Source organism: Mytilus californianus, unplaced genomic scaffold, assembly GCF_021869535.1.
Source record: "Mytilus californianus isolate M0D057914Y unplaced genomic scaffold, xbMytCali1.0.p SCAF_4, whole genome shotgun sequence".
NCBI lineage: Eukaryota > Metazoa > Mollusca > Bivalvia > Mytilida > Mytilidae > Mytilus > Mytilus californianus.
The window spans coordinates 10,499,005-10,643,183 of record NW_026262690.1 but is presented as its reverse complement, the minus strand read 5'-3'; the positions used below and the strand labels follow the sequence as shown (position 1 = coordinate 10,643,183).

General features: G+C 31.2%; 1 protein-coding gene and 1 long non-coding RNA gene across 51 annotated transcripts; one reads left to right on the top strand and one right to left on the bottom strand.

Moving 5' to 3' along the window:
- The first annotated feature begins 30,478 nt into the window (after positions 1–30,478).
- LOC127737456 (uncharacterized) lies at positions 30,479–93,900 on the top strand. Of its 50 annotated transcripts, XR_007999512.1 has the most exons (21): positions 30,479–30,620; positions 32,669–32,826; positions 33,761–33,919; positions 35,949–36,106; positions 43,616–43,773; positions 44,692–44,849; positions 45,487–45,651; positions 47,683–47,840; positions 48,850–48,936; positions 50,946–51,103; positions 53,098–53,255; positions 53,644–53,801; positions 54,721–54,878; positions 55,816–55,973; positions 56,360–56,517; positions 57,434–57,591; positions 58,238–58,402; positions 61,520–61,677; positions 62,614–62,771; positions 63,693–63,761; positions 64,462–65,803. It is a non-coding gene; the product is annotated as an uncharacterized LOC127737456 (long non-coding RNA). The 50 variants fall into 50 exon arrangements; XR_007999522.1 differs by lacking the exons at positions 30,479–30,620; positions 32,669–32,826 and adding an exon at positions 31,183–31,399; XR_007999530.1 differs by lacking the exons at positions 30,479–30,620; positions 32,669–32,826; positions 33,761–33,919 and adding an exon at positions 31,184–31,399 and having other exon boundaries at positions 35,952–36,106.
- Positions 86,401–138,673, bottom strand: LOC127737455 (beta-1,3-galactosyltransferase brn-like). The gene is made up of 3 exons (XM_052248160.1): positions 138,539–138,673; positions 137,966–138,064; positions 86,401–87,716 (listed from the first exon to the last, which is right to left on the bottom strand). Exons 2-3 carry the CDS (start codon positions 138,013–138,015, stop codon positions 86,738–86,740), a joined length of 1,029 nt encoding a protein of 342 aa, XP_052104120.1. The 5' UTR covers positions 138,016–138,064; positions 138,539–138,673; the 3' UTR covers positions 86,401–86,737.
- Between the last annotated feature and the right edge of the window lie 5,506 nt (positions 138,674–144,179).

Below are 144,179 nucleotides of genomic sequence, written 5' to 3'. Positions count from 1 at the left end.
TCCATAGTTAAAAACACCCCGGTGTACTGATATTTCACCTTCTTTCTCTGTCACCGATATTCATTGTTCAAATAACAGACTCTCAATAAACAGTTTTGTCATTCCAATTTTACAAAATCAATAAAAAAAACCAGACAGAATATTTGTCTCAAATGCGGTTTACTGAGTGAGAATAAACAACGCAGGTTTTTAAGTTGTGACAAGGTTCATTTTCTGCACGCACATGTGTCAGATTTGTTAATCAACAATGTCTGTCATATTTGTTTTTCGTAAACTGTTTTGTTATAAATTAGGCCGTTGGGTTTTCAGTTGTAGTGTTTCATATTTTGCATGTCGGACCATTTATAGCTGACTATACGGTATGGGTTTTCTCATTGTTAAAGGCCGTACTGTTGCCTATGATTGCTTACATCCATTCATTTGAACTGTTGTGGATCGTTGTCTAATTGGCAATCATACCAAATCTGCTTTTTTATATCTATATTATAGAATAACACATATCCACATACCGTTGACATACGCGACTACACACTTAGATTTTTTGGGATGGCAATATACAAATATATAAAAAGATCCACCATTTTATTTTTTTTTGGATATATTATATATAAGTGTAAGAAGGCTTTCAATATACAAAACTCGACAACTACAAGTTTCTGAAATAAACATAGTGATTGTAAAAGGCTTTGTAAATACACACTTTTTAAATGTAAATCAGATAGCTGATAGTCTATATCTGACCGGAGTTGAAGCGACCAATAATACAGTTAAGCTTACACTAATGACCGAATGCATGCTGAATCGTAAATTCTATTATTATGACGAACACATGTTCTTACATTTAGAATTTTTTTCTTCAAATCAACTTATCAGATATTATATTTCTTTTGACTATGTTCATAAACAAACTTCCAACCGAGTACAGAACACTATATTTTTTTCCAAGTGTACTGCCTATGCTATTAAAGTATAATACAGTAAGATCCAATGTAAGGAAGAATGATATTCACTAGCTTGAATTCACAGAACACAGTATATTGAAATGCAACGATAGTATATGCTATTTCTTTTTAAAGGGAAAATTCGCGATTTTTGACTTATAACCTAAATATGATCATCATAACATAAAATAAATATTCACAAAGTTTTATAAAGAAGTTAATAAAGAAGAACATCAATAATTATTAATTTTGTTATAGACTACTTCCTGCAGTACGTGACGTTAACAACTGATATTGCATGCCGGGTTTTAAAGAACAATCATTTAAAGTCTTGTTCTTTAATCATATTTCAACGTAATCATAAGCGCGCCGATGACTGATTTTCATAGCTATTTACCATCCAATAATAAGAAAATAAAAGGAACAGACATGCAACTTGTTAAATTCATGAGTTAATTTTTTTAAAATTTTTACCGAATATATTTCGATTTTTTATATGTTGACAGCACAAACAGTAAATCTTTTAATTTTTCTTTAATATTTTCTTTTCCAACGAATATGCTGAAAATAAATTTATCTGTAAGGACAATAAGTCACAATACGTTTTGACCCTTAATTCAAGCAAACATTTCTACACAAGGACAATGTTAATACAATGTGTTTTATTCCCTGGCAATACCCGTCTCATTGGCACTCATACCACATGTTCTTATTTATATTGTTATAAAATCAAGATAATTAGCAGATCGGTATATAGCCGTGTCTCTAAGGCACACCGTGCCAGGCGTAAATGTCATTTAGAATGGATTATAAGACAGAAGGTCGAGTTTAATACACAAAGTTAAAATACCTATTAAAGGTGGTGGCAAATACAAATAGATCGCCATGCAATATTTAATTATATATAGGGTTCGGTTCGTTGTTAACCAAATCATGATATTGAACATGTATTTCATATTCATGTAGGATGAATGAATCCGATGTTATAAAAATGATAAAAAATGTTCAAATTAAATCTAAAGGAGAAGTTATTAAAATCAAGATGATTTTTTTATTTGATCAGTTTAAAAACGAAGAAATAATCTTAAGGAACTAATAATCAAGTGTAATAATAAGAGTGTATCATTTGACTGATAAAAAAAAAAAAAAAAAAACCTACAAAATTTTATAAAATTGGTGTATCTGAAGGTTGCACTTTGTAAATACAGCTGTTTCTCAAACCACGCCTCTTTTGGGGAGATATATAATATTCATAGATAATTAATTGTGTTTACGTACTGGTTCCCGGATATGATCTCTATGTTTCATCTCGTAGAGACATAACTTGGGAATGTTACCAGTAAATATACATATTCATAGCAATAAATTTGAAATCTGTGGAAGTCATTAAGTCAAGGTAGGGGTAGTATAAAATTTTAATGTAAGTTTAAACTCTTAGAAGTTCGGGCATATAAACGTTGAAAATATGCCGCACAGCCCTATATTTTGACCTTTGAAAAAAATAGCAGTGCATATAAACTTTCTATTCTAGGATATAATTTTTTTCAAAACTTCATAGTAAAAGTGGTACAGTTTTAGCCGTGAAAGAAGTTCCTATGGGAAATTGCATTGTTGATATTTACAGAAATGCAACCTTAAGCGTTTTTGATTGAATGTAGAACAGAAAGTCACAGGACAAAAAGTCACAGACAAAAAGTGACGGACAAAAGGTCAGGGGACAAAAAGTCACTTTTTTTTTTTGAAATTATTTCTTTGAATAAGAAAAAACTTATTTGAAAAAAAAAATTTTGATATTTCTCGAACTATTGTATATATAAACCAACTTTGTGAACAAAATTTATTAAAAAAATATCAATAATGATAAAATAATTGTTAAGAAAACAAAATGTCAAAGTGGCTTGGTACTTAAACGGCTTAAAGTGCCAAGAAATATAACGTTTGCATGATTAAAATTTAATAAATCTTCATTTATCAAGGCTAATAAACAATTTTGTAAACTGTAAAATGAATATATGTAATAAAAAGTAAATATTTCAAGATTGTTCTCTTATATATTCAAACAATTGTCAACAAATTATTTGTGACTTTTTGTCCTATCAAATTTGTGACTTTCTGTACTGTGACTTTTTGTCCTGTGACTTTCTGTTCGCTTACCTTTTGATTTACCTCATACGGTTGAAAAATGTACGGAAACACTCTAATCTAAATATTTGAAATCTTGTTATGTGTTACCTGGCCAAAAGGAAACCATCTAATTCAACTTTGCCTATGTAGAAAGGAACCGAAAAAATACATAGTTCGCCATGGAAAATTTTTAATACTTTTGCTTTAATGTAAGTATTCACATCTATAAAAAATTCATAAATATAAACATGTATAAAACCTCGTTCACATGGTGAGAAAAAACGAAATCACACAAAATCATTCAACATTCAATGTAAGTTTTAGATACTTAACGGGTGCTCTTTTGGTGGAACGTGGCTGTATCTATCCGTTCTTCAGGCTTCTTCAGCTAACGATCTTCCTGTTTTTTATCCAATAGAACAAAATGTTTTTTGATTTCCAAAATCTTTTATTACTAGTATTCAAAACTGTTAGATATTCATTGTTTGAGAAAGAAAAAAAAACAAAAAACACCACTGTAACTGTATAACAATCAACTTCAAAATGAGGAGTTTACTTTGGTAATAAATATGAAGTTTTCATGATTCGAAAGGGTTATATTTGATTTTTATTCAATTCTAAGTCTCGGATATAAATAGGTAATAAAAAGACAGAGTTGGGTGTAATTATAAATGTTTTAAGTAGTTCGGTTGAAACATGTTAAGAAAACGTTTGTGATTTGTGTTTAAGACAGACTGGAAGAATCGGATTTTTAATGTGCTTTATATCTTGTACCTTTGCAAGACTCATTGTCATTCATATTCTTCAGTAGGATACATTATTCTCCCTCTAAACAGACAAGAATACTCGGACAAGCGGAAAAGCAGTAGTATTTTTAAATTTCTGGGATTTAATATCAAGTAAAAAAAAGCGAAATTAATTTGATACTCAATATGTTTCCCTGAAAATAAACATATTGACATTCGATCTGAAAATAAAATATGAATTTGGTATACAGAACATTCAGAAGTGTGAATGTCATAAAATCTTGTTATATCAGACAAAGGTGTTGAACGCCATTATGAAAGTGAACCTGTATACGTAAGACCTCATGGGACGGCACATTACCATATACAGGTAATATACATGTAGCTCTGTGATACCTGGAATTGTCAAGATAGATCACTACCTATACAGAATGTACAATGTCAAAGAAATTCTCATCATTGTAAAGCATGACCATTCATGATTAAAGAGGGGTCCTGGGTAGGGGAATGATTTAAATCCTGACTACATTTATATCACGAAACTAAAAAAAAAAATTAATTACATTTAGGAACAAAATTCTTTTTGCAAATTCATAGAATACTCCTTAATATCGGCTACAATACTTAGTGGACAACCAGTATTTTCAAATTCTTTAAAAAAAAACATATCCTCATTCGGTCTGAATATAAAATATGAATTTAGTATACAAAACATGCATAATTTTGAATGTCATAAAACCTTATTATCATAAATAGGTTTTGAACGCCAATATAAATATAAACCTGTGTATACGGATACGTCATGGGACAGTACCTTACCATATACAGGTAATATACATGAAGCTCCGTTGGAATACCCGAAAATGTCAAGGCAAATCACTACCTAAACAGAATATACCATGTCACAGAAATTATCACGATTGTAAAGCATCACCATTCATCTTTTAAGAGGTGTTCTAGGTGAGGTAAATGGTTTAAATTCTGACTAAATATTTTTTTTCTCAACTTAAATCACTAGACTAAAATTTTGTTTTTAAATTACAACCAGGAACTTCTTTTTTGTAAATTTACGTTTTTCTTCTGTAACTTTCGATAGAAGTGAGTTGTTTTTTAAATTCCCCTTTGGAAGAATCATAAATTGACTATACAATTATTAAACAATGTTTCTGCCCCCCCCCCCCCCTCCCCCTCCAAAAAAAAAAAATATGACGGTTACTCACATCAAATTCAAATATTGAAATCTTTTTTTTTGTTGTTAACATGTTTGTTGTCTCGATATCCCAATAGCATGAGTTCGAATCCCGGCGAGGGAAGACCAAAATATGCCTTCTTAAATTGGTGATCCAATGGATGCATCTGTCATAGAGTTGTCACTTTTTTAGACGTACTTATCATATAATTATTTCTATGACTGCATCTTACGATCCTTTACGATAGATAATTTAGCTAATCTGCAATCAATTCCATCTTCATGCCTCATATATCATGTACTGTGACAACTCCAGATTCTACTGACGAGGAAAGGTACCACTAGGCCACCGAAAGCTGAATTTTTAGTTCAGTCTAGGTGGCCGAGTGGTCTAGAGCGCTGGACAGAGTGCAGGCTGTGTTGTCTCGATATCCCAATAGCATGAGTTCGAATCCCGGCGAGGGAAGAATAAAAATTTGCTTCCGCAAATTTCCAGATATAAAATTGTTGTGCTGATATTTAGAGTAAATATGTTAAAATATACTTTTTCACTTTTTTGGTGTTTTGGAAAATGTTGTTTCCTTCATCAGTAAGATGTCAAAAGATTCTTATCTTGACATGTGGTAGTCAAACGGAAATAATAATCTTGATCGTTATACACATTATCACGAATCAATACGCTGTATATATCTGGTTAGTAACAAACATATTTCAATATTTGAATTTGATGTGACTAACCGTTCATCTTTTTTTTTTCCTTTTGTTTTCTGTTATTTTATGTCTCTGAGTTAATCTATAACAATGACAGAAACAAACTGGAAATAGATTTATGGTGTGTACTATGCAACTGCGGTAATACACATTTTGTAGGAAGTTGAGTAGCCACTACTAATCACAGCGTACATGCACTGAAGCGATGTATGAACCTGCATTATGTAATTGTGTAATAAAGAGTTTTTTTTAGCCCGACAGGAAATCGCTTGAATATCTGGACGTGTCACCGCACAATACCTCTGGCAATAATTCCTTTAGCCTTGCTGATGATTAAATTAGAGACGGGCAGAATTAAATAAATGTATTGCATTAAAAGATTTTTGAAAACAATTTTACAAGGAACACCGCTCGTTAATTATGACTTTCGAATTTGAAAGAATCCATAAAACTAGTTGCTCTAAAGTTGTTCCCCTATATATTTACTTGTTTCATAAACTTAATGAAAAAAATAACAGTTTAAAAACAACAGACTATAGTTATTTAAGAAAAATTGAATGTCAAATAGGCCGACTTTTCCGACTCTTAAACCTTTTTTTAAACATTGTTCCGTATCGAGTTCAAAAAGTTTGCCAATAGGTAGTACGACCATGTTTGGTATAATTCTATTGTTAGGATCCGGGAACTGTGATTGCTTTTGTCATTACCTTGTCGGGTTAAAACAATCGTAAGCCTGACAATTGATTTCGACACTGAATAACGACTACGTTAGTCCTTCCATGTTTTGGTAGTTTGTGATTTATAGATATCACGTGGTTTTTTAATAGGGAAGCCGTCAAGATGGCTACATGTAGAGAATTGATAATCTCAATTTAAAATAGATGCTGATCTCTTATCTAGGGGAATAAAACGTTAATATTTATGAATTTGTGCTTTTTTTGATACATAATGAAATTAAAATAAATTTTTCATTTTTTTGCGAAGTTTCCCTATAATATTCTTTACGTTAAAAAACAAGTACACTGCCAAAGCAATATTCAATTGTAGACCATTTTTTTGTAGTAAATTCTAGAGAAGTATCGGGAATATTGAAGAAGAAGTGACACAATCTGTAAAAAATGTACATGCGTTAATTGACAAGTTCTTTTATTTGACAGTCAGAAAAAGTGCTAGCATTACAACTGAGACAGAGAATTGTTACACCAGCTAGGCAAACATAATTGTATTATGAGCTATGAATTATTTTCTTTAAGATTAATGAAAATTAATAGTGAGGTACGTCAAAAAATAACACGGAAAAGTAAGGTTAGATTTCTGAAAATATAAAATGAGAAAACGTGGTATAATTGTAAATGAGACAACTTTCCAGCAGAGACCAACTAACATATACGTTAACTACTATAGGTCAACGTACGGCCTTCAACAATGAGCAAAAGCATAACACACAGTTATAACATTAACAGTACACATTGTTATGCACCAGATGCGCATTTCGACAATAAATGTTTCTTCAGTGATGCTCGAAGCCAAAACATTTGAAAATCCAACGGTTATTAAAAAGATGAAGATCTTATAAACCAATAAGGACAAAAGTATAGCCACAAAAAGTATGGTATGATATAAAAGTCCCCGAAATGTAATACAATTCAAACAGAAAAAAATATTTTATATGAAGCAACATACGACAAAGGATATGATAAGCATATCTATCTGAAATAAGAGGAGAGTCCCGGAATTAAGATTGCAGTAGTTTACCGATGTTCAAATCTCGCTAACTGATTAGGAAGAGATAAATTAATTAAGTAACAACAAAAACCAAAAAAATTCAGGGAACCGCATACACGCCAAATGAAGTGAGACTGGATACGTCGATATATTAAGCGTCTCTTGCTCTACATAAATCAACCACCATGCGAATTCAAACTCAGTCAAAATGTCACAATCGGGAATAGGATACCATCGGTAAAAGTACAGATCAGACGTATCTTAAGATATAAGACCGCGAAAAAATGTCGCCAATGATTGAGACACTGATATATCGTAACGGTCAATCAGTTCGTAACGGTGACCGTAAAACTTATGTAGTTTCGTTGTCAGTCCTTCCTTCTCAAAACTCTGTGGGAACAGTTTATTTGTAAGAAACGCCCCTGTTATTAAGTCCTTATACAAACAGGTGCAGTCCTAACCTGTTTAATAGTCAAATTTAGTAGACTTTTTGATGGTTTTCCAAGTTAAGGGAACCAAATTTAAGCATACAAGTAGGTCAACTTCAGCGATGGAAGACCAGACCTAGGTCTGCTTTTAAAAGACTGCTGCAGACGTATTGACAAATCTGCCCCATACCAGACATGTGGACAGGTCTGCTTTTAATCAGTCCCGATTGTCATGTTAAACACTTTCCTAATAGAAATGATCTTTGATTATCTAAACGATAATCGTAGTGTTCTGTTTTCCAGTACAACAAAATACTCAACGCTATGCACTGTGACGTTATGTCTATTTCGCATTTGTTGATCGACAGAGTCTATTTTTGAATTTGAGGGCGGATAAAAAGGTTGTCCAATGAATTGGGAAAATATATTTATATGATGGGAGGGTAACAACATTGTTTAAGTTGCTTCAGTTCCATTTTTTTACAGTCTCCGCTAAAATATATATTATATGCATTTCATGAATTTTTCTTCGTAAATTACTTTCACAATTTGTTTGCCTTCGATTTACGATTATATTTTCGACATAATATCCAAAAGAACGCTTTGGGGTACCCGGATATATAAGGTTTAATTTCTGAAGCACTTTTGAACCTTCTCGTCAATTTCGGCAGAGTCATTTAATCTTTAATTTTACTTTCAGATATATTGATGATCTATCACTGAATAACCCATATTTCAGTCAGTACTTGCATCTCATATATCCCAGTGAACTTGAAATTAAGGTTACTACTGATACTACAAGGACTGCTTCATACCTTGATCTTTTCCTCAATATTGACACATATGGACGACTTCACACTAAAATCTATGACAAACGGGATGACTTCAACTGTTTACATATCTCAATTGATACTTTATGCTCGTGCATGTTCACACTGTATGGATTTCATATACAGGAGTGTGCTCCTTATGCAGAAACTGCTCCAACAGAGTTATGAGGAGGAAAGATTAAAAATGACACTGGTTGATCTATACGATGTGTCTGTGTCTTAACTAACTAACGACATTTTTAATTTTTACAACGTCTCAGATTGTGGTTAGCCATCTACATCGTCTTGTCTGCTAAGTACCGAACATGACCTATTCCCTAATATGACTGTTTCCCGAGTGTGAATTCGCATTGCTATACGACGTGTCTCGGTATTTATAAATCCAACATTCATGTATTTAGGTATGATGTTTCTTTTGTAAGTCCAGTTAGATAGTGTGCTATGTCTTATCGTTTGTGGTTTTAATTCTGTATTTTCGGTACATTTCACATATATCTTATTTGTCAGTTTATTCGAGTTACTCAGTTATTTTATTTTTATTTTCTATATGTATGTAAAAGTTAAGATAAAAAATCAGCTATTTCATTAATATGGTTCTAAGTTTAAAGCAACTATATGCACGGGATTTTTTTTGTTTATACACAGTTTTGATTTAGAAGAAAAACTGACATGGTTAGAAAATACAAATAATAACACCATTGCAAACACAATTCCATTATAATATTCTTGTCATGGTTAAAAAAAATATATAAAATAACACCATTAAAAACTCAATCCCAGTTTGATATTCTTGTACGTGTCTATAGATAAAACTAATCCATTTTATTTTTAGTAATTTACCTGTGATAATATAAACGTCACAAAAATACGTCACTTTTTGTGGCGTTGATCCGTTCATGTGACGCGCAGTTTATACTTCGTTTGTGGTGTCCTGTGCTTTCGTGAATTATGAGAGGTGTCCGTTGTTATTCTGCGGTTTAAATGTACTATTATATTGTCTGTTTATTTGTTTCTCTGTGCTGAGTGTTCTTGCGTTTGTTTGTAATGTATTTCTGTCACGTAGTGTTGTCATGTTAATGGTATTCTTAACACTGCCATATAGCGGAATGTTTGGTTAGCCATAAAACCAGGTTCAACCCACCATTTTTCTTAAAATGTCCTGTACCATATCAGGAATATGGCAGTTGTAATCAAATAGTCCGTTTCTATGTATGTTGGCGTTTGTTTTTGTTGCAGTTCAGTGTTTCTGTTGTTGCGGTGTTTTCCTCTTATAGTTGATGTGTTTCCCTCTGTTTAAGCTTGTTACCCGGATTTGTTTTCGCTTAATCGATTTATGACTATTGAACAGCGGTATACTACTGTTGCCTTTATTTATACCAATTTATGATATACTTCTAATCATAAAGTATAAAAATTGAAATGTTTGGATGTGTGGGCAAACATTTTTGTTATATTCCCCATTATGAGATATGAAAACCACTGATTTGTAGTGACGGTTCAGTATTTCTGAATAAAATGAGGATATGCTGGCTCTCAAAATTGATGGGAAAAAATTCGGAAGTCATTGTGTAGCACAAATGCTGCCATTTGTTTTATACAACCATCCCGAGTAAAACAACTAACTGATATATGATACCGCTCTTTTTTGTATTTAAGTATATGGGCAGTTTTGGTTGATGCGGGCAATTAGTTTTGTTATATTAACCATCATGAGATACGAAAACTACTGTTTTTAGTGATGGTTCAGTATCATGATAAAACAAATAGGAAATGCTGGCACTCTAAATTGATGCGGACAGAATGTAGTAGTCATTGTGTACCAACATTGCTGTAAATTGTATTAAACAATGCATCTTGAGTTCACATATTTACTGATTTACTATACCGCCTTATATTTCTTATAGTTCAATTATGGTCGGTGTATGATGATGCTGGCAAGCATATTTGAGACATATGAGACATGAACACTTTTTCGTGATAGTTCAATATTTTTAATGAAAATAGAAAATGTTGGTACTCTAAATTGATGCGGACACAATTTCGTAGTCATAGTGTACTAATATTGCTGTCAATCCAATGAAGATTAAAAAAATAACTTGATAGTTCAGACAATAAACATCCGAGGAAATATAACTGCTTTCTTCGTAATTTATTATTTTAGCAAAAAATATTAATGAACAAATATATAACATTCTTCTTTTACATTATAAATTGATGGATTGCTTCATCATGTACAATACTTGACCAGTTTTTTATGATTAATTTCTACAAAAATCTTTGCAATCGTAGACTATAATCTTGGAATTTGATGAAAAACATTTACAGCGACTTTTTGAAAAATTATTTCCGAGTTACCGTTAGAAAATATGTAAACATGAAAATTAAGACAAACAACTGTAAAACAATTGTACGTAATATAAGTGCTTTGTGAGAGGTATATGTTTTTTTTTTTGTTGAAACTGTTTAAGAAAAATAAGTGGTTCCGTTAAATTTGTACTAGATATCAAAAAGTGTGCCTAAACCTGTACATAACTGGAATGCGTGAATCGAAGCTATGTTTATAGCTTCCTACAAATGATGGATACAGTTGGAACTTTTAAAATTGTATTGCTATACATGTATTAACAACTGCACATGGGTTTCTAGACTAAACTTAGCATTTTAGCATGGGTTACAATAATCCGAACAATGTAGTTGATGCATTTTAATATGACGTCATGCTGGACGTTACGTAATTGTGACAGTTGTGGTTTTGCCATTGATATAGATTTCGTAAAAATATGAATTTATTTAACGCCATTTCGTCCAAGGTTATAGTTGTCTTTTTGACATTGTTCTACATCTTTTTTTTTATTAATAATGTATTGATATTGTGTCATAGATCAAACTTGTTTTTGTTTATATGTCTTTTTGATCGAGTTAAGCCATATCAATTGATATTTTATAGTGTGTCTTTGTATGTTGTAATGTTACACTACTGTTTCAGGTTAGGGTGAAGGTTGGCGTATAGCTGTTCAAACGTTTAAACCCGCTGAATTTGTATGCACCTGTCCTATTTGGTGTGGTTCATAAGTCACTAGTCATTTTGGGACCCTTTATAGCTTGCAGTTCGGTGTGAGCCAAGGCTCCGTGTTGAAGGCCGTACTTTGACCTATAATTGTTTACTTTTTACACATTGTGATTTGGATGGAGAGTTGTCGCATTGGCACTCATTCTACATCTTCTTATTTATATTAACTAAGTTTCGGGCTAGAAATAAGCAGAATTTTCTCAGAATTCTTACCTGTATATATAAATAGGGGTACCTGAGCGCCATTGAGACAAGTCTCCATCTGAGTCACAATGTGTAAAAAAGTAAACAATTATAGGTTTTATCTCTGTGTTTATTTTTATCTCTTTTCATTTATTATAAGGGTTTTAGGTCCATATTTGTTCAAAGTCTTTAAGTTTTCATTCATTTTATTCTCAGCTGATTTTACCGTCAAACCGAAAGTGGGATTTCGCTCGTGCAGAAGCTCTAACTTTTAGTAACTTAATTTCATTGATCTATTGATAACTATTTTAGTCAATCAGAACATGATATGTAAAAATGATTCGTAGTCTTTCGGGTAGATAGTTATTTTTATATCATAAAAGCTAGGTATTTTACGAAGTTAAAACCTGTGAGTTGTAAAGGGTTCATTTAAGTTTAATAAGTCAGACTTTTTCTACTATATAAGTCCGTATATTTCTTATATTTATTGGTACATGTCTAAAGGCGACAGGTATGTTACCCGAGGGAATTGTGTTCAATTCTAGTTTTTGAGTCCGTTTACTTATATTGGTATTTAAACTTGCGCAATTTTGTAGTTTATAGCCTCCTTTTTGTTAGTATAAATTTCGTTAGGATTATTTTATAGATACTCCCGGTATGTAAACTGTCACATGAATACTGGTTTAAAGTAAGATAAATAAAATAAAAAAGTAGAATTTGTTTGATGTTTGATGCTGATTTAATTTTTTTACTTTGTTATAATAAATGTTACTCTTTAAAAATCTTTGTTTTCAAAGCCTATACAAGCATCAGAGAGATACAAACCAGGACGGGTACTCCACTACATGATCCAGGACTAGTCCCTACCGAACCCCGACGTGTACTGGGACCTGCTCCTGTTACATAATTATTACAACAATTGTTGGAATTTCAGCCTTAGGCAAGCTCTGAATACCACTTATTTTAATCAGAAATACTAAAACCGCTCAGCGGAATTATTTTTTGATCTCGTATAACTGTTTAGCTACGCTCGAGTTTTGATTACAGCTTTTTAATTTTCTGTTTAACGGGAATAGATAAATTCTTACCCAACGAAAAAACTAATGTGTATACAGTATATTAAAGTATATCAAGTTTCCTGGTGTGGATAAGCATGCAAGTAGGTAAAACAGGTCAATTTGTTATACCAATTGTACATTTTAAGTTTAATTTCATTTTTTATAGGTTGTCATTTAAATACTAGTATATACCGATCAGATTCATTATTTCGCATTCGATACACAACTGTAAAATTTTTGTTTATTTTTTCTTATTTTTTTTCAAGTTTGTTTACTAGTAATTACATGACTTATATCTACATATTTCAACGAAAGTTATGGCCTAGTGGATAATGTTTTACCATCAATTAATTCGCATATTAATATATATTATATATAGTCTTAGAAATCTGAAATTGACCGCAGCAGTTATCTTTTCACGTATTATATGCATATCATAAACAAGTTGTTTATCCAGATCACATATTTAAATAGTATTTACATAGAATTTCAGATGGTGTTGTACGGCGTACATAAACGTTGTATGAAATATTTATTGATGTAAATCAGACTAACTAGTTACCCACGCAAAACGGGTATACTTTATCAATTGTCATGTTCGCGTGTACTTTAATTTATATTCTAACAGTTATGGTATACTTACTTCGAGATGTGTAAAACCTAATCTTCTATTTTCTGCTTGTTTTGTTTAACAAAAGGTTACACAGTCAAACCAGTCATTTGCCTAACTATACTTATTTCATGCCAGTTACCTTAGATGTATTCCGATAAATCACATGATTGTCTTATCATTTTTATGGTTCCTGTATTTATGAGAACAATGTCAGTCATGTTATAGTGTTTTTGTTAGATTTTACGTAATAGTATTCTTTTAGACGATAAATATTAATTCTTGATTAGGTCCGTTTACATACTTCATATAGAGGTTATCCAAAAGTGGATGAACATATTATTCATACATAGTCACAGAATACCTAATATTATACCACTGATAGAAGTTTTGCATGAAGAAAATGACATAATGTAGATGCTTTAGATGAGCTTTATATGCGAACTATTTGTATAATCAATATACGTCCTTCAGTTTGACCCACACATTTTTTTCGAAATCAGAAGTATTTCTTTCGTACGCGTATTGTATAGATATTCGAATACTTTACCCCACTTGTCTTTATAGGAATCGTTTTCTGGTATTCAGTTGGCATTCAATGATCACCTTTTGCCAAATTAAGAGTTTGGTTGTGTAATAACATATACGAAATTCGATTGATATACACACAGAGCTTCGATAATTTCAACTGTTCATGTTAATTTCCATGTTTCCTGTAGAAATATTTAGTTTGACCAAGCTCGAAGATGATGATGATGATGGATGGCTGCTTAACGTCCAGCGGGAAATTATTATGCATATTCAGGACGAGAACATGTTAATGTAATATGAATATTAATCCCTCTTAGTACTAGACCGACACACTGATCCGGATTTTTAACATGCTCGTTCACAAAAGGTAATAGTCCGAAGGGAGACATGTCACCTTACCCGGACACATTATTCTGACTCCGAGCTGACCAGTCTTTATTCTTACTCCTTAACGTCATGTGCTTAGCGGAGAAGCAGCAAATATCAATTTTAAAGTCTTTGGTTTGACACTGCCGGGGTAGGAACCCACGACCTCCCGCACTCGCGGCGAACACGCTACCGCAAGACCACCTAGGCGGTCCAAGCTCAAAGAAATATAGACACTAACATGTTAATGATCATATCGCGACTTCGACGATTTCGATTTTTCAGAGATCAATTACCTTGCGTTTGGTCAGTTCGTCAGCTACAACATAGTTATTATTTGTATTTTATGTTTACTGTTTCCGTGTGTCTTCAACATAAGAGAGAGCAGAAACTGTAATCAAAATCACTGTATTGATTTCAAATGCTTATCATAATTAGATTATTAAAATCACAGGACCGATACAGATCCATACAATTGAAAGTAACGTCCATGAAATATTTGTATGCGTACATTAATAAATGATTTGTGGTTGATTGATTTTTTAAAAATCATTAAACTGTGGCATTTTTATAGTTTTACATTTGTATGTTTGTTTTAGGGTAAGGTCGAATATGTTTTTTATTAACTATAATGTTTTATCCGTGACCAATATATTGGTCCAAGGTTTTATTTATTAGCATTACAAATATTTGTTTTAATTTTTTCATAATTGCACTACATTTTGGCACTAGAACTATCTCGGAATATTTATTGTTATACCCAAATGCGTTAGAAGAGCGGCATGCGTAACTCATTTCGTTCTGTAATGATGGATTTCAGCCATTCTTTACTACTCACAAAATCATTACCTTAGTTCTCAGGCAGCCCTGAATAAAACGGGTAACTAGGCAGACCTCTTGTCCGCTAAACGAATCATCTGTTTATCAATTCAAAAGTTCTTTTGGATACACGTTTAGTGTGCAAATGTTTTTCTCACACGAAGTTACCCGTCTCTTGTTGCGTCATTGTAAGCATGGGCTGGGCTATCGCTGTGACGTTATGCACGTTATAATGTTCAATAGTCATAATAACTGACACCTTCCATGAATTTACGACAGCACACCAGGACACCACAAGCGAAATATAAACTGCGCGTCACATGAATGGATCAACGTCACAAAAAGTGACGTTTTGTTTATGACGTTAATATCATCACAGGTAATTTTCTAAAATTTATAACCATACACTAGGCAGGTATTACTGTTTCCAAAATATCAAAGAGTCATATATAAAATATTACGACATTACTGAAATCGCGTTGATGCAACGGCCAAAGCTGATTATTTGCAAAAATTAATAGTCTACACCATGGTCAAATTTCGGAAGGTGTAAGTTATCAAAATATAGGGTTTTTAAAATATAAGATGATATGAAATTTCGTTTTCATTAATTATGCTCACAATAGAACATAGATAGACCATTTCGAAACCGGATGTTTACAGCACTCACATAAATACACACAAATAGAAACGTAACGGCTTCTGGCAAATGTCTTGCAAGAATGTCCAATGTCGAATTACGCCACTTTTTACAAGTAAAGTGTCAGTTGTGACGTCATTTATTTAAAATTTCGATATGTTGCATACACAATAGTGCTTTTCTATAATTGTACTTTAACCCTACAAACAGTTACATACTTTTTGATGATTTGCGTTGTCAAAACGACTTCGTTTTTTATTAAATCCAATGTCTTGTAAGTTTGTCCACTCAACGATGTTCTTACGTTTTTTGTGTCTTTTCAAATCAAATCGAAATGTTTGTTTGTTTTGTGTTTTGATATTAAATGCCACTTTTAGCGACCTTGGTTGTATCATATCGGCCAGTGCTCATTGGTGGAGGGAGCCGGAAAATCTTGGTTGTATCAAATCGGACAGTTTACATTATTGGAAGAATTCGGAGAGCCTGGTTGTATCATATATGACAGTTTTCATTGGTGGAGGAAGCCGGAGAACCTTTGTTGTATCATATTAGAGATTTGTCATTTGTGGAGGCAATCGGAGAACCTTGGTTGTATCGTATCGGATAGTTTTTTATTGGCGGAGGAAGCCGGAGCACCTTTGTTGTATCATATTGGACAATTGTCATTGGTGGAGGAAGTCGAAGAACCGGCGACCTTCAGTTAGATTACTGACAATAATTGTCAATAAGGATCGAAGTCGAACAAAGCTCGCCACTAGCGTATTTCAAACTCGACAGGCTCATATTCAGTTTATATGAACCACTTAGACCGCTCCGCCACCGCATAATATAAAATTTAAACCCGTGGAACAGAATCGCAAAATGCACCATATAATATCCACAAATTTTGATACAAATCTTCTTGTCTTAGAATTATCGTGTTACTATTGTCATAACTGTTTTAATGGAGCAATAAACGATTTCGAGAAATTTCAAAAAGTGAAAAAGGATTCAAATTGCGGGTTCCGAAAAAAAAAATGATGACCATTGCGATACACATGAACATTGTTGAAACGGACATGATAATTGCTGTTTTGGCAGACGATATAGATTATGAGTATGAGTATTTATAGTAGTCAACAAGACCAAAAAACTGTTAAAACAATTTCGAATGACTGGGGATGCTCGTTTAGCCGAAGACTTAAAGTTGAGAAAGGACTGTACGTATTACGAGAGGATAAAAAATCAGCTATTTATTTTCAAACTTGTAAAGCGTAAAACTGCGATTTGTTTTTCTTCTGCAATACGATTCATATGCATAGAACTTGAAAATGAAAGTAAGAGTGTTGTGCCTGAAGAGTTACCCCTCGATATCATACAAAGCTTGTAAACATATTGAATGAATATAACTATTTTTTCAAACAATCATTTTATTTCTTTTTTAATTGTTCTGTTATCAAAATAGTAAAATGTTTTCTATATTTAACTTTTTAAGTAAGATCCGTTTAACATGTTATCCCTATACACTTTTTTTTATTAGTGCAAAATGGATAGCTTCTCAGATTTAAATGGGGGAAAACATTGCATTGTATTACGTTCTATGTCATTTGGTTTTTGTTAGAGAGTTGTCTACTTGACAGCCATACCACATCTTTTGATTTTTATATAAACCCTTTTATCTTACCCCAATACATTATACTGTGTTGTCCGTTGTTCGTTACTTGCATTATTTCAAGTTGGAAATATTTCATGAAATTAAGTATTAAACATTTAAGGGTATCCATATTGATCCTACAAAAATTTGTTAACGAGAAAAAAACCTCGATTATCGGCGTAAAACGTCACATTTTGACGTTATCAATTTAGACGCAATGTTGTGCGTAACGTCTCAACATGTTACTAATAGAGAAGTATTTTGAAGTAACACATGGTTCATCATTATGCTTCGAGCTCTTGCCAATGCATTCTTTCTGTAAGGCTTGCTTTGCTATTAAATTCAAATCATTTGAGGTTACATTCTTTACTCTTCGAGTTATAAATGTTTCTGTTGTGTGTGCTAAAGTGACTCGTAACTTTTTCATTTACTGTTATTCAACGAACACGGTTGAGGTTTTTCGTGGTCACGGTACTACGTCTACAATCAGTCGTCTAGTGCAGTTGCCTCAATATATGCTTGAATAATGTCTAAATAAAAGCTCTTTTATCAACAGGTTCTACTTATGATCATTAAAAATTTTAACTAGAAGTTTCAGACAATAAATTGTAAACACATTCGAGCATAAATAACTCAGATATAGATTATTTTAGCAACAAATCTTAAAGAAAAAATATATAGTATACTTTTTTAAATTATACATTGAAGAATTGCTTTAGCTATACACAATTATTGACCAGTTTTAATCATTAATTCCTGGAAAGAGTTCAAAATCGTCGAATATACTCACAAAATCTGACGCAAATATTGTCAACTTTTTTAACATGTATTTCCGAGTGACTGTTAGAAAGTATAAACATGAAGATAAGAAAAAAAACCGTTGTAAAATTATATTCAGACAAATCAATTGTAAACACATTCGAGCAAATATATCTGCATTCTTAGTTCTTTATTATTTTAGCAAGAAATCTTAATGTAAAAATATATACATGTGTATTATGTTTTTTTTTTACATTATCAATTTATTGCTTACTTCAGCAATATACAATTATTGTTTTCTTCTTATAGTTGATGTGTTTCCCTCGGTTTTAGTTTGTGACCCGGATTTGTTTCAGTTAAATCGATTTATGACTACTGAACAGCGGTATACTACTATTGCCTTTATTTATTGGCCAGTTTATTTTAATAAATTCCAAGAAAATCTTTGAAATCGTCGTCTTTACTTATACAATGTGTCGCAGAAATTGATCAGCGTCTTTTCTAACAGGCACTTACGAATAACCGTTAGAAATATGTAAACATAAAGATAAAGACAAACAACTATAAATATATTTCACCTAACATAACTGCATTTTGAATTGTGGATTATACCTGTTGAAAATGTTCAAGAAACATAAGGGGTCACATAATACAAATCACATTCACTTTTCGAGGTTTTTTTTTCTAGTTCGAGAAAAGTCTCCAAAAAGGTCGAAACTATTAATAAAATTTAAAGAAACAAGAATTAGCGCTTTTATTTAAAGATTTCTCCAATGAAGATTAAAAACAATAAATATAAACTTATTACATCAAATATAACTGCATTTTTATTTATTGATTATTTTAGCCAAAAAAAGAATATAATGAAAAATAATATATCATACTTTTTTTTACATTTTAATATGATTGCTTGCTTCAGCAATACACAATTATTGACCAATGTTTTATAATAAATTACATGGAAATTTTCGAAATCGTCGACTTTACTCACAACGTTTAATGCAAAACTGTCCAACGACTTTTTAAACAGGTCTTTTTTTTTTTTTTTAACATTCATAAATTTTTTATTGCACTCTTTGCTGTTTTAACAAAATACTTGATGTACAGCATTCCATCAAGTATCCCTGTTATACACAATTATTACTGAATATCCAGGGAGAATATACAGTAAAACTTATTTTATTTTATACATAGTCATTTTAATACATTTCTATTTTTTTTATAATCACTTTATAAATAATCATAATATCATATAAAATCTTATCGAAGTAAAGATGTTACAGACGCTGTGTCGTGAAATTTACGGAGAAAAATCCGTTATCGATTCTTTTAATAAAATTTTGAAACATGTGAAGTATGTGAAAGACGGCGTGGTTACTGACATACTGTTTCTGATACTTTTTGTTATTTTATACCTTTGGATTTATACAAGTTTTTGGAAGTGTTGGATAATAATAAAGAATGGTAAGTTACATTTGATACTGTTTGTTTCTTATAAGCTCTTGTCATGAAACTTTATTTACAAATTTGACCCCAATTTAACTACCCGTGACCTTTATATTTGTAAACATTACAATTGTACTTATTATACTTATATATATGTTCTTATAGTTTCACATAAAAAAGAAAACAATCATTAGACATATGAAAGTTAATACCATTGTACAAAAGCTTTGTTGACTTCTATAAGCATGTACAGATAAGATAGGATACATGATGTACATTATATAAAAATATTTCTTTTTTTCTACAATACATTTACCTCCCCCCCCCCCCTTTTCTTGGCAATCTAATTTTATGTTTCACTTACATACATACATAACTTTCCTACCTACATGCATGTATACACACATACATATGCATACATTCATACATATAGTTACATACATACATGTACACACATATAAAGACATTTACAGATACATGCATTCACATACATGTATACATGCATTTGTATACATAAACACATATACATACATTATAGTAGCATATATGCTTACTGATACACTTGAAACATTGAAAACAAATACACAATATTAACATATTAATACATGCATTCTGCTTTTCAAGAAACTGTTTTTTCCAAAAGTTAATTTTATTTATTTTAAGATCTGTAACACTTTTTTTAACATTCTGATTATTTCTATATTGGCCGTACAATATAATTCAACTGTACTATTGATTTCATATTTAAAAATTTTCAATATGTCTATTTTTTTTCCCTTATTATTGGATTTATAATGTGATTTATAGACTGAGAAAAACATTAAACTCAGCAAGTGATTAAGTCCAAAATAAGCATCATCATGAATCTTGTATCCTATTACTAGAGAGTGTAGGCTTATTACATGTTTGTCAATACCTAGTTTGCTAAATATATATCTCATTGATTTCCAGAAGGTTGTGTTATATGAGCATGTGATGAAAAAATGATTGTAGTTATCTTGTTCATTACAATATGAACAAAGGCTGTTTTCAGAAATTTTCCATTGAAATAACAGCTCTTTATTTGGCAAGATAAAGTGCATTAATTTCCACCTGAACATCTTAATTTTATTATCTTTTTTAGATATTCAAAAGTGAATTTTATAGTGTCTTTGAGTTCACTATTTATATTTCCTGTATGTAATACCCTTTCCAATTTTAAAAATCCAATAGGTGTTTCTTTTTTTATTCGACTTTGCATTATCTTATAAATGTCTTTATTATTAATGCCCAGTATATCCTCATTGTCTCTTAGTCTAATTTTTTCTCTGTTAATATTAACTACAGTTTTGAATGATCTCTCAGTTTTAAGCTTCTCCTCCCAGTGATGTGGTATGGCTTTTTTAAGTTTTGAAAATTCAGCAATCCAATTACTTTTGTTTTTTAGTTTTAAATTGATTACTTCTTCTGATATTTGCCCTCTGTTATCAATTATGTCGTTTATAAATAAAATGTCACTTTCAATCCATTTGTCAAAAAACAGACATTGTCCTTTAAATTTTATCAAACTATTGCCCCATATTATTTGCTTTCTGATCTCTAAAAAGTTACATATTTGATTATTTTTAGTATCATTCAAATTTATCCATGATTTGATCAGTTCTTGATAGAATAGTGGTGTATTGTTCCATATTTTTTTATCAAGTGATTTTATGTTTCTTATATTTGTCTTGAAAATTAGCAAATTTTTGCCAAACTTATTCAGGTATAATTTAGGCAACACAGACCAGTTAGCATTTTCTGATTATATTATTTTTTTAATCCATTTTATATGTATTGACATAATATAAGACTCCAGATCAATCATTTTTAAGCCCCCTTTAGCAAATTTTTTTGTTAATATTGACCTCTTTATTTTATCTTTTCTTCCATTCCAAACGAATCTATAAATTATATTGTTTATGATTTGCAACTTATCTTTAGTAATAATACCGTTAGTAGCAAAATAAGTTAAATTTGGTAGCAGAAGAGCTTTTACAATTAAAATTTTTCCAAGCAATGTTAAATTTCTTTTTGACCATCTGTCTACAAGTTTTGTAATTTTATCCAAGATTTTTTCTATGTTCAATATTTGACATTCCTTATTATCATACCCAAAATAAATACCAAGACTTTTGACTGGTTTATTTGTCCAATTGATATTTTCATATTTATCTTTACTGCTTTTTAATCTCCCTAACCATATCCCTTCTGTTTTATTCCTATTAAGTTTCAGCCCTGATAGACTTCCAAATGTCTCTATTATACTGAGAGCCAGGCTTATATCTTTACGAGACTGAAGAAACAATGTTGTGTCATCTGCTAATTGACAGATTTTTAAATTACAAGATTGTCCATCTAATTTTATTGTTATTCCCTTAAGTTCTTTATTTTTTCTCAATCTTATTGCCATTAATTCAACTGTTATAACAAACAGTAAAGCAGAAATCAGACATCTTTGTCGTATTCCCCTATATATTTTAAATGGACTTGAGACCCACCCATTATTCAAAATACACCCTTTAATATCGCTATACATAGTTTCAACCCATCTGATAAATCCACTTTTAAATCCAAACTTTTTGAGAGTTTCTGTCATAAAAATCCATTCTAAAGAATCAAAAGCCTTACTAAAATCTAGAAATAGTACTGCTCCTTCTATATTAAATTTCTCTGAATAATCAATTATGTCTTGAATTGGTCTTATGTTAAAGCCAATATATCTATTTTTTACATATCCAGTTTGGTCTAGACTTATAATAGATGGTAAAACTTTTTTAAGTCTTTGTGCTAACACATAAGCCAGTAGTTTTGTATCTATATTAAGTAATGTATTTGGACGGTAATTATTTAATGAAAGCGGGTCATCTTTTTTATATATTAAGGAAATTGCACCTTTTTTTTGTGAATTAGTAAGTTCTTTTTTCTCATAATTATTATTGAATACTTTTACCATAATATTTTTTAAATTATTCCAAAATTGCCTATAAAATTCCACTGTCAGACCATCCAGGCCAGGGGATTTATTTAACTTCATTTTAAAAATTGCTTCTGTACATTCTTTCTCAGTCACTTCCCCTTCACATTGATTACTTTCTGATTCATCTAGCTGCTTTGATATTTCTGTTTCTATTATGTACTTCTTAACCTCATTATCACAGGGATTAGTTGATTCATAGAGTTTTTTGTAGTATTTTACATCCAAGTCTAAAATTTTATTTTGATTTTTGGTAGCCAAACCATTTTCATCATATAATTCAGTAACAACTTTTTTTGTTTGACGACTCTTTTCTAGCCCCAAAAAATATGCACTATTTTTTTCACCTCCTTCAAACCATTTTACCCTTGACCTTACTTTTTGCCCTTTAATCTTGTCTTTATACAAACTATCTAAAACTCATTTTCAACATTCTCTATTTCCTTTTGTAGTGTTTTATTTATATCAGTACTATCATTTATTTCATTATTTAGGTTATTCAACTTTGTTTCCAGAACATTTATTTCATATTTCTTTAATTTAGCTCTTCTTTTACATTAGTCTAAACTTGCGTCCCTTACTACTATTTTCAAATTATCCCAAAGAATCCCCAAATCATCACATTTGGTTAATTCTTTTTCATATTTAGATATTAGCTTTTTAATAACATAACCATATTCTTCATTGTTCCTTTTACTAGCATTTAACTTCCAATACCCCCGTCCTTTATTTCCTCTTTCAGTATTTAATTTGAGTGACACTGCATTGTGGTCAGTTATTTTTTGGACAATAGGTCTAATATCACAACTTTTGCAGTTTTTTTGTACCTCTTTAGAAACAAAAAAATAATCAATTCTGGTAGCTTCTGTTCTATCTTTCCTACTCCAAGTAAATTGTCTAGTATTTTTATTTTTGCTTTTCCAAATATCGATTAGTTTACATGATTTTATAAGCCCTTTTAAACTTGTTACTGGTTTATCAAATTTTTTGGGAGATTTAGTTTTATTTTTTGTATCTAGCAGTGACCAAATGTCATTAAAATCACCTCCTAGAATGACTTGCCCCAGTCTGTATTTATTAATAAACACTTTTATTGTTTTAAAAAAACTATTTCTTTCTCTCAATCTGTTCGGAGCATAGATATTAACTAATGTGTAAATATTTTCATCAATTTCAATATTAATCATAATAACTCTTCCTTCTAAATCTTTATGTTCATCTATGTATTTGAATTTGGTTTAATCTTTTATCCATATTGCCACCCCACGTGAATTGCTTGTCCCGTCGCTTCTAAAAAGATTTTCACCAAATTCTTTTTCTAATGTGAACTTCATTTTATTTATAAAATGGGTTTCCTGCATGAATAGAATATCACATTTTTGTTGATTTGACCAGCTTACAATTTTACTTATTTTTTCAGGTTGTTGCAGGCCATTGACATTGACCGTGCTTATATGTAGATCTGGTAAGTACCATTTTCTAATCATAGTTTTGAAAATATTTTCCATATCTAGTATGCAGCTGTATTTATATATTTGTATATCATTTTTATATCTTGCTATTTTAGTGGGGTTTTTAATCATTTTTTGGCAGAAATATTTTACCATATTTCTAGCGTTTTTATTACACTTAAATGTATGTTTACTGAAAGGTTTTAAATAGCTTGTTCTTTTCATATACAGGTATATTTCCTGAGTGTTTACAAAGTACGCTTCATTAATTCTTGTGGATTTAAATTTTAACGATGTACCTTTAAACAATTTTCTAGCTTTTACTATCTTTGTAAACATAAGCAATTTTTTGTTATTGTTTATCCTGCTTCTGTTTCTTGTTTTGAGTGATTTCTTTTCACAGAAATAACAATGATTTACTTGCGGCATTGTGTCTTTAGAATCTGACATAAAGTTTATTTTATTTTTATTTTTAAAACTAAGCATTCTGCGTTTGGATCTCAGTTTATAACACATTTTGTATTTAAAGTTTGTTTGTCCAGTTACGTATGTTCTACATTTTGACCTGCTGTTATTAATAACTTTTCCGTTTAGTCTGATTTTTGACACTGAATCGTATTTTGATGATTGTAATGATTGATGTGATGATTTACACTCATTAAGAATTATTTTATGAGATTTAATAGACAACCATTTAAGACACTCGTCAGTGGATTTTTTTGTAAGATTCAAGAACTTCGAATGTAAAATAGAAGTCCGTGCGAGGTCGAATGATCTGTATTTACATGTCCACGTGACACTGTATATAAACATATGCACGTGTTGACACACTGTTTTTACCCACAAAATAATGCATGTAAACTTGGGCACTTTTTGGCACAATATGCATTTTTCAGTACTCTTTTCATCATATCTATGATAAGAAAATTTGATCACACTACATATCACCAGAGAATATATCATTGGTGGTAACAGATATAAAAATGTCCATATATAATAACATACATGTACACATAAAATTCTTACAACAAAACCATGCAATATATGGTACACTGTTTTTCTCAAGTACACACAGTGAAAAAAAATATTTTTAGAGCTTTTAATTTTAGGTGAAATATCAAGAACATTTGCATTTAAACAGGTCTTTTCGATTGACTGTTAGAAAATATGTAAACATAGAGATCAAAATAAACAACTGCAAGAATATTCTACCTAATAAAACTGCATTGTTAGATTCATTCCAGCAAATATAACATCATTCTGAGTTATTCATTATTTGGTGAGGTATGGATTACTTTTGTTGAAAATATTAAAGAAAACTAAGGGGTCACCTAAAACAAATAACATTCAAAGGCAATTTCGAATAAAAAATAAAGGTTTTTCTTTTGTGAGAAAAGTCTCAAAAATGTCGAAAATACTGACAAATTTGAAGTAAAATGGATTTTTCCAATGAGCGGCAAAACTGTTAACATGAAGTTTCAGACAATAAATAGTACACAAATTCGGGCAAATATAACTGCATTCTTGGTTTTTGATTATTCTTTAAACAAATCTTAACGCAAAAATATATAGTATACTAGTTTTACAATAAAAAGTGATGGCTGGCATAATCAAAACACAATTATTGACGAGTTTCTATCATTAATTCCGGAAAAATCTTTAAAGTCGTCGACTATACTAACAAATTCAGCGACTTTTTTAACAGGTATATCCGAACGACTGATAACAAAATGAAAACATCAAGATCAAGTTTATCAACTGTACAAATATTCTGCTTAATATAACTTTGTGAGATGTGAATTGATTAAAAAAAAAATATAAACCTAAAATTAGTAGTCACGAAAGGTGTTTCCAATGAACATTAAAAATTTAACTTGATATTTCAGACAATAAATTACAAACACTTCGAGAAAAAATAACTGCATTCTTAATTATTGATTATTTTGGGAAAAAAATCGTTATAAAAAAAATATATAGTATACTATTGATGGCTTGCATAAGTACCAAGTCCGGAATATGGCAGTTGTTATCAAATAGTCCGTTTCTATGTATGTTGGCGTTTGTTTTTGTTGCAGTTCAGTGTTTCTGTTGGTATGTTGTTTTCCTCTTATAATTGATGTGTTTCTCTCGGTTTTAGTTTGTAACCCGGATTTGTTTCCTCTTAATCGATTTATGACTTTTGAACAGCGGTATAATACTGTTGCCTTTATTTATAAGCAAAATACAATAATTGACAGTTTTTTATTATTATTTCCAGAAGTATCTTCAAACTCGTCGAATATACTCACAAAATTTGACGCAGAAATTGTTCTCCGACTTTTTTTTTTATTCCGTGTGACTGTTAGATTATATGTAAACATCAAGATCAAGACATACAACTACAATTTATTTCTATTCCGTTATATTTGGAATTTCCCTATTCTATTTCTATCTTTAGACTTGTGGTACAAGTTTGGCTAGTATGTAAATCAGAAGTGGTCTGATGTTACTGTTGTTTTCTGCACGAATATTTCGAGGGCGGTAGTACGGGTGGGGTTTTATAGGCATATATAAGTCCTGATTACGTTTGATTATTATCGATGTGCTCCAGTAACTTTGATAGACGAAGTTAACGTTAAGCTCTGCATAATATATCCGAGGAAGGCTCCGACCATGATGAACGCCGTGCTACTACTCAACATGCTGAAAATAGTAACGAAACAGAGTTAAGTACGGACGGGGCTATTTCGCTTTTCACTTCAGCTTTAAACAATGCTTTAGAGAAGCAAAAACATTCCTTGATTAATCATTTCGAAGCTCGTTTACGAAAAAGTGTTAAAGCAACCGGTGTCGACCAACCAGAATTTGTATTCCAAAGTGAGGGAATTAAAGTGCAACATTCGTTTAATACCGAGCGTCTGGAGAGGATTGCTGCCGTTGAAAGTTGTATAAAGCTTTGAAACGCTTCCGAAGTTAGTGAAATTATTACCCAGGAAAAGGAAATCATCCGTAAGCGTAACAAAATTCTAAAGATAGCCGACAAGCATGGATGGGACAGGGTTAAAGAGTACTTGGATAGTCCGTTGGCCGACAATAAAGAAGATGCTAGTGATTTGCGTGCTGCTATTTCCAGGGCTTCTCGTAAAAGAAGTTCCAAGCCGTACAGTAAACCAGAATCTTCCAATAGTGGTTCCGGAAAAGGAGAATTCAATTCCAGGAGTTTTTTTCGTGGCCTTGGCCAAGTCAGTGATACCGAGTTCTCCAAAGCAGGCAAGTCAGAAAGTTACAAGTGTTTCTATTGTAACCAGCCCGGGCACTTTGCAAGGAACTGCCCCGAAAAAAGGATTCCTACAGCGACAGTTGGTGCACCAAAGTTCCAGGAACAGAACACAGGAAAGACCCAGTAACAAAACAGATACAGACATAGATGAAGTTGAGTATTGTTTTCAATTTGTTAACAAGTATGAGAAAAAATCTTGTCAAAATCTTATAAATGTGAAAGGAAATTTAAGAAAACATGCATTGTTTTGGAAAAATGTACTTAACGCTAATGATTTTATAATGAATGTTATTAATTTTGGTTATAGAATTCCTTTTCTGAGTTAAACACCGACTATTTTTCTAAGTAATAATAGATCCGCGTTAAAACACTCAGAATTTGTGGAAAATTCTATTGAAGAACTTTTAACTAAAGAATGTATAAAAGAAGTAAATCGACCATTTGTCGTTAATCCACTTACTGTGTCGGTAAATAGTGCGGGTAAAGAAAGATTTGTCTTAGATTTGAGACATGTTAATAAATTTGTCGAGAAACAAAAAGTTAAATTTGAAGGGGTTAAAGAAGCTATGACATTTGTAAATTTTAGCGGTTTTGGGTTTAAATTTGATTTAAAGTCTGGTTATCACCATATAGAAATTCACCCTGATCATCAAAAATATTTAGGATTTTCTTGGCAATATGGTGATACAGTGCGTTATTTTACTTTTTCGGTTTTGCCTTTTGGACTTTCATCAGCTGGTCATATATTTACCAAGGCAGTACGTGTGTTAGTTAAATACTGGAGATCTTTAGGATTTCCCATGGTGGTTTATTTAGATGATGGTATGGGTACAGCAGAAAATTTTGATACATGTTTTGAATTATCGAAAACAGTAAAAAATGATTTACTGCTTTCCGGTTTTATTGCTAATACAGAAAAGAGTGTCTGGGAACCAGTACAAAATATTGATTGGTTAGGTTTTGTTTGGAACTTAAAAGATTGTACTTTAGAAATATCGCTTAAAAAATTATTTACTTTAAAGCTGGTAATATCGAGCGTAGTAGATGGCAAAACTATTTTGACTTATAGATGTATTGCTAAAATATGTGGAAAAATCATTTCTATGATTCCTGCTCTTGGTAACGTTTGTCAAATGATGACGAAGCATATGCATATGCTAGTCTGTTGTAGATCTGCATGGGACGATGTCATCCCTATAAATGACAACATTTTGAAGGAACTAAAATTTTGGTATTTTGAATGCGAGTCATTATCTTTCCAACGCATTGTACCTATAAATAGAATACCACAGCGTGTAATTTTCACTGACGCTAGTCAGTATGCCGGAGCAGGGTTTATAACGAATGATAACAAAATTGTACATTTTATGTTTGATGGTCATGAAAGAAACAAAAGTTCTACATGGAGAGAATTGAAAACTGTAGAAAAGAATATTTCTTCTTTTAAATCTGATTTAACAGGAAAATTTGTTAAACTTTATACAGATAACCAAAATGTAGTACAGATTGTTAAAAAAGGTAGCATGAAAGTAGAATTACAAGACATTGCTTTAAGCTTATTTCATATTTGTTTGTCACATAATATTTTCTTGGATGTTGAATGGATACCTAGAGATAAAAATACTTATGCAGATTATCTGAGCAAAATTTTTGATTATGACGATTGGGGTGTTTCCTATCAAATTTTTATATATTTTGATAAATTATGGGGACCATTCACATGCGATCGTTTTGCAGATTCGAAAAACAAAAAAGTAGACTATTTTAATTCTAGATATTATTCACCAGATACTTCCGGGGTTGATGCTTTCGCATATGATTGGTCTGCTCATAATAACTGGTTAGTTCCACCAGTTTGTTTAGTTAGCAAGTGTTTAAATCACATGCGGTTATGTAAAGCTAAAGGCACTTTAGTTGTACCTAAATGGCCATCAGCGTTATTTTGGCCTATCTTAGTGAATAGGTTTTCAGACAGATTTAAATCTTTCGTTTTAGACTTTAGAGAGTACGTAAAACCTATGAACTTTTTTACAAAAGGTTCACAAGAAAAGAGTATATTTGCACAGAGACCTTTTAACAGTAATGTATATGTTTTGTTGTTGGATTTCTTGAAGTATTGAGATTTATGCATTGAAAGTTGTATACAGACTGTAGTTGATTTAGTTTTCTGCGATGGTTATTTGCCGCAGTTATCAGATATGAGACTATATTCGTAAGAATGTTAAATTTAACATTGTGATGTTTTAACTGCAACAATTAGATATGTCATTGTTAACATTGTTGATTAATTGTTTATGAATACAGTGAGGGTTAATGCCACTGTATATATATAAGTATATGACTTTTTTAGATACTGTGAGGTTGAATGCCACAGTAAGTGTGCGAGGAAAATGCCGCATTCATTTGTTTGCGAGGAAAATGCCGCACTCATTTGTTTGCGAGGGAAATGCCGCATTCATTTGTTTGCGAGGGAAATGCCGCATTCATTTGTTTGCGAGGGAAATGCCGCACTGGGTTGTTTGCGAGGGAAATGCCGCATTCATTTATAGTAGTAATGTTAATTATATTTACTTTGTTTATAGTTATTACTTGGTATTCATTATTATATTTATTTTACAGATCAATGGAAACAATTTGAGTGTTATGCCAATGATTCGAGATTTGCCAGTATCATACGAGATTTACCCTCTTTTGTCGAATCGTCTAGATCAAATTCTACAATTAAGAAATACAAGTGCTATTTTAAAAAGTTTGAAAAATGGTGTGTTTCATGTTCACTTGAGTGTTTACCAGCGACAACTACTACGATTTCTATGTATATAGGTGGACTCATTCAACAGGGATCCAATGTTGCGATTTTAGATGCAAGTTTTTATTCAATAAAATGGTTTCATGACTTTAATTTCAAACATAATCCTTGTTCAGACAAATTCCTTGATCTTATTTATGAAGGAGGAAGGAGATTGCTAAGTAAACCTATAATCAAAAAAGAACCTATTACGCCAGATATATTAAGGAAAATTGTTTTGAAGTTCGGAGATCATAATAATCTCAAAAAATTGCGTGTAGTAGTATTATTTCTGTTAGGATTTTCTGGATTTTTGAGGTATAGTGAATTGGCTAACATTAAGATGAATAATATTGAGTTTCAAGTCAGTCATGTTAAAATTCGCATTGATAAAAGCAAAACTGATTTATACAGAAGGGGTAATTCTGTTGTTATAGCTGCAACAGGTACAGATTTATGTCCAGTTTTTTGGTTAAATAAGTATATCAATTTAGCTGAATTGAGCAAAAATTCTGATAGCTATATTTTCAGAGCACTGTCTTTTATGAAATCGAAAGATGTTTATAAATTATGTAATATAAATAGTCCATTGTCCTATACCAGAGCGAGAGAAATTTTGTTAGAGAGTTTATCAGATATTGGTTTAGATAAGCTTAAGTTTGGGCTTCATAGTTTGAGAAGTGGTGGCGCTTCTACGGGGGCTAATAGAGGAGTCTCTGATAGGTTACTTAAAGTCCACGGTAGATGGGCTTCTGATAAAGCCAAAGATGGGTATATTAAAGACAATTTGTCTCTTATTTAGCCATGTATTTAGTATAGAAATGTTTTAAATTCGGACGAATTCATGAGGGAGAATTTAACATATTTTACCTTGTATACCTGAATGATTGCTTGCTTCAGCAATATACATTATTGACCATTTTTTATTATTAAACCCAGTAGACTGTTCAAACTCGTCGAATATACACACAAAATATGACGCAGAAATTGTTGTCCGACTTTTTTAACAGATGCTTCCGAGTTACAATTAGATTTTATGCAAACATAAAGCTCAAGACAAACAACTGTACACATATTCTACCTTATATACCAGCATTGTGAGTTGTGAATTATTTTTGTTGAAAATATTAACGGAAAATAAGTGGTCACGTAAAACAAGACACAAGCAAAAGCAACTTCGAATACAATCAAGATTTTTTATTGCGTTTAAAGTCTCAAAAAACGTAGAAAATATTGACAAAATTTTAGGAAAATGGCACAACGGTTTTAGCAAAAGGTTTTGTGAATGAACTTTAAAAATGTGACATTTAAGTTTCAGACAATAAAACTAAACACATTCGAGCTAATATAACTGCATTCTTAGTTTTTCAAAACAAATCTTAATGAATATATAGTATACTCTTTTTACAATAAAAAGTGATGACTTGCATAAGCAACACACAATTATTGACGAGTCTTTATCATAAATTCCATTAAGATCTTCAAATTCGTCGAATATATTCACAAAATCAGAAGCAAACATTTTGGCGACTTTTTTAACAGGTACATCCGAATGACCGTTTAAAAAAATGAAACATCAAGATCAAGATAATCAACTGTACAAATATTCGACCTAATAGAAGTGCATTGTGAGGTGTGAATTAATTTTTTGAAAATATTGACCTAAAATAAGTGGTCACGTAAAACAATAAAATGCATGATCGATTTCCAATAATACAACGTTTTTTTCTATGGAGAAGAATGTCAAAAAAAAGTCGAGACTGGTCACAAATTTGAAGAAAAATGGATCAGCGCTTTAATGAAAAAGTGTTTCCAATGAACATTATAAGGTTAACTTAATATTTCAGACAATAAATTATAAACACATTTGAGCAAGTATAACTGCATATTTAGTTGATGATGATATTTGAAAAAATTTGAATGAAAAAATATATTCTACATAGTTTGATATTTACACCTATGCGTAGGCACTATTTTGTTTTAAATATGTACTACCTTCCAATACGTTTTTTTTTTGCTGGGCCCCATTTGGTGGTGTTACATTTTACAAATTCTATCCAAATTATTTTTGCAAAGAATTACGCTGAAGCGAGTGCTAGGGGCCGTCTTAAACTTGGAGTGAGGTGAGAGTTCTGTTTGCTCCGTGTTAAAGGCCTCATATTGACTCCAGGATGAAACACAGCAATAAAAGCGCTGTTCCTTTGCTTTTTGTGTTTTATTTTTTGCTGTGCATGTACTGATTTTGTGTCATAGATGGATACCCAATATCGTTTGTTTTACTATTAAAGTATATTTTGTTCAATTATACATTGATCGTTTACTTCAGAAATATACAATTATTGACCATCTTTTATAATTAATTCCAGGAGAATCTTCAACCTCGTCGAATATACTCACAAAATTTGGCGCAGAAATTGTTGTCCGACATTTTTAACAGATGCTTCCGTGTTACCGTTAGATTATATGTTAACACAAAGATCAAGACAAACAACTGTACACATATTCTACCTTATATACCTGCATTGTGAGTTGTGAATTATTTTGGTTAAAAACATTGACGAAAAATAAGCAGTCACGTAAAACAAATCACATGCAAAAGCAATCTCGAATACAAACAAGTTTTTATCCTACAGCGAGGAAAATCTCAATAAACGTAGAAAATATTAACAAAATTTGATGAAAATATAGTCAGCGCTTCTAGCAAAAGATTTTGCCAATGAACATCAAAAATGTAAACTTTAAGTTTCAGACAATAAGTTGTAAACAAAGTCAAGCTAATATAACCAAATTCTTAGTTGTTGATTTTTTCAAAACAAATCTTAAGGAAAACAATATATAGTATATTACAATAAACAGTGATGGATTGCATAAGCAAAACATAATTATTGACGACTTTTTTTCATTAATTCCAGGAAAATCTTCAAACCCCTCGAATATACAAACAAAATCAGAAGCAAAAATTTCGGTATTTTTTTTAACAGGTATATCCGCATGACCGTTAGAAAAAAATGGAAACATCAAGATCAAGATAATCAACTATACAAATATTCTACCTAATATAACTGCGTTGTGACGTGTAAATTATCTTTGTTGAAATATTGACCTAAAATAATCGGTCACGTTAAACAATCACATAAATAGCAATTCCGAATAAAAGAACGGCCTTCTATGGCGGCGATGAAAGTCTAAAAAAATCAAAAGTAGTGCCAAATTTTACAAAATAGTGAGCAGAGCTTTTATTAAAAGCTGTTTCCGATGAACATTAAAATGTTAACTTGATATTTCAGGCAAAGAATTGTAAACACATTCGAGCAAATATAACTGCATTCTTAGTTATTGATTATTTTTGCAAAAAATCTGAATGAAAAAATATATATTATACATTTTTTCTATTATAAATTGATGCTTACTTCAAGAAAAAAAAACAAATATTGACCATTTTATATTATCACTTCCAGGAGAATCTTACAACTCGTCGAAGATACTCACAAAATGTGAAGCAGAAATTGTTCTCCGAATTTTTTAAACAGATGGTTAGGAGTTACTGTTAGATTATATGTAAACATATAGATCAAGACAAACAACTGTACACATATTCTACCTTATATACCAGCATTGTGAGTTGTGAATTATGTTTTTTGAAAATATTGACGAAAAATTAATGGTCACGTAAAACAAATCACAAACAAAAGCAATTTCGAATACAAACACGTTTTTCTATTGCGAGGAAAGTCTCAATAAACGTCGAAAATATTGACAAAATTTGATGAAAAATTGATCAGCACTTCTAGCAAAAGGTTTTGCCAATGAACATCAAAAATGTAAACTTTAAGTTTCAGACAATAATTAATATACAAATTCAAGCTGATATAACCTAATTCTTAGTTGTTGATTTTTCCAAACAAATCTTAATGAAAACAATATATAGTATACAAGTTTTACAATAAACAGTGCTGGCTTGCATAAGCAAAACACAATTATTGACGAGTTTTTATCATGAATTCCAGGAAAATCTTCAAACTCGTCGAATATACGAACAAAATCACAGACAAAAATTTGGGCGACTTTTTTAACAGGTATATCCGAATGACCGTTAGAAAAAAATTGAAACATCAAGATCGAGATAATCAACTGTACAAATACTTTACCTAATATAACTGCGTTGTAAGGTGTAAATTATCTTTGTTTAAAATATGGACCTAAAATAAGTGGCCACGTAAAACAAAAACATGCATAAGCAATTCCGAATAAAAGAATGTTTTTCTATGGCGAGGAAAGTCTGAAAAAAAATCGAAACTTGTGACAAAATTTACAAACAATGGATCAGCGCTTTTATGAAAAGGTGTTTCCAATGAACATTAAAATGTTAACTTGATATTTCAGACAATAAGTTGTAAACATATTCGGGCAATTATAACTGCATTCTTATGTTAGTGATTAGTTTTGCAATAAATCTCAATGAAAATAATATATAGTATACTTTTTTTCTATTATCAATTGATGCTTGCTTAAGCAATATACAATTATTGACCATTTTGTATTATTAGTTCAAGTAGATTCTTCAAACTCGTCGAATATACTCACAACATTTGACGCAGAAATTGTTGTCCGACTTTTTTAAAAGATGCTTCCGAGTTACCATTAGATTTTATGCAAACATAAAGATCAAGACAAACAACTGTACACATATTCTACCTTAAATACCAGCATTGTGAGTTGTGAATTATTTTTGTTGAAAATATTGACGAAAAATTAATGGTCACGTAAAACAAATCACAAACAAAAGCAATTTCGAATACAAACACGTTTTTCTATTGCGAGGAAAGTCTCAATAAACGTCGAAATATTCACAAAATTTGAAAAAAAATTGATCAGCACTTCTAGCAAAAGGTTTTGCCGATGAACATCAAAAATGTAAACTTTAAGTTTCAGACAATAATTTATATACAAATTCAAGCTGATATAACCAAATTCTTAGTTGTTGATTTTTTCAAAACAAATCTTAATGAAAACAATATATAGTATACAAGTTTTACAATAAACAGTGATGGCTTGCATAAGAAAAACACAATTATTGACGAGTTTTTATCATTAATTCTAGGAAAATATTCAAACTCGTCGAATATACGAACAAAATCAGAGACAAAAATTTGGGTGACTTTTTTAACAGGTATATCCGAATGATCGTTAGAAAAAAATGGAAACATCAAGATCGAGATAATCAACTGTACAAATATTCTACCTAATATAACTGCGTTGTGAGGTGTAGATTATCTTTGTTGAAAATGTTGACCTAAAATAAGTGGTCACGTAAAACAATCACATGCATAAGCAATTTCGAATAAAAGAACGTTTATTTATGGCGAGGAAAGTCTAAAAAAAATCGAAACTTATAGACAAAATTTACAAACAATTGATACGCGCTTTTATGAAAAGGTGTTTCCAATGAACATTAAAATGTTAACTTGATATTTCAGACAATAAGTTGGAAACATATTCGGGCAAATATAACTGCATTTTTAGTTAGTGATTAGCTTTGCAATAAATCTTAATGAAAATAATATATAGTATACTTTTTTTCTATTATCAATTAATGCTTGCTTGAGCAATATACAATTATTGACCATTTTGTATTAATAATTCCAGTAGACTCTTCAAACTCGTCGAATATACTCACAACATTTGACGCAGAAATTGTTGTCCGACTTTTTTAAAAGATGCTTCCGAGTTACCATTAGATTTTATGCAAATATAAAGATCAAGACAAACAACTGTACACATATTCTACCTTATATACCAGCATTGTGAGTTGTGAATTATTTTTGTTAAAAATATTGACGAAAAATTAGTGGTCACGTAAAACAAATCACAAACAAAAGCAATTTTGAATACAAACACGTTTTTCTATTGCGAGGAAAGTCTCAATAAACGTCGAAAATATTGACAAAATTTGATGAAAAATTGATCAGCACTTCTAGCAAAAGGTTTTGCCAATGAACATCAAAAATGTAAACTTTAAGTTTCAGACAATAATTTCTATACAAATCCAAGCTCATGTAACCAAATTCTTAGTTGTTGATTTTTTCAAAACAAATCTTAATGAAAACAATATATAGTATACAAGTTTTACAATAAACAGTGATGGCTTTCATAAGCAAAACACAATTATTGACGAGTTTTTATCATTAATTCCAGGAAAATATTCAAACTCGTCGAATATACGAACAAAATCAGAGACAAAAATTTGGGTGACTTTTTTAACAGGTATATCCGAATGATCGTTAGAAAAAAATGGAAACATCAAGATCGAGATAATCAACTGTACAAATATTCTACCTAATATAACTGCGTTGTGAGGTGTAGATTATCTTTGTTGAAAATGTTGACCTAAAATAAGTGGTCACGTAAAACAATCACATGCATAAGCAATTTCGAATAAAAGAACGTTTATTTATGGCGAGGAAAGTCTAAAAAAAATCGAAACTTATAGACAAAATTTACAAACAATTGATACGCGCTTTTATGAAAAGGTGTTTCCAATGAACATTAAAATGTTAACTTGATATTTCAGACAATAAGTTGTAAACATATTCGGGCAAATATAACTGCATTCTTAGTTAGTGATTAGTTTTGCAATAAATCTTAATGAAAATAATATATAGTATACTTTTTTTCTATTATCAATTGATGCTTGCTTGAGCAATATACAATTATTGACCATTTTGTATTATTAATTCCAGTAGACTCTTCAAACTCGTCGAATATACTCACAACATTTGACGCAGAAATTGTTGTCCGACTTTTTTAAAAGATGCTTCCGAGTTACCATTAGATTTTATGCAAATATAAAGATCAAGACAAACAACTGTAGACATATTCTACCTTATATACCAGCATTGTGAGTTGGGAATTATTTTTGTTGAAAATATTGACGAAAAATTAGTGGTCACGTAAAACAAATCACAAACAAAAGTAATTTTGAATACAAACACGTTTTTCTATTGCGAGGAAAGTCTCAATAAACGTCGAAAATATTCACAAAATTTGATGAAAAATTGATCAGCACTTCTAGCAAAAGGTTTTGCCAATGAACATCAAAAATGTAAACTTTAAGTTTCAGACAATAATTTATATACAAATCCAAGCTCATGTAACCAAATTCTTAGTTGTTGTTTTTTTCAAAACAAATCTTAATTAAAACAATATATAGTATACAAGTTTTACAATAAACAGTGATGGCTTTCATCAGCAAAACACAATTATTGACGAGTTTTTATCATTAATTCCAGGAAAATCTTCAAACTCGTCGAATATACGAACAAAATCACAGACAAAAATTTGGGCGACTTTTTAAACAGGTGTATCCGAATGACCGTTAGAAAAAAATGGAAACATCAAAATCAAGATAATCAACTGTACAAATATTCTACCTAATATCACTGCGTTGTGAGGTGTAAATTATCTTTGTTGAAAATGTTGACCTAAAATAAGTGGTCACGTAAAACAATCACATGCATAAGCAATTTCGAATAGAAGAACGTTTATCTATGGCGAGGAAAGTCTAAAAAAAATCGAAACTTAGTGACAAAATTTACAAACAATGCATCAGCGCTTTTTTTAGAAGGTGTTTCCAACGAACATTAAAATGTTAACTTGATATTTCAGACAATAAGTTGTAAACATACTCGGGCTAATATAACTGCATTCTTAGTTAGTGATTAGTTTTGCAATAAATCTCAATAAAAATAATATATAGTTTACCTTTTTCTATTATCAATTGATGCTTGCTTGAGTAATATACAATTATTGACCATTTTGTATTATTAATTCCAGTAGACTCTTCAAACTCGTCGAATATACTCACAACATTTGACGCAGAAATTGTTGTCCGACTTTTTTAAAAGATGCTACCGAGTTACCATTAGATTTTATGCAAACATAAAGATCAAGAAAAACAACTGTACACATATTCTACCTTATATACCAGCCTTGTGAGTTGTGAATTATTTTTGTTAAAAATATTGACGAAAAATAAGTGGTCACGTAAAACAAATCACAAGCAAAAGCAATTTCGAATACAAACACGTTTTTCTATTGCGAGAAAAGTCTCAATAAACGTCGAAAATATTGACAAAATTTGATGAAAAATCGATCAGCACTTCAAGCAAAAAGTTTTGCCAATGAACATCAAAATTGTAAACCTTAAGTCTCAGACAATAATTTATAAACAAATTCAAGCTGATATAACCAAATCTTAGTTGTTGATTTTTTCAAAACAAATCTTAATGAAAACAATATATAGTATACATGTACAAATTTTATAATAAACAGTGATAGCTTGCATAAGCAAAACACAATTATTGACGAGTTTTATTATTATTTCCAGGAAATCTTCAAACTCGTCGAAAAAACGAACAAAATCAGAGACAAAAATTTGGGCGACTTTTTTAACAGGTATATCCGAATGACCGTTAGAAAAAAATGGAAACATCAAAATCAAGATAATCAACTGTACAAATATTCTACCTAATATCACTGCGTTGTGAGGTGTAAATTATCTTTGTTGAAAATATTGACCTAAAATAAGTGGTCACGTAAAACAATCACGTGCATAAGCATTTTCGAATAAAAGAACGTTTATCTATGGCGAGGAAAGTCTAAGAAAAAGTCGAAACTTAGTGACAAAATTTACAAACAATAGATCAGCGCTTTTATGAAAAGGTGTTTCCAATGAACATTTAAATGTTAACTTGATATTTCAGACAATAAGTTGTAAACATATTCGGGCAAATATAACTGCATTCTTATTTAGTGATTAGTTTTGCAATAAATCTCAATGAAAATAGAATATAGTATTCTTTTCTATTATCAATTGATGCTTGCTTGAGCAATATACAATTATTGACCATTTTTTATTATTAATTCCTGTAGACTCTTCAACCTCGTCGAATATACTCACAAAATTTGACGCAGAAATTGTTGTCCGACTTTTTTAAAAGATGCCTCCGAGTGACCATTAGATTTTATGCAAACATAAAGATCAAGACAAACAACTGTACACATATTCTATCTTAAATACCAGCATTGCGAGTTGTGAATTATTTTTGTTGAAAATATTGACGAAAAATTAATGGTCACGTAAAACAAATCACAAACAAAAGCAATTTCGAATACAAACACGTTTTTCTATTGCGAGGAAAGTCTCAATAAACGTCGAAAATATTGACAAAATTTGATGGAAAATTGATCAGCACTTCTAGCAAAAGGTTTTGCCAATGAACATCAAAAATGTAAACTTTAAGTTTCAGACAATAATTTATAAACATATTGAAGCTGATATAACCAAATTCTTAGTTGTTGATTTTTTCAAAAAAAATCTTAATGAAAACAATATATATAGTATACAAGTTTTACAATAAACAGTGATGGCTTTCATAAGCAAAACACAATTATTGACGAGTTTTTATCATTAATTCCAGGAAAATCTTCAAACTCGTCGAATATACGAACAAAATCAGAGACAAAAATTTGGGCGACTTTTTTAACAGGTATATCCGAATGACTGTTAGAAAAAAATGGAAACATCAAGATCAAGATAATCAACTGTACAAATATTCTACCTAATATAACTGCGTTGTGAGGTGTAAATTATCTTTGTTGAAAATGTTGACCTAAAATAAGTGGTCACGTAAAACAATCACATGCATAAGCAATTTCGAATAAAAGAACGTTTATCTATGGCGAGGAAAGTCTAAAAAAAATCGAAACTTAGTGACAAAATTTACAAACAATGGATCAGCGCTTTTATGAAAAGGTGTTTCCAACGAACATTAAAATGTTAACTTGATATTTCAGACAATAAGTTGTAAACATACTCGGGCTAATATAACTGCATTCTTAGTTAGTGATTAGTTTTGCAATAAATCTCAATAAAAATAATATATAGTTTACTTTTTTTCTATTATCAATTGATGCTTGCTTGAGTAATATACAATTATTGACCATTTTGTATTATTAATTCCAGTAGACTCTTCAAACTCGTCGAATATACTCACAACATTTGACGCAGAAATTGTTGTCCGACTTTTTTAAAAGATGCTTCCGAGTTACCATTAGATTTTATGCAAACATAAAGATCAAGACAAACAACTGTACACATATTCTACCTTATATACCAGCCTTGTGCGTTGTGAATTATTTTTGTTAAAAATATTGACGAAAAATTAGTGGTCAGGTAAAACAAATCACAAGCAAAAGCAATTTCGAATGCAAACACGTTTTTCTATTGCGAGAAAAGTCTCAATAAACGTCGAAAATATTCACAAAATTTGATGAAAAATCGATCAGCACTTCAAGCAAAAGGTTTTGCCAATGAACATCAAAAACGTTAACCTTAAGTCTCAGACAATAATTTATAAACAAATTCAAGCTGACATAACCAAATTTTTAGTTGTTGTTTTTTTCAAAACAAATCTTAATGAAAACAATATATAGTATACATGTACAAATTTTACAATAAACAGTGATAGCTTGCATAAGCAAAACACAATTATTGACGAGTTTTATCATTATATCCAGGAAATCTTCAAACTCGTCGAAAAAAAAAACAACAATCAGAGACAAAAATTTGGGCGACTTTTTTAACAGGTATATCCGAATGACCGTTAGAAAAAAATGGAAACATCAAAATCAAGATAATCAACTGTACAAATATTCTACCTAATATACCTGCGTTGTGAGGTGTAAATTATCTTTGTTGAAAATATTGACCTAAAATAAGTGGTCACGTAAAACAATCACATGCATAAGCATTTTTGAATAAAAGAACGTTTATATATGGCGAGGAAAGTCTAAGAAAAAGTCAAAACTTAGTGACAAAATTTACAAACAATGGATCAGCGCTTTTATGAAAAGGTGTTTCCAATGAACATTAAAATGTTAACTTGATATTTCAGACAATAAGTTGTAAACATATTCGGGCAAATATAACTGCATTCTTAGTTAGTGATTAGTTTTGCAATAAATCTCAATGAAAATAATATATAGTATACCTTTTTTGTATTATCAATTGATGCTTGCTTGAGCAATATACAATTATTGACCATTTTGTATTATTAATTCCAATAAACTCTTCAAACTCGTCGAATATACTCACAAAATTTGACGCAGAAATTGTTGTCCGACTTTTTTAAAAAGATGCTTCCGAGTTACCATTAGATTTGATGCAAACATAAAGATCAAGACAAACAACTGTACACATATTCTACCTTATATACCAGCATTGTGAGTTGTGAATTATTTTTGTTGAAAATATTGACGAAAAATTAGTGGTCACGTAAAACAAATCACATGCAAAAGCAATTTCGAATACAAACATGTTTTTCTATTACGAGGAAAGTCTCAATAAACGTCAAAAATATTGACAAAATTTGATGAAAAATTGATCAGCACTTGTAGCAAAAGGTTTTGCCAATGAACATCAAAAATGTAAACTTTAAGTTTCAGACAATAATTTATAAACAAATTCAAGCTGATATAACCAAATTCTTAGTTGTTGTTTTTTTTCAAAACAAATCTTAATGAAAACAATATATAGTATACAAGTTTTACAATAAACAGTGATGGCTTGCATAAGCAAAACACAATTATTGACGAGTTTTTATCATCAATTCCAGGAAAATATTCAAACTCGTCGAATATACGAACTAAATCAGAGACAAAAATTTGGGTGACTTTTTTAACAGGTATATCCGAATGATCGTTAGAAAAAAATGGAAACATCAAGATCGAGATAATCAACTGTACAAATATTCTACCTAATATAACTGCGTTGTGAGGTGTAGATTATCTTTGTTGAAAATGTTGACCTAACATAAGTGGTCACGTAAAACAATCACATGCACAAGCAATTTCGAATAAAAAAACGTTTTTATATGGTGAGGAAAGTCTTTTAAAAAAATCGAAACTAGTGACAAAATTTACAAACAATGGATCAGCGCTTTAATTAAAGGAGTTTCCAATGAACATTAAAATGTTAACTTGATATTTCAGACAATAAGTTATAAACATATTCGAGCAAATATAACTTCATTCTTAGTTAGTGATTAGTTTTGTAATAAATCTCAATGAAAATAATAAATAGTATACTTTTTTCTATTATAAATTGATTCTTGCTTAGGCAATATACAATTATTGACCATTTTGTATTATTAATTCCAGTAGACTCTTTAAACTCGTCGAATATACTCACAAAATTTGACGCAGAAATTGTTGTCCGACTTTTTTAACAGAGGCTTCCGAGTTACCATTAGTTTTTATGGAAACATAAAGATCAAGACAAACAACTGTACACATATTCTACCTTATATACCAGCATTGTGAGTTGTGAATTATTTTTGTTGAAATTATTGACGAAAAACTAGTGGTCACGTAAAACAAATCACATGCAAAAGCAATTTCGAATACAAACAAGTTTTTCTATTGCGAGGAAAGTCTCAATAAACGTCGAAAATATTGACAAAATTTGATGAAAAATTGATCAGTACTTCTAGCAAAAGGTTTTGCCAATGAACATCAAAAATGTAAACTTTAAGTTTCAGACAATAATTTATAAACAAATTCAAGCTGATATGACCAAATTTTTAGTTGTTGATTGTTTCAAAACAAATCTCAATGAAAATAATAAATAGTATACTTTTTTCTATTATAAATTGATTCTTGCTTAGGCAATATACAATTATTGACCATTTTGTATTATTAATTCCAGTAGACTCTTCAAACTCGTCGAATATACTCACACAATTTGACGCAGAAATTGTTGTCCGACTTTTTAAACAGAGGCCTCCGAGTTACCATTAGTTTTTATGGAAACATAAAGATCAAGACAAACAACTGTACACATATTCTACCTTATATACCAGCATTGTGAGTTGTGAATTATTTTTGTTGAAATTATTGACGAAAAACTAGTGGTCACGTAAAACAAATCACATGCAAAAGCAATTTCGAATACAAACAAGTTTTTCTATTGCGAGGAAAGTCTCAATAAACGTCGAAAATATTGACAAAATTTGATGAAAAATTGATCAGTACTTCTAGCAAAAGGTTTTGCCAATGAACATCAAAAATGTAAACTTTAAGTTTCAGACAATAATTTATAAACAAATTCAAGCTGATATGACCAAATTTTTAGTTGTTGATTTTTTCAAAACAAATCTCAATGAAAATAATAAATAGTATACTTTTTTCTATTATAAATTGATTCTTGCTTAGGCAATATACAATTATTGACCATTTTGTATTATTAATTCCAGTAGACTCTTCAAACTCGTCGAATATACTCACACAATTTGACGCAGAAATTGTTGTCCGACTTTTTAAACAGAGGCTTCCGAGTTACCATTAGTTTTTATGGAAACATAAAGATCAAGACAAACAACTGTACACATATTCTACCTTATATACCAGCATTGTGAGTTGTGAATTATTTTTGTTGAAAATATTGACGAAAAACTAGTGGTCACGTAAAACAAATCACATGCAAAAGCAATTTCGAATACAAACAAGTTTTTCTATTGCGAGGAAAGTCTCAAAAAACGTCGAAAATATTGACAAAATTTGATGAAAAATTGATCAGTACTTCTAGCAAAAGGTTTTGCCAATGCACATCAAAAATGTAAACTTTAAGTTTCAGACAATAATTTATAAAGAAATTCAAGCTGATATGACCAAATTTTTAGTTGTTGATTTTTTCAAAACAAATCTTAATGAAAACAATATATAGTATACATGTACAAGTTTTACAATAAACAGTGATTATTGACGAATTTTTATCATTAATTCCAGGACAATCTTCAAACTCGTAGAATATACGAACAAAATCAGAAACAAAAAATTTGGCGACTTTTTTAACAGGTATATCCGAATGACCGTTAGAAAAAAATGGAAACATCAAGATCAAGATAATCAACTGTACAAATATTCTAACTGATATAACTGCGTTGTGAGGTGTAAATTATCTTTCTTGAAAATATTGACCTAAAAAAAGTGGTCACGTAAAACAATCACATGCATAAGCAATTTCGAATAAAAGAACGTTTTCCTATGTCGAGGAAAGTCTAAAAAAAAATCGAAACTAGTGACAAAATTTACAATCAATGGATCAGCGCTTTTATGAAAAGGTATATCCAATGAACATTAAAATGTTAACTTGATATTTCAGACAATAAGTTGTAAACATATTCGAGAAAATATTACTGCATTCTTAGTTAGTGATTAGTTTTGCAATAAATCTCAATGAAAATAATATATAGTATACTTTTTTCTAGTATCAATTGATGCTTCCTTGAGGAATATACAATTATTGACCATTTTGTATTATTTATTCCAGTAGACTCTTCAAACTCGTCGAATATACTCACAAACTTTGAGGCAGAAATTGTTGTCCGACTTTTTTAAAAGATGCTTCCGAGTTACCATTAGATTTTTTGCAAACATAAATATCAAGACAAAGAACTGTAGACATATTCTACCTTATATACCAGCATTGTGAGTTGTGAATTATTTTTGTTGAACATATTGACGAAAAATTAGTGGTCACGTAAAACAAATCACATGCAAAAGCAATTTCGAATACAAACAAGTTTTTCTATTGGGAGGAAAGTTTTAATAAACTTCGAAAATATTGACAAAATTTGATGTAAAATTGATCTGTACTTCTAGCAAAAGGTTTTGCCAATGTACAACAGAAATGTAAACTTTAAGTTTCAAAACAAATTCAAGCTGATATAACCAAATTCTTATTTGTTGATTTTTTCAAAACAAACCTTAATGAAAACAATATATAATATATAATTTTTTACAATAAGCAGTGATGGCTTGCATAAGCAAAACACAATAATTGACGAGTTTTTATCATTAATTCCAGGAAAATCTTCAAACTCGTCAAATATACGAACAAAATCAGAGACAATAATTTCGGCGACTTTTTAAACAGGTATATCCGAATGACCGTTAGAAAAAAATGGAAACATCAAGATCAAGATAATCAACTGTACTTTGTGGCAGAAATTGTTGTCCGACTTTTTTAAAAGATGCTTCAGAGTTACCGTTAGATTTTTTGCAAACATGATAATAATAATAATAATAATAATAATAATAATAATAATAAATTCTTTATTTTCAGAAGGTAACACAGATAACAAAACAGTTAATCCACCCCATGGTCTCCTACATCTACATGATATATTTATACATACACAAAGATAAACAAAACAAAATGCTATTACACTACATGTGTACAAGATCACATATATAGTACAAATAGACCAATACTACTGACATGAAAAAAGTATGACTACAGTAAAGTTATAGCATTTTAACTACAAAAAAATCTCTTCTTGTATATTTAAGAGATAAGATTGACAGTTAGCTTTCAAAATATTTACACTTTTACTTTCTTTCAAATTTAAAGGCAAAGAATTCCACAACAAGGTGCCAGAATACTTAAAAGTTCTTTTACCATAATTAGTTCCATATCGTTGAACGAATATATTATGTTGGGTAGATAATCTTAATGCATATTCATTAACAGTTGAACAGCTTGAAAATAGTTCAGATAAATAATCAGGTGCTAGATTATTCATACACTTATATATCATCACTACATAAAATATTTAATTCTATTATAAATGGTAAGACATCCTTATTATTTAAACATAATCGACGAGGAGATATCAAGCCTTACATTCAAAATTATTCTTGCTGCCCGCTTTTGTAACTTACATAGCTTTTCAATATTAGTTTTTGAAGCATTTTCCCACACGAAACAGCAGATATCCATGACTGAGAGTATATATCCATTATAAAAAAGTTTAATAGAACTTACAGGAAGTTATGCTTTGAGTCTGCTCATAATATGCAGTCTACTTACAATTACTACACAGAGTTTGTCAATTTGATTTTTCCACGAAAGAGATTGATCTATGTGGATTTCTAGCAGTTTTTGGTTATGAACGACGTCTATTTTGTGTTCATCGTCAAATTTGATATTTAATTCTGATTCAAAAGGATTAAGTCTATAAGAACAAATTAACATGACCTCAATCTTATCACTATTCAATATCATATCATTATCATTACACCAATTCATAACATTACAAAAATCTACATTCATAAATACATTTAAATCTGTTAACGATCTAGATGACTTATATAAAGTTGTATCATCAGCAACAAAGCTCTGAAGAAAAATTTTCAAGCACAAATAAGTGATAAATCATTGATAAATATTATAAAAAGTAAAGGTCTTAACATGAAAGCTTGTGGTACTCCTATTTGAATCTCTCCGAAATGAGATTCCATATCATTGATCATTACCTTCTGAAATCGTCCTGATAAATAAGAATTGAATAAACATTAAGACAAACAACTGTACACATATTCGACCTTATATATCTGCATTTTGAGTTGTGAAATATTTTTGTTAAAGATATTGACGAAAATTGAGTGGTCACGTAAAACAACTCATATGCAAAAGCAATTTCGAATACAAACAAGTTTTTCCATTACGAGGACAGTCTCAATAAACGTCGAAAATATTGACAAAATTTGATGAAAAATTGATCTGTACTTCAAGCAAAAGGTTTTGCCAATAAACATCAGAAATGTAAATTTTAAGTTTCAGACAATAATTTATATACAAATTCTTAGTTGTTAATTTTTTCAAAACAAATTTTAATGAAAACAATTTATAGTATGCAAATTTTATAATAAACAGTTATGGCTTGCATCAGCAAAACACAATTATTGACGAGTTTTTATCATTAATTCCAGGAAAATCTTCAAACTCGTCGAATATACGAACAAAATCAGAGGCAAAAATTTCGGCGGTCTTTTTTAACAGGTATATTCGAATGACCGTTTAAAAAAACATGGAAACATCAAGATCAAGATAATCAACTGTACATATATTCTACCTAATATAACTGCGTTGTGAGGTGTAAACTATCTTTGTTGAAAAAATTGACCTAAAATACATGGTCAAGTAAAACAATCACATGCATAAGCAATTTAGAATGAAAGAACGTTTTTCTATGGCGAGGAAAGTATAAACAAAATTCGAAACTAGTGACAAAATTTACAAACAATGGATCAGCGCTTTTATGAAAAGGTGTTTCCAATGAACATTAAAATGTTAACTTGATATTTCAGACAATAAGTTGTAAACATATTCGGGCAAATATAACTGCATTCTTAGTTAGTGATTAGTTTTGCAATAAATCTCAATAAAAATAATATATAGTTTACTTTTTTTCTATTATCAATTGATGCTTGCTTGAGTAATATACAATTATTGACCATTTTGTATTATTAATTCCAGTAGACTCTTCAAACTCGTCGAATATACTCACAACATTTGACGCAGAAATTGTTTTCCGACTTTTTTAAAAGATGCTTCCGAGTTACCATTAGATTTTATGCAAACTTAAAGATCAAGACAAACAACTGTACACATATTCTACCTTATATACCAGCATTGTGAGTTGTGATTTATTTTTGTTAAAAATATTGACGAAAAATTAGTGGTCACGTAAAACAAATCACAAACAAAAGCAATTTCGAATACAAACACGTTTTTCTATTGCGAGGAAAGTCTCAATAAACGTCGAAAATATTGACAAAATTTGATGAAAAATTGATCAGCACTTCTAGCAAAAGGTTTTGCCAAAGAACATCAAAAATGTAAACTTTAAGTTTCAGACAATAATTTATATACAAATCCAAGCTCATGTAACCAAATTCTTAGTTGTTGTTTTTTTCAAAACAAATCTTAATTAAAACAATATTTAGTATACAAGTTTTACAATAAACAGTGATGGCTTTCATAAGCAAAACACAATTATTGACGAGTTTTTATCATTAATTCCAGGGAAATCTTCAAACTCGTCGAATATACGAACAAAATCTAAGACAAAAATTTGGGCAACTTTTTTAACAGGTATATCCGAATGACCGTTAGAAAAAAAAATGGAAACATCAAGATCAAGATAATCAACTGTACAAATATTCTACCTAATATAACTGCGTTGTGAGGTGTAAATTATCTTTGTTGAAACAGTTGACCTAACATAAGTGTTCACGTAAAACAATCACATGCACAAGCAATTTCGAATAAAAAAACGTTTTTATATGGTGAGGAAAGTCTTTAAAAAAAAATCGAAACTAGTGACAAAATTTACAAACAATGGATCAGCGCTTTAATTAAAGGTGTTTCCAATCAACATTAAAATGTTAACTTGATATTTCAGACAATAAGTTGTAAACATATTCGAGCAAATATAACTTTATTCTTAGTTAGTGATTAGTTTTGCAATAAATCTCAATGAAAATAATAAATAGTATACTTTTTTCTATTATAAATTGATTCTTGCTTAGGCAATATACAATTATTGACCATTTTGTATTATTAATTCCAATAGACTCTTTAAACTCGTCGAATATACTCACAAAATTTGACGCAGAAATTGTTGTCCGACTTTTTTAACAGATGCTTCCGATTTACCATTAGTTTTTATGGAAACATAAAGATCAAGACAAACAACTGTACACATATTCTACCTTATATACCAGCATTGTGAGTTGTGAATTATTTTTGTTGAAAATAATGACGAAAAACTAGTGGTCACGTAAAACAAATCACATGCAAAAGCAATTTCGAATACAAACAAGTTTTTTTATTGCGAGGAAATTCTCAATAAACGTCGAAAATATTGACAAAATTTGATGAAAAATTGATCAGTACTTCTAGCAAAAGGTTTGCCAATGAACATCAAAAATGTAAACTTTAAGTTTCAGACAATAATTTATAAACAAATTTAAGCTGATATGACCAAATTTTTAGTTGTTGATTTTTTCAAAACAAATCTCAATGAAAATAATAAATAGTATACTTTTTTCTATTATAAATTGATTCTTGCTTAGGCAATATACAATTATTGACCATTTTGTATTATTAATTCCAGTAGACTCTTCAAACTCGTCGAATATACTCACAAAATTTGACGCAGAAATTGTTGTCCGACTTTTTTAACAGAGGCTTCCGAGTTACCATTAGTTTTTATGGAAACATAAAGATCAAGACAAACAACTGTACACATATTCTACCTTATATACCATCATTGTGAGTTGTGAATTATTTTTGTTGAAAATATTGACGAAAAACTAGTGGTCACGTAAAACAAATCACATGCAAAAGCAATTTCGAATACAAACAAGTTTTTCTATTGCGATGAAAGTCTCAATAAACGTCGAAAATATTGACAAAATTTGATGAAAAATTAATCAGTACTTCTAGCAAAAGGTTTTGCCAATGAACATCAAAAAAGTAAACTTTAGGTTTCAGACAATAATTTATAAACAAATTCAAGCTGATATGACCAAATTTTTAGTTGTTGATTTTTTCAAAACAAATCTTAATGAAAACAATATATAGTATACATGTACAAGTTTTACAATAAACATTGATTATTGACGAGTTTTTATCATTAATTCCAGTAGACTCTTCAAACTCGTAGAATATACGAAAAAAATCAGAAACAAAAAATTTGGCGACTTTGTTAACAGGTATATCCGAATGACCGTTAGAAAAAAATAGAAACATCAAGATCAAGATAATCAACTGTACAAATATTCTATCTGAAATAACTGCGTTGTGATGTGTAAATTATCTTGGTTGAAAATATTGACCTAAAATAAGTTGTCACGTAAAACAATCACATGCATAAGCAATTTCGAATAAAAGAACGTTTTTCTATGTTGAGGAAAGTCTAAAAAAAATCGAAACTTAGTGACAAAATTTACAATCAATGGATCAGCGCTTTTATGAAAAGGTATTTCCAATGAACATTAAAATGTTAACTTGATATTTCAGACAATAAGTTGTAAACATATTCGAGAAAATATCACTGCATTCTTAGTTAGTGATTAGTTTTGCAATAAATCTCAATGAAAATAATATATAGTATACTTTTTCTATTATCAATTGATGCTTGCTTGAGGAATATACAATTATTGACCATTTTGTATTATTTATTCCAGTAGACTCTTCCAACTCGTCGAATATACTCACACACTTTGAGGCAGAAATTGTTGTCCGACTTTTTTAAAAGATGCTTCCGAGTTACCATTATATTTTTTGCAAACATAAAGATCAAGACAAACAACTGTAGACATATTCTACCTTATGTACCAGCATTGTGAGTTGTGAATTATTTTTGTTGAAAATATTGACGAAAAACTAGTGGTCACGTAAAACAAATCACATGCAAAAGCAATTTCGAATACAAACAAGTTTTTTTATTGCGAGGAAATTCTCAATAAACGTCGAAAATATTGACAAAATTTGATGAAAAATTGATCAGTACTTCTAGCAAAAGGTTTGCCAATGAACATCAAAAATGTAAACTTTAAGTTTCAGACAATAATTTATAAACAAATTTAAGCTGATATGACCAAATTTTTAGTTGTTGATTTTTTCAAAACAAATCTCAATGAAAATAATAAATAGTATACTTTTTTCTATTATAAATTGATTCTTGCTTAGGCAATATACAATTATTGACCATTTTGTATTATTAATTCCAGTAGACTCTTCAAACTCGTCGAATATACTCACAAAATTTGACGCAGAAATTGTTGTCCGACTTTTTTAACAGAGGCTTCCGAGTTACCATTAGTTTTTATGGAAACATAAAGATCAAGACAAACAACTGTACACATATTCTACCTTATATACCAGCATTGTGAGTTGTGAATTATTTTTGTCGAAAATATTGACGAAAAACTAGTGGTCACGTAAAACAAATCACATGCAAAAGCAATTTCGAATACAAACAAGTTTTTCTATTGCGATGAAAGTCTCAATAAACGTCGAAAATATTGACAAAATTTGATGAAAAATTGATCAGTACTTCTAGCAAAAGGTTTTGCCAATGAACATCAAAAATGTAAACTTTAGGTTTCAGACAATAATTTATAAACAAATTCAAGCTGATATGACCAAATTTTTAGTTGTTGATTTTTTCAAAACAAATCTTAATGAAAACAATATATAGTATACATGTACAAGTTTTACAATAAACATTGATTATTGACGAGTTTTTATCATTAATTCCAGTAGACTCTTCAAACTCGTAGAATATACGAAAAGAATCAGAAACAAAAAATTTGGCGACTTTGTTAACAGGTATATCCGAATGACCGTTAGAAAAAAATAGAAACATCAAGATCAAGATAATCAACTGTACAAATATTCTATCTGAAATAACTGCGTTGTGATGTGTAAATTATCTTTGTTGAAAATATTGACCTAAAATAAGTTGTCACGTAAAACAATCACATGCATAAGCAATTTCGAATAAAAGAACGTTTTTCTATGTTGAGGAAAGTCTAAAAAAAATCGAAACTTAGTGACAAAATTTACAAACAATGGATCAGCGCTTTTATGAAAAGGTATTTCCAATGAACATTAAAATGTTAACTTGATATTTCAGACAATAAGTTGTAAACATATTCGGGCAAATATAACTGCATTCTTAGTTAGTGATTAGTTTTGCAATAAATCTCAATAAAAATAACATATAGTTTACTTTTTTTCTATTATCAATTGATGCTTGCTTGAGTAATATACAATTATTGACCATTTTGTATTATTAATTCCAGTAGACTCTTCAAACTCGTCGAATATACTCACAACATTTGACGCAGAAATTGTTTTCCGACTTTTTTAAAAGATGCTTCCGAGTTACCATTAGATTTTATGCAAACTTAAAGATCAAGACAAACAACTGTACACATATTCTACCTTATATACCATCATTGTGAGTTGTGAATTATTTTTGTTGAAAATATTGACGAAAAACTAGTGGTCACGTAAAACAAATCACATGCAAAAGCAATTTCGAATACAAACAAGTTTTTCTATTGCGATGAAAGTCTCAATAAACGTCGAAAATATTGACAAAATTTGATGAAAAATTGATCAGTACTTCTAGCAAAAGGTTTTGCCAATGAACATCAAAAAAGTAAACTTTAGGTTTCAGACAATAATTTATAAACAAATTCAAGCTGATATGACCAAATTTTTAGTTGTTGATTTTTTCAAAACAAATCTTAATGAAAACAATATATAGTATACATGTACAAGTTTTACAATAAACATTGATTATTAACGAGTTTTTATCATTAATTCCAGTAGACTCTTCAAACTCGTAGAATATACGAAAAAAATCAGAAACAAAAAATTTGGCGACTTTGTTAACAGGTATATCCGAATGACCGTTAGAAAAAAATAGAAACATCAAGATCAAGATAATCAACTGTACAAATATTCTATCTGAAATAACTGCGTTGTGATGTGTAAATTATCTTGGTTGAAAATATTGACCTAAAATAAGTTGTCACGTAAAACAATCACATGCATAAGCAATTTCGAATAAAAGAACGTTTTTCTATGTTGAGGAAAGTCTAAAAAAAATCGAAACTTAGTGACAAAATTTACAATCAATGGATCAGCGCTTTTATGAAAAGGTATTTCCAATGAACATTAAAATGTTAACTTGATATTTCAGACAATAAGTTGTAAACATATTCGAGAAAATATCACTGCATTCTTAGTTAGTGATTAGTTTTGCAATAAATCTCAATGAAAATAATATATAGTATACTTTTTCTATTATCAATTGATGCTTGCTTGAGGAATATACAATTATTGACCATTTTGTATTATTTATTCCAGTAGACTCTTCCAACTCGTCGAATATACTCACACACTTTGAGGCAGAAATTGTTGTCCGACTTTTTTAAAAGATGCTTCCGAGTTACCATTATATTTTTTGCAAACATAAAGATCAAGACAAACAACTGTAGACATATTCTACCTTATATACCAGCATTGTGAGTTGTGAATTATTTTTGTTGAAAATATTGACGAAAAACTAGTGGTCACGTAAAACAAATCACATGCAAAAGCAATTTCGAATACAAACAAGTTTTTTTATTGCGAGGAAATTCTCAATAAACGTCGAAAATATTGACAAAATTTGATGAAAAATTGATCAGTACTTCTAGCAAAAGGTTTGCCAATGAACATCAAAAATGTAAACTTTAAGTTTCAGACAATAATTTATAAACAAATTTAAGCTGATATGACCAAATTTTTAGTTGTTGATTTTTTCAAAACAAATCTCAATGAAAATAATAAATAGTATACTTTTTTCTATTATAAATTGATTCTTGCTTAGGCAATATACAATTATTGACCATTTTGTATTATTAATTCCAGTAGACTCTTCAAACTCGTCGAATATACTCACAAAATTTGACGCAGAAATTGTTGTCCGACTTTTTTAACAGAGGCTTCCGAGTTACCATTAGTTTTTATGGAAACATAAAGATCAAGACAAACAACTGTACACATATTCTACCTTATATACCAGCATTGTGAGTTGTGAATTATTTTTGTCGAAAATATTGACGAAAAACTAGTGGTCACGTAAAACAAATCACATGCAAAAGCAATTTCGAATACAAACAAGTTTTTCTATTGCGATGAAAGTCTCAATAAACGTCGAAAATATTGACAAAATTTGATGAAAAATTGATCAGTACTTCTAGCAAAAGGTTTTGCCAATGAACATCAAAAATGTAAACTTTAGGTTTCAGACAATAATTTATAAACAAATTCAAGCTGATATGACCAAATTTTTAGTTGTTGATTTTTTCAAAACAAATCTTAATGAAAACAATATATAGTATACATGTACAAGTTTTACAATAAACATTGATTATTGACGAGTTTTTATCATTAATTCCAGTAGACTCTTCAAACTCGTAGAATATACGAAAAGAATCAGAAACAAAAAATTTGGCGACTTTGTTAACAGGTATATCCGAATGACCGTTAGAAAAAAATAGAAACATCAAGATCAAGATAATCAACTGTACAAATATTCTATCTGAAATAACTGCGTTGTGATGTGTAAATTATCTTTGTTGAAAATATTGACCTAAAATAAGTTGTCACGTAAAACAATCACATGCATAAGCAATTTCGAATAAAAGAACGTTTTTCTATGTTGAGGAAAGTCTAAAAAAAATCGAAACTTAGTGACAAAATTTACAAACAATGGATCAGCGCTTTTATGAAAAGGTATTTCCAATGAACATTAAAATGTTAACTTGATATTTCAGACAATAAGTTGTAAACATATTCGGGCAAATATAACTGCATTCTTAGTTAGTGATTAGTTTTGCAATAAATCTCAATAAAAATAACATATAGTTTACTTTTTTTCTATTATCAATTGATGCTTGCTTGAGTAATATACAATTATTGACCATTTTGTATTATTAATTCCAGTAGACTCTTCAAACTCGTCGAATATACTCACAACATTTGACGCAGAAATTGTTTTCCGACTTTTTTAAAAGATGCTTCCGAGTTACCATTAGATTTTATGCAAACTTAAAGATCAAGACAAACAACTGTACACATATTCTACCTTATATACCAGCATTGTGAGTTGTGATTTATTTTTGTTAAAAATATTGACGAAAAATTAGTGGTCACGTAAAACAAATCACAAACAAAAGCAATTTCGAATACAAACACGTTTTTCTATTGCGAGGAAAGTCTCAATAAACGTCGAAAATATTGACAAAATTTGATGAAAAATTGATCAGCACTTTTAGCAAAAGGTTTTGCCAAAGAACATCAAAAATGTAAACTTTAAGTTTCAGACAATAATTTATATACAAATCCAAGCTGATTTAACCAAATTCTTAGTTGTTGTTTTTTTCAAAACAAATCTTAATTAAAACAATATATAGTATACAAGTTTTACAATAAACAGTGATGGCTTTCATAAGCAAAACACAATTATTGACGAGTTTTTATCATTAATTCCAGGAAAATCTTCAAACTCGTCGAATATACGAACAAAATCTAAGACAAAAATTTGGGCAACTTTTTTAACAGGTATATCCGAATGACCGTTAGAAAAAAAATGGAAGCATCAAGATCAAGATAATCAACTGTACAAATATTCTACCTAATATAACTGCGTTGTGAGGTGTAAATTATCTTTGTTGAAAATGTTGACCTAACATAAGTGGTCACGTAAAACAATCACATGCACAAGCAATTTCGAATAAAAAAACGTTTTTATATGGTGAGGAAAGTCTTTAAAAAAAAATCGAAACTAGTGACAAAATTTACAAACAATGGATCAGCGCTTTAATTAAAGGTGTTTCCAATCAACATTAAAATGTTAACTTGATATTTCAGACAATAAGTTGTAAACATATTCGAGCAAATATAACTTTATTCTTAGTTAGTGATTAGTTTTGCAATAAATCTCAATGAAAATAATAAATAGTATACTTTTTTCTATTATAAATTGATTCTTGCTTAGGCAATATACAATTATTGACCATTTTGTATTATTAATTCCAGTAGACTCTTCAAACTCGTCGAATATACTCACAAAATTTGACGCAGAAATTGTTGTCCGACTTTTTTAACAGATGCTTCCGATTTACCATTAGTTTTTATGGAAACATAAAGATCAAGACAAACAACTGTACACATATTCTACCTTATATACCAGCATTGTGAGTTGTGAATTATTTTTGTTGAAAATATTGACGAAAAACTAGTGGTCACGTAAAACAAATCACATGCAAAAGCAATTTCGAATACAAACAAGTTTTTTTATTGCGATGAAATTCTCAATAAACGTCGAAAATATTGACAAAATTTGATGAAAAATTGATCCGTACTTCTAGCAAAAGGTTTGCCAATGAACATCAAAAATGTAAACTTTAAGTTTCAGACAATAATTTATAAACAAATTTAAGCTGATATGACCAAATTTTTAGTTGTTGATTTTTTCAAAACAAATATCAAAAAATAAAAAGGAGTATACTTTTTTCTATTATAAATTGATTCTTGCTTAGGCAATATACAATTATTGACCATTTTGTATTATTAATTCCAGTAGACTCTTCAAACTCGTCGAATATACTCACAAAATTTGACGCAGAAATTGTTGTCCGACTTTTTTAACAGAGGCTTCCGAGTTACCATTAGTTTTTATGGAAACATAAAGATCAAGACAAACAACTGTACACATATTCTACCTTATATACCAGCATTGTGAGTTGTGAATTATTTTTGTTGAAAATATTGACGAAAAACTAGTGGTCACGTACAACAAATCACATGCAAAAGCAATTTCGAATACAAACAAGTTTTTCTATTGCGATGAAAGTCTCAATAAACGTCGAAAATATTGACAAAATTTGATGAAAAATTGATCAGTACTTCTAGCAAAAGGTTTTGCCAATGAACATCAAAAATGTAAACTTTAGGTTTCAGACAATAATTTATAAACAAATTCAAGCTGATATGGCCAAATTTTTAGTTGTTGATTTTTTCAAAACAAATCTTAATGAAAACAATATATAGTATACATGTACAAGTTTTACAATAAACATTGATTATTGACGAGTTTTTATCATTAATTCCAGTAGACTCTTCAAACTCGTAGAATATACGAAAAAAATCAGAAACAAAAAATTTGGCGACTTTGTTAACAGGTATATCCGAATGACCGTTAGAAAAAAATTGAAACATCAAGATCAAGATAATCAACTGTACAAATATTCTATCTGAAATAACTGCGTTGTGATGTGTAAATTATCTTTGTTGAAAATATTGACCTAAAATAAGTTGTCACGTAAAACAATCACATGCATAAGCAATTTCGAATAAAAGAACGTTTTTCTATATCGAGGAAAGTTTAAAAAAAATCGAAACTAGTGACAAAATTTACAATCAATGGATCAGCGCTTTTATGAAAAGGTATTTCCAATGAACATTAAAATGTTAACTTGATATTTCAGACAATAAGTTGTAAACATATTCGAGAACATATCACTGCATTCCTAGTTAGTGATTAGTTTTGCAATAAATCTCAATGAAAATAATATATAGTATACTTTTTCTATTATCAATTGATGCTTGCTTGAGGAATATACAATTATTGACCATTTTGTATTATTTATTCCAGTAGACTCTTCCAACTCGTCGAATATACTCACACACTTTGAGGCAGAAATTGTTGTCCGACTTTTTTAAAAGATGCTTCCGAGTTACCATTAGATTTTTTGCAAACATAAATATCAAGACAAACAACTGTAGACATATTCTACCTTATATACCAGCATTGTGAGTTGTGAATTATTTTTGTTGAAAATATTGACGAAAAATTAGTGGTCACGTAAAACAAATCACATGCAAAAGCAATTTCGAATACAAACAAGTTTTTCTATTGGGAGGAAAGTTTCAATAAACTTCGAAAATATTGACAAAATTTGATGTAAAATTGATCAGTACTTCTAGCAAAAGGTTTTGCCAATGTACAACAGAAATGTAAACTTTAAGTTTCAAAACAAATTCAAGCTGATATAACCAAATTCTTATTTGTTGATTTTTTCAAAACAAACCTTAATGAAAACAATATATAATATATAATTGTTTACAATAAGCAGTGATGGCTTGCATAAGCAAAACACAATTATTGACGAGTTTTTATCATTAATTCCAGGAAAATCTTCAAACTCGTCAAATATACGAACAAAATCAGAGACAATAATTTCCGCGACTTTTTAAACAGGTATATCCGAATGACCGTTAGAAAAAAATGGAAACATCAAGATCAAGATAATCAACTGTACTTTGAGGCAGAAATTGTTGTCCGACTTTTTTAAAAGATGCTTCAGAGTTACCGTTAGATTTTTTGCAAACATGATAATAATAATAATAATAATAATAATAATAATAATAATAATAATAATAAATTCTTTATTTTCAGAAGGTAACACAGATAACAAAACAGTCAATCCACCCCATGGTCTTCTACATCTACATGATATATTTATACATACACAAAGATAAACAAAACAAAATGCTATTACACTACATGTGTACAAGATCACATACATAGTACAGATAGACCAATACTACTGACATGAAAAAAGTATGACTACAGTAAAGTTATAGCATTTTAACTACAAAAAAATCTCTTCTTGTATATTTAAGAGATAAGATTGACAGTTAGCTTTCAAAATATTTACACTTTTACTTTCTTTCAAATTTAAAGGCAAAGAATTCCACAACAAGGTGCCAGAATACTTAAAAGTTCTTTTACCATAATTAGTTCCATATCGTTGAACGAATATATTATGTTGGGTAGATAATCTTAATGCATATTCATTAACAGTTGAACAGCTTGAAAATAGTTCAGATAAATAATCAGGTGCTAGATTATTCATACACTTATATATCATCACTACATAAAATATTTAATTCTATTATAAATGGTAAGACATCCTTATTCTTTAAACATAATCGACGAGGAGATATCATGCCTTACATTCAAAATTATTCTTGCTGCCCGCTTTTGTAACTTACATAGCTTTTCAATATTAGTTTTTGAAGCATTTTCCCACACGAAACAGCAGAAATCCATGACTGAGAGTATATATCCATTATAAAAAAGTTTAATAGAACTTACAGGAAGTTATGCTTTGAGTCTGCTCATAAGATGCAGTCTGCTTACAATTACTACACAGAGTTTGTCAATTTGATGTTTCCACGAAAGAGATTGATCTATGTGGATTTCTAGCAGTTTTTGGTTATGAACGACGTCTATTTTGTGTTCATCGTCAAATTTGATATTTAATTCTGATTCAAAAGGATTTAGTCTATAAGAACAAATTAACATGACATCAGTCTTATCACTATTCAATATCATATCATTATCATTACACCAATTCATAACATTACAAAAATCTACATTCATAAATACATTTAAATCTGTTACCGATCTAGATGATTTATATAAAGTTGTATCATCAGCAACAAAGCTCTGAAGAAAAATTTTCAAGCACAAATAAGTGATAAATCATTGATAAATATTATAAAAAGTAAAGGTCTTAATATGAAAGCTTGTGGTACTCCTATTTGAATCTCTCCGAAATATCATTGATCATTACCTTCTGAAATCGTCCTGATAAATAAGAATTGAATAAACATTAAGACAAACAACTGTACACATATTCTACCTTATATACCTGCATTTTGAGTTGTGAAATATTTTTGTTAAAAATATTGACGAAAATTTAGTGGTCACGTAAAACAACTCACATGCAAAAGCAATTTCGAATACAAACAAGTTTTTCCATTACGAGGACAGTCTCAATAAACGTCGAAAATATTGACAAAATTTGATGAAAAATTGATCTGTACTTCAAGCAAAAGGTTTTGCCAATAAACATCAGAAATGTAAATTTTAAATTTCAGACAATAACTTATGAACAAATTCTTAGTTGTTAATTTTTTCAAAACAAATTTTAATGAAAACAATATATAGTATGCAAATTTTATAATAAACAGTTATGGCTTGCATAAGCAAAACATAATTATTGACGCGTTTGTATCATTAATTGCTTGAAAATCTTCAAACTCGTCGAATATACGAACAAAATCAGAGACAAAAATTTCGGCGGTCTTTTTTAACAGGTATATCCGAATGACCGTTTAAAAAAACATGGAAACATCAAGATCAAGATAATCAACTGTACATATATTCTACCTAATATAACTGCGTTGTGAGGTGTAAACTATCTTTGTTGAAAATATTGACCTAAAATACATGGTCAAGTAAAACAATCACATGCATAAGCAATTTAGAATGAAAGAACGGTTGTTTATGGCGAGGAAAGTCTAAAAAAAATTCGAAACTAGTGACAAAACTTACAAACAGTGGATCAGCGCTTTTATGAAAAGGTGTTTCTAATGAACATTAAAATGTTAACTTGATATTTCAGACAATAAGTTGTAAACATATTCAGGCAAATGTAACTGCATTCTTAGTTATTGATTAGTTTTGCAATAAATATCGATGAAAAAAATATATAATATACTTTTTTAGAGTATAAATTGATGCTTCCTTGAGCAATATACAATTATTGACCATTTTCTATCATTAATTCCAGTAGACTCTTCAAATTCATCGAATATATTAATGCCAAATTTGACGCAGAAATTGTTGTCCGACTTTTTTAACAGATGCTTCCGAGTTACCATTACATTATATCCAAACATAAATATCAAAACAAACAACTGTACACATATTCTACCTTATATACCAGCATTGTGAGTTGTGAATTATTTTGTTGAAAATATTGATGAAAAATTAGTGGTCACGTAAAACAAATCACATGCAAAAGCAATTTCGAATACAAACAAGTTTTTCTATTGCAAGAAAAGTCTCAATAAACGTCGATAATATTGACAAAATTTGATGAAAAATTGATCAGTACTTCTAGCAAAAGGTTTTGCCAATGAACATCAAAAATGTAAACTTTAAGTTTCAGACAATAATTTATAAGCTAATTCAAGCTGATATAACCATATTTTTAGTTGTTGATTTTTTCAAAACAAATCTTAATGAAAACAATTTATAGTATATAAGTTTGAAAATACACAGTGATAGCTTGCATAAGCAAAACACAATTATTGACGAGTTTGTATCATTAATTCCAGGAAAATAACCAAACTCGTCGAATATACGAACAAAATCAGAGACAAAAATTTCGGCGTTTTTTTTAACAGGTATATCCGAATGACCGTTAGAAAAAAATGGAAACATCAAGATCAAGATAATCAACTGTACAAATATTCCAACTAATATAACTGCGTCGTGAGGTGTAAATTATCTTTGTTGAAAATATTGACCTAAAATAAGTGGTCACGTAAAACAATCACATGCTTAAGCAATTTCGAATAAAAGAACGTTTTTCTATGGCGAGGAAAGTCTAAAAGAAAATCGAATCTTAGTGACAAAATTTACAAACAATGGATCAGCGCTTTTATGAAAAGGTGTTTCCAGTGAACTCTAAAATGTTATCTTGATATTTCAGAATATAAGTTGTAAACATATTCGGGCAAATATAACTGCATTCTTAGTTAGTGATTAGATTTGCAATAAATCTTAATGAAAATAATATTTAGTATAATTTTTTTTCTATTATCAATTGATGCTTGCTTGAGCAATATACAATTATTGACCATTTTTTATTATTAATTCCAGTAGACTCTTCAAACTCGTGGAATATACTCACAAAATTTGACGCAGAAATTGTTGTTCGACTTTTTTAAAAGATGCTTCCGATTTACCATTAGATTTTATGCAAACATAAAGATCAAGACAAACAACTGTACACATATTCTACCTTATATACCAGCATTGTGAGTTGTGAATTTTTTGTTGTTGCAAATATTGACGAACAATTAGTGGTCACGTTAAACAAATCACATGCAAAAACAATTTCGAATACAAACAAGTTTTTCTATTGCGAGGAAAGTCTCAATAAACGTCGAAAATATTGACAAAATTTGATGAAAATTTAATCAGCACTTCTAACAAAAGGTTTTGCCAATAAACCTCAAAAATGTAAACTTTAAGTTTCAGACAATAATTTATAAACAAATTCAAGCTGATATAACCAAATTCTTAGTTGTTGATTTTTTCAAAACAAATCTTAATGAAAACAATATATAGTATACAAGTTTTACAATAAACAGTGCTGGCTTGCATAAGCAAAACACAATTCTTGACGAGTTTTTATCATTAATTCCAGGAAAATCTTCAAACTCGTCGAATATACGAACAAAATCAGAGACAATAATTTCGGCGACTTTGAAAACAGGTATATGCGAATGACCGTTAGAAAAAAATGGAAACATCAAGATCAAGATAATCAACTGTACAAATATTCTACCTAATATAACTGCGTTGTGAGGTGTAAATTATCTTTGTTGAAAATGTTGACCTAAAATGAGTGGTCACGTAAAACAATCACATCCATAAGCAATTTCGAAAAAAAGAACGTTTTTCTATGGCGAGGAAAGTCTAAAAAAAAATCGAAACTAGTGACAAAATTTACAATTAATGGATCAGCGCTTTTATGAAAAGGTGTTTCCAATGAACATTAAAATGTTAACTTGATATTTCAGACAATAAGTTGTAAACATATTCGGGCTAATATAACTGCATTCTTAGTTAGTGATTAGTTTTGCAATAAATCTCAATGAAAATAATATATAATATACTCTTTTTCTGTTATCAATTGATGCTTGCTTGAGGAATATACAATTATTGACCATTTTTATTATCAATTCCAGTAGACTCTTCAAACTCGTCGAATATACTCATAAAATTTGACGCAGAAGTTGTTGTCCGACTTTTTTAAAAGAAGCTTCCGAGTTACCATTAGATTGTATGTAAACATAAAGATCTAGACAAACAACTGTACACATATTCTGCCTTATATACCAGCATTGTGAGTTGTGAATTATTTTTGTTGAAAATATTAACGAAAAACTAGTGGTCACGTAAAACAAATCACATGCAAAAGCAATTTCGAATACAAACAAGTTTTTCTATTGCGAGGAAAGTCTCAATAAACGTCGAAAATATTGACAAAATTTGATGAAAAATTGATCACACACATCTAGCAAAAGGTTTTGCCAATGAACCTCAAAAATGTAAACTTTAAGTTTCAGACAATAATTCAAGCTGATATAACCAAATTCTTAGTTGTTGATTTTTTCAAAACAAATCTTAATGAAAATAATATATAGTATACAAGTTTTACAATAAACAGTGATGGCTTGCATAAGCCAAACACAATTATTGACGAGTTTTTATCATTAATTCCAGGAAAATCTTCAAACTCGTCGAATATACGAACAAAATCAGAAACAAAAGTTTCGGCGACTTTTTTAACAGGTATATCCGAGTGACCGTTAGAAAATAAATGGAAACATCAAGATCAAGATAATCAACTGTACAAATATTCTACCTAATATAACTGCGTTGTGAGGTGTAAATTATCTTTGTTGAAAATGTTGACCTAAAATAAGTGGTCACGTAAAACAATCACATGCATAAGCAATTTCGAATACAAACAAGTTTTTCTATTGCGAGGAAAGTCTTAATAAACGTCAAAAATATTGACAAAATTTGATGAAAAATTAATCAGCACTTCTAGCAAAAGGTTTTGCCAATGAACCTCAAAAATGTAAACTTAAGTTTCAGACAATAATTCAAGCTCATACATGTACAACTAAATTCTTAGTTGTCGATTTTTTCAAAACAAATCGTAATGAAAACAATATATAGTATACAAGTTTTACGATAAACAGTGATGGCTTGCATAAGCAAAACACAATTATTGAAGTGTTTTTATCATTAATTCCAGGAAAATCTTCAAACTCGTCGAATATACGAACAAAATCAGAGACAATAATTTCGGCGACTTTTTAAACAGGTATATGCGAATGACCGTTAGAACAAAATGGAAACATCAAGATCAAGATAATCAACTGTACAAATATTCCAACTAATATAACTGCGTTGTGAGGTGTAAATTATCTTTGTTGAAAATGTTGACCTAAAATAAGTGGTCACGTAAAACAGTCACATGCATAAGCAATTTCGAATAAAAGAACGTTTATCTATGGCGAGGAAAGTCTAAAAATAATTCGAAACTAGTGATAAAATTTACAACAGTGGATCAGCGCTTTTATGAAAAGTTGTTTCTAATGAACATTAAAATGTTAACTTGATATTTCAGACAATAAGTTGTAAACATATTCGGGCAAATATAACCGCATTCTTAGTTAGTGATCAGTTTTGCAATAAATCTCAATGAAAATAATATATAGTATACTTTTTTCTATTATCAATTGATGCTTGCTTGAGCAATTTACAATTATTGACCATTTTTTATTATTAATTCCAGTAGACTCATCAAACTCGTCGAATATACTCACAAAATTTGACGCAGAAATTGTTGTCCGACTTTTTTAACAGATGCTTCAGAGCTACCGTTAAATTATATGTAAACATAAAGATTAAGACAAACAACTGTACTATTGTGATCAAAATTCGTTTTTTTAAATAAATAAATAATTTTGTAGTTGCACGCTTTCTTTGAAATTAAATTGCATTATGGTGTAATGTTTAAGGTGTATGGTGCAAAGGTGTAACGTGCATGGTGTAATGGCACAGGGTGTATGGTGTAATGGTGTATGGTGAATGGTGTAATGGCACAGGGTGTATGGTGTAATGGTGTATGGTGAATGGTGTAATGGTGTATGGTGTTAGTGGGAAGTTTACACCATCCAAGGACTGTATTCTACCTTATATACCTGCATTATGAGTTTTGATTTATTTTTGTTGAAAATATTGACGGAAAATTAGTGGTCACATAAAACAAATCACATGCAAAAGCAATTTCGAATACAAACAAATTTTTCTATTACGAGAAAGTCTCAATAAACGTCGAAAATATTGGCAAAATTTGATGAAAAATTTATCAGCGCTTCTAGCAAAATGTTTTGCCAATGTAAATCAGAACTGTAAACTTTAAGATTTAGACAATAATTTGTAAACACATTCGAGCTAATATAACGAAATTCTTAGTTGTTGATTTTTTCATAACAAATCTTAATGAAAAAATATAAAGTATACAATTTTGACAATAAATAGTGATGGCCTGCATAAAAGCAAAGCACAAGTATAGATGAGTTTTTATCCTTAATTTCAGAAAAATCTTCAAACTCGTCGAATATACAAACAAAACCAGAGACAAAAATTTCGGCGACTTTTTTTAACAGGTATATGCGAATGACCGTTAGGAAAAATGGAAACATCAAGATCAAGATAATCAACTGTACAAATATTCTACGTTATATAACTGCGTTTCGAGGTGTAAATTATCTTTGTTGACAATATTGACCTAAAATGAGTGGTCACGTAAAACAATCACATGCATAATCAATTTCGAATAAAAGAACGTTTTTCTATGGCGAGGAAAGTCTAAAAAAAATCGAAACTAATGACAAAATTTACAAACAATGGATCAGCGCTTTTATGAAAAGGTATTTCCAATGAACATTAAAATGTTAACTTGATATTTCAGACAATAAATTGCAAACATATTCGGGCAAATATAACTGCATTCTTAGTTAGTGATTTTTTTTGCAATAAATTTCAATGAAAATAATATATAGTATACTTTTTTCTATTATAAATTGATACTTGGTTGAGCAATATACAATTATTGACCATTTTTTATTAATAATTCCAGTAAACTCTTCAAACTCGTCGAATATACTCACAAAATTTGACGCAGAAATTGTTGTCCGACTTTTTCAACAGATGCTTCCAAGTTATCGTTAGATTATATGTCAACATAAAGATCAAGACAAACAACTGTACACATATTCTACCTTATATACCAGCATTGTGAGTTGTGAATTATATTCGTCGAAAATATTGACGAAAAATAAGTGGTCACGTATAACATATGACACGCAAAAGCAATTTCGAAAACAAACAAGTTTTCTATTGCGAGGAAAACCCCAATAAACGTCGAAAATATTGACCAAATATTATGAAAAATGGATGAGCGCTTTTATGAAAATGTGTTTCCAATTAACATTAAAATGTTAACTTGATATTTCAGACAATAAGTTGTTAACACATTCGGTCAAATATAACTGCATTCTTAGTTATTGATTATTTTTGCAAAAAATCTGAATGAAAAAAAATATATAGTATACTCTTTTTACAATAAAAAGTGATAGCTTGCATAAGCAAATCACAATTATTGACAAGATTTTATCATTAATTCCAGGAAAATCTTTAGACCCGTCTAATATACTAACAACATCAGAAGCAAAAATTTCGGCGACTTTTTTAACAGATGCTTCCGAGTTACAGTTAGATTATATGTAAACATAAAGATCAAGACAAACACTTGTACACATGTTCTACCTTATATACCTGCATTGTGAGTTTTGAATTATATTCGTTGTAAATATTGACGAAACATTATTGGTCAATAGAGGAAACTCTCAATAAACGTCGAAAATAAAAATTTGATGAAAAATTCATTGGCGCTTCTAGCAAGAAGTTTTGCCAATGAACATCAAAAATGTAAACTTCAAGTTTTTGCAATAATTTAACACATTCGAGGTAATATAACCAAATTCGTAGATGTTGTTTTTTTCAAAACAAATCGTAATGAAAAAAATATATAAGATACTCTTTTTACAATAAAAAGCTCTTATATGCAACTAAAGGTATGTTAAATTTTTCAGCACAAGTCAGGATAAGGTATAGTTTTGACATGGATTGAGTGCCACTCTATTTGAACTTAAGACAGAGTAACTATTAATGCTTGAAATTGCAGAATTTAACATAGAAAGCAATGGGGTTTTATAAATATTACTGAACAGCATGTGAAATTCAAATTTTAGAAAAGCATACTCCATTACATGACAATCTAGCTGGGAGATGCATAAATTGCCCTTGTTGATCGATGTTTTATATAAAGTATGATTTTTACCAAAACACACTCATTTTCCAATATGCAGAAAAATGTGCGGACAAAATTCTCAATTATAATTTATGTTTAGACCGCTATATTTATATTTAATGAACAATCTTTGTTACAAATAAGGCATATAGGAAAGAACATCGTTATTTGAGTAGATATTAACAAATAAGAACCGGCAAATGTTGGAAAAGTTTCATATTGATCACTATTATTTTCCATATGGAGTTTCCTTTGTATAACTCGTATGTTACTACCAGTCTAACTTGAGCTTAAATTCAGTGTTATAGTGTTTCGACAAAAGCTTTATGTGTTTTTCTATGCTAGAAATTGTTAATAGAAGGAAATTAAGTAAAGCAGAAATCAATATAGCAAGTTTTGTGCTGTTGTAGGTATAGAACCATCAATTCGGTCCCGGTCAGAAAGGACATACAAGAAAGTAGTACAATTTTAAACAAAATAGTTCCTACGCACAGCTGTAACTTTATCAACAAGTTAAATCATTGGGTAATTGTGTTATCAAATGAAAGCTTAGGGACTTGGTATCAACGTACAACCCTTGTTGAAACTTTCTTTTGATTAATAAAAAAAATGTATAAAATTTCAAAAGGAAGGCATAATTGCCCTGTTGTTCAGATCAGAAGTACCTGTTTTCTGCCTTTTGGTTGGGTTGTTGTCTCTTTGACACATCCCCAATTTCTTTTCTCAATTTTATACTATGGTATAACAGTATCAAATCTATGGATTAAGTATGATAGCATTTTCATTAATTTAATGATAGTAGTAATAGTAGTGCAAGAACATATATGTACATGCATATCATATAGCAGTATACATATACTTTCAAATATACATATACACATAAGATATACACATATGTTTATGGATTTACACCATTAAAATTTAATCAGTGACCTTAGCCCAGGGGTTCCAATACAAGTTGTGTTCTTCAACACTCAAATATTTTGAGGAAATGTGTTTTTCTAAGATCAAGTTTTCTTTAATGTAATTTTGATGTCCTTTTATATGAGGTTTTACATCTTGCATCTTAGATCTGTAAATGAAGTACTTGGTCAGTAAAATTACTTTGTTTTTGATAAAATTCAATTGATAATTTTCATAGAGGCCAAGAATGACAACATCCATATTCAGTGGTATTTCGATATGCACTATAACGAAAATCCAAGAATTCAGATTTTGCCAACTGTCGGCTACAATATGACAACCCCAAAGTAAATGTTCTATAGATTCTGGCTCTTCCTTGCAAAATGTACATAAATTACAGTTTACAAGGTTCATTTTCAAGAGTAGAGCGTTTGTACCCAAAATATAATGAATAATTCTATATTGAAACCAACATGACTTCGTGTTTTTTGAAACCTTGGTAACACAAAAGTGTATTTTTTCCAATTATCTACAACCTTATTGAGAATACCGTCCAATTTTTTTTTTCTACTTCAAAATCTAGAGGTATAGTACCTTGGTTTGAAATAGTATACATGTCCTTTGAACCCTTTTCTGACTTGTAGAAAATATTATTATTAATAGGTATAATTGCTAAGCCTTGTTGTTTTTTCTCTCTTTCAGTGTTGATTCCAATGGCTTGTAACCACTTTTTTTGTGCTAGTTTAAGCCCATAAAACTGTAGAAACATGGGTTTGAAATTATCGATTCTTTCAAAATTTGTATATGTTACTATATTTCCATGTTTATCTAACAGGTCATTTACAGTCCATACTCCATGATGTGCCCAAATTTATAGTAAACGCTAACATTATCAATTTTAATATGCTCATTATTTCATATAGATGCCGAAATGACTTCCCCAAAATGACAAGGACGTCTGAGTGTTGACATATTTTCCAGGCATTAAAAGCTTCATCCCAAAATTAGTTTTTTGATATTTTAATGATTCCAAAATAAGCCAACTCTGTAATATTTATATTTTGTGTGGAGGTTAATAATTGTATCCATTTAGATTTTGACTGTAATAATTTTCTAACCCAAGTAAGTTTTAACCCTTGTATAAAATTTCTCAAATTTCTCATTTTTAGGTCCCCTCTATAGTATTCTTGACATAGAAGATCCCGCTTTATCTTGCCAGTCTTATCATCTCAAATGAATGAATAAATTTTACTATTAAGTTGACGTATAATATTATAATCTGGACCTGGGATGGACAGGAACAGATGATTAAATTTTGATATAATTAGAGACTTTATAATTGTTATTTTACCAAACGGGGTAAGTGACTGTTTTGACCATTTTTGTAAAAATATTTTCCATTTCTGTATTCGAAGAGCATAATTTAGGTTTAACATTCTATCCAAATCAACACAGAAAGTGATACTCAATAATTTGAATGTACTGGAACCCCACTTCAACATTCCAGCAGCGCCTGCATACAGAGTATATATCTCCTAATTGATACGATATTCCCGGGCTTGTGTTTCCTATCATGATTTCCTTGATAGAGGATTGCTGCTCACAAGGAAGCTATTAATCCAAGAGTTCCAAATGGTGAAGTTGAAGTCATCCCTTCGTAAATTTTACGGACGCCATCTCGAGTTGGTTGAACGTTATGGAATAACCGTTTCACAAATGATATCGGATATGTTCCTTCTGTCGTAACTACAAAACCCTCCCTTTTCCGAATCAGACTATTTACCGGATTTGTAATAACAAAAGCAACACGACGGGTGCCACATGTGGAGCAGGATCTGCTTACCATTCCGGAGCACCTGAGATCACCCCCAGTTTTTGGTGGGGTTCGTGTTGCTTAGTCTTTTGTTTTCTATGTTGTGTCATCTGTACTATTATTTGTCTGTTTGTCTTTTAATTTTTGGCCATTGCGTTGTCAGTTTGTTTTTGATCTATGAGTTTGACTGTCCCTCTGGTATCTTTCGTCCCTCTGGTATCTTTCGTCCCTCTTTCAGTCCCCACTTTACACATATTTTGTTTTGACTGTCTTTTACTACCTATCAATATCACGTTTGTTTTGTCTAAATTAATTTTAAGTCCTGATATCTCAGCATAGAATTGTAATATACGGAGGAATGTATCCAGTGAGGAAGGCGATCCATCTAAAATAAGTGATGTGTCGTCTGCATATTGAGACAAGATATACTCTGAATCATCTATCGTAATACCCTTTATCTCATCACTATTTCTTACTAAAATGCCTAATATTTCTGCACATAGCAAGAACATGTAAGGAGACAAAGGATCCACTTGTCTACAGCCTCTCTCCACACGGAAAAGGTCTGACAGACAACAATTCTAGGTGACAGTAGATGTAATGTCATTGTAAAATGATTTTATCCAGCTCATAATGTTATCTACAAAAAAAAATACTTAAGTGTTTCAAAGAGAAATGCCCATGATATAGAGTCAAAGGCCTTTTCAAGATCAATAAGTTATAATATACCAGGAATATCATTTTCTTCTGTAAAGTGTAAAATATCATATATAAGTCTACAGTTCCCCCCCCCCCCCCCCCCCAATAAATCTACTCGGGATAAAGCCTGTTTGATCAGAGTCAGTAATTTTGTTTAGAACTGACTTTATCCTCTCAGATGTATAACTAGAAGCTAGTTTATATGTGTTCAAAAGTGTAATTGGACGCCAATTCTTTATAAACTGTTTTGACTTGCCTTCTTTTGGAATACATGTGATAACTCCCTCCCTCTGTGTGACAGACATCCCCCCTATTTGATATGCATAATTTATTGACCTCAAGACAAACTTTCCAATGTCTATCCAAAATACTTTCTTATATCCTGCAGTAAAACCGTCTGACCCAGGACTTTTATTATTTTTCATCCTCATTAAAGCTTGAGTTAATTCAGTAAAGGAAATGTTACCTTCTAAGGATTCTTTTTCGTTATCTTTTAATTTAGATGTCAAAAATGGTAATTCCCTTGATAAATGTACTTTTTTAAGACATTCTTGTCTTTTGTAAAGTTTATCATAAAATATTTGTGATTGTTTTAAGATTTCTATTTGATTTTCTACTACAGTATTTTCATCGATTACTAGTCTTTTAATAGTTTTATTGACAAAATTTTGTGTTTCTAAATTACAAAAGAAATTAGTTGGCCTCCCTCCTTCTTCAATCCATTGAGTTCTTGACCTAACATATTGACCTTTAACCCTTTTTCTGTCTTAAAATTCTAAGTTGACATTTTTTGGCTTCTATTTCATCAAGATTGTCCTCTGTGCTTACCTTTTTTTCTAGTTTTTGTATCTCATCAGTCAGCTGGATTTCCTGTTTTATCCTTTCTCTTTTTATAAATGTTGAGTATGAAATAGTCATACCTCTAATCTCAATGAGAAGGGTCTCCAAAAATAATTGGTCATTAATTGCAAATTGGATATCTAAATTATCAATACCAACCCCTCGAAACCGTTCAAAAACAACCAGGAGAATCACACAAGCAATTTGAAAAATCACGTGAAGTTCGCGAATTATTTTGGATAAAAAGACTTCAAACAGCTTATCCTCTCGGTCTCAATGACAAAATATCAAGACAGGAAAACATATCAAAAACTTCTATCGATGTCATTAATATTGTTGGTAAATGACTTAGAAATAATAGGTCTCATGGTAAACGCAAAAACCGTAATCAACATATTAAAAATCGTATAAATTATACACTTGCTGACCTGTTATCTATAATGAAAAATAATGGCAAACATCAAGTATTATGCAAACTGGGTCAGATACCAATAAGTAAATTATATGCTATTTTTCTGGAGTGTGATAAAATTTCATTTTTCAGCCCGTTTTATGAATACACCCGTATTATTACAGCCTGTTGTCAGCACAGGCTGTTTCCTAGTATCGATAAACCTGAAAATCATAAACGACATTTTCTTAAATTAAAATATATAAATAAAGGTATTGATTTTATTAACTTATCTAGCATATTCAATGACTCTCCCGTCTATAGCCAAATACCTCCATATTTTTATAATATAGAACCACCCATTATTTCGTATTCTTATAAAAAACCGAGCAGAAGTTTGATTTTTAATTATACGTCAGTTACATCCGACGTAAATATAGAAAATAATGTTCCTTCTACTTGAGACTGTGAAACATCTAGTTTTAGATATGGTCCCTATGGTCATGTTATTACAGGAGACATCAACATCGTCGAAGACCGTGAGGTCAAAACTTTTCCAAAGAAAGGACCGAAATACCGTCCTCCATCTATAATAGATTGGAAACAGTGTCGTCAGGTCATTAAAGACGCTATGTCTGCCTACTGTAAAAATTGGTGCAAACGTGAAAAATCGGTTAAAAATTCTTTAGACAGTTATTTAAATAAAATTATGAATACTGTTAATATTCGAATATCTCATTTTGAAAACAATTCTGAAATTAATAATAGGGTCCATGATATCCCCATTTCTAGAATAAAAAATAAACTCCAAGTACTCGCAGAGCGGTTTGTGTTCGTACCGGCAGACAAGGCAGCCAATAATGTAGTGGTGGTATGACGCATATAATACACTTAAGTTCTTCAAAACGAAATTATTAATTCCTCTACATTCAGGTCCATACGCACCACTGAGAGTCAAATCGTGAACAAGCATATCACTGCCACTACCCAGCTTAAAGCCTCTTCCGAACATTTGAAAGTCCCTACCATGTACTGGTTACCGAAATTACACAAAAAACCATTTAAATTCCGTTTCATCTACGCATCTAGTAAGTGTTCTACTTCTAATATATCAGTGCTTCTTACTACCTCCCTTACTACTATCAAAGAACTGGTTATTAACTTTTGTAATAAAGCTTATGAAAATAATGATATTAATTATTTTTGGAGTGTTAAAAATTCTTTAGAGGTTTTAGATAAAATACATGCTTTTGATGGTCCTTTTGGTTCTGTTGACAGTAATGATTTTTGTACTCTCTACACAACACTTCCACACAATCTAATAATGAAAAAATTTTCATATTTAATAAAATGGTCTTTCGAAAAATCTCATTGTAAATTTATTTGCTGTAACTCGTTTAAAGCCTTTTTCTGTGACGAAAAAGGAAAGTATGCTAGATACACTTACTGGAATGTGAGGATATGATTGAAGCTTTAAATGTTCTCCTAGATAACATATATGTACGTTTCGGCGATAAAGTGTATCGTCAGGTAGTAGGTATTCCTATGGGCACTAACTGAGCCCCTTTAATAGCAGATTTATTCCTGTATTGCTACGAATCTCGGTTTATGACTAAACTTAGTAGAGACACATCATTGTTACATTTTGTTGATACATTCAACAATACCTACCGTTATCTGGATGATTTTTTTTCGTTAAATAATCCAGAGTTCTCTAAATATACTACCGAAATTTACCCAAAAGAACTTACTTTAACTAAAACTTACATAAACAGCAGCAGTTGTCCTTTTCTAGATTTAGACATTTCAATTTCTCAAGGGACACTCCATACCAAAATTTACGACAAAAAAGACGATTTTTCATTCCCTATTGTTAATTTTTCTTTTTTAGACGGCGATGTGCCTTTGGCTCCATCATACGGTGTTTATATATCCCAACTCGTTCGGTATGCCCGTGTGTGTAGTGATGTCATAGATTTTAACGAACGTAATCAATGCATCACTGGTAAATTATTAAGTCAGGGATTTCGTTACCATAAATTACTTAAAACTTTTACTAAATTCTTTCATAGATACAAAGATTTGATTAGTAAATTTGGCTTTACCTGTAGAAAACTTATTAAAAATGGTATTTCACATCCTAAATTTTATGGTAATATTGTATTTGAAGCGCGGAAATCATTATGTGATCCGTGTAAACTCATCGAACCTTTAAACAAACTTATTAGTAAGGGTTAGCGTACCAATGTTGTAATTAGATCTCTGAATATAGTTTAAATTTGCACTTATATCGATTTTGTCATTAGCAAATTAAAACATAACTAAATTTGTATTTTCTTTTCAAACGGGATGTATAGAGACACACACACGTTCATTTTTATCTATAAAGAAGTCACTCCTAACTATCCTACTACCTGTCGATACATCTATTTTTGGCATTGCACAAGTCATGTCTTCTTTGACTGTTCATGACGTTAAAATACTAAATCCCTGGGATGTATTTTAGTTGATTTTAGTCTCTGATGCATGCTTTTTTATTATTAATTGTTTTGGCTTTTAACTAGCTGTCAGTAACTGCGAGTACTCTCAAATCGTACTTTCTTTTTAATTTGACCTGTTGATACTATTTGTAATGTTTTTTTGTTCTTTAATGTTAACATGGATCTTGTCTATATACCAGCTTTGATTATCTGGTATTACTACAAATTTTCACTTCTTCGTACTTTGAACTTCAAAATTATTTAATTTTTCCTTAGATGCTGTTCTTGGACCTGTACAGTAAGTTTTATCTAGCACTAATTGTATAGTATTATTGTTGATATTCACCCCATATGTACCAAGTGTTAGATTAGTTTTATTGATATAAAAGAAATTTCTTGGTATTCCTAAACGGAAGATTTTATACACACAGAAGAAGAAGTATACTTAACATCAAAATTATTTTCATTTACCTGTGAATAATATGACGCAGGTTTCTTCAAAAGTGATAATTTTCTAAAAATTAATTGACATTTCACAGTGATATCATACTTTAACTTTGTTTAAACCTGTTTATTTACTTTTGACTTTAAATATCTATCCCTTGTAATTTTTTATTAACTGTGTATTTGCATTCAGGTGTCACAGATCAAATTTATTCGTTCATTGTGCGTTAATTTACGTTTTTAGATTGAGTTAAGCCTTCCAATTGATATTTTATAGTGTGTTTTTCTATGTTGTGATGTTATACTATTGTTTCACAAAAGGGAGAAGGTTTGGTACCATTAAAACGTTTAATCCCGCTGCAAATGTTTGCCCCTGTCCTAAGTCATGAATCTGATTACAGTAGTTGTCGTCTGTTTATGTAGTTCATACGTGTTTCTCGTTTCTCGTTTTTATATAGATTAGACAGTTGGTTTTTCCGTTTGAATGGTTTTACACTAGTAATTTTTTGGGGCCCTTTATAGCTTGCTGTTCGGTGTGAGCCAATGCTCCGTGTTGAAGGCAGTACCTTGACCTATAATGGTTTACTTTTATAAATTGTTACTTGGATGGAGAGTTATCTCATTGACACTCATACCACATCTTCCTATATCCATGTAAAGCATCCCCTCTATGCACTGGCACTGCATATTGCTCAACTGTGTTAGTAATTTGTTGTTTTATTAGTTTTACATATTCAGGATCTTGAAGGAGAGAGTAATTAAACTTCCAGAGGCCTCTGCCTTTTATAAAAGCATTAATTTTTAAAGTCAAAATTATTGGTGAATGATCTGACCTGTAGCTATTACCAATGTTTACTTCACAAATGTCATCTATAAGGCTTTTAAAAATCAAAAAGATATCTATTCTAGATTGTTTAATAGGGTTTTTCCTTCTCCATGTAAATCGTTTAAGATGAGGGTATATTTCTCTAAATAAAGGCAACAGTAGTATACCGCTTTTCGAAATTCCTAAATCGATTGAGAAAAAAACAAATCTGGGTTACAAACTGAAAGTGAGGGAAACACATCAAACATAAGAGGAAAACTACGACACAACAGAAACACAACATTAAAATGTAACACACACAGAAACGAACTATTATATAACCATGGCCATTTTCCTGACTTGGTACAGGACATTTTAAGAAAAAAAATGGTGGGTTGAACCTGGTTTAGAAGCAGGGAGTATCAACATTGGGCCCATAAACATTTATCAGAGTAAATCTCTTGTCTTCAATTTTAAGATCCAATCCCACAAGATTGCCATCCCCATCTTTTTTAACTTTGTGTATTTTATAATCAAAATTATTTTTAAACAGAATAGCAACTTCTCGTTTATTTAAAGCAAATGAATTAAAAACGCAATGACCTTTCCATTGATTTTTAATCAAAACTTCATCTTGTTCTATAAAGTGTGTGTCTTTGGAGACAATATATGTTTAAATCTTTTGAATGAAGATAATCATAAATATGTTCCTGCTTTTCCCTCATATGAAGTCCTTGACAATTGTAGAACATTATTTTAATATGTTTCCCTCCATCATGATAATTGTTCTACAACTGTGAAGTATGATATTTGTAAAACCAAAGAAAAAATAGTTCATGTAAGACATCAGGACAGCTTTCATAATTTTTTACTTCCTGAAAAATATATCATATATGTGCCAAATACCAGAAATCCATGTTTTATAATAAAAATGTATACATAAATTAACCAAAACAAAAGAAAATGAAACACATTTAGAACATATAATATGAAACTAAGATATTTCTCATCTTAATGCAGATTTACATTTTTGTTCTAGGGGAGATAACTCAAAGTTTTATTTTTTAATAAAATTAAGGCCAGACTAAGTTTTGTACAGATCTGCATAATAATCTGTACTACATGTACATCTCAATATTTAAACACCATTTTCTTACAAACTTATAGTTAATGAATTAGATTTATACATAAAATAACGAAAATAATTATTTCGACAAAAGAGAAGAGATCACTCAAGAAGCACCTTACCACAAAATGTCCATTGTTTTGTGCTTTCTGATCTGATCTGGTCAAGTTTGTCTCATGTTTATATCACATAACTACAACATGAGAAGTGTCACTTTGCATCTCTAGATTTAGGTAAGCATACACAATTTACTAATTAAATATAAATGAGATCAAAAACTAAATATTCATTTATTAAAGCTCACCTAAAGATATAAATTTCTATCCCTTTGTGAGTATTGAATGTACAAAATGTACATGTTTTATTTCAATCCAAATTTATATTTTCAAGAAATGTAGAGTCTTTAAGGTATAAAAAAGCACACCGACCATCATCCAATTGTATATATACACATCAAGATCTTTTAAATTTATATACATTGTGCTATCTATGAAATAAGTTAAAGCATGCATTTTTCATACAAATATAAAAAGCAGAAAGAAAAATGCAGAATGGAAAAAAGCAAATAAAGCACATTATAACATATAATAACTGTATATATATTAATATGGTAAGCTAAAGCATGCATTTACTCAACATATAAAGAACGCATAACTAGAAAAGCAAAAAAAAGGCATAAAATGCTATATATCAAATCAAGCTAGTCAAACAAGTAAAGCAAAAATAAAGGAGCAAAATAAAATGCAAACCAAATGAAAACGCAACAATTTTTTGAATTTATTTTTTCTATACTTGCTATAAATTTCAAAGCCTGTAAATAAAAAATCTAAAAATTCAAAATCCTTGTTTCAATGTGAATACATTATGTTTTGTGAAATTTATAATTAAATTTAAATATTTTCTTATAGTTAATTTATATACTCAATAGTATATATTACATTTTATATCATAAACCAGTTTTTATCCTAGAATAGTGTATATTTGACTGGATTATAGTAAAAATATAGCTTTTGGTCAAATCATCTAATGAGTTTTCATGTTTTGTTGGGTGTCTTAGTGTATCAATTATTTCTAAGAAAATTGGTATATACTTATATAAGAATTCCAAAATCTCACTTGAAATGCAATTTTCAACCAGTTTAGCAAGTTGTCTAGCTTGGAGATGCATAAATTGCCCTTGTTGATTCATGCTTTATATAAAAGTATGGTTATTACCAAAACACACTCCTTTTCCAACATGCAGAAAAAAGGGGGGGAGGGGGACAAAATTCTCAATTATAATTGATAATTTGACCGCTATATGTATATTCAATGAACAATCTCTGATACAAATAAGACATATAGGTAAGAACATTGTTATTTGAGTAGATATTAACAAATAAGAACTGGCAAATGTTGGAAAAGTCTCAAATTTGTTACTATTAGGCCAGACTTTTTTTATTATCTGTTTAACGAGATCCGCCGACTCCAATTTCCCGATTTCAGAATAGAAATAAAAGAAGTGCTTTTTACTTTTATTTTTATTTTTCCCGCCGACTGTTACGAAATCCTCAGAACAAAAATAATATCTGTGGTTTACGATACCCGCCTTTGTTATCGGTAATATTTAATTTTTACCAAGTCGATGAAACAGCAATTTCAATGTAAATAAATTAAAGGCATAAACGATTTATGACTTCAAAAAAGAGGTTAAAGCATGGATTTTTTAAGCTGGTGGCATGTTTTTTCATAAAAACAATTTGTTTAAAACCACTTTCGCCGGTACTTGTTACACGAGAGAGTACATCAAATCATTCTAACTTTCGGTTAAATAAGTTATTACTTCATTTGAACTTGATGAAATTAGCCTGAAGTAAATTTGTAATCCATGTATTGCATTAAAAACGTCATATTCCTTTCCAAAAAGCGTATCAAACATCGTTTATTTTTGTAAAGTTTTCTCCGACATTTAAATTATTGGGTATATTTTTGAAGAACTACGGATCGGAGTCGGGATTTCATCGGAAGCGGACCCGCTATGACCGAAATCCGGATTCTTGCGATAATGATTACGGACGCATGAATGGCACTGCTGACAGACAAAAATTGATCCCAAAAAGAAAAATTACGCATTCCACACGCATTAATGTCTATATTTCCTTTTTAGTGCATTGTTTCAATTTATAAGTTAATGTTGCTCAACCATGTCTATTACACTAATATAAAATAATTATATTATTTCCAAGCTTAACAGTTTAATGAATATATCTTTTTAATGAAAAATAATTAATTTCATGAAAATGATAACAGAATAGTTTTTTTAATTGAATTGTATATACAGTATAAACATGTAACATACACTAAGAGGTTCCTGACTGGTAATATACATATATATAGTGTATATGCAGGGAGGTTGATATATTTGCCTGGTGCATATGCATGGATCTACATTAGAGGACATGCAGAATCAAAAGATATTTTTTATGTTCATATTAATAGAAGGTTAATATACTGGTCTGTGTTCTTTTCATTGTTCTTGTATTTTGATAAATTCTTAAAAAAAAAAAAGTCACTTCTAATGGTTTTATTTTTATTTTTAGTGTCGACTGGACCAACTTTGCACTTTTATTTATTTTTTTTTATTTTATTATCATTATGGAGTTTTCTTTGTATAACTCGTATGTTACTACCAGTCTAATTTGAGCTTGAATTCAGTGATATAGTGTTTCGACAAAAAGCTTTATGTGTTTATATATAAGTACGTCTGAACCAGTGACAACTCTATGACAGATTTTATCCATCGGATCACCAGTGATGGTGATACAAGGCTGAAAACACATTTCTGTATACATAATTCGTCTAAATCACAGCCCAACAATGTTAGATCTGTAGATTTGAGGAAGCAATTTTTTTTGTTCTTCCCTGGCCGGGAGTCGAACTCATGCTACTGAGATATCGTGGTACCAAATCACCTTGCACTATGCCCGACGCGCTTGACCACTCTACCACCTAGGCTCGACAAAAATCAACCTTTCGGTGGCCGGGTGTTACCTTTCCTCGTCAGTTTTTATCTAGCGTCGTAACACAGTACATGGTATATAAGGCATGAAGATGGAATATTACAGATCAACTGAATTATCTATCGTAGAGGATCTTACAAATTAATGTAGGATGCAGTCATATAAGGTCTAGATATAAGTCAACGATCTTTTTATACGAGGGCGCTGGATCGTTATTAGAAACTATTTTCTACACAATAAATAAAGTATATATACGCCTAAAAACTGTACAAACAACACCAATATTAGAAAAGGAAACAATAAATATAAGTATCAATAAATATTTGAAAAACAAATATCCTTCATCAGTTTGAATATTATTATGTACAATGAATCATATAAATCTATTCTGATTTAACTAACACAACCTTTACCCCCGATATATAATTAAAAACTGAACAACGCTTATATAATTCTAAAATTTCAAAAATGACATAGGTTAAGTATTTACAACAGAGACTGCATACATATTCATCTACAAAAAATTGTACCAGTTAATATTGAACATTACTGTACATTTCTGAATTTTCACAGTGATGTTGTCTATGATGGTAATAGTAAGTCGACTGAGATATGCCTTAGTGTGTCAAGGGGATATTAATTGTTGACCTTGAGGAAGGTTTGGCTTGCAGTCATAGTCACTACGATGGCCGTTCATACGTTTGTGAAACAGCTGTTCTGACTCACCAATATACTCTTTACCACGTTTACACTGTAAAAGACACACTGTATTTGTAGTCTTGCAATTTACATTGCGAAATATGGTGTATTCCGTACCAGTGGAGTGACTGTTAACAGTCTGGATATTCAGTATTTGCTTGCAAGTCAAACATCGTTTATTCCCACAACCGTTGCAAGAGCTCATAAGCGATTGGCCTGATTTAGAGGATAAATCAGTTTTCATCAGCAAGTCTTTAAGGCTTTTGTGCCTACCGAAACCCAGTACGGGTGGCTCGGGGAACATCTTGGATAGTTTAGAATGTGTTTCGATTTCTTTCCAATTTTCGCAGATAAGGCGTGACAACTTGTCAATTTTGGGATGGTAAGTCAGCACAAACGACATTCTTTTGTTGAACTTTTTCTCTGTATATTGTAAAAGTTCATCTCGGATGATGTTGTTAGCTCGAGAAAAACCTCTATCAATGTCTTTTCCTCTGTAGCCCCGATTGTTAAGTTACCGTAATCTCCTTTTGCAGTTTCATTGGTGGAGCAAATCCGTTTTATTTGGATAGTCTGACTGTGGGGAAATCTCTTGGTGCAATGTTTAGGATGACAACTCAAAGGAGAAAGATATTGATGTTGTCTGTGGATTTGCAATACAGATCTGTAAACATGATTCCATCCTTCGTTTGCGTAGCTGTGTCAAGATATGTGATTTATGAGTCAGAGATTTCATAAGTAAATTTTATTGTGGGATGGGCATCGTTGCCATGTTGAATGAACATATTGAGTTCCTGTTCAGTATTATCCCACTTCATGTCATTATCGAGGCAGAGGTTGAAAAAGAGAAGAATTGAGAATTTGCTGATCTAATTTGCCCATAAAAATATATAATTGATCATATAGCATTGGGACACCTAAAAGTATAACCCCATTCAGGTTTGGAAATCTTTATGGGCAAATTAGAACAGCAAATTCTCAATTCTTCTATCCTTTGTCAGTGGGATCTTGCAAGAAGTGTTTGAACAAACGACGTATAATTTGCAAGCAAATACTTAATACCCAGACTTTTAACAGTAACTCCACTGGTACGACATACACCATATTTTGCAATGTTAATTGCAAGACTACGAATGCTGTGTATAAAAGAGGGACGAAAGATACCAGAGGGACAGTCAAACTCATAGATCGAAAACAAACTGACAACGCCATGGCCAAAAAAAAAAAAGACAAACAGACAAATAATAGTACAGATGACACACCATAGAAAACTAAAGACTAGGCAACACGAACCCCACCAAAAACTGGGGGTGATCTCAGGTGCTCCGGAAGGGTAAGCAGATCCTACTCCACATGTGGCACCCGTCGTGTTGCTTATGTTATTACAAATCCGGTAAATAGCCTAATTCGGTAGGTCACATTCGTGAAAAGGGAAGGGTATTGTAGTTACGACATAAGGAACATATCCGATATCATCTGTGAAACGGTTATTCCATAACGGTCAACCAACTCGTGATGGCGTCCGTAAAACTTACGAAGGGATGATTTCAACTTCACCATTTGGAACTCTTGGTTTGATAGCTTCCTTGTATGCAGCAATCCTCTATCAAGGAAATCATGATAGGAAATACAAGCCCGGGAATATCGTATCAATTGGGAGATATATACTCCGTATGCAGGCGCTGCTGGAATGTTGCTACATAGAAATGGAAAGTTCACAATTGGAGTGCTGAAATCATCTCTTTTGTCGTAAAATTTTGTTTTTAACCAACCCTCATTGTCAATTTCTAGATGTAAGTCAAGATATGAGGCAAACTTAACTGTATCTGTAGTATCCTTTATTTCTAGTTCGATGGGATAGATTCGTTCAACATAGTCACCAAATTTTGTATTATTTAGTGAGAGAACATCATCTATATAGCGGAACGTAAAGTTAAAGTATATTGCTAACTTTTTATCTTTCTTCCTTAGAAGTCGTTGTATGAAGTCAGCCTCATAATAATAAAGAAACAAGTCGGCAAGAAGAGGGGCACAATTGGTTCCCATTGGAATTCCGACAGTCTGTTGAAAAACACGTCCTCCAAACGTAACAAATATGTTGTCAATCAAGAAATCAAGCATCTTGATAATGTCAAATTCAGAGAATTTTTTGTTTGAATCAGAGTGATTCTTTACAAAGTAGGATGTTCTACAGTGTACCTGTGATAAACAGTATGTTGGTAAGTCAGAACGGTAATTTTACAAACGCATGAACGGACACCATTGTGACTATAACAATCATATACCACAACAGTGCTTGGTCTAGGTAGGAAAGAATCAGTCGGAAAAGATTCTGGATCAAACAAACAAAAACGTTTGTACACATTTTGATCAATTAAAAGGTTTAATTCTAATCGCGCAGTGTTATTTATTTGGGTTTTATTACCACGCTGTCTCTGTTGTAATTCCTTCACCTTCTTCTACTATGAAATTCTAGAATTAATACTTGTTTAAATCGTACGGTGCTATTCATTTGGGATGTATTTATATGCAGCCTCCGTGTAATTACTTAATCTTCGTCAAAATTTGAAATTTACAGAGTATACCAGTTCCAATCGGTCAGGGCTATTCATTAAGATTGTATTTCTACGCAGTCTCTGTTGTAATAACTGAACTTCCGTCACATGTGAAGTTTTAGAATTGTATAGTAATGTGCGATATGAACTGGTGCAATTCTTTTTAGATGCATATCTTTTCAGTCTCTGTTGTAAATACTAAACCTACGTCTTTTTTTGAATTTTAGAATTATACAAGCGTTGTTCGGTTTTTAATTGTTTTTTGGTAAAGTTCAAGTTATTTAAATCAGAATGGATTGAAATGATTCATTTTACCTCACCATAATCATACTGATGAAGAATATTTGTTATCCGAAATATTTATAGATACTTGCATTTATTGTTTCCTTTTTTAATATGGGTGTTGTTTTGTACAGTTAATAAACGTTTATATATTTATTTATTGTGTACAGGTAATGTTACGCGTAACGATCCAGCGCCCTCGTAAGAAAGATCGTTGACTGATATCTAGACGTTATATATATATATATATTGATGCTTTTCTGCAACTCAAACAAAGCAAATTTCAGTGATTGCATGCATCTCACATATCCCATTATACTTGATATTAAAGATACTACAACTATATCTTCTTCTTTCTTCACCTTTTCTTCAAACTGCCACAGATGGACGACTTCAAACTACACAGCTACTTTAGTACAAGCACTCTTGATGTACAGGTCATATAATAGTATCTACTTCACAAATAATACAAGATGGTATTGAGTTATAGATCCTAGGTGCTAAAGTTGTGTATCTTTTTATTTAGTTTTTTCCGTTATTTGTTTTCGTTCTTTTACGTTTCTATGACATTTGACATGACTCGGTATTTATGCATCCCGCAATTGGGTTTTTGACTTCAAATTTGGGTATTCATAGTGCTAGTGAGTCCTGATGTGCAATTCGGACACTAGGGTTTTTTTACAGTGTTGTTTCTATTTTGTTTACCATTGTATGTCTATTTAATAAACTTTTACTTTATCGAAAAAGTGTAGACTATACACTATACACGGTATGTAGTATCAACGACAAATATTTGTTTGTTTGTTTGTGACGTCATTGTCAAATTTACGTCACTGATGTAGACGTAACTCGCGTCTGGCGTACACAATTTTGGTTTCGTCATCTATGATGAATGTTTACTATTTACTACACCTTTTTTGATGGCGTCTTTCTTATATTTTTAAAAGTGTATGTTTGTTTGAATGTTTTAGTAAGTTGTGTTGTATGTCTGTGATATATGTTTACAATGTTTTGACTGCTGAATCCCAACTATAATCACAGTAACCTACTATGTATGTTTGGATGGCTCACCTAATTTTGTCAATATATGTCAGCGGTTTAGCTTCCTATAAAACGATGTGTAACCCATCATTTTCTTTGAAAAATGCATGTACCAAGTCAGGAATATGGGTGTTGTATTAGACTTGTTTCGTTGATTGAGGGCGTTTGATTTTGTCAGTTTTATGGACTTTCTCCTTTTAAATTTGCCTTAGAGTTCAGCCTTTTTGTCACACTTTTTACTACACCTTTTTTGTTGGCGTCTTTCTTATATTTAAAAAGTGTATGTTTGTTTGAATGTTTTAGTAAGTTGTGTTGTATGTCTATGATATATGTTTACAATGTTTTGACTGCTGAATCCCAACTATAATCACAGTAACCTACTATGTATGTTTGGATGGCTCACCCAATTTTGTCAATATTAGTCAGCGGTTTAGCTTACTATAAAACGAGGTGTAACCCATCATTGTCTTTGAAAAATGCATGTACCAAGTCAGGAATATGGCTGTTGTTTTAGACTTGTTTCGTTGATTGAGAGCGTTTGATTTTGTCAGTTTTATGGACTTCCTCCTTTTAAATTTGCCTTAGAGTTCAGCATTTTTGTTACACTTTTTGCATGCATATAAACTGTACGTTTGTAAACATATATTAACTGTGTAAATGCATTTTCACAGATAGGCACTTTATAAACATTTTCACAGATGTGCAGTTTAAATGCATCTCACCGAATGTGCATTTTATATACAGCTTTAGAGATGTACAATTTATCAACATCTCAAAGAGTATACAGTTTATATACATCTTAATAATTGTACATCAAGATTGCTTGTACTAAAGTTGTTGTGAAGAATTTAAAAAAAACGTGATGATTTCAACTTTCAAATTGTCAAAGTCTCATTTCTCAGCAGTAACATACATTTTCATTTACCTGTGTATAATATACATTTTCATTTACCTGTGTATAATATGACGCAGGTTTCTTCAATAGTGATGATTTTCTATAAATTGTTTGAAATTTCACAATGATATCATACTTTAACCTTTGTTTAAACCTGTTTATTTACTTTTGACTTTAATTATTTATCCCTTGTAATTTTTTATTAACTGTGTATTTGCATTCAGGTGTCACAGGTCAAATTTATTCGTTCATTGTGTGTTAATTTACGTTTTTTGATTGAGTTAAGCCTTCCAATTGATATTTTATAGTGTGTTTTTCTATGTTGTGATGTTATACTATTGTTTCAGAAAAGGGAGAAGGTTTGGTACCATTAAAACGTTTAATCCCGCTGCAAATGTTTGCACCTGTCCTAAGTCATGAATCTGATTACAGTAGTTGTCGTCTGTTTATGTAGTTCATACGTGTTTCTCGTTTCTCGTTTTTATATAGATTAGACCGTTGGTTTTTCTGTTTGAATGGTTTTACACTAGTAATTTTTTGGGGCCCTTTATAGCTTGCTGTTCGGTGTGAGCCAATGCTCCGTGTTGAAGGCCGTACCTTGACCTATAATGGTTTACTTTTATAAATTGTAACTTGGATGGAGAGTTGTTTCATTGGCACTCATCCCACATCTTCCTATATCTATGTACCCTTTATTCCATCGATTTTTGTTTACATATTTCAATTGATAAGTTATATTAGTTCATATTTATATAACATGTTTCAAACATAATAAAATACACATCAAGCGTATGATCTAAGTAAGTACCGACACAGCAGACCAAAGCCAATTAACTAATAAAACCTCAATGCGTTGACCTTAATAGACCAATTGATAAGAGAATTACTAGCGTGAACAATGATTAGAGATATACAGCTAAATATAAATAAACCTTGACCGCAGATAATTGATAGCTATTAACGACCACTCTTATAAGAACGATCACAGACACTATACCATAATTACAAAAGTAGTTATTGTTGATATAAAAGCCTGTAAACGTCCAGCAGGAAGTATTTCAGATACCCAGTCTGATATTGTTGAAGTACTGAAAAAATATAAAACATGATAAACTAATTATTTTTATTATGCAAATATAATGGATTTTTGACAGAAGCCGAGTCGGACAGAACATGAAACACTAATATAAACATCAATTAAAAATTTCTAATTAACACTATACGGAAGGGGAATGCACCTTACACAAAACCAACTTCAAAATGATTATACGAAAGAAACTCTGAAATCGGCACTTAATATTTTTTACGGTCACCATCACAAATTGGTTGACCGATACGACATTTCTGTGTCTCAACTCACTAGCGACAGGTTTTGGAAGACTTGGATATTTTGATTCCATAATAGTTGTCTTAGCTGTAATTTTATGGATTGTGTCCTTTTTCCAATGTTGACTTTGTGTGACTGAGCGTGGAATTGCGTGGCGCGTAATGCATGTATACTAGGAGAGGTTTACACCCTGTTTCGCTTCCTGTAATGTAAATGCAATTGTCGCAGTTTGTGTTTGTGTTTTAATCAATTAACGAGATTTGAATATCTGTAAAAACACTCATCAAAGAAACCATGTTTATAATTTTGTACGCCAGTCGCACTTTTCGTCTTCAATAGACTCATACTGAAACTAGAATCCAAAACGTGAAAAGGCCAAGTAAATTGTTGACCAGCATTAAACCACTGTAGGCTATATTTGTATTGATGCAAGTTTTTCTCGCTGCGTTGAAGACCCATTGTTGGCCTTCGGCTGTTATCTGCTCTTTGGTCGGGTTGTTGTCTCTTTGACATATTCCCCATTTCCATTCTCAATTTTATTGCAATGTGCATTTCAGACTATTTTCTAAGACTAGGTTTTGCAGCCTTGGGAATCAAATATATCAAATTTTATTTAACTGTCAATTTAGAAGTAATTGTGAACGATCTTTGTTCATATTGTTCATTGCTCTAACTAAATTCCAGTCCCGAAGTAAGAAATACGTATTTGAATAACCAGGAGATGATGCCGTATTCCATAATGTATAAGGCGACTGTTTATATGGCAAAAACCTAAAATGATGTTTCAGTTTGATATTGACCGACTTAGCTACTATTCCGATATATGCATCTTCTATTGGAATGACCTTAGTGAACGCTACTGCACTTGCTAACAGTAGTACAGTTTTGAAATTAGTCAAAATAGTTCCTCCTATTATATATGGTGGGTAAAACAAAAATGGATAATCGTCTAGTGAAATGTAAGTTTTTGAATTTTTATTCCTATGTGGTTTCGAGAATTCCAATTTATATCCTACCATTACTAAATCTGCAGAATCAATATTGTTTGATGCTAAATCATATATGTTTATTGGATTTACTAAACGGTCGTCATCAACAAAATGTATGAACTCAGCATTTATATTGACGTGTGATAGCCATAAAAGAGAATAAATAGTTTTATAAACTACATTTTCATACAGATCTGGTAGGTTTAGCTGTACAATATCTTTATAATTGGTTGACTCTAGTTGAACCAAATGGTCAATGTCGTCAAGGTATCCAACAATAAATAGAGTTTTTGATCGAAGTGCTGTCACTCCTCCCCAAGTCCGGCGTATAGCTATTCGTTGACCAAAATTTAAAACATATGACTTAACAATAAATATTATTTGTAAGGAATCACAGTTGGAATTTTTACACATTGATTTGGCAGGATTTATTCTATAGATATATTTTTCATTGAAATCGTTCAATAGATTGACGTTTAAACTTTCATTGTGCTGAATATCATATGCTATTTTCTCCATATTAGTATCAGGAACTTCCGAATCGAACAGTTCAAGTAATATGATTTGGATAAATAAAACTCCACATATAACGCCAATTAAAAATCTGGATCTGAAAGAAAAGAGTTATCAAAAGTTCATAAAGGATCATGATTGTTGTGAAAATGTTTTTTTTTGGTGACAAATGAGATGCTGTCAATGATGAAAACATCCATATGTATACAAATATATTTCAATTACAAAATGTTAGTCAACTTAAACCAATTGTGTAATTGATCTAAGGGATTGCGTTAAAAAAAATTAGAAAAAAAAGACAATGGATTAACGATGTCAATACTTTTCTTACTAGCATAGCTACGACAGGTACAAACTGACACTTTAAAATATATGGTGGTTCTGAAATATTGGGTGAATGGGTTGAAGTTCATCAGTTTCTACTGCTATAACTGCCGATGGAAACGATGATTACTTGGATTAGAACTGAAGGAAGGTGTTAGGTAAAGTATATAAATGCGTTGTATATAGATCGTGATCATTCAACGTCTAACCATTGTTATCTAAGTGAAACGTCATAAAACATAAGCGTTAGTTACCAACTTCTACTTGCATAAACTTGCTCTAAATTCACGTCATTTGAGGAATGAAAATACCCATTATGTTGCCCCTTCGATTACAAAAAGCGGAACAACTATTCAGGCCTTTCAAAAGTATGTTACTTTTGTTGATACATGGGCAGGTCGATCTTATTTGGATACTTCAGCGTAGAAATGTTACTTGAGATATGACTGTGTTGAAATAAATATGTCAAAAATGAGATTTTCTATATAAGGTGGCAATTTTTAACATATGTTTTAGGACAAATTATATATGAGACAAGTCCCTATCTGAAAACAAATTAAACAGTTATGAACATCTTCATAAATTAGATCGTGTAGCAAAATATCTGTTTGTGATAAGCCTTAACGACAAAATAATCTGAAAATTGAGGCTATATTTGCAGCTTTCCAGTTTTAAACTAAATCCAGTTAGTCTGCAGCCTTAAAGCAAATATTCAGGTCAAAGTTCAAAACTAATTATTAATACCAATTGTCTGTATCCATCAACCTAAGCTGGTTACGGATGGTCACCGATTTTGTTGAAAACTTCTGACAACAATCATGGACATAAAATATGAAAAAAATATGTTTATGTCACACTGTATTTTGTTTGGTTACCATGGCAACAAAGATTTTTTTTCAAGAGTTACTCCCCTTTGCATAACTCTCTAGACCGAAGTAAAGTGAAAGTCATTTGTTTACATACACTAAATGGAGACATACGTTAGGTAACATTTTGCTACTCATTATTCATTTGTTATACCAATTTAAGCATTTTTGTTGGTATCTTTATACATGTTTCATGATGGTTTGTCATTTGTTTTACAAGGCTGAGCATTTACAATGTTCAAGAGGGACGAAAGATACCAGAGGGACATTCAAACTCATTGATCGAAAACAAACTGACAACGTCATGGTTAAAATAAAAAGACAAACAGACAAATAATAGTACAGATGACACAACATGGAAAACTAAAGTCTTAAGCAACACGAACCCCACCAAAAACTGGGGATGATCTCAGGTGCTCCGGAAGGGTAAGCAGATCCTGCTCAACATGTGGCACCCGTCGTGTTGCTTATGTTACTACAAATCCGGTAAATAGTCTAACTCGGTAGGTCACATTCGTGAAAAGGGAAGGGTATTGTAGTTACGACATAAGGAACATATCCGATATCATCTGTGAAACGGTTATTCCATAACGGCCAACCAACTTGTGATGGCGTCCGTAAAATTTACGAAGGGATGATTTCAACTTCACCATTTGGAAATCTTGGTTTAATAGCTTCCTTGTGAGCAGCAATTCTCTATCAAGGAAATCATGATAGGAAATACAAGCCCGGGAATATCGTATCAATTGGGAGATGTATACTCCGTATGCAGGCGCTGCTGGAATGTTGCTACATAGAAATGGAAAGTTCACAATTGGGAAGCTGAAATCATCTCTTTTGTCGTAAAGTTTTGTTTTCAATCGACCCTCATTGTCAATTTCTAGATGTAAGTCAAGATATGAGGCAGACTTAACTGTATCTGTAGTATCCTTTATCTCTAGTTCGATGGGATAGATTCGTTCAACATAGTCAGCAAATTTTGTATTATTTAGTGAGAGAACATCATTTATATAGCGGAACGTAAAGTTAAAGGATATTGCTAACTTCTTATCTTTCTTCCTAAGAAGTTCCTGTATGAAGTCAGCCTCATAATAATAAAGAAACAAGTCGGCAAGAAGAGGGACACAATTGGTTCCCATTGGAATTCCGACAGTCTGTTGAAAAACACGTCCTCCAAACGTAACAAATATGTTGTCAATCAAGAAATCAAGCATCTTGATAATGTCAGTTTCAGTGAATTTTTTGTTTGAATCAGAGTGATTCTTTACAAAGTAAGATTTATCCGTCTCCAAGACAAGATACTTGTATCTACGTTCGCCATTCTTTTTAATGAAACTAAGTAATACCAACTCTTTCAGTTTGTCTTTTAGTTTGGAATAGGGAATACTTGTGTAAAGTGTAGAAAAGTCAAATGTTTTAATAATATTGCAAGATGAGAGAATCTTAGATTGTATGTACTCTAAAAGATCTTTGGATTTTTTTAGTATCCACATCTGATTCACGCCACCTCTAGAATAGGCAGTTTCACAATAACTTTGGAGCCCGGCTTTGATTGCTGATAAAATAGATGTAATAATTTAGAAAGAGGTTTCGTGGAGCACTTGGAAAACCCAGCAATATACCGTTGTTTGTAAGGACACTTATGTAGTTTAGGTATTCAAATGGCACTGAAAAATTGACATTAGACGTCTAAATGTGAAGTCCTCCTTAACCAATAGACGGATTAAAATAGACTTTCAATGGCATAACTTCAGAACATAATGCTATTGTGTAAACCTCTTATCTTCTTTTTTTTGTGTGACAATAACTGTTAGTCTGTAGTAACACAATAGGGATTTTTTAAGTATAGAGTTGAAATCCTTTTTTTTCAAAAACTGCTTGCCTTGATTAATTTTAATGAAATATTGACTTTTGAAGTATAATTTAAAGAATAAAACAAGTATGCACATCCTATCTCATTTCTATTTGTTTAAAGCTTTTACCAGGGATTTCAAATAGTAAAATATGGTCTATGCATTTTATAACATTTGAGGCAAGCGACACGAGTGTTTCTTGAAACACTGAAATCTAGGTATAGTTTTAGTGTTTTACAACGATTTTTTGCATGAGTAAGTCGTATAAGTCTTAATTGACGGGTACTTCTTTAGTTAAATTTTATTTTATTTTCATTTTTGCAGACTGACCTTTATTGCTGAAAAAATCTTTCAGAGTTAGATTAAGTTCTAGCAGACGAAACAAGGAAGTAATATAAACATGCAACATTATTTTTATGCATTTGACAGTACATTTGTACAGAATTTGAGCTGTTCCCATTACCTTTACAATGCAACACAAAACATAGCTATATTTGCAAGGCACTTGTTCTAATTGATAATTGGCAAAAAATCAGAATATAAAATACTTATTTACAATTTAAACTAAAGAAACAATCATTCAGAAGCTGATCATGTTGATTCTTTCCAAAAATTAAAAAAAAAATATAATAGCATAGTGGTGCTATAAGATTCAGATGATGATATTACATTAAATACAAATATATACTTAATGAAACTTAAAATAAAAATTTTCTTGTTAACATTTTGTATAGTTTGTCACCTAATTATTAGGTTAAATGTCAAACACATGCAGTCATATTTCTTTTATTAAGATACTCTAAGACACAGCTCACGATGACCTTGGTCCAGTTCTAGTCAAACAGATAAGGAAGGTAAATACCTAAACAATGTAAATTAGATTCGGGCAGATCCAGTCAAATTTGAAATGACTTCCAAACTAAAGGAACAGGAGTTTTCTTATACAAACACAATTTTTCATTCAAATTTTATTTACTTTGGGACCAAGGGAGGGGGTTAACCCCCAGAAACCCTTGTATTACATCTTCTACTGAGATTAATATAATGAAGTGAGGCTGACAAAGTTCTAAATCTTAGTAAGTTTAGTTTTGTGCAAACAAAAATTGTCATTTGTAAAGAAAAATCTGAAAAAAGGATTGAATTAAAATATCTTGGAAAATACATTTTTTCCATGCATGAAGTTAAACTGTCCTCATGCATGAAACATTGGAATAACGATCTTAAAACACGAAAACACTTTAAATGAAAAAAATCTGTTTACTAAAAAATCTTTAAAATTTTTTACAACATAGGAACGAAAACCTAAAGAAAATTGTATTACATAGCACACAACACCAACTCTAGATTACTAACAATCATTAATTAGAAAAATGAAATATTCCTGTAATGGTCCAATTAAAATGAGTGACATTGAGCAAAATAAAGAACTTTATTGCACACGGAGAGATAAATGTTTCTTTTCATAATAAGGGGAATGAACATCTTTTAGAAATTTTGGTTTATAGACATTTATACAACAATCTATCTTAAACCTTAGAGATTTCATCTCCTGTTACTTTCATACCAAAATCCAATTTTATACAGTAAGCTAATTCTCTTTTGTACAAAAAGGCAAGTAAAAACTTGTGGTTCTTGAAATCTTCAAAAAGCCAAAAATAAGTCTTCAACCCACAATTTTTTCTTAAAATGTCCTGTTATCAAATAGTCCGTTTCTATGTATGTTGGCGTTTGTTTTTGTTGCAGTTCTGTGTTTCTGTTGTTCCGTTGTTTTCCTCTTATAGTTGATGTGTTTCCTTCAATTTTAGTTTGTAACCCGAATTTGTTTTCTCTCAATCGATTTATGACTTTTGAACAGCGGTACACTACTGTTGCCTTTATTTGAGACTTCTATATGTTTATTGGATTTCAATATTCTCACACAAAATTGTTAGTTTTATAATGTTATGGATTATAATCTACTATGATGAAATTGCTTTTCAACATTTCTATTTAGATAGAGGAATCCATATTTCAGGAGTAAATCATTTATTTAGATGAAGAAATCAAGAGGGGTCAAATTCGGCTATTGCTGAAGACATGACCAAAAGGTCTAAAGTCGTTGACAACATTATCTACATTTTTTATTTAAATGGATAGAACCATTGTGAATCAATTAAACCTTATATGACCAAAATGTTATACAAACATGTACAAATCAGTTCCTTAACAATTAGTTGCGATTTTATTGAAGACAGATTTCAAATTCAGGGCTATCCCTGTGACATACTAATGAACGGAAAAACCCAAGTTTATTTTAAAGATACTCGTTGAAATCATTTCCAAAGACGTGGATCATATGGTTGTGATAATTTCATTCCTTAACTTTTTATATGCAAGAGAGAAAAAAGGATATGGCGCATAAAGACAGCAACAAATCAAATCAAGGAAAGCATACAAAACTAAAACCCAAAGGTAACCAGACGGTCTTCAACGGGTGTCAGTCCACACCTTGTCATTAACTCTAAATGGCCCAATCAAAAGTATAAAAACGAAATACTATACAGCACAATGTCAACATATCATATATTTGCATTCTTGAAACCACAACTGATATGTCAAATTTGACAAAGAGGACTCAGGCTTATAGTTTTAACGTGGTGTAGTCATATCCAAAAAAATGTAGTATCTCTGACTAATAGTTGTATGTGGTATAGTTGAAGTCATATGTAAAATTAAAATTGAGAATGGAAATGGGGAATATGCCAAAGAGACAACAACCCGACCAAAGAGCAGATAACAGCCGAAGGCCACCAATGGGTCTTCAACGCAGCGAGAAAATCCCGCACCCGAAGGTGGTCCTCATCTGGCCCCTAAATAAAATTGTCTACTCTCTTTCATATGTGTTCACTGTTTGTAAATAATGTTTGATGTCATCTTATATTCTAGGAAAAGTTGACTGGTTTGCCAAACATGGAATAAATTGGTATATTGCAGTATCCAGTCGTTTTGCAGTACAATAACCCCACGCATAATTATCTGAAAGACAGATAATCACATGACATAGAATTTACCGTCAAATACTTTATGTCCACTGTTATGTTACTTGATGTGGGTATGCATCATTGGGGTCCTTAATTATGTAATAAATAGGTCACTTCGACCTAAATTTCATGTACATGAATTGATGTCCAATGTCATTCTATTCAGACACTATGTGCCCTTGTATTATGTTTATTAAAATACATCGTCCCCAAATTGAATATTTGGATGAAACAACTGTTACGTTTATATATAGCAATTCAACGTTATTAATTGTCAATTGATGGTTGTTGTCTGTCCATTTGGTTAGAGTTCTTGGGTTTGTTTTTTTTAATAAAAATGCCTATCAATTTGTTTGGTAGAAAGAGACAAAGAAAAAACTAAAAAATAGATTTTGTGTTTCCATTCTAAAAACAGTTGTTGCCATGATACGGGTTATGTTCTTCTCATATATTTTATGATGGTATGATACTAAACCCCTTACGGGAGGGATTGTGATTGATTTTCATATGATGAAGACATAATCTTTCAATCAGATTAATTGATGTCTGGATCTGGCATGTCAGTAACTGGTAGTAGTCCTTTGTTGATTTATGTATCATTGTCATTTTGCCTAGTTTCTTCTGTTACCTATTCTGACATCGGACTCTGACTTCTTTTAAACTGAGATTTACTGTGGGTATTGCTGTGTGTTTGTTTATTCTGCATTTGTTTGGGGTATAGGGGAGGGTTGAGATCTCACAAAACATGTTTAACCCCGCCACATTTTTGCGCCTGTCCCAAGTCAGGAGCCTCTGGCCTTTGTTAGTCTTACTTTTGGTTCATTTATATGACACAAAAAACAACTGTCATTGTATAAGTGTTTTACTTTCAAGTACTAATTGTCTTCATACATGTATTTTGAACAAATATAAAATGAAAACGATTGAAACATGTTGTTTTATGTATATAAAAATCAGACAGTTAAAATCTAGGGGGTCAATTTGAACATGCAATGAGGTGTGAGCGTTTTGTACATGTTGAAAGCCTCACTCTGACTTTTAGATGAAGAACAGCAACAAAATCTATGTTCATTTGCTGGTATTTTATTATGTACATATACAGATTTTGTATCATGAATCTATGTAACATTTCTTCTTTTCAATTTAGATATAGTAACTGGCGAGTTGATAAATTTTCTCCACATGTCTTATTCATTCGGAAAGATTCATAAGAGTATCCACAATAGTGAACCCCTAAGCATTCTTACACATGACAGAAAGTCCAGCTTGACCTTTACAAATGCTTTGGTTATTGACTGTCCAAAATCAAGGTGATCCTAATGTACAGAGACTAATTATATCCCTGCTATTGATAGCTGGGGATATACAATATTCATGATGTCTGTCTGTCTGTTTGTTCGTAATATATATTAACGTGGATCATCATTATATATATCCTCAGATAGAATATGCTTTAAGAAAATAATTAGAAATAATGATGTCATCGAACTTGTGTTCTTGCTACAAGTAAAAAACAAAAAAATTTATTAACATTCTTTTGTTTTTACTTTAAGAGTTATCTCCCCTTCTATGGTTATGTGGAAAATCAATCGAACAAAAACAAATACTTAATATGTGTTAAAACAGACTAAATATTGCTATAAATCACTTATATTCTTTATCTAAATAGTATTATACACAAATATCCAATCCGTCTCAATATGACGGTAAACAGTGAATCTACAAGTACTGAATGAATTTAAACCAAACGCATGATATATGTCCTGTGAGATTGTACACCATATATTTATTTTATGCATTAAGTATTCTTGGGGGAAACTTTCGATCAAATAATAGAAAATCAGTAGTGGTGTAGTGAATTAAGAATATTTACCTGCGGTCCCCGACTTCTCTTCAACCACTTACTGGTTTAATGTGAAAGTTATGTATACTTTGCAGATGAACGCCCCATTATGCTTATTTTTTCGTTATCCGATGTTTTTCTTTCTTTCTTTCTTTCTTTCTTTTCTTTCTTTTCTTTATCTATCATTTTATTATATTAGTCGAGGGGAAAACTTTTAGAAGGATATTTTTCTAACAATTTCAGAAATATCGAAACCAGTGTTTGTCAGAATATGTCTCTTTATAAAAGTTGAAAATTGAGATAAAACTATCGCTCCCAATTAATTTTTAAACAAAAGTATTTTTCATTTATTATAACATGTATTGATAAAAAAAATCCCTATATTGGTTGTTTTTTAGAAGTTGTGCTCGATTAAGGATTGTTCTGTGTTGTTTTGTTTTACGGGAATGTTAAAGGAGTCCAAATACGAAAGACATTTCCAGTAATTTTTTATAATATCCCTTGAAGTAAATTAACTTATAGTATTTTATCCATTGCATTGATAAATAATTAATGGGGGGTCACATAATTCGATTTACGGCATATATCATTAACAGAAATGTGTTAGGTAAGAAACATAGAACAACATTCAAACAAGATGTCATAACTGTGAAACTGACTTGATGTTTGATTTTTGTTTGACAACGAACTTGTTACTTTAGGTGGACGTAGCTTTCGACAGACACTTGGCATTCCTACACTTTATTTAGTACTCTTCCTACTGACATGTACCTTGGTTGATATAAGCAAGACCTCATAGTTCACCCAATTATTATATTCCATGCACTCTGACAAAAGCTAAACGTATAAAGTTAAAAAAACATAGTGGATCTTAAACTTTAATATCCCCAAATCTGTACAAAAGCATTTTAGAGGAGGTCATACATATAATTCTGTAATTTTTGTTTTGTTTTGATCAGGACTGTCTGTAATTGAATACTGAAAATTATACCTTTGACCAGCAGTTTCATTGAAATATATTGATTTAATGCGCGCTGAAAATATTATCATTTCATGATAAAATTCCTCAAATCTGGATATTTCATACGACAGTGGTGTGACCCATCAGGAGTATGGTCACCTACCCCCACCCTTTGGGGTGTTTCCTTAGCGTTGCGGGGTGTACCAGTATATACTCTATACCAGATTATATTCAACTTTATAACATGCTTAAAAATGTCGTCCGTTTGGTTGTTCGGAATTTATAAATACACAGCCACGTCCAGTAAAAGTTGGGGCGTTTGATCAAAAAGTGCGTACATTAGTTCTACATGGAACAGAACCAAGGATCCGTAGGGGTCTGAAGCCATACAGAATGTTAGCCCCTATGTAACATACTCTTTTTCCCCAAGTACAATTGAAATGTATGCTGTTATCATGGTCGACCTAGTATACATATCTATTGTATTATTTTGTTTTACTTGTCCTGAATATGCATGCAGTTTTTGTCTCTTAGTGTCCGGCAACAACAATCAATTAATTAATCAAACAGATGTGTTTAAATTTATGATTTTCTTGCATTTGTAAATGCTGAAAACTATTTTGCGATTCAGTTTTTCAATTATCACCGTCCACTCCCTATTGGCATTGACGTCTTCTAACCATGTTGAGGCTATGACTGCCAAGATTCAAATCATTTGTCTCACCAGAAATAAAATTCAAGTTACGCTACTGTCAATTAATTGATAGTTGGTTGCTTAACGTCAAGTGGCAAATAATTCATGCATATTAAACGTGCAGAGAGCGTAACATTCCCTCTAAAAGAAGCATCGAATTTAACGCCCCCACGTGCACTCTGACCGGACGTGATTGCTTACTTGTACATCCCGCACAGCCAAACGGACGCCCCACTTTGGCATTGGTTTAACTGCCCGTCGGAACAAGACCAATAGTGACCATATTTCTATTCCCCGGTCACCTGGAGAGGTTTCTGTCGAGGCGAGCACGCTACCACAAGACCAAAGCGACAGTAATGAATATGGAAAATAATATACATGTACATGTATTAATCAAAACATTTGCAACAAGAATATGTGGCCTTAAGACACCATGCCCCTTCACATGATTATATTTCCATGGTACACTGGTCAAACTCTAATTTGGTATATACTTTTAAACGATTTATATTTTGAACGGAAAGGAAGAACGGACGGATGCATATCGCCTTGCTATCATAAGTTGGTCATAAAACTAAAATGATCATCCTACTTAACAAAACTTCAATCAAATATTCCGTACATGTCAGTTTTTCATACGTATTTGCATAAGTTAAACGCCAAACATTTTAGAAAAACAATTTAAGAGCAATGACGTTAAATTACGTATACGTTTGTACGGACTCTTCATTGAATCAATGCATCATCATAATTAAAGACGTTAACTGATTCAATAAAGAGTAATCAAATTTTTCTTGAAGATGCGTCCTCATAAATTCCATTTGGTAAAATTCTAAGGAATGGTGACAAAGTACTACCGGAAAGATGAATCAGTGATCTGAATTTCTTCCTCTGACAAAAGTATCTTGAAATAAATTAAAGAAGTATCTTAAAAAAAAGAAGAAACAAGTCGTGTGCACCTTTTACATTACGGCGTGTTTGAAACTCTTGCTTTAATCTTATAACTTATAAATCAAAAATGAGAATATCATCTCGCTTCAGATTCCATTATTTTAATTTTTTCAAACATAATTTTGATTTAGTAGCTCTAAGAATTCACCGTTTGAGAGATAAATACATGGGTCAAGTGAAATGACAAAGTAATGATCGGTGCATTTGATTACCGGTAACTGAATTAATTATTCCCCTGAAAGGTTGTTGTCAAATTTATTTATAAAATATATAAAGAATTAAAATAACATATTATTCTTATTTTCAAGTAGCATCTGTTTCAACAAAGTATGTTTATTTGACGAGCCAAAAAATTAAAGCAGTCTATGCTCCCTTCCGTCACCCTTCAATGCAATAGGCCGAGATACGGTCAGATAGGTTGGTTATGTCGAGTAATGTCATTTTATTGGAAATCTCTATTAAAGATTGTAGTCGTGCATTATATATTTGTTTTCTACATGGTGGGTACAGAGGGGGATCATTGAAGGGTCCAAATAGGAAAATACCATTGAAATAGAATAACACCTGCTAAACAACAATTCCTTCCATATATTAACATTGAGTACTATGAATTCTATGAATCAGAAAAATGTTTTTCATGTTCTGCATGACGATAATTGGAATATTTTTAATGATTAACCATGATTGCTTTTGATTAACATGTTGCATGTTTCCCAGCCGATTGTTTAGTAACTATTCAAGTTCAAATCGAAAATCAAAAGAACAAAGTCTGAAATTCCGATAGTTAAATTGTCTGAAACTATAATGTGAAATATATTAACATTGAGAACTTTGATCATTTGTCGAAATTGGATTTTTTTCTTTATTGTAGATATATAATCATAGTTTAAGAAAAAACAAATGGCAATGAAATATGTTTGCCACTGTAGATAATACAAGCTTTTAAAAATTGCAAATTTCATCATTTTGGCAGTCTTGTAAAACTTAAGATATTTGGACAAGTATGAATGAATACAGGAAATGTTTTTAACCTAAGGTATTAACATATTTTGACAGTTAAAATACAGTATTACAACTTATTACATTGGTAGCATTGAATTACATTGAATTCCAAGTCAAATAAAAACCGATAATTTCACATGTGAAATAAACGTGGTTATTTCACTCTCTGACGTCATACAACAATAGGCGTTGTCAAGACGTCGATAACGTGGGATCAAAACAAATTGTGGATGCGTAGAAAAAAGATATAGTTCCTTACATTTTCTACATTAATTTCATTAAAAAAAGCCATTTGCCAATGTAATAAAAAGAATAACTAATCAAAGAATTTAAATATCGAAAAATATTCAACTCGTGACCGAACAACACTGATAATTAACTCATGCGCTACGCGCATTCGTGAATTAATGTGTTGTTCGGTCACTCGTTGAATATTTTTCTCTATTTTGAATTCTTCGATTAGTTATTCTATAAATAATCTTACCGATAAAACAGTAAAATGATGATATAAACTGATATTTATCAGCTAAAATTGCTAAAATTGCTAAAATTGCTTTATTTTAATGGCAATACATAGATGGCGCTCCATAAAGACTATAATTAAATATTTTTTTAACATATTTTGCGCAGAGAGCAGTTGGCATGAAGATATCATGTATGCAAAATATAAGGTCGATATGATAACATTGCATTTGGAGCCTGTTGCATGATATTCTGGTAGATTGGCTCTTACTACTGATGTCTGACAGACCATCCGTTGTTTGGTCAATTTAAAGAAGTTTTCAAATTTATTAATTCAAGGGGCTATGAAATGCCTCATCGTACCTTCTCCTTTTGTAAATCAACAGCATTTTAATGAACCCCTCCAAGACTTTGAATAAGACATTCAATGTTTCTAAATGTGTGTCAGAAGCCTCACTAAATTCTATGAATCAGAAAAATGTTTTTCATGTTGTGAATGACGATAATTGGAACATTTTTAATGATTAACTATGATTGCTTTTGATTAACATGTTGCATATTTCCCAGCCGATTGTAAAGTGAGTATTCAAGATCAAATCGAGAATCAAAAGAACAAGGTCTGACATTCCCATAGTTAAATTGCCTGAAACGATAATGTGAAATAATCAACTATTATTTAGAAAAAAGCTAAAATTGTTTGTTTAGCCTGATTGTTTTTGCAGCTGTTACACTAAGAAACCCAACCCTTTAAAAACAAGAAACTGGGGTTTTGCATAAAGGATTATAAAGGTCTGTTTATATTTCTCTTGGCCTCATTTTCCATGTAAAAAGTACTAGGTCAAGATGGCAATTCTTTTCTTCGAAACGGATTTTTTTTTATCACTACAAAAATTTTTGTTTATAATTCATTGCATAATTTATTGATTTGTGTGTTGATGTTTTCACTGTTTATTCCTCACTTTATTTCCTTTCTTTAGGCCTTAACATTGATGACAAGAGGTCGATTGTTTTACTGGTGCAGATTTTTCTATGAATGTAAATTGGCATATTTTAGGCTGCTGTTATGTTTTATTTCATGTAACTATATGTTAGCGTACAGCAAATATGTTGCAATTGCTTTTTAAAGAAGTTTGATAACATCTTTATCGCTATTGTCTAGTGTATAGTTGTTTTAATTACATTCATATCAAATCTTTGTGTTTGTATATTGAGGTACAGTTTGGACACTCCAATATTCTTATATTCTTATAACTTCACTGAATATATTTAAACCAAATAATTGAACATCCGAATCTACCTGAGTGACATAGAAAAAAAACATGAAAAGATAGAAAATAACGTTTTCAATATGTTTCATAAAAAAAAATTATAAGCTATAATTCAATGATGAGCGCTAAATAAAAATCAATTTATTAGGAATTATAGCCCAATTTTAGAAGGCTTACCCACGTAAGTATTCTAATTAAAAACCTACAGTAAGGTTGTCCACGTCCATATTTTGAATGTGGTGACCTACCGAATTAGACTATTTACCAGATTTGTAATAACATAAGCAACACGACGGGTGCCACATGTGGAGCAGGATCTGCTTACCCTTCCGGAGCACCTGAGATCACCCCCAGTTTTTGGTGGGGTTCGTGTTGCTTAGTCTTTAGTTTTCTATGTTGTGTCATCTGTACTATTATTTGTCTGTTTGTCTTTTTGTTTTTGGCCATGGCGTTGTCAGTTTGTTTTTGATCTATGAGTGTGACTGTCCCTCTGGTATCTTTCGTCCCTCTCTTGAAGCTAAACTCTTTACTGGGTATCTAACCATTGGGTCTTACGGATTTCTAAATATTAGTAACGCAGAACTTTTGCTTATTATGGTGACAATGATTAACAGATGTTCAAATCTCGTAAAACGATATAAAAACATATACACTGACATAGTTCCCAACTTGACCAATATCCCTAATGCTCCTTAAATTGAGATACTCAAACATAGTACGTTCACAAAAAATCTCTGGGCAGTGATATTGGACATGTTTCAATTTTTTTTTTTTTTTTTTTTTTTTTTAATTTAAAATGTCTTTATTTTTATCAGTTGCTTGTTACATTGTCTTCAACAAGTCCAAGCTCCTTGTGAAGAATAAGTATAATTTTCAATTCTATTATATTAATAAATAAAACATCAATCTCATAAATGTTTTTTACATTAACTAAGAATTTAACTTCTTCTAACTTCTTTGTATAATACATTCGTTTTGTAAATTCTCTAATGAATAGACAAAATACATCAAGTCCTTTTATTTTCTGATCAGATACATAGTAGGATTTATAAATTGAAAATCCAATAATAGTAATAAGATAGTTAAAGCCAAAGTAATATTTATCTGATATGTTATAGCCAAAAACAATATCTTTTAATGTGATAGCTTTTTCTATATTTACTTTTTGCAATAAATTATGGATTTTTCTCCAAAAATTGTTTAAAAAAGAACATAATATAAAATAATGATGATAATCTTCTTCTGTGAAGCATTTGTTACATAAATCATTGTCTGTTACCTTCCATCTAAACAATAACTTTTTAGTAGGTAATATACTTTGTAAAAGTTTCCATCGACATTGTAACCAATCTTTTGGAATTGCGTTTTTTAAGGATGTTAACTCAGCTATCCAGTTGGATTTATTTTCTATTTTTTGCAAAATTACATCTTGTGAAATTTCCCCAATTTTATCTAAAATATCATTCATATAAATCAAATTACCGTTTATCCAATTTTTGAAAAATAGACTTTTGTTATCAAATTTAATGTATTTATTCCCCTTAATAATTTGTTTTCTAATTTCGTAAAAGGTTTTTGGTTTATCTGTCTGTCCTCCTACTTTCATCCTGCTTTTTGTTACATTTTTATAAAATTTGGGAATATTAGGTAGATATTGATCAACTTTATTATAATCCATATTCATATAAACTACTAGGCAATTTTTTCCTAGGCCTTGTAAATATCTGGCAATATCTGTATTTAAGATTCTACCTATCCATGATGCTTTAAGTGATTCAAAGTGACTTTCAATATCAATCATATTCAAACCCCCGTTTTCATAACTACCAATCAACGTATTTCTTTTAACTTTATCCGGTTTCACTGAGCTTAACTAGTTGTGCTGATTTGAAGAGCTGAGGACCATAGAATAAAGGAGTAAGAACTATGGAGCTATTAATAAGGAACCTAATTTTCAAAAAAAGTTATGTGTGAAAAACAACAGGTACATATAAAAAGAAAGTGGTTTATTACGATCACCATCTGTAAGTTACACGATGAGTAAAAGTTGAAGAAACAGTGTTCACACTTGTTTCCGACCATGTAAAATGCCGTGGCTTACTATGATACACAAAATTATGGACGATAATACAAACAATTTTATAATATACCATTAGTTAATGCCGGTTGTTTTATCAGTCGTTACAACACAATACAGCTCTAAATGATAACAAAAGACATGACTTTACAAGGGCAATAGTGAAAGCCGATTTAATATCAATGAGAGGTTTTTAGAAAGATTTTTCCAATGATTCAACCGTTCAAAATATGACGTCTTGTACAAACAATGTTGCAGACTAACTTTTAAAGATGCTTTACACAGGAACCATTATCAAATGCAATAAAAACAACCCAAAACTTTACATTTTATAAAACAAATAATACTTTCATTTAAATTAACTATTTGTTAAAGTCATATATTTGTAGAGACGATTAAGACGAGTATTTTTGTTTTTTGAAAAAAAACCCATCAACGCCTTGTGGCGCATATTGAAAATTAAGATTTATGACTACAAATTAGAGACAACTCGTCAAAGATATCAGTCCTGTAAGTAGTTTACCGATGTTCAAATCTCATAAATCTATTCAAAATACATAAAGCCAACGAAAATAAAAACCTCATCCAATCGCATGAACATCAAAATAGAGTAAAACCGTGTGACAAACGAATATTATGGTATCTAAGGATCTACGAGAACCAATGTCACTAATGAGTTGAGACACAGACAAATAGTATCGGTCAACTAATACGTGATAGTTACAGTAAAATTTGTGAAGTGTTAATGTCAGTCGTTGTTATTTCAGAACTCAGATAGTTTTTGCTAGAGTAGCTGATTATAAAGTTTGTCGCGTGTGAACATAACACGAGTGTAACGTATACATTGAGATATGTAAGCGTTATACTGTAGAGACGGTATTTTTAGTTGGTAAATAAAGTCTAGCGATTGATTTTGTTAGGTTTTATGAACTTCCCCTGAGTTTTAGTTCACCATGGAGTTCGATGTGTTTTTTTTATACGTTCTTAATCCTTGGAAAATTGAATTTATAACGTGTGTAATACAAAGATCAAGATGTGTTATTTTACCGAAAGTGTCCTATTTCCCATTGTGACATTTTGACTAAATATAGATTTGCATTGCGGGTAATGCATGCATAGCAGCAGACGCTTTCGCTTTCTACTCACCCGGTAGCGCTCCTCTTTGGATTTATTCGATGCTTTAGTTTTTTTTAACTTGATTTGTCACTTCTCAATTGATTTACGAGATTTGAACTACAGTCGACCTAATTTTCTTTTTTCTTTCTTTCTGTGTTTATAAGGTTTTGTAAAAATTTTGCTTATTATGTGGATCACCAAAAAGTCGGTCTGTGTTCGTAACAATAAATACCAATTGGAATACCGACTGTCGGTTGAAATATCAATTCCCATATCCCAACAAATATGTTGACCATACCAATTACCGATAAGAAATGCAGTTTTTGAAGACGATGAAATAGATCCATAATAATCATTCTTTCGTATGTGTTATCTAATTCAATATGTACACGTTTGACTTTCTTCACTTTAAATCTCGAGTGTACGTGATGACTTTATTTAAAACCACTTGTGTAGGATATTAGTATTATACGTTGAGTTCCCTTTACTTTTTACACAGTCCTTAGATGGTGTAAACTTCCCACTAACACCATACACCATTACACCATTCACCATACAACATTACACCATATACCCTGTGCCATTACACCTTACACGTTACACCCTTGCACCATACACCTTACACATTACACCATAATGCAATTTAATTTAAAAAAAAACGTGCGACTACAAAATTATTTATTTTTTTTAAAAAACGAATTTTGATCACAATATTGTAAATTAATGTATAAAATTAGAAATCAGTTCTTATCAATATTTTGCATTGTTTTAAATGTCGTACACCATTCATTCACACCATTACCGATCGCACGTTACACCATTGCACCATTCCTCTTACACCATACACCATAGCACCATACACCTTCTACCATTGCACCATATGCCATACATGTTTTTTTTTTGGGAAGTTTACATCATCCAAGGGCTGACCCAAACATAAACATCAGTATTCTCCTCACTCTCGTTTTGGAGGGGGTTCATGTTAGGCTCAATTGTAGATTTTTGTGCAGCGTTTTTCGGAATAGTGTGACTATGAAACTATTTAAATGATAATCTGATCCAAATTTTAGGCATGACTTGTAAGATAAGTAGCCAATTATTGCCTGTACAAGTATCAGATATATTCATTTTTTTGTCTGGCTCTATTTGTAAAAACTAACCGAACAAAGTATCATTCTATATTTTGTTAAATATGTAGGACTCTGAACCGCGATGGCACAACGAACCGCGATAATCACGCTGATGTGCGATGGTTACACGTTTTTGATCACGCTGAAGTGCGATGGTGCCATTGTTACGCTATCTTGTTGATAGCTACGCCGAAGTACGAGGGGGGTTACGCTGAAGTGCGGTGTTTTACATAAACTATATGTTTAGTGTTTTTCATGTTCACATGTCGATGAAGAAGTAAATACGTTTGCTAGAAGCAGCTTTCTTGTTTATTAATTAAACCATCGAGAAAATTTCCAGTCATAATTGTAACGTTTTAGTTTACTTTGGACAAAAAGAAGTCAACGTTCATACGATCGTTCCAGCCGCTACATGCAAAGATTTTCTTTCCATTAAAACCAGTTTTTATTTCAATGACTGAAAATGTGATAGCAGTTTAAAACGCAATATAATAAGTGCCTAATGAACTTATCACCGTATGTGTTTTTACTAGAGAAAATATGAAATTGAGAATGGAAATGGAGAATGTGTCAAAGAGACAACAACCCGACCATAGAACAGACAACAGCAGAAGGTCACCAACAGGTCTTCAATGCAGCGAGAAATTCCCGCACCCGGAGGCGTCCTTCAGCTGGCCCCTAAACAAATATATATACTAGTTCAGTGATAATGAACGCCATACTAAACTCCAAATTGTACACAAGAAACTAAAATTAAAAATAATACAAGACTGACAAAGGCTAGAGGCTCCTGACTTGTGACAGGCGCAAAAATGCGGCGGGGTTAAACATGTTTATGAGATCTCAACCCTCCCCCTATACCTCTAGCCAATGTAGAAAAGTAAACGCATAACAATACGCACATTAAAATTCAGTTCAAGAGAAGTCCGAGTCTGATGTCAGAAGATGAAACCAAAGAAAATAAACAAAATGACAATAATACATAAATAACAACAGACTACTAGCAGTTAACTGACATGCCAGCTCCAGACTTCAATTAAACTGATTGAAAGATTATGTCTTCATCATATGAATATCAGGCACAATCCTTCCCGTTAGGGGTTTAGTATCATACCATCATAACATATATGAGAAGAACATAACCCGTGTCATGCAACAACTGGTTTTTAAATAAATGTGTTTAGTAGCGATGCAAAGACCCTATAAGTGAATCAATATTAACGCCAAAATATGCAATCTTTAATGACCTGACAACAGTATCGTAACTATATCCCTTCTTAATAAGTCTATTTAAAGGTTTTGTTAGCTTCAGAGGTGAATACTGACATTTTTGTGCTTTATAAAGAATATTTCCATAAAAAATTGGATGTGAAATACCTGAACGTATAAGAAGTCTGCATGTTGAGCTATATTTACGAATGATGTCCTTATACCGATGATAAAATTTAGTAAATGTTTTGACTAGTTTGTGATATCGAAAACCCTGGTGTAATAATTTTTCAGTAATACATAAATTTCTCTCGTTAAAATCTAAAACATTGTTACATACACGAGCGAATCGTACAAGTTGAGATATATAAACACCGTAAGATGGTGACAAGGGAACGTCACCATCTAAAAATGGATAATTAACGATAGGAAATGAAAAATCATCTCTTTCATCATATATATATATATGGAATGTTTTTGTATATTCAACACGAATACAAGTAAACAAATTCTTAATACTACAGGTAAAGTGAAATAATTAGTAAACAGGGAGAATTTAGCCTCTCTGTAGCAGATCCTTTTTCGAAATTTACAGAAATTTTGTTTTTTACGTACGATGGTGCTTGGAAATCTCTAACAACATACGGGTCCGCAGACAGACTCTCCGTCTTATGATATTACGGTAAACTTGGCGTAGAACTCATGAGCTGAGATTACTATAACATATACAGTAATCTCAGATGAGGGGAACAAAGTAAAGATAAACTGTTAACGCAGATTAATGTCTCCATGCAGCAAACTTAAAGAGAACGAGCTCTTATTTAGTATGAAACTATAACTAAGGACATACATAGACCATCGCACTTCAGCGATCAGACCATCGCATTTCGGCAAAGACCATCGCACTTCAGCGTGACCATCGCACTTCAACGTGACCATCGCACTTCAGCGTGACCATCGCACTTAAGCGTCCCCATCGCACCTCCGAGTCCTACAAATATGTAAGAATAAAATGAAAATAAACAAACTTGTATTTACACTCTGTACATATCGATTTGACAGGAAAATTAAAACAGTATATCCATATAAAGCGGATAAACATCTTTAATAAAACATTAATTAAACTATTTGTAGACGATATCACGTCAGGTTTTTCAAGTTTTATATAATTTTAAGATTCAAAGTAAAAGATTTAAAATCTCAAAAATTCAATGAAATTTAAGTACATTTTATCTAGGATATAAAATTTACGATTGTCATAGAATTTAACTTTCGTAATTTGTAGTATATCACATTTCTAAATATCAAGTAATTGTACTTGAAATATATTAAAAATCATATTGTTATTACATTTTCTCACGACCGATAGCAATTAGGCTTTTTCATATTTTGTAGAGACTAATTAGTAGTTAACAGTTTACTTTTTTCTTACACACTAATTTAGTTGTCTTCATATAAAAGGTATATACCCAGTCTTTGCATAGTCTTTCTATAGCACCTAAGCAAAATAAAGCTATGCGAATATAGATGCTGCAATCGACTATCAGTTTCAGTTTGTCCTCTATAAATTAAATGACGTGATTGTCATGCCGTCGACTTTGATTTTTCCAAACGAGAGACAACACTTTGGGTTGCATAAGTTCCTGTGTACTTCAAGTTTGATTTATACTTTAGGTGGTCTCTGACACTGCTCCTAAAAAAATGGTTTCCGAAAGTTCCAAATGTTTATTTCTATACATGCAAGTGTAAATTTGGTTTTCTGCTATTTCGGTCCATCTCTTTTTTTTATATTTTCCATGTTGTGTCAACCCTATTTTTTTTTCTATTTTTTCTTCGAATTAAGTATGAATTCATGATTTGATGGCAATTCATAGGATCTTATAATATTCTCCACGTTTATATTACAACTATTGGATTGATACTCTGCTGTTGCCAATTGCCTAGTTCCTATTCCATGTTCCATTGAGCTCACATCTTTTGATATTCTTGGAAATAGGGAAATAATTATTTGCTTTATGAATAAATTGTTTAACGGATTCCGTTTGAAGTATATGATATTAATAGCAGCATCATCAGTTCGTTGTTGTAGTGACAGTAGATTTTAAAGTTTTATTAAGATTTCTAATTTTTTTAAGTTAGTAGAGTTGAGAATTTCAATTCCATAACGCATTCAGGGTACCAAATATGTTCGTCCATTTATTCCATGTAGTTTTGTTCCATTAAGGGAGAACATAGTTGCTCTTACAGTAAATAATCTATTCCCTATGTTGTGCTATTTCGTTCTGTCTTTCTATACCAAAATGATTAAACTGTTCTGCTTTTCACTTGTCTTAAAGATTTAAAAGCCTAAGATTTACTTCTTTATTTCTATTTTTCTTTTTAGCAGAATTTCTGTTTTTTACTATTAATCTTAACTATGTGACTTGCAATACAGTTTTAGATGATACAGAGTTGAGTTAAGGCATCAAATTTTAAGTTTGCACACAGCATTATGTAATTTGCGCACTTGGAACAGCTTACGTAATTGGTTCAAGTGTATCCAGTATGTTCTTACTGTAAGCCTTATAGAAATTAGTAGGGATCATTTCTCCCTGTTTGACGCTCGGTCGATTTATGAAAGGTTCTGAGCTACAGCCTTGATATTTAACCTGTGTAGAGGTTTTGTTACACAGTCCTTCATCAATTTCCAGGTTGATCCTGTAAATCTTTGGTTGTATAATTTCCAAAATAATCGATATGGTCTACACCATCGAAACCTTTTTCAGCATCGAGAGTAATTGAGATGAGACATTCGTTTTTATCTATGGCCTGCGTCATTGCGTCGGTGATTAAGAGAGCAATATTAATTGAAAGATACGGACATGGTGGAACCTTCTTTAAATTTATTTTGATGTTTGTTGAGACTGCCTTCGATCCTAGATCTAATACAAAGTTCTAATATTTTACATATAATAGAGGTTACAGTAATGCCTGGTTTTGTTTCGTCTGTTGTTTTATGGACTGGAGACTGTAGACCCTTTGTAATAGCACCAAGAAATGTTTTACCTAAATATATTTTGGAGTAAAGTTGTCGGGTATTCCGCAAATGATGATTCACCGTGAATAAAGTTAAACACTTAACACAATTATTTCTGCATCTTGCTTTACACACTTGTCATGTTCCTCATTGAAAATAGAATTTGAATTAGTTTAAGCTAGCACTGAAAACTGGTCTTTGAATATATTATTCATTACCTTTGGGGTAGAAGTTTCCATTCCCGCTTTCGTAGAGTATGATTGACCTAAGAAAATGAGAATCTTTGATTTTTTTATCATCGAAGGATCTTGTCTGATGCGTTCATAATGTCTTCATGCAAATCGAGTTTTGTATTAGTACTGTGTTGCCATTGAATTATTCTAACTGTTTGTGTAGTATGGAGACTTCATATGTTATAAATTTTATTTTAGAGGGAGCTGACACCAGATTTTTTCCAATTTTGCTTTTTTTGGTTTGATTTTCTTCGTGAGTAGCATTGATATGCTCCCATATTTAGTCCAGGAATCATTTGGTAAGTAGCCTGTGCGATTCCATAATCTATTATCATGTTTAGGTATTCTAGCTCTTTTATTTTTTCAAATTATTTCTGATAACGTTTTCTTTGCTGAATTTGTCCTAGTTAATTGTTGTCCTAATGTATACTTCTTAACGTGTATGGCTCATTCTTAGTTGTATGTAGAGGCTACCAGACACAGAATAATGGTCCGAGGTGTTGTTTTTCATATGGATCAGTGTTCTATCATTCTCTATATTGTTGATCGATATGAAGTCAATCTGTGATTAGGGATCTTCTGGATGGTTGTTGTGATCAGTTGCGTAATTGCGCAAAATTCTTTATGTAAACTAAACTTGATCCAAATGTAACTTATTTTGATATGAAAGGACACGCTGACGGACGCACGGAGTTGGTTAAAATCTACAGTTAGCTTCGGCTTTGCCGGAAAGGGATGAATGAAAAAACTACTGTACTGTTTACTCGGATAATCCAAAAGTCTTATGAATATACGAATTAATCGCCAAATATTACATCTCATAATCCCCGTAGAATTGGTAGAAGTATCTTAATAATTGTTTAACACCAAGGGTAATATGTTGTTATTAATGTATGAGAGATGAAAATTAGAACAATTTTGTGTGTAATTTCGGCACAGAGGGTCGACAGAGACCACTTCATAAAGGCTTCGGGTGAAGTACGAATTATTGACTTACAACAGGACTCCATATACCTGATGAAATTTTACAATAGTTCTATTATGAGCAGAGATACCTTCTCTAAAAATGAGTGAACAAATTGAATGTGTGTTTCAATCTGAATACTTTTTTTTAAGGAAATAATCATAACCTCCACCCTTTCCCTTTCTCACAGTTAAATAATCGTTACCCTGTTGGGTATCCATAAAACAGCAACCTAACGACATATAAAAATCAAAACACCTAAGTTCAAAACAGTCTTTTATCAATGTTGCTTATACAGAATGTTAGTCTCGAAACCGCCTCATATTCAAGAACTAAGTTGAATGTATCATTATCCGCAATTACAGATATGCCAACAATCCCAAGAACATTGTGTGGGGATAAGCAATACAATAATAAACAATCAATGTCATAAAATTCTCACATTTACTGAATGAAATAAACATTGTATAAGTTTCTTGTGTCCAGCGGGCGATTCTTGAATAATGCACAAATCGAAACATTTACTATAGCGAGCTTAAAGTATCTAATCTAATGATATTATCATAAGCGACACTTTAATGTCCATGGTCGACTTTAGAGTAGATTTCAAATATTAACTTTATAAATTATTCTATTTTAACAGCATAGGAATACAAGATAGTATGCAATGGCTAGAAAATTGAAGATAATGGTATTTTTCTATTTATATGAAACGATATTAATGAAACCTTTAAATTTGTTGTATTTGTAGTTATTTCTTTGTAAAACACATCATTACTGAACACTTCTATGTATTTTTTTACATACTGTTTTACTGTGGTTCTAATATATTGTCTTATGACGGTCTATTATATATGATTATGACGTACAATTCTAGGAAAGGTAAATGTTATATCTTTTTTAAGTGGGTGATAAATTTAGACGTGTAAAATGAATGACAACTGACTGAAAAGACGTATGTGTTTTCATGCAATACATTGAGTTTCAATTTGATAATGCTGATCAATCTTGCAATGAAGTCTAGTCTATACATGTATTGAGCTAGCCACTCAAACCCCTAAAGATGTTACATTTAGGCTGTTTTAGTACGATTATGAAGTTAATGTGCATTTTTTACCATACAACTGTCAAAATAACAGATATATATACATCAATTGGACTGGACAGAAAAAAACGTGACCATTTTTGATTTATGTCAATGTAAATTAGCAGATTACATTACTCTAAAGAACTTAATGCATCTCGGTCGGTTTGAGTAGAAGTTGTTTAACAAGCCGTTTAATAAAACTGGTTGTAGGAAGATATATCTTTCTGTGTTCTTATAGTCTGGTATGTAAGAGTCTATATCCTGATTACTGACAGATCAAAAATAACAAATACAGTGTAAACATACCAAAAGGTTATTATGCAGAACATTAATTTTTCAGATGTAATTAAGGGGTGTATAGGTATTCAGCAAAATTATTTATAAAATGAATAATCATTATTTTGAAAGTTGAAATTCAAAAGTATAAATTGATCCCCAAGTTTAATAAAACCATACGACGGTATTTATTTAAAGCTAAAACTGTGTAATATATTGATTGTTAAATTATGTTACTGCCATTTTATCTGTGCATTTCGATGCAATTAGGCAACTTTTATTTGTACATATCGGTCTGAAAACTGTTTATCTGTCATATAAATTCCTATCTAGACTGGTCCATTCAAGGGGGATCAAGCGTATCCAAGTGCCCTTTTCTGAACTGTTCATAATTTGTATACGGTTTGTAAGTCAGCGAAAGTTCAATGATAAACTATTACAAAATAACCGTTTAAGACCTAAATGCTTTTGTTTTTGCCATTTGATAAGGATCTTTCCGTTTTGAATTTTACTTTGATTTCGGTATTTTTGTTATTTTACTTTTGATTAGTTCTGGGTAAAACGCAATTGTGTTTGACATTAACGTATATTTGATATACAATGATAATAATAATAGTACTAATAAGAATAATAATAATGACTTTATCTTTGGAGGGTGACTCCATTAAAATTCACTAATCAACCTTGATGCCCTCTAAAAAAATACATAACCATTTCTTTAACAGAAAATACAATATTTACTAAACGATTGTGTTTAAATCAAAAAAACTAAATTACACAACAAACAAACACACAAAGGCATGTCAGAGTGGCCCCATATCATTTACAGCTGAAAAATCTAAGATTTTCTTTTAAAAGTGCCCAGTTTTTTACATAGTTATTTGTTCTTCATTTGGAGCTATATATATTTTAAGTTGTGTAAGGCCTCAAACCAGATCGATTATTTCAATAGTAAAAGAATTTTATTCCAAACGGTCACTTTGATCTTCGCATCATCGAAACATTCTGAAGATATAGAATATAGAGAATTTATGAATAAAAATCATTTTATAATAGGAAATCCTATATTTGAAATTTGACCATTTTAGCACTTTAGAAATATTTACAGTAGTTGTTAATATTTTTGCCCCCAGTATAATTCTGCCAGCTCTTTTATCCATCTTTACAATTCTTTGAATTCTGTCTTCGTTTCTATTTAACGATATTGAGCAAAAAAAAATCAAATATGGGAAGAATAGAAGCATTAAACAATTACGTTCTGCTACTTGTATCTAAATATGTCTTTTAATTCTGGATAAAATGGCAATACGAGAGCTTATGTTTTTAAATTCATGATCAATTTGATATTTCAAGTGTAACTTTTTGTCAGTTTATGTTAAGAGGGCTCACGGGTTTAAATTTTCGCGTCCATTGCGCAGATTGATGCGCAGTCATAACGGTAATCGGTCGGCCGTCGCAAAATATTTACTCTGTTCTCGATTAAAATTAATATAGTTACACTAGCAATTATTATTCTAAGTTTTTGCTTTCTCGATTCAGAATTCATGAAAATTACAATAGGACGGTATTTAAAACTTGAAGTCGCCACCCTTTTACGGTTTGTTGATATAGATATCAGCAATTTTTGAATCTCGGAAGAAACTTGCTTTCAATATTTTGACAAGTAACCAGCTTTTATGTTTATACTAGAATGACTATCAATATTTATTATAATCGGTATTCATTACGGTATATTTTAAAGCTGTCTTACGAATTTTCAACACGTAGACATACCCAAAAGAAAAAAGATATTGTGGTAAGTTTCTAAAACGTAAGTCAATGAAATAATGCAAATGCATGAACGATGAAGAATTTTATAAAATCACGACAATCGTAAAATTATTGTATCTTCTGCTAAACAATGTCTCAAAGTTAACAAACAAGGAATTTTCCAAAAAAGAGAATGTAGACAAAAAACAACGAATCCAAGAGCTACTTTTTTACAGGAATAGATTTCAATCAGACCACCCTGATATACCATCATTTGACTCAGTTCATTGTCAAAAATTAGAGCCTGACTCACTTATGGCCAACTGAAAACCATTGAAACATCTGATTTTTTTTAATGTTGCTTTTGAGTCTGTACCTGCTATACAAGATGAAGTAGTTGTTGATGATGAATGTAATTTAAATGTTGACATTGGCTTACTTCCTACTGATTTACTTCCTTTGAACCACTGTAGAATTGTTGTCGAACTAAACTATATTGTTCAGCAGTTGAAACAATGTTCCAAATGTCTAGTCCCTTTACAATTACATAATAATTCTTTGGGAGTAAAACCTTATGGTATTACAGGTATTTTGTATATTCAATGTACAGAATGTGGAGATATTACTCGAATTAGATTGGAAAAAACGCATCATGCAAATAGTAGTAGAAAAGGAGTTGGTACATTTGATGTCAAAACAAAATTAGCTGCAGGTAAACAAATGTCCTTTCAATTATGATTATGATATAGTTATAGTCAATATTATAAATTGTACTACATATAAAAATAAGAAGATGTGGTATGATTGCCAATAAGACAACTCTCCACTAGAACCCATACGACATAGTCAGCCATAAAAGGCCCCTAAATGACAAATGTAAAACAATTTAAACAGAAAAAATATACGGCATGTTTAAGTACAAAACAATGAACGAAAAAACAAATACGATATACAGCATTAAACTACAACCACTGAATTACAGGCGCCTGACTTGGGACAAGCACATACAGAACGTGGCGGGGTTAAATATGTTTGCAGGTGCCCCAACCCAACCCAACCTGGGACAGTGGAGTTCCAGCACAACATATGAACAAACATCAAAATCAGTTGAAAAGGGCTTAACTCATCAGATCGATACAAAGCAGAAAAACAAGTAACAAAAACACAGACTGGATGTGGCAGGGTATGTATACATTTGTAAATATATGTATATAATAAACCATTAAAACTACAGAAAATACTTAATTTCCAAGATTTGCTTAGTTGGCTGATATCTTAATGTTATAAATATTTAATTTTTAGTTCTAAAGTACTGACGATTCAAATTGAAAGAGTAGATTTATGTTTTTGGTTAAATTTCCTAATGCTATATGATGCAGGCAAGTAGAATTCTGACGTAATCACATGCAACCCCAAAATTGAGAAAATTTCAGTTGATAATGAATAAAATATTGATATTATACAAGACATGACTTCAGAATATTAAAAAAGGGTACATGTGTTACATAAAATGTGTAGGACATATGAGGAGTTGGTGAATTAGATAATGTCCTCTGCTTTTAGTTCTAGCCACCTAGAATCTGAATGGAAAAAAAAATAGATTTGAACTTTTGGTGATAATGATTTTTTTAACAAATTTTCCTTAATATTATGCATATTGTCAATCTTAATTAACATCATGAAAAATCTTATTGATTTGCAAGACCAACTAGCCAACCAGAACTTAAATAAGCTGCCAGTAGTGTAATAATTTGTAGTTATAAAACATCCCATTTTATCCTTTTCTCTTTTGAAGCATATGATATAAAGATTAAACATGACATTTTTCATATCTCATGTTTTATTAGCGCTGTTTTTTTTTTGGAAATAAAGAAATATGCAAATTATATTTTTTCCTAAGATTTCAACAACTTTTCATATTTGAATAGACAGAGTGTGAACCCTCCTTTTTAACACCCTCTATTATGGGTATCGTTAAATCAAATATTTAACTTGTACTATAAAAGTACTTTCATGTACATGTATGATAAAACCAAAAAATGTGCTTACAGACTGAAATTTTACCAAAGTTGTAATTCTAATGTTTCTGATTTATACAGAACCCATCAAAGAACTTCATAAATATTGTTTGCTGGTTAATACTTATGTTTCCTCACCTAAAGAAATCCATAATGATTTCATTATACATGTAAAACCCTAAAAATGAAGTTTTCTCAAAATCTGGGTTTTTATTTTATTAAAAAGCATTTTCCCATAAAAATTGACTGATGAATCTAACTTTGAAATTGTACTGAGTTATTGCCCATATACATCTCTCATATACATTTGGACAAAGTCTGCTGAAAATTGTACACATGAAAGCACTTACAATGTTGTTTGGAAAACCGATGGACAGACATCATAATTCCCTTCTTTGCTTTGCTTTGCCACAGGAGACAAAAATAAGTTGGTTTGCCTTTCATCTTCCTACATGTACCTAGAGAATATGGCCCAACCTATATATAGCTACTTTAAGTAATGTTGCTAGAGTTTTAAACTTTTTGTCCATTTAATGTTTTTGTCTGTTTTTTTATATTATCAGGTATGATTCATGCAGGCATAGGTGAAACCCAGTTAAATAATTTGCTAGCTGTGATGAATGTTCATTGGCCTCATCATAAGTCGCCCAAAACTAGAGAAAATGAAGTTGGAGACATAATAGAGAGTCAAGCAGTGGCTTCAGGAAGGAAGTTTTTACTAGATGAAGCATTCCAGTCTATGACAATTGATGCAGGTAGGAATGAAAATTGAATATAATGATTTTAGAAAAAATAGTCATGATCCAATCATTTGCATATACATGTATATACAATGGCACACATATTTTATGTGTCATTTTATATACCTTTTTATACATATCTAAATCTTAGTATGCAACCAAATGAACACAATTTCTTGAAACATATCATTTTATTTTTAAAAAATCGGACCCCCAAAATTTAATGCTGATGATCAGTTTAATTTGACTCTCATGATTTTAATGGTTCTACCAATATGTAACAATGCTCCTTTATAAATGAAAGTTAATCTCACAATGAGCCTTATTTCCCATTACTGACAAAATTCAAGGTGACCTGAGAAACTTCAAAACAAAATTTGAATTGACCTAAATAATTTCTATCTTTCTGTTTGTCCGTGTACCTTGTAGGCGCATCGCCTCATAAACATCTGTATTGATAATCAGTTGTAGTACACTACCTGGGAATGTGCATGAAGGATGACAACTCTGGTTCTAAATGATAAAGCGGATATAATGGAACTTACTTAGTTCAATATTGCAATATGAGGTAATAGTCTCGTAAGCGCAACTCATTCTGAACCATTCAATGTATTTCAATTAAACGTTACCTAAAGCTAGTATATTATATGAAGATGTGCATGAAAAAATATAATAATGTCTGACATCTGGAATTTAATATAATTGAATTTTGAGAAAAAAAAGTGAGCGTGATTACAGTTCTAGTTAGGTTTTGCATTTAGATCCATTTCTTTAAAACCTATGGTAATACATGTATATCAATGATAGTTATTCACTGCAGGTGTCTTGTATAGTATAACACAGTTTAGCAACACTAGTGTCACTGACTATGACCTTAATTTCCTGCTTGTATGACCTAGGTAAAGTTTGCGTTTAGGTTCATTTCTCTAAAAAAACTTTCATAATATATCAATGATAATTCACAACTACAGTCCTCATGTTTTTACAACATATGTTACAACTCAAAAACACTTGGGTCACTTTGGTCTATATTTCATGCTTAAGTGACTGTAGTTAAGTTTGGGCTTTTTGGTTCATGTTTTAGGGCTGGATATCCTTTTTTTTAAATACACATTTTCTATTTACTGTATTATAAATGTAACCTTTTTTGTTTCAGAAGGTAATGAACAAGCAGGTATTTATGCATCCACAGACAATTGTTGGGAGAAAAAAGGTTTTGGAAGGGCTTATAATAGTTTGTCAGGTATATTTGAAATCATAGTGCACTTATTAAAACAAAAACAAAAAATGTACATGTATTATAGGCATCTGTACAAATATTTAAAAAAAAAAGGACCATAGGAGTTATAAAATGCTCATCTTGACTGCAAAGGTCGAACCCTGAACAGTTGGGGCAAGTATGGACACTAAATTCAAGCTTTGTACAGCTCTGAATTTAGATTGTGGTTAAATATTTAACACAACATAGGTTCTGACACAGAATGAATATGGTCAAAGACCTGAAATTTTTTAAATTGGACTTTTAAAGGGCTTCCCTTCATCAATATCTATTTTTAACTATGAATCTACTTAAAGTTAAAATTTCTATTAATTTTGCAATTCAGCTCTGATTCTGGATTGTGATTAAATGTTTGACATAGCCTAGGTTTTTGACACAGAATAAGTATGGCCTATGAACTAAAAAAAATTGAAATTGGACATTTACCTATTATGGTCAAATATCAAAAATCTAAATACATGGTTAGATTCAGCATATATATAATCAAAGAACCAAAAGAATTCAATTATTGATGAATTCAAACAGAATTTAATTTTGAAGCTCAATGTGTGGACAAATTTGACAGCGGGGCACAAAATCCAAAATCTAAATACACGGTAAGATTCAGCATATCAAAGAACCCCATATATTTGATTTTTGTTGGAATAAAAAAAAAATTAATTTTGGACCCTGATTTAGACCAACTTGAAAATTTGGCCCAAAATTAAAAATCTAAATGCATGTTTAGATTCAGCATATCAATTTTTGTTAAAATCAAATTAAGTTTAATTTTGGACCCTTTGGACCTTAATGTTGACCAATTTGAAAACGGGCCCAAAAATCAAAAATCTTAATACACTGTTAGATTCAGGATATCAAAGAACCCCAAGAACTCAATTTTTGTTGAAATCAAACAAAAAAGTTTAATTTTGGACCCTTTGGACCTTAATGTAAACTAATTTAAAAACGGGCCCTTAAATTAAAAATCTGAATAAACAATAGATTCACCATATAAAAGAACCAAAATAAATCAATGTCTTAAGAAATCAAACAAAGTTAAAATTTGGACCCTTTGGACCTCAATGTGGACCAATTTATAAACGGGGCTCAAAATCCAAATTCTAAATACACGGTTAGATTCAACATAATAAATAACCCATGTTATTAAGACTTTGAATTTAACCCCATTGAAATTAGTAAAAAAATAAGCAATTTATACAAAGTATCAGAAAAGTATTGTTTTTGGCCTTTTTTTCCTTAAACGGTTAGGGCCATAATCCCCAAATCAATCCTAACCTTCCTTTTTTGGGGTATGGAATCTTGTGGTACAATTTCATAGAAATCCACAGACTTATACTCAAGTTATGGTCTGGAAACCAGAAAATCCCTAGTTTTTTGGGCGCCTTTTAGGCCCCTAATTCCTACACGGTTTTGGCCATATCCCCCAAAATCAACCCTAACCTTCCTTTTGAGGTATGAAACCTTGTGGTACAATTTCATAGAGATCCATACACTTATACACAAGTTATTTTCCTGAAACCAGAAAAATTTTTGTTTTTGGCCCCTTTTTGTATTCTATTTTAAACTTCTCAGCTGTAAATCGTGTATTTTACTATCTCAAAGTGAGTTTACCTCTATTCTAATGCAATACTCAACAAAATATATTGTTTCTGCTTTTTATTCGGACAAAAAGTGACTTATTCTAAAATTAGGCAAAATGATGTTGACTCCTTTAGCACACAATCATAATAGTAACATAATTACCCCATGTTTACACTTACTTGCATTAGCATATAATTTTTTATATATTTTACTTTTCATGTGTGGCATCACTGATGGGAGAAAAAGAGGGAAAATTGTGCATCACACCCTCAGAATATCCAGCTGCCGTATTTGTCGGAATGCACAAAAGAAGGGAACACCACCTATAACACACAAATGCAAAAAAAAAACTGGTCAGGGACAGCAAAGGGCATGGAACCAGACATGGTAGTACAGATGGTGAAGGATGTGCATGATCAAAATATTGCAATTAATGAACTAGCAGGTGATAATGATTCTGTTGGGTTTGACAGGGCAAACAAACTACTTCCAGATTCAAAAATGGTAAAAACCAGTGATAGAAATTACATAATTATTAACGTCACCAAAAGCTTTACAGCCTAAAACCATATCAAAAGGAGTTAACACCAATGGTTATTAATGCAATTACAAAGAAATATTCCTACATGTTGGCACAAAACCAAGGCAGTCCAGAAAGAATTGAAAAAGAAGTCAGAGGGATGATTGACCTTATGTTTGGCCATACCAAAATTGTGATTTGAAATGGTGTCGATTTCTGAAAGATAGAGCATCAAACAGGCACACCAACTTATGTTTTGGAAAGGACTTTACTTCTGAAAGCCTGAAAGCTGAATTGAAGAAATTGTTTCTTGGAAAAATTCAAAGCCAATCAAAAAAACTGTCAAAACTTGCTAGTTCTCAAACAAACGAAAGCTTCAACAATACAGTCTCTACAAAAGCAGCAAAAAAAAAGCATTGTTCTGGGTCATCAAGCTTAAAATACCGTGTTAGTGCAGCTGTCTTGCAGAAAAATGAGGGATATGGTTATGTGTCAAAGGTAATTTTTTACAAATTTTACTTTTAGATGGCGATTTTTGTGCCATGTCAAGCAGAATTTTTAGAAGGCTAACAAATAATCATTATAATCTATTGTTTTAGATTTTTATATCTGTTCAAACTTGTCTGTTATCCCAATAAAACTTAAAATCTGACTAAGAGCGTGCCGTCGTGACAACGTTTGTAACACGATACCACAGGGTAGTAATTTTCAAAACAAAATAAGAGAAATTTGTTATTTAACTATAAAAATAACAGATTTTCATTGTTTTTGTAGTTTTATAGGGTGTAAAAGCCGAAGTGCTTGATATAAAATGTTCTCTGGTCAAGGCTTTTACATCCAAATAAAAAAAAAGGAACATTCAATTCTTAAATGATATAGTTAAGATCATCCTTACATATATTATTTATACATGTTGTTATTATTTTATTTTTTAAGGTTAGTGAGGCAGCTTGGATTGTCACCTGGGAACGAGACCATCAAGCGGGCAATAAAATTGAATAGAAAGAGGGATAAAAAATCTGAAAGAGCTAAAACAAAGCAGAAAAAAACGACGCATCAATCTTCTTCTTCTATACTTATTTACTTCCAATCATGGAACACCTTGTCATTGGAATTATTTCCGGAATGAGGAGTTTTAAAAAAGTGTATGTCGAACACATAAAAGTTTCTAGTATAACTATGTATTTACACTAAAATCCAATGTTCACGGATTAAAATCTAAAGAAAAAACACTTAAGCTTTATACAATAAAAAGCGGGACACCCCTGTCTCTACCTTAACACATATGTACAAAACAGTTAATATCACAAATGTTCAATCTACGGTTTTACTTTATTTGCAGTTGGTCGGACGGACTTATGATTTATGTAATATACAAGTTCTCTGGGTATGCAACTTATAACACATATCAGTAGACATTTTCTGAAATTTGTCTAAATCGCTACGACTGGTAATCTCAGGCAACAAAAACGTACTGTCAATAATCAATTTCACTATATCGGACTGTTCATTTAATCTTGCAATCCATCCTGAAGTGCCAATAATGGAGATCACTAACGCCTTTAGGTTAGAGAATGTTTCTTTTCTCTGCTGATCCAATGCAGGACAGAGAAGTAAAAGGTGTGTTAAGTCCTCATTTGATGTTCCACAGCATCTGCATGAAGAAGATTCTCTTCCACCACTAAATTTGTTTTTATTTGACTCAAAAGGGTACGTTCCAGTTAAAAGACGTATTTTTATTGCTCTTTTTTTAACATCTGAAATTGTTGATGATATGCTGGTCCAAACAGGGTGTACAGATCCAATTTTTAGAACGGTAATCTTGGAGAGCTAGTTTAACCAAAGATTTCCATTTTAGTTTTGATGGTGGCCGTTGCTTTAGTGAAACCATGCTTAGCAAATCGTACACAGTTAACGTACCTGCGACCTTACAGAAGAAACTATGTTTATTATCCAAATTCATAATTAGTTGTCTGTCTACCAAATCCTGTAATCCTCACTTGGTGCACATAAAGGAGGTATACAGCTCCAGTAGCTGTTCTTGAAGGCATTGACTGGAAATTTCTTAGAGTTTTTATATGGAAGCGTGACAAGATGTCCAATTGCTTCTGGTTAAGTGGTAGAATCTCCATACCATACAACAGACGAGGAATGACGTAGCTCTGATAGATTTTGTATGATGTTTGCGGATTAAGACCATTTGTACCATGCAAACCAGTGTTCATCAAGGAATACAGCGTTCTTCTAGCAATGCTGATACGAGCGTCAATGTTTAATTCATTTTCCTTTATTTCTGCTCTTATTAGACCAAGGTATGAAGTATCTTCTGAAAGATATATAGAGTTGTTGCCTAAAGTCCATTGTAAATCAGATCTGTTAATATTTTGGGGTTTATTTAAGATGACTGCTTTAGTCTTTGAAAGATTGATGGTTACTCTAGATTGGTTGGTATGATGATTTGTTACGGAGAGCATACATTGCAATTCCTGTTCTTAGTTGTTAATGAAGGCTACATCGTCTGCGCATTTTGGACAGCCAACATACCATGTGCCAATTTTAAGTCCTAAACTATGAGATTTAAGATCCTCAAGGAGATTGTTGACATATACTTTGTAGAGAAAAGGTGAAAGAATTCCATCCTGGGGTACCCCTTGATGAATATGTAAGCTGCCGTCAATGTTTCCTTTCCATTTAACCTTTGAAACCAGACCATTGTTTAGGTTTTTTACTACAGTTCACATGTGATGGTTTTGTGTGTGTTCATATAGTGCATCCAGCATTATTATATGATCCACTACATAAAATAATTTCTGGCTGTCAACAGTAACCAGATACAGAGGTTGAATTGTGAGATGTTTAACTTCTGCTCTAGCCTCTGTGATATTTAGACCAGCCACCAGCATAGACATTCCCTTTGTAAATTCAAATTGAAGTGTCGACTGTTTGAAATTCTTAGTCAGTGATGGCAGTATGGTACATTCAAAGAGATTTGAAACAACAGGTGTAATGGCAATTCCCCTGTAGTTGTCCATCAACATTGGATTTTCCCTTTTTTTAGCACAGGTATTACAATGACACACTTAAATATATGATGGAACAGCAACTGCAGCCGCTTTTTGCAGACAGCTGCACAGCAATTAAATGTTTTCTTCCAAAGAGTGGCTTTCTATCTTGTATTGAGTAAGTTCTTTGTTTATGAGAGCATTAAAGGTTTCAGTTTCTAGATCTTTCCACTGAAGTTTGAATTGTCTTGCAAAGTTTGGTTGACTATTTTATGTTTTACATTTATTTTTACTTCGATTTTTGCACTGACAGGAACATGACTTGAAGTATTGGATGGACATCTATCATGTGTTTTATAGTTGGAGATAATTGTAGAGGTGATATTGTCTAAAATATAGTCTATTTGAGAACAGGACAGTCCAGAATGGTGAAAGAAAGTTGATTTGTCAGTACAGCACTGTTCTAAGTTCATTTCCTGCACAAATACTTGTATTAGTCTGTCATGTTTGTTATAGTTTCTCGGCGGCTTTAAATTCCATTGAAATCTCCCGCTATGATAATTCTATGAGTTGCTGAATAGTTGAAAGGATACAGCTAACGATATCAAGACATTCAGTTTATTCCAGATAAGAGTCTCCAGAGTTGTTTGTAGGCATATAGACACAGAAAATACATAAGTTCAACGGAGATTTTAGTTCAATTGCTATTATCCGTTGTTTCCGGATGGTATTTCCTAAATGGATGGCGTCAGATGATTTTTCCAAGCTATTGCAACACCCCCTTTCCCTCTTGGCAGTTTGAAATTATCAATTTCCTTATTGGTGTCACTGCATCTCATATACATGTCCATATTTGGTAACACAGTACCTAAAATTTGTTTTTGAAATTCATACAACCAGTGTTCCTGAATGCAGATTATATCTGATGATATTTCCAATGTATTTTAATAAAATAAATTTCCTTTTCCTTCCGTAATTATGTGGTTAAGTATAGATAATCTTTGATAATTTCTTCCGTTGTGTTTTTTCTCTTTTAATTTTGTTGGCTTTGTGCGATTCTGACTATGCCTGGATCTGGTGGTGGGTTGATTTGGTGGACTCCTAAAAAAAGACTTGTCTGAATTTGCTTGGTGGGATGTAGCACTAACAGGTGTTGACAGACAGTTCTGCATAGTTGTGGCTGTAGACGTAGAATCACGAGGACTGTATATCGAGGGTGGTAGTGCCTGTTGTTGGTTCTCTTGCAGATTTATGTTAGCAGAAATTTTATTGCACGGAATGTCCCCAGGTTTTTGGACACTTTTACAGAATTTGTATTCATATTTATGCTGTGGAATCTTGGTGGAATTTAGAATGTAGCATGGTTCTTCCTGTTGTGATGCTGTTACAATTTTCTGGTTGTCGTTCAGAGTTTCTGTTGAAATCTGCTGGTCTTGCTTGCGGTAGCATATTGTTCCTAACGTCCCTCTGTATGGGCTGGTACCGAGCAGACTGATGCATGTGCTGTTGGTATGCATTTTGTGGAGCACCATAATGTGTGAAGAGTGGGTGCTGATATTGCAGAGGATGATGATTTATTCCAACTGGAACATTTGATAGAACATTTCCAGGAGGTGGAGGAACATGCCTCGGTATCATCATGTGTGGATACATGGAGAAGCCGTGATTTGGTTGAAATAGTGGTTGCTGTGTTAACTGTTGTTGATGCATCATTTGTTGTTGATGTATCATTTGTTGTTGATGTATCATTTGTTGTTGATGTATCATTTGTTGTTGATGTATCATTTGATATTGCTGCGTCATAATTTGCATTTGTTGATTTGCTAACATGTTGTTCATGGACATGTTCTGCATCATCTGCATCTCAATCATTCTGAACCTTTGGTCTACAGTGTTATTATTATGATGGTCAGAGTTTAGATGATTTGATGTTGATGGTTGTTGTGTAGAGTTCGTGCTGAAGGATGCCTCTTCTGGTTGTTCATTTTGGTGGCGTAGGCTATTTTGCAGTTCAATAGTGGATGTTAGCTTATTGATCTCATTTTTCAATTTAACTATGTATGCTTTATCTTCAGCATTATTGATCTTAGGTTGCATTGTTCTTATATTCTGTCGTTTGGTCTTTTTCTGTATGTTATCTGACAAAGATGGTTCAGAATTGTGTGACCTTTTTGGAGTGGTTCCATAGCATTGGTTGCTGGTATGCTGGGAATGATTAACCTTTGCAGTGTTGGCTTGATCAGCAGTATAATGTTGGTTATAAATTTCCTTTACCAATGTAGTTTCATTTGATACATCTGTTACAGAGTTTTTATGACATTCTGGTAGAGTAGTAGGTGGCGGGGGAGGTCGCACACAGGTATCAGGAGAGGTGTCATTTACTACTAAAGTGTTCATTTCGGAATGCAGATTCTGTGAATTGGTACCACCAGTTGTGTCTACCTCATACAACATGTTGTAGGTGCATAGAGCACAAACAGAGTTTAAGGAGTTCAGTGCACTAACAGCTGATTGTGAGAGTCTTGCACACTCATAATGTATCCATAGAGAGCATTCACTACACTCAATAGTTTCTAGAAGTGATATTTTATTGCAGATTGAACATATGTCTGCTGTATCCTTATTTAAATCTTTGCTTTCATCGGTTCTAAATGTGATAGCTAGATCATCCAAGTTGTCTTGACAGTTTGTATTTGCCGCAGCAAGATTTTGATTTAGATTTGGCACTGTACTAGTGAGTTTTGAAATTGTAGATGTAATGTTATCATTTAGTGATGTAAGCATGTGTCCCTTTTTGGAGAGTTCATCACATAAAAGTTCGTGAATATCAGCCACATAAAGATCTACTCTAGAGCCATAAACTACCATTGTTGAACTTGTATGGTATAGATTAACAACGAATGTTAGGTTTTTGCCCTCTGAACTAAATACTTTAATACATGTGTCAACCATTGCACCGGATGTTTCATCACTATCTCTAACCATCCCAGCATATTGTGTAGAACAATCAAGTATTGTGATGAGACATTGCCTAGCATGCTCATAAGCTGCTGTACTAAATTCCAATACCAGATTATTTCCAGATTTCATTGTTGATTTAATGTGAGGTTTCGAACAGGCATAATTGTTTCTTTGAATGGCTTTGGTTTTATCTAGAACATAGACCTTATGTATTGGGTTTGAGAGGTGTAGATTGCCGCCCGAGTTCATACGGGTAATCCGTCTTGTTTGAACTTCTGATGTAGCCATTATACTAATTTATACTGATCTTTATTGTTCGGCCCAAGAGTTATGAGGAGAAAGGAGTTGTGCAAGCAGGTGTATCTATGAGCCATAGTATATATACAAATATTGGATTAAGATACAGAGCAGATAGATCAGCACCGTATTCCACCAAGCAGTGTATTAAAGATTTGTATATGATGTTAGCCAGAGACAAATATAAGATAAGTATAACTACGAACGAAAAGCCAAAGGCCCAAGGAGACAACGCGTCGTGGATATTCCCACCGTTCGAAGGCTCTATGGGGTGACGGATTAAGCAGCATATATGTATTTATATGATTCAGGAGAGCAGTTATTTGAAGCAATTATTATATGCGGTAGGTATGAGCAATGAAAGTCAAAATCCCAAACATTTGTGTATAGCCAAGATCCTTGGAGGCTGCAATGGTGAGCGTTTACAGATGCAAAGGTTGAGCCAGGGAGCATGTCGTGGATATTCCCACCGTTGGATATGATATCAACCCCAGCATTGCCTTTGTATCTGTGTTGCCAGTTTCTTAAGCCAGACTTTTGACAACGTCTGTTTTGGGTGAATTCCTTCCCTGATGAGTTTGAACATGTAGTTGTCTCTAAGGGTAATGTTTTTGGACATTGAGGTTCTTTCTTGGTGATGATGGTTGATGTCTATGGCAAAATTTGGCGAGGATGTGTCTAAAGTAGAGTTGATATATCGAATATTGTTATTTAATTCCTCAACGTTTTTTTATTAAGTGTTCCTCTTGATTCTTAAAGCTTGACGGATTTTCGTGTTTCTTGTAACCATTGAAGTCAGTTATTGAATATGGCGGAATTCTAGAAAGGTTACTTTACAGCCTGGATATGATTTTAGAAATTCTAATATTTCCTGATAAGTATCAGGGGTTTGCTCAATGATGTTTTGCTCAGTAGAAAGTGATATGAATTTGCCGTCGTATTTTGTAAGGTCGCAGATACCAAGCCAGACGTACAAGTGTATATTGCCTATGCAATCAATCTGTTGTGCTATATTTTGTTTAAGCCAAGTGTAGCTCTGCTGTGAAGTGCGCGAAGATTTACACCACCATCTGATCTCTAATTCTATCTGAGTAGACACTTGATCCCAAAAAACCAAAGCCTTCAATGCCAGTTAGGACAACTGGTGTGAGTGTTGTATTCCCAATTCTAGGAGGCAATGCTCTTTTTAAGTATTTCTTTAATTTTCTTTCCGACATGAATAGCAGCAGGAAATAATGATATTAAGTTTGTATCTATGAGGCACTATTTATAATTATATACATATATTAAATGAAGATGCGAAACAGGTCAGTAGCGTATTCCAAGCAGTGTATTAAGGATTTGTATAGGTTGTAAGCCAAGTCATTTATCAGATGAGTATAACTACGAACGAAAAGCTAAAGGCCCAAAGACCCAACGTGTCGTGGATATTCCCACCGTTGGAAAGTTCAGTTGGGTGACGGATTTAACTTCGTGATTGAAAACTGGAAAGTCAATAAAACAAATTTGTTGGTTTAAATTTTTACATTGTCTATACTATATACCAAAACCGACTTTGTTGCACTAATAAAGTACAATGTTTAAGGTAGAGGCAGAGGGTTAAAGTTTTGCTAAAAAATAATGGCGGCCATTGTTTCCGGGGCAATGTGCGTGATAAAAAAAATTCAAATCAAAATGATCACTTGACAATGCAATAAATGTCTAAAACCTCATGGTAAGATTCGTGCAATGTTGTAGAACTCTATGATAAAAAAAATTCTACAAATGTGCAAAAACAGGTGCGTCTGCTGTGCTGTGCTAACTTTTAGACATTAGAATAATTCTTAAAAAAAGAACGTTCAGTAAAAAGTACTGGAGTTGAAATAAGAGAAGGAAGAACATATGAAAGTGAAATAGGTAAGTCTTTTGGTTTAGCACTATGTTGTTCATGTATAAAATGTAATAAAAGCTGTTTTGAAGGAATTCATGTGTATGTGAATCAAGCATATGAATCACAAAATGAATAGTGTCTGAAGAGTCATGTAAAAATTGGTAATGGTTTGTCTGAGTTCACACATTGATGAATTATTCAAAAACAGTTTTAATTACTTAGAATTATTCAAATGTAAAAGAATCCGATAAACATTTTGTTAATTTCCTTTTAGAAATGCTACTATTTTAATGGTGCACATTTAATGTTCATACAAAAATGAACACAACTGGAAGTCAAATTATTACCCAATGAAAAGTTCTGCACCATTATAAATACTGGAATCATTTTATCAACTTTAACGCACGTGTCTTGGACTTAGAACTTTGACTTTGACATAAAATTTTGATTGTCGCTTCCCCTGGGAAAACTTATATGCTAAGGTTAATGAACATTGGATGTGTATGTTGCACATTTTTACATTTAAATTCATGCAAATTTAATCTAAGTATGATCTTTTAACTTTAACCTCTAGATGTCCTTCGCACTTATAATCGAATTAGATGAGGGACCCTTTTGGGCCTGTGAGAATGCATGACATGCTTTTGCACATTATCAAAGTTATAAAATGAACACACTTTAACCATATATGATGTTTACTTTTGTACAAACACATTTACACCATCTATACCAATTAAAATCTTAACTTTTGTTTTAACAAAACTTGATGTGATATAGGAATGAACAATGAGAAGTAGATGAAGAAATCACTGCTCAAATGAATGCATCTTTATGTATACCGATAGATATTTTTACAGCTCCACTGGTAGGTTTTGATTTAGAAACTACAAGCCTATGTAAGTTGTTAATATATAAATATATAGAAACATTGTTCTCATGTACAAATCTATCTACTTTAAACTCTCTTATTGGCTGATATTTTCATATGGCAAATATTCGCTCTGCCTTATAGTTATAGCATAATATTTTACCCAAAAAACCTATAATTAAAGTGGCTTTATCATAAATTATATGAACTTTATGCTTTATGCATATATATATATATATATATATTGGTTATTGTACGCAACACCATCTATTCAGTATACTTTTCGAAATAATACTATTATATGAATTCACTAAACGTAGACATATATGTATATCACAGCAGGAAAACTTCCCATACAAATTTATGTTACAAAAAAAATAATTATGAATTAAAGCAAAGTGAAAATTGAATATTGCGAAAACAATATTAGAATAATTAATCATGAAAAAAAATAATTTAGTTTTCTCTCTTTTTTCCCCCATTTCGGTTCATTTTGGTTCATTTTGGTGATTAGACTAGCCCCTCAAGTGCTAAAAATGTTGAATTAGCAGGTAACATATTGTGTATTTATTGAGAAATATTGGACAAGGAAAACTAAACTTACTTTTTTTTCCAGATAGAACACCAGATGTAATACAGATTGCTGCAACTTCAAACAATAATGAATTTAGCAGTTTCATCTTTCCAAACAAACCTATCTCAATACAGGCCTCCGAAATTACAAAAATTACCGTTTCTGCAAATCAGATGTTTTATAATTTACAACCTGTTACGTACAATTTACCACATGAAGCTTTCTCCGATTTTAAAACATTTCTTTCCAAATATCCATCCATGCAAGTTCTTGTTGGACACAACATCAAACGTTTTGTTTGCCATGTTTTGTACCATTCTATAAAGGCAAATCATATGTGGAATGAGTTTACGTCTCACATATGTGGATTCATTGACACATTGGAATTATTTAAGAAAATAATGCCAGGCTTGCCATCATATTCTCAAACTTCTTTGGTGTCAGCACTTCTTGGTGAAAACTATTCTGCACACAATGCATTTGATGATACTAGAGCATTGTTTTCAGTTATTAACCACAAAAGCCTTAAACAATCTTGATTCATTTGTATTTCCTGTCAGCCATCCTTATGATTGTATTGTCCAGCAAGAGAATATAAAGTCTTATAATGAAGCCATTGCTTGTAAAGCAATAACAAGAACACCTGCTTTGAAAGCTGCTAGATCAAACATGAAGCTCTCTCTTTTAATCTTTCTGTTCAGAGAATGGGACTAGTAGGACTAAAAACTTTTCTATCTAAAACTAGAGGCTCTCAAGGGCCTGTGTCGTTCACCTGAATTTACTGATGCTTTGGAAATCATGTAAAATAAGGTTAAAATCATAATTAATAGTATTGGATATTAGATATTATAATGATATCTAAGATAATAACAAAAAACTGCAAAATTTTTGTAAAATTACTAACTCAGGGGCAGCAACCCAACAACGGGTTGTCGGATTCGTCTGAAAATTTTAGGGCAGATAAATCTAAATCTGATGAACATTTTTGCCACCTGTCAGATTTGCTCTAAATGCTTTAGTTTCAGAGATATAAACCAAAAACTGCATTTTACCCCTATGTTCTATTTTTAACCAAGTCGGCCATGATGGTTGGAAGGCGGGGTCATCGGACAAATTTTTGAAACTAGATACCCTAATAATGATTATAGCCAACTATGGGTAAATTTGTCTCAGTAGTTTCAGAGAAGAAGATTTTTGTATAAAATTACAAAAATTTACAAAAAATTGTTAAAAATTGACTATTAAGAGCAATAACTCCTAAAGGGGTCGACTGACAATTTTGGTTAGACAATTTATTTGTAGATCTTACTTTGCTGAACATTATTGCTGTTTACAGTTTATCTCTATCTATAATAATATTCAAGATAATAACCAAAAACTGCAAAATTTCCTTAAAATTACCAATTCAGGGGCAGCAACCCAACAACAGGTTGTCAGATTTGTCTGAAAATTTCAGGGCAGATAGATCTTGACCTGATAATCAGTTTTACCCTGTCAGATTTACTCTTAATGCTTTGGTTTCAGAGATATAAGCCAAAATCTACATTTTACCCCTATGTTCTATTTTTAGCCATGGCGGCCATCTTGGTTGCTTGGCGGGGTCATCGGACACATTTTTAAAACTAGATACCCTAATGATGATTGTGGCCAAGTTTGGTTAAATTTGGCCCACTACTTTCAGAGGAGAAGATTTTTGTAAAAAGCTAACGACGACGGACGACGGACGACGGACGCCAAGTGATGAGAAAAGCTCACTTGGCCCTTCGGGCCAGGTGAGCTAAAAACTGACAGAGGAAATGTTTGAGTCACAAATTGCAAGAAGGTCATCCAAAAATTATTGACTTCCTCACTCCTGAAAGTTAATTCATCATTCTTTGTTTTTTTATATTGAATTATATATTCCATCTTTTAAGCCAATCTTGTGAGGTATTGCCATCACTTGTCATCCGTCTGTCAGTTGTCTGTTAACATGTTTTATTTTGATCTCCTGCTTGAGGAATAGTGAACAGAATTTTACCAAACTTTGCAGATAAATTATTTCTATCAATTAATGTCCTTTCTAAGTGTTGCAGAGTAGGTGGCAATTGGTCAAGAAACATGGCCATCATGGCCGATTGTAAATTGTGATTGGTAGGGATTTGAAACTTTTTCTTACGAAATGCTGTAGGGATTGAAACAAAACATCGTACATTTATATATATTCCTATTAAGGTATTGAACAAATGATTTACTTTATTGCCAATCAAAATAGGAGCCAGCAAAGATCGAGTTTACATAGAAACCATAAGTCAATTTACATTTTGCTTTATATTTTAATTACAAATGATATTAAGTAACAAACAATCTTTGTAGGATGATCAGTTGGAGCTACTTTGGTTCTAGAAAGGAGCTTAAAGGGTCAAGTCGGTACACATTTCAATGATTATTTATTTGATAACAGCATTATAGATTGAAACCAAAAAACTAGATATATGTTTGTTTCAAGGTCCAGAACAAGTGATTTAACTGTGGTGGAAATTCAAAATGGCCATCAGTGAATGTTAAAGCTTAGTCATAGAAATCCAATGGAAAATTTTTAAAGTTGTATTTTGCTAGTTTTGTTTTGTCATTGAGAAAAATAATCTTTACCAGATGCATTGCAAAATGATATCACTCGTTACTGGTGGGTGTAAGTATGATCAACTATGTTTCTTTGGCAAATGAAGTATATATTAAACCTTTTCTGCAGGGATAAATAAACTTGACTTACCTTTCACCTAGTTGTATTTTAAGAAATAAATTGTGTCTTTAAATTATCTTTCTAGATAACATTTATATTATGAGTGAAATGTAAAAAGTTGGGGTTATTTGCGTAAAATGATTGGCAGAACAGGATAAAACTCCCTGACGCACTGTGAAAGGTCATACAGTTATATGAATGAAATAAGTGCTGCAAATCAAACCATGCTTTTAATCCATTTTATTGATTTTGGAATTAATGTTATATGGATAGGTTAATGTATGGGAACTTAAATATGTCCATAAATAAATACTTATATCACCTTTACTGCATGTTGTTATTTATATTTTAAGAAGATACAAAGATTAGATTTTATTATGCCCCACCACAAATGTGGATGGGGTATATAGCTTAACTCTTGTCCGTCCATTCTTACGTCTCGATTCAGTTAAGTTTTGCGTTTAGTCCCATTTCTCAGGAACTTATGGTAATATATCAATGTTTATTCACCATGGACATCTTGTATAGTACAGTACAGTTTACCATCATTTGAGTCACTTTTACCTTCTTTTACATGCTTGATTCAGTTGATTGACTTTGGTAAAGTCTGGCTTTGAGGTTCATTTCAAAGAAACAGATAGTGATATCACAACTACAGTATTCTTCTATAGTACCACACAGATCATCAAAAAGAGCATCACTGTGACCTACATTTAAGGTTGGACATCATGTGTCTTGTAGCTATAGGCACATTTTTCTAGTTAAATACAAATATAATACACTATTAAACCTGAAGTTTTTTTTATGTATGTCAGTTCAAAGCATAAAATGGATAAAAAGATGTTTACTCAATATTGCATGCATGGTTTGGGTGCTTCCCTTGTTGAAGGCCACAATAATAGGTATTCATTGTTTTCCATAAATAAGAGTACTATGGAATGAAAGAAGAAATTGTATATCTCCAATTTAGTTCATTAAACAACAAACATAGAAGCTGTCCTGTGTGTTATGTTTGTCAGTATTCTGTCTACATTTAAAATATATTTAAAAATAAGAAGATGTGGTATGATTGCAAATGAAACAACTCTCCACTTGAGACCAAAAAGACATAGAGGTTAACAATTATAGGTCGCCTTAAGGCCATCAACAATAAGCAAAACCCATACTGCATAGTAAGCTATAAAAGGCCAAGGACTGACAAATGTAAAACTATTCAAACTAGAAAAGTAGCGGCCTGATTTATGTACAGAACAATAAATGAAATTCAAAGATGATATACAGCAGCAAACGACAACCACTGAATAACAGGCTCCTGACTTGGGACAGGCATCGACTACATTTTAATCTGAACCATTAACCTTTAAACAAAAAATAACCAAGTGTGACATAAGTCTGGAAATCTTCAGGGAAACATAATTCAAAATGCCATAATGCACCTATTTTATTTTTTGATGGAATTGATGTTTGAGGTTTCCCATTTCAGACTTGGAGGAGAAGTGGGGGAATCAATTTTTTTATCAATATAATCATCTAGTAGACTTAGTACATCTTGTTCATTAATGTGCCCTGTTAGCATTAGATATAATAAGGATCATATTTCCCAGTGGGTCATAATCTATACAAGTTTGATACTTTTCCTTCTAAATATTAGGTAATCAAAAATATCTAGAATGTTCCCTATAATCTAAGTTTGACTATTTTAACAATAGTGACATTGACAACTAAACTATACAATCATTGAGTGTCTGGATGGGTTTTACAGAACAGAGAATAATGGATAAAAAGTGCAGAATAAAGGCCAACAATTATAAAGAATAGAGAAACATCGACATAAAAAATAGAGAATAATGGAGTGCTAAACTATAAAAAATAGAGAATAATGGGCACGAAATATAAAGAATAGAGAAAAATGATATAAAAAATTAAAGAATACAGAATTGAAGGACCCCCCAACACTTTCTGAAATAATATTAATTTCAATTTATGAATGCCATGACCTTGACCTTTGACCTTACGATTTGACCATATGACCTAAAATTCAATGTGGGCCTGCATATCACGTATTTGTTAACCAAAATTAGATTTTCATTTCATAAAGTTTTGGCTAAAAACGGGAGAAAAAGTGGATTTTTTATCGAAAATAACCTTTTTTGTTGCCATGGTTTCACACTTTTAGTGATTTATCTCTCTTAAAAGGTCCCTTATTTTTTGGCATTTTTTTAAATCGATATGTTAAGAGGTTTCAATCAACAAATTATAAGAAAAAACTATAATTTCAATTTTATACCCTCGAGCCTCATTAAACGAATTTTTTAAATGTAGACATTTTGTAAAAGTCCTGAATTTTGAGGTATTTTATAAAATCCGCAACCTTGAAAGGCATTGTATAAAATAATTTGTATTACCTAAATAGTCTGCTCGGTTTCAGTTAATTTGAAGAATAGGATATATTCAACTAAAAACACAATATCTTGTAGAAAATCGAATGGTTCATTAATATTAAGTTTATTCCTCAATAATCAGCGAGAAAGTTTGTATGTCTATTATTAGTACTTCACACTAAAGCTACGTGAAAAATATACGCAGTCTGTATGTCAAAGGGTCAATTTATAGTGTCTGCTTTTCATGATGGCAGACGGGCATTACAGAATTGTGTAATATGGACCACAGCAAAAAATGAAAATATTTTGAATGACAGATTGTTGTTTGTTAAACATCCAGCATCACATAGTTCATGCATATCCAGGACAACAACAAATGCATAATTTTTTAAATGTGTCAGTTCTTCAATGGATTCATCTGGACGAAGGACATAAATTTCGACTTGAAACTATAGAATGTTGGTTGGGGACAGCAATGATGCCAATTACAGACCCATCGAAGACTTTCAACGTACAGAAAGCGCGTAACCTTCTCTATAAGAGTGATCAAATGTAATGCGACTATTCAGAAACTATACGAGTTAAACACTCTGCTGAACCAAGATATTTTCCCTATCTAGCAAAAAATTGCTGACGGTTGGGTATAGTCCGTATTTCTATACTCAATTCATACCTTGGGATTGAATATATTTTATGCTAAATTTCATATGTATAAATATATAACAGATAAGCATACAAGGTTGTGTTTGGCTGTGAATTGAGATATGACTATCCTCATCTTCACTGCCTTAGGGGATTTTGTTGGTCCTATTAATCTGACCAATATCTGCTTAAGACTTGAATGCACTGAAAAGTCAAAAGATGTACTGAAAAGTCAAAAGATGTAAGTCAACCTAATTATGTTAAGGGCATACGATACAGTTTTGATCCCATATTGAAATTTTGATAAAAATTTGCATGTAGGCTACTTTTTACCTGATTAAATCAAATATGTAATAAAAAATATCCCTTCATGTGCTACTTTTTGAGTAAATTGAGGTTCAAATTTCAGATATTTTCTAAAAATACGGATTTATGGACTTATTTTTCCTTTCGATAGAAATACATAACTTTTTTGTTTTAAAAGATAAACACGAGCTGTTTTTTGTTAAATAATTTGTAATTAATGTGTTATATAAATATTGTATAAATTTGTACATTTTATTTTTACAAATAACTCAAATTTCTCAAATGTTCATGAATGTAGAAAAAAACCGTCAATTTTTGCTGTATATTAATCAAATTTAAAAAAATTGCACTATTTACGTTTTCATGAAAATTGGTACACATAATCTTCTTACGTAATCAAACCAAATGTCATTTTAAAAAAGAGGGGTCCATGAACTCGTTTTCAAGTTAAATCAGTTTGAATGATAAAAATCAGCCGAAAACTGCATATTTTCCCGATAAGTCAACGTTTGACGTCGCGAAAATAACAATTTACGTTAGCAACGTCATTACCTCCCCTGTAACTGTATCGTATGCCCTTAACGTTACTTTGAATCTTTTGGGAACGCAGGAAATAGAATAAGATATTAATATGCGTACCGTTTGTGAAACCCTAGTTTTTCTCAAGTTGATTGTTTTATTGGAAAAAAAAGTATTGCCAGAAATAAACGGGTTAAGAGTTTGAATGTCACTTTGGTATCTTTCGCCTCTCTGTTACAGTCCCTACTTTCCAAAACTATAAAATAATTGCCGATTGCGGTTTTTTCAATTGTAAATAATTCAGTAAACTGTAAAGAAAAGAAAATTATTTACAACATCACACCCGAAATCAATAACTCAAAACCATCATGTATTATTTGTGAATTTGACAGTTAATATTTATCTTCTTGATCTTGGTTCCTTTACAAAAAAAAATTTTGGAAAAGTACTAGACGGTTTTTGACAGAACTCTCACTCATTGAAAAAATACGTAAAAAGTACAAAATTATCTAAAACAATTCTTTCAGCACGATTGGAAACAATAGCAGAACAAATGATGCACTAGTTTTTTTAATTTTATTTTAAATTAACAATTACCATATATATGTAAACAAATGAGTTTTATTCTGAATAATTTTAATTTTTATTTTAAATTAACGATTACCATATATATGTTAACAAATGGGTTTTATTCTGAATAATTATAAAGTAAGGCAATAATAATTTACCGAGGTTCAAATCTCATTTATTGATTAGAGTGACCAATCAAGATAACAAACACAAGTAGAGGGAATCACATTAACTCTAGATAAAAACGAGACCGGATGTGTTTACAGGGTAAGCATCTCGTGCTATGCATACATCATCCATCATGCGAAACAACTATCAGTCCAAATGTCACAATCGGGATTAGGACATACTTTTATTTTGGCATTGCACAAGTCATGTCTTCTTTGACTGTCCATGGCGTTAAAACACTAAATCCCTGGAATGTTTTTTTTTAATTGATTTTAGTCTCTGATGCATGATTTCTTATTATTAATTGTTTTTGGCTTTTAACTTGCTTTGAGTAACTGCGAGTTGTTGAGCCTGTTGACACAATTTGTAATGCATTTCTGTAATTCAATGTTTACTTATTTTGTGTTATACGTCGTTTCACTATTTTTAATATGTACCACCTTTGATAAGTATTTAGTATGACGATAAATTTTCACGTCTGTACTCGTACTGTGAACAACAAATTTATTAATTTAAAAAAAAATGTATTCCGTACTACTAACAACAAAATTATTATTTTTAAATTTTCCTGTGTACGTTATTATATTCAACGCCAATTTGTTCCAGGTCAGAGTTGTCTTTTTGACACGGTTCCTACACTTTTTTTTATTAATATTGCATTTATATTGTTCCATAGATCAAACTTATTCGTTAAGTGTATGTTTACTTGTTTTTTCTTAAATGTCTTTTTGATCGAGTTAAGCCATTTCAATTAATATCTTATAGTGTGTCTTTTTATGTTGTAATGTTACACTACTATATTGGGTTAGGTTGAAGGTTGGCGCCTGTTAAAACGTTAAAACCGGCTGCATTTTTATGCACCTGTCCTAAGTCAGGAGCCTGTTGTTCAGTGGTTGTCGTTTGTTGTTGTGGTTCATAAGTGTTTCTCGTTTTTCGTTTTTTATATAGATTAGACCAATGGTTTTCCTGTTTGAATTGTTTCACATTAGTCATTTAGGCGCCCTTTATAGCTTGCTGTTCTGTGTGAGCCAAGGATCCGTGTTGAAGGCCGTATTTTGATCTATAATTGTTAACTTTTTATACATTGTTACTTGTATGGAGAGTTGTCTCATTGGCACTCATACCACATCTTCTTATTAATAAACAATCGGGAATATGTCATTAGTATAACATAACTATCCTATATATATAGATGTTATTAAAAAAGGGATTTTCAACCTGTGTACTCACATTTTTTTTATTTTCCAAATTTTTACCACCATACTCACAGTTGTTATCATATGGCACTTATTGTAATGGAAGGTATGGTGTCATAATTTATTTACGTTGCTGTAAAATAGAACTCATAAGGATAAACAACACATATGTACTAATACTTGATATTATGTGAAATCAATTAGCTTATTTCATTTAGAATCAATCATTTGATAACCATTTTTTTATAATATAATCAACAAAAATGTCAAATGACGTTCACTATTTAATCCGAGCAACAACATATGGGTGCAATAATGAAACAGAATAATTCATTATTGATTCAGAATCATTCTTCGTTTAATTAATCGTTTTGGTTTTTATTAAACATCAAAGCCGCATCCATTTTGTTTAACTGTTTATTCGATTGTCTGTATAAAAGTTTAATGAACCATCACACTTTTGTACAACTAAATGAAATACAAAAGAAACAAAAGTAACAATAATATGCATAGTTATTCCGATGTAATAGTAAGGTGAAAACGTTTATTGACATTTTAAAGCGTACAGTCGTTACTTATACAAAACCCAATAGTAACTTACCCTTACCATCTAAGAGGCAGTATTCTGTATTCATTTTGTAGACAGAGAAAATGCATATTATTCTTACAATGGAAACATCACAGGAAATAAAAAATGAACAACTGTTACTAAATCACTCATCGATGTCTAATCATAAAATATCACATGCATGCTACGTTGAGTTTTATTAAATTGGGTACTTTTTAAACCATTGTGTCAACAGTTATTGTTTGGATCACATAACGTTCATATCATACATATTTAACAATGGGATATTTTTAAGCATAGCTATCCCCTGAAGTAATTTCAAATTAAGCACAATTAACTGCCATAATCCGAAAACCGGTGTAACATTGACATTCATTGAAGTGATGAAGACCATTTTAATTGACTTTTATGTGCCGTGTTTCTTTCAAACAAAGATATTAACGCACGATGACCTTCCCCCAGCTGATTTAAGATTTAATGTGTGCTAGAAGCATCTCCGCACTATTAATCAAACCTGTTATGTGAACAGACCCAGAACGACTGATGAAGTAATTCAAATTAAGATAAAATAATAATAATAATCCAATGTAAAAAAATCAAAATAAATCAAAAATGAAAAATAATTAATATATTTACATAACAAATTAAAAACACAATAAATACAAATATAAAAAAATTATAAAAATTGGCGTTACGGGCAACATGCTTATGATTGATATGTATTTAAAAAATAAATTAAATACATATCTCAATAAAGAAATTAATTCACATTATTCGAGCATCTATCGCTGCAACTGCAATAGACGATAGAGTGTAGATGTATTACTGTGACTTCAAATAACTTAGACCATAAGGAGAAAGTTATGAGCCGCTTGAGTATACATCTAACAGAAACATAACTCGTAGCGTATTAAATGAAACCTCAAACAATGTGAACTTAATAGCAAAGAGAGCCTTTAATAGAGAGTATTGACAAGAGCTCGAAGCATAATTCGAAGAACACATGTTACTTCGAAATATTATACCTCTCTACGCGTGACATGTTGAGCGCTAGCCCATCCCATGTCAAACATAGGTAACTCAAGTATTTAATACCTACTCTAAAATTATATACCTGCATGTTGAGCGCTGGCCCAGCCCATGCTTATGGGCTCACTTTGCAACCTGAGACGGATAACCTCGAGTGAAAAAAACATTTGCACACTAAAACATGTATCCTAAAGAACTGTCAAATGGACAAACAAATGATTCGTTCACCCGACGAGAGCGCTGCCTAGTTACCCGTTTTATTCAGGGCTGCCTGAGAACTCGGGTAATAATTTTGTGACAAGTAAAGAATGGGTAACATCCATTATTACATTGCCCGAACGAAATGTGTTACACATGCTGCCCTTGTAACGCATTGAGTATCCCCAAAATTATTCCGAGATAGTGATTGTGCCATATTGGTTATGTGTACTGTAACAAACCTTCGTTCTAAAAATAATTAGAGCTTAGTGATAAAAATAAAATAAAAATAGAAATTGATTATATAAGAAAATACTTAACATAGTAATTAATTATAAAAAGCCGTCTACTAACTTAGTAAAGAAATAATGAAAAATAACAGATATATCTGCAACTTATGGTCACTTATGAATAATGATTTTTATTTTTTTTTTTTTTTTACATTTTCAACAGATCTTGATGCCTGTTAACTTCCAATTTTTAATATAACGGGTGTATCCGTCAGATGCCCGACGCATCCCAGTTTGAATTATGTGATTTGGATACCATTAGTTGTATCTTTGAATTAAATATAAATAGTGCTCGTTGTAAAGCTTAATGCTACAGTAACCAATGGGTTACATATTTATATATATTTATACAACTGATCTTATAGACAAATATGATTTATAATAAGTTGATTAATAATAACTCTGTGACAAAAACAAAATGACAGTTTTTAAGATGCCTGTTAACGTAAATTAATTTGACAGTCAGATAAAACAATGTAAAAAACATTATATTGACAGTTAATTACGTTAGTTTTGTCTGTACATTCGGAATAACGCAGGTGTATCCGAAAAAAATACCATTATAACTGCAGTTTAATGTTATATAAGTGCGGATCGAAAATATCTCTCTGTAAAAGTTAATTCCTCTATCGTAGCACACTTAAGTTGGTTAACGCATGTCATACTATTTTGCTAGATGAATAAAGATCTCCCTAGGATATAATACATGTCATACTGTGTTGATAAGGTAATAGAAAACAACGAACAACTGTTTATGCTAATTTCGTGAAGCAACAACCTTTCAACATTGTTATTTTAAGTAGATAAACTATGATGTATAAATGTATTATCAGGGAATATGTCGATTTCAAGCGATCTGTTTCTCTTATAGTATCTTTGTGTCTAAACCTTGTTCAATGGTTGGTGGTAGTTCTTTGCATTCAATAAACTCATCATTAGTATCGCAGATCCGGTAGGTTGTGTGAGCACCCAACGTTTTTCTACGTATTCGAAATATGAAAATAAATAAAATAATGCTCAAAACCATTTTAAATTACATATATCAATAAATCTGTAAAACATGATCATCGTTATCAATCTAAATATATTGTATGACTGAGACGATTATTATCAATTTGCGTTGTGATACCATACTATCCATAACACCTTCTTTTCTATATTTTTTTACTTATTGTTTTAATTGCAGACAACATAGAGAGACGACATAGATGATTTTCATAAGCTAGAAATATCCTCATTTATTCAACGGATTTATTCGTCTTAGATCTGTACTCCTTAACCTTTCCTCATCTGTAATGCATATTTAATTGTCCAAGACAAAATTAAATTGATAAGGTCAATTGCATGTGTTGAGAAATGATTCTAGGTATATTATTTAATGAACTGAGGTAGACTACGGAAATGGTTATGCTGCAGCTGTGTTTATCTTTTATCACTCCTCATTGCAGAAGTGTCATTATTTACTAATGTCTGTGTATTATAACGGTCTCTATAGTTGTGATGTTTTGAGGAGAATAATTTTGTGTGTGGGAAAGTCCGCAGGCGACGGAATATTTACATGAAGAGGAAAGTATAAAAAAAAATAATTGTGAAATGTCATGCGTGTATCAGAGTTTTTTTAATATTGCTAGAGGGGTTAAACAAGGCACACTGAGCCCCACTTTATTTAATGTCTTCATAAATGATATTGTAAACAATTTTGAGGGAAATGATTCAAGTCCCCTTAAGCTTATAAATAGTAAGGTGGGATGCCTCCTTTTTGGGGATAATCTTTTGATCCTGTCAGAATCGAAAGAGGTCTTCAAAACTGTTTGAATAATGTTAAATTAAAATCCATGATTTTCAGTCCGTCCGAACAAAATGGTGAAACATCACATATTTACTATGAGAATGAAGCCATAGAGAGCGAATCAGAATATTCATTTTTGGGAATGTTGATAAAATGTAATGGAAATTTATCACAAAGTACTTTACAGCTGACAAAAAAGGCAAAAAAAGTATTTTTTGCAATAAAATCCTATACTAAATCATTGAATAATCTACCTATAAAAGTAGCAAATAATCTTTTTGATTCTTTAGTGAAACCAATTATGACCTATAATTCAGAAGTAACATATTTGGATACATATATTTTTTTTCATAGAGCCAAAAACAGAGCCTTATCTTCAGGAAAACAAATTAATCAACTTGATTTTGACTGGAACTTATTAATGGTATACATATGCATAAAATATTGTTGAAGAGACTAATATTGACCTTAATATTCTTTCTAATTGTAAGGACATAAAAGATGTAAATAAAATAAAAAACGATATATAAAGTTAAAAATGAAAAATAGATATGAAAATTTAATTGAAACTAAATTTGAAAACATTGATGATAAAAGTAAATTTTATCTATATAAAAAACTTAAAAAAGATTGCAAACTAGAATCTTATCTAAATATTATATCTAATTTTCAGATAAGGAGATTGATCACTAAATTTAGACTAAGTGATCGCTCCCTCTTAATTGAAAAGGGGAGATATTTTAAAATCCCAAGAGAGGAAGGACTTTGTCATAAATGTAAAATACTAGAGGATGAAAAACATTTTTTACTCTATTGTGATTATAATAAAACACTAAGAAATGCCTTTTTTGAACACATATGTATTGAAAATAATAACATTAATAATTTAAATGAAGAAGAAAACATTCATTATTTACTAAATCCATCAACGCCTTTACAAACAAATAAGTTAGGGTCCTTCTTGAAAAAGTCATTAGAACTGAGGGCAGGGGAATCTTAACAGCTTGTTTGTTTTTATAAATTTCGATGCTGTTTTCATTGTGTTTGTTTGATATGTATGTATATATGTTTATTATATGTTTATTGTGTTAATACATGTTGGTCACAAACTGTAAAGTTTATACGACAATAAAATATTTGATTTGATTTGAAAAATAATTAAAATGTTTATGTGAAATTGAGTTAATATTAACTAGTAGCTAAGATCCGAACATATGCTGCATGTAGAGTGTTATTCCGGCTAAGCCATAGTATGATAAGAACTTAATAAACGTTAAGGGTAAATGCTTACAAATAGTGTGATTTTGTCATCAGCAAATTAAAACATAACTAAATATTGTATTCTTTTCAAACGGGACGTATAAAGACACCACGTTCATTTTGATCTATAAAGAGGATAAACTCCTAACTACCCTACTGCCTGTCGATACATTTATTTTTGGCATTGCACTAGTCATGTCTTCTTTGACTGTCCATGACGTTAAAATACTAAATCCCTGTGATGTGTTTTAGTTGATTTTAGTCTCTGATGCATGATTTTTTATTATTAATTGTTTTTGGGTTTTAACTAGCTGTCAGTAACTGCGAGTACTCTCAAATCGTACTTTCTTGTTTATTTGACCTGTTGATACTAATTGTAATGCTTTTTTGTTATTTAATGTTATTCAGGGTTATATCTGGTTTATATACCAGCTTTGATAAGTGTTTGGTATTACTATAAATTTTCACCTCGTACTATGAACATCAAAATTATTTATTTTGTAAAAATATTTCCTTTCTCTATTTGAACTGTACACGTATACCTAACAACAAAATTATTTTCATTTACCTGTGTTTAAAGTTATTGCAAATGGCCATCAATTGCCATCAAAGTTATCAAGGAAATGCAAGGCAAGAGAAGCAATAAACAACTACTGGAAAGTGAATCTTCAAAGGGACGCCAATAGCAAAACAACACTAAAATTTCTCTGTATCCCTAATTTAGACATTGGAAAACCTCATACTATCTGGAATAGTCTACCACCAAATATTGGCGAACTCAGGAAAGCAACAATAAAAGCAAGGCTATGCACAGGGACATATATATTTCAATTACAGAAAGCTTGTTTCTCAAATATTAACCTTGATGCAACTTGCCCAATTTGTCAACTGGAAGAAGAAGATATCATCCATTTTCTCACTCGCTGTCTCGTTCTGGAAGGCATACGCATGGAATCTCTTAAGTGTTATCAAAAGAATTACCATCAGTAAAATTGGGCTAAGAAACTGGAATTCCAACTTTCACGAGAGAACTTGTATTGCCCAACTAATTTTGGATTGTCAGCAACTGGCTCTAAACAATATTCTCCCTCATGATGACCTTTTTCTTAATTCA

Coding starts and splice junctions, on each gene's coding strand:
- LOC127737455 (XM_052248160.1), bottom strand. CDS start 138,015: ATGATAACAACTGTGAGTATGGTGGTAAAAATTTGGAAAATAAAAAAA. Junction 87,717..137,965: donor ATTTGGAAAATAAAAAAAAT/GTGAGTACACAG, acceptor CTTTTCTTTCAG/ATCCAGATTTTTAATTGGCG.